Source organism: Silene latifolia, chromosome 3, assembly GCF_048544455.1.
Source record: "Silene latifolia isolate original U9 population chromosome 3, ASM4854445v1, whole genome shotgun sequence".
In the NCBI taxonomy this organism is placed as follows: Eukaryota; Viridiplantae; Streptophyta; class Magnoliopsida; order Caryophyllales; family Caryophyllaceae; genus Silene; species Silene latifolia.
Window position 1 is genome coordinate 17,819,105 of NC_133528.1, and position 144,179 is coordinate 17,963,283.

The 144,179-nt window shown below is 38.9% G+C and overlaps 7 protein-coding genes, 2 long non-coding RNA genes and 2 other non-coding genes across 11 annotated transcripts; 6 read left to right on the plus strand and 5 right to left on the minus strand.

Annotated features, from left to right (window-relative positions):
- The first annotated feature begins 1,943 nt into the window (after positions 1-1,943).
- On the plus strand, positions 1,944-9,787 carry LOC141647322 (serine--tRNA ligase-like). The gene is made up of 9 exons (XM_074455459.1): positions 1,944-2,302; positions 4,202-4,272; positions 4,357-4,518; positions 4,636-4,741; positions 5,334-5,527; positions 5,864-5,967; positions 6,040-6,223; positions 6,347-6,526; positions 9,363-9,787. Exons 1-9 carry the CDS (start codon positions 1,987-1,989, stop codon positions 9,579-9,581), a joined length of 1,536 nt encoding a protein of 511 aa, XP_074311560.1. The 5' UTR covers positions 1,944-1,986; the 3' UTR covers positions 9,582-9,787.
- A 428-nt stretch (positions 9,788-10,215) lies between these two features.
- Positions 10,216-11,777, minus strand: LOC141647323 (cyclin-U1-1-like). The gene is made up of 2 exons (XM_074455460.1): positions 11,296-11,777; positions 10,216-10,569 (listed from the first exon to the last, which is right to left on the minus strand). The coding sequence occupies exons 1-2, from the start codon at positions 11,685-11,687 to the stop codon at positions 10,305-10,307; spliced, it is 657 nt and encodes a 218-aa protein (XP_074311561.1). The 5' UTR covers positions 11,688-11,777; the 3' UTR covers positions 10,216-10,304.
- A 22,545-nt stretch (positions 11,778-34,322) lies between these two features.
- On the plus strand, positions 34,323-35,207 carry LOC141645972 (uncharacterized). Its single transcript, XR_012545243.1, has 2 exons — positions 34,323-34,393; positions 34,996-35,207. It is a non-coding gene; the product is annotated as an uncharacterized LOC141645972 (long non-coding RNA).
- Positions 35,208-40,926: 5,719 nt separating this feature from the next.
- Positions 40,927-46,274, minus strand: LOC141647324 (kinesin-like protein KIN-14S). The gene is made up of 12 exons (XM_074455461.1): positions 46,062-46,274; positions 45,855-45,941; positions 44,908-45,086; positions 44,727-44,826; positions 44,376-44,639; positions 43,987-44,266; positions 43,052-43,213; positions 42,723-42,938; positions 42,602-42,639; positions 42,340-42,503; positions 42,141-42,254; positions 40,927-41,856 (listed from the first exon to the last, which is right to left on the minus strand). The coding sequence occupies exons 1-12, from the start codon at positions 46,066-46,068 to the stop codon at positions 41,152-41,154; spliced, it is 2,316 nt and encodes a 771-aa protein (XP_074311562.1). The 5' UTR covers positions 46,069-46,274; the 3' UTR covers positions 40,927-41,151.
- A 1,792-nt stretch (positions 46,275-48,066) lies between these two features.
- Positions 48,067-52,936, plus strand: LOC141647326 (uncharacterized). The gene is made up of 9 exons (XM_074455463.1): positions 48,067-48,515; positions 49,168-49,255; positions 49,877-49,990; positions 50,257-50,339; positions 50,666-50,780; positions 50,910-51,001; positions 51,575-51,640; positions 52,120-52,213; positions 52,736-52,936. The coding sequence occupies exons 1-9, from the start codon at positions 48,229-48,231 to the stop codon at positions 52,838-52,840; spliced, it is 1,044 nt and encodes a 347-aa protein (XP_074311564.1). The 5' UTR covers positions 48,067-48,228; the 3' UTR covers positions 52,841-52,936.
- LOC141647325 (pentatricopeptide repeat-containing protein At3g05340) lies at positions 52,758-55,133 on the minus strand. Its single transcript, XM_074455462.1, has one exon. It carries the CDS (start codon positions 55,131-55,133, stop codon positions 53,154-53,156), a length of 1,980 nt encoding a protein of 659 aa, XP_074311563.1. The 3' UTR covers positions 52,758-53,153.
- A 5,191-nt stretch (positions 55,134-60,324) lies between these two features.
- Positions 60,325-63,982, minus strand: LOC141648767 (uncharacterized). Its single transcript, XM_074457482.1, has 4 exons — positions 63,703-63,982; positions 62,752-62,895; positions 61,869-62,635; positions 60,325-61,080 (listed from the first exon to the last, which is right to left on the minus strand). The coding sequence occupies exons 1-4, from the start codon at positions 63,980-63,982 to the stop codon at positions 60,325-60,327; spliced, it is 1,947 nt and encodes a 648-aa protein (XP_074313583.1).
- A 9,155-nt stretch (positions 63,983-73,137) lies between these two features.
- On the plus strand, positions 73,138-73,244 carry LOC141650173 (small nucleolar RNA R71). The gene has a single exon (XR_012546223.1). It is a non-coding gene; the product is annotated as a small nucleolar RNA R71 (small nucleolar RNA).
- A 9,123-nt stretch (positions 73,245-82,367) lies between these two features.
- LOC141647327 (F-box protein At1g55000) lies at positions 82,368-86,035 on the plus strand. The gene is made up of 2 exons (XM_074455464.1): positions 82,368-82,848; positions 85,287-86,035. Exons 1-2 carry the CDS (start codon positions 82,438-82,440, stop codon positions 85,662-85,664), a joined length of 789 nt encoding a protein of 262 aa, XP_074311565.1. The 5' UTR covers positions 82,368-82,437; the 3' UTR covers positions 85,665-86,035.
- A 221-nt stretch (positions 86,036-86,256) lies between these two features.
- LOC141647328 (uncharacterized) lies at positions 86,257-91,587 on the minus strand. Its single transcript, XR_012545718.1, has 3 exons — positions 91,393-91,587; positions 91,102-91,158; positions 86,257-87,163 (listed from the first exon to the last, which is right to left on the minus strand). It is a non-coding gene; the product is annotated as an uncharacterized LOC141647328 (long non-coding RNA).
- Positions 91,588-139,268: 47,681 nt separating this feature from the next.
- LOC141650640 (small nucleolar RNA R71) lies at positions 139,269-139,375 on the plus strand. Its single transcript, XR_012546661.1, has one exon. It is a non-coding gene; the product is annotated as a small nucleolar RNA R71 (small nucleolar RNA).
- The last annotated feature ends 4,804 nt before the right edge of the window (positions 139,376-144,179 follow it).

Sequence of the window (144,179 nt, forward strand, 5' to 3'; positions counted from 1 at the left end):
AAAGAAAAAAGGTAACATAATGAGAAAATTAGAGAAAAACATAAGAGAAAAAAAAATTTAAAGATGTAAAAAAAAGCACAATAACAGCATAATAACACGAGGTAAAAAAAGGAGATAAAAAAAATTAAAGTAAAAAAAGTAAGAGTAACACTAGAAAAAAGAGAAAATAAGTAAATGACGGTGGTTTTATATGACAGATAAGATTAGATTTTGACCATTCATCTCTAATATAATCTAGTGGTTGGATTTCAAAGCACAAACTCACCATAAAAACCAAACTCACAAGATCCCAACTCTTGATAATAAGTAAATATTTTATTTTCAACATATTTCGATTAAAATTCAAAAAATTTAGCCTTCAAAAAGCAAATGAGAACATAAAAAAATGGTGTAAATATTAACAAATTTTAAAACAGACCGTGAATTTTACGAATTTAAAACTACTACTCCCTCCTATTCATTTTAAAACTCCCCTTTCAAAAGGGCACGCGCAAATTAAGGGGAGGATTATCTTATTCTGAAGTATTGTGGTGGTGTAAGGTAATTGGAGAGAGAGAGAGAGAATGTATTATTGTGAAGTATTGTGGTGGTGTAAGGTAATTGGAGAAAGGGAAGATATTATTGTGGGGTAAGATGATTAAAATAAGTATTGTTATGGGATAAGGTGATTAAAATAAGATAAAGTATGAGTATTGTGGGAGTATTGTTATGGGATAAGGTGATTAAAATAATTATAAAACTTTACTAAATAAGAAAAGGGGGAGGGTTATATGAATAGATGAAAAAGGAAAGGGGGAGAGTTAAATTGAATAAGAGGGAGTTCTTAGTGAAAATTGGTAATAACCACCTACTATTTGTTGTATTTTACAAATTAACACCCTGTATTTTGTTTATTACAACTTACCACTTATATTACATCGTATATATCCCATCTACCACCGTATTTAATTCCTGAATCATCATTTTACTTAAATCCCGACTCGTTAGTATAAACAATATATAATTAAATAAAAGTTAAAATACCCCATCCTCCCCCACCCAAACTCTACCTCCTTCATCTGCCACCTCTTTCCTCTCCTCCCTAACTCACCTTCTTCGATTTTCACCGCCACAAATCACCGACTGTCGGATTGTCAACCCTGCACCTACCACCGACGTCGGATTGTCGCCCCTCCACGACGAACCTCCTCTTTGGTAACTCCGCCACTTCACCACATTAGTCGACTATTCCTCCACCACAACAAAACCTCCACCCCATCTTCAAAACCACCACAAGTCCACAGTCCAAGAATCCCAAAAAAAACCAATTCCTTTAAATGATTATTGATCCATAACTCGATGAAAATCCTAGATCTGGAGATTTCGTGGGTTGAAATGGTGACAAGTCCAGAGGTGGGATGAAATGGCGGTCTGGGTTGATAGTGCAAAGGGTCGTGTGATGAATAATGTTTCAGGTGAGTAGTGAGGTGGTGGTATGTGGCGGTGGTGAGTAAATGGTGGACATGTGTAAGGTGGAAATGGTGAGCTTTGCTTTGAGTGTGTTTTTGTTGATGCCTTGATGGTAGTTGGACATTGCTTTGAGTTTATTGTTGATGGTGGTGGGACATTCTGGAAATTTGATGGACTGAATACTTGATGATGATGATGATGATGAATTTTGTGTAGGTAGTACTGTAGTAGACTAGTAGTATGTCTTTGAGGGAATCAAACTAAGGGTGTTTTAGTCATTCTGTAGTTTATTAGTCGGAATTTAAGTAAAATGTTGATCGGGAATGAAATACGGTGGTAGATCGGATATATACGGTTTAATGTAGGTGATAAGTTGTAATAAACATAATACATGGTGGTAAGTTGTAAAATATGATAAATAGTAGGTGGTTAATGACAATTTTCACTAATTTTTATTCTCCAACTTATTTACGGTCAAAGTTCGAACTTTGACCCTAAAAAATAAATGGGGTGAAAATAGGTTTGCGGAGGGAATAAATGCAAAAAAGGAAGTCCTCGATTAAAAAGGCAAAAACCCTGCATAAACTTCAATCAAACAAAGTGAATAACACAAACACAATAGGGTTTTTGCAGAGAAGTCGTTGGAGTGCTGCTGCTGCTGTTGCTACTAATATTGTGTGTCCGCCATTTTTGCAGCAAACAAGAAGAACAATGTTGGACATCAATCTCTTTAGAACTGATAAAGGCGGTAATCCTGAACTCATTCGGGAATCCCAACGTCGTCGTTCTGAAGATGCCAAAGATGTCGCCATTGTTGATGACGTCATTGCTCTTGACAAAGAGTGGCGCCGACGTAATCACTTTGTCTCTCAATTACTCTCGATTTTCATTCAGTCTCATTTTTGTTAGGTTTTGCTTTCTGGGTTTTTGATTTTGATGCATTTATTTTGTGGGTTTGTTGTTTAATTGAGTAAATTGACATTTTGTTGATTAATTTTGTTATTTGATCATTTTATTGTCTTAGAAAGTTTGTTTTTTATTTAACAAGAGCTTATACAGTGGGAAATTATTGATGGAATTATGAAATTTTAGCAACATTCTCGAATTTTTTTTCGAGTTTGCCCCTTTTAAAGTGTAGATCCTGGTTACGCCACTGATGATTATGATCTATCTAGATTAGTGAATAATATAGAGATAAGGCTGCTGAAGTTAAGGTTTTGAGAATGCATTGTTGATAGACTCCGTATATGAATTGAGATGATTAAATGTTTTCGAAATTTGGCATTTGGTTGAGTTTGTATTGATGGCATCTTGGTGAAACGGGGTAAGCTTGATTAGGTTTAGGGCGAGTTTTCGAGGGTGGAGGTGAACCTGCTTTCATGCGAGGATGTCTTTTTTTCCTGAATTTGGGCATGGAGGCTGATTTTAAAGTGGTTTTGTGGACATTCAAATCTTAGTAAAGTGATGTGGGAAGCATAAAAATATCTCGAGAATTTTAAGGGATTTACCATTTAATGGCTTGATAGAATTGATTGTGGACTACCTACAAATTTTAGTTGCTAAAATTGTTTTCATTTTCTCCCCTAAAGCTGGAGGGTGGTATCAACTAATGTTTTTCCATTTACAAGTAGCATGTGTTGTAAGTTTCGGTAGGATGACGTCATGGTACATTGGAGTGATGTGTTGAGGTATTTGTGATGAGTTGTTAAGGTCTAAAGCGGTTTCGGTTGGGGTTTGATGCATCTTTAATTTTAGTGAATATGGATGCATGTTTTGGAGTAGAAGAATGGGTAATATTTGACATTGAGCATTAAAGCATTTGTGTGTGTGTAGAGGTATTTGTTGACCAAGAAGCAGAAAGCTTCTGATTTGGTGTCTCATCAGTGTACAGCTTCTGTTTCGAAAGGAAATATGGTTGTTGATAAGTTGATCACAACCTAAATACTGCTTGGTTTTCAAAAGTAGATGGAGGAGGCATTTTGGTTTTGTAGGGCTGGTACTTCTTTACTCTTTTAAATTGCTTCTGCTGTTGTGCTTGTGCTTGTCAATATTTTTGAAAAAAATGCTTGACACTTCCTTTCTCGTGGTAACAACGTAACCTTTATGGCTCTATTCCATCAGTGGCATAGTTGCCACAACTTCACCAACTGATGGAAAAACACGGTTTTGGCTGCACTCTATTGTTAGTTTCTTTGATCAATTATTTTTACTTGCTGTAATATCTGAGTTTTAATCTTTTCTCTCGATTTAAATTTTAAGTTTGTATAAAAGAAATCCGGAATTCGATTTTAAAACCCCTAAGTTTACCTTGACTTTCCATTACATTTTCGTTCTCCCTTTTTGTTTTTCATTTCCCCTTTTCTATTCGCATTTTGAGGCGTGCGTTCACCCATGGACGGTTCGAAAGGATGATTCATGTCAGCCGACCCCAAATCATTTTGGGATTAAGGCTCTGATGTTGGTGTTGTTGTTGTTGTTGCTGCTGTAATCTCTGAGTTTAGCTTGTTTTCTCTTGCAAGGTTAATTCAAACATTATGATCGTGTTTAAAGTTGACTTTTTAAACATAGTATGTTTTACTTCGCAATTTCCGAAATAAGTTTCTAATGTTTTACACATACCTCTTTGGTGAAATTTGGAGGAAACGCCTGAGATAATAGATATACTAATAAATTCAATTACACGAGTGGATCCTTTTGTTTTAATACTTCATCCAAAGCACTTTTAATAACTTGTGTTCTTCTGGTATTGCAGTTCAGTTTGAGCTAGAGAGCTTGAAAAAGGACTTCAATAGGATCAACAAGGAGGTGGCTCGCTTGAAGATTGTGAGTGCCTTTTTTATTTTTAGTTGTTCTCGGAATTCTACGTTGTATCTTAATATCTTACAATTACTATTTGACTTTGTCAAGGCTGGCGAGGATGCATCTGCATTGATAAAAAGCACAGAAGATAACAAAAAGTCGTCCGCCGAATTGGAAGCTGAGGTTCAGGAAAAGAAAGCTGAGTTACATGCCAAATTGGAGTTGGTGGGGAATCTTATTCATGACACTGTCCCTATTAGCATGGATGAGGTACTTACAGAGTTACAGTTATATATGTGGAACTATAAATTTCGCATTTACGAGATGCATAGTTATTAATATTCATTTTTGCTATATCTTCACCGACATATTTTCTCAACGATGTAGGCCAATAATGAGGTGATTAGGACATGGGGTGAGCAACGACTAGAGCCCAATTTGAAAAGTCACGTTGATCTTGTTGAACTTCTTGGGATTGTCGACATGAAGAGAGGTAGAAATTATTGTTTTTGTGAATACACTCATTAAGTTGTTTGGTACAACAATGATGTCGTGCATCAATTTAACTCCTACCAATGCGTAAGAATAGTTTTTGTTACTCCCTCCATTCCATTTTTAACAATCCCTTTCAAATTTGATGTTCAAAGAATGTCAACTTTGACCAATACTTTTCAACAATTACATTAGCTTATTATGTTCTTTTCCACTGGATTAAGTGATTGGGCTGCTTGTACTTTTCTCGACAAAAAAAAAAGAGATGCCAATCTAATATTTTCAGAAAACTTGTCGCCTTTAGCCTGTTATCAAGAGTGATCCATACGTTTTCTTCTTATTGTTCCATGGCTTCTAGATTGAAAATTTGAAATTCTGCTAAAGGATTGCTTTGTTTGCTAATGGCATTGGATTATGCTTTTCTGATTTGTGAAGTTCTTGCTGATAGATCCTAAGTTTGAGCTGACTATACTTTTGTATTTATTGAGCATCTTATGTCGCGTTTTCAGCATTCTAAATATTACTGTAATGTTAGTTTGTAAGTCAGTTTTCTGTATCATGTCCTGTAGTTTGAATATTTTTTATGTGTACAGGCACCAATGTGGCTGGTGGTAGAGGTTTCTACTTGAAGGGTGATGGCGTGCTTCTCAATCAAGCTCTGATAAATTATGGTCTCGCTTTCCTGTCAAACAAGGAATATACACCATTAATGACCCCATTTTTTATGAGGAAAGATATTATGGCAAGATGTGCACAATTAGCCCAATTTGATGACGAACTTTACAAGGTAAATTGTTTTTCTTGTGCGACTCTATTAGTCCTTATACGTCCCCTACCCCCTCCTAAATGCCTGCCCATGGTGTAATTTTTTTACTGAAGTATTTGTTTATCAATTCTTCAACCATATGTGATTCTTGCTTTAGCTTTCCATTGAGGCAAGACATTTTTTATTTGTCACAAAAGTTATTTTGATGCTGACGGGTTTCTAGACCAAGGCATGAGTATTTTCATTGACCCCTTTGATTTAGCGCCGTTAGCTACTTGGCCTGACCTTAACAGACAATATTGTGCATGCAATATTTAGCAGAAAGTTCTTGTTTCATTGACCCTTTTTTGATGTCAGGTGACAGGCGATGGAGATGACAAGTACCTGATTGCCACGGCTGAGCAGCCACTTTGTGCTTTCCACATGGACGATTGGTTGCATCCAAATGAACTCCCTCTAAGGTGACAATTTTTTTTTTTCATTTGAATATTGAGAAGAGATCCATGTTATTCGCTCACATGTATCCTGGGCAGATATGTCGGATATTCGTCATGCTTCCGTAAAGAAGCTGGGTCGCATGGTCGAGACACTTTGGGGATCTTCAGAGTTCATCAGTTTGAGAAAATTGAACAATTTTGCATTACTGGCCCTGATGACAATAAGTCATGGAAGATGCTTGAAGAGATGATCACAAATTCTGAAGAATTTTATCAAACAGTATTTTTCTCTCCTTTTGAGTCCTTTCCACACTTCATTTGAATAAAATGGAGGTTCCAGTTGGCTTGGGTGTATTTTTGGTTTCCTGATTTTGTATGTCTTCCGGTCTTCCCATTATTGCAGTTGAACCTACCTTATCAGGTAGTTGCCATTGTGTCTGGTGCTCTAAATGATGCAGCAGCAAAGAAGTATGATTTGGAGGCGTGGTTCCCTGCGTCTAAAACATATAGAGAGTTGGTGTCATGCTCGAACTGCACGGATTATCAGGCAAGGAAACTGGAAATTAGATACGGCCAGAAAAAGGTATCTCCTTTATGCATATAAATCTGGTATTTAACCTATGATTTTCGATGAGATACCCCGTGTTTTTCTAATTTTAACTTGTACCGCCGGTTTTTAAAAATTATCTAATCTTCCTCCAATCCCTATGAATAGTTTTTATAATAACCTAAGTACTCTAACCTGCCAAAAACATACTTTGTGGAGCCGTCATAACCATTGCTATACTACTTTTCATGTTGAACCGTTAATAAACCCGAGTTTTCATAAATACACTACTATTCTACTACACCTTTTCACGGTAATTCACTACATTTGAGTTTTTGCACATCATTTAAAGTCAAGTGATAAAAGAGAGAGTACAAAAAGTGTAAAAAAGTAGCTAATGTTAGGGGGTTGAAGATTGGGTTACCGTATTCGCTTAGTTACCTACCTTATCGATAATCAATTAGCACGAATTACAAATCTGAATTACACCGAGTTATGGTGTTTTGGCTACAATTTTACCTTTTGAGCGAATTGTGTATTCGTATCGTATTGCGAATCCGGTTGGCGGTAACCTTGGTTGAAGTATGAAAGTACAAAACACCCTTGTGGATATTCGCACTCATAAATGGTTAACTAGGATAATAATTGTGGGCTCACGTACATATATGTGGGAAAAAAATGAGGGTATATTGGTATTTTAAAATGGTGAAGGCACTAAAAACATAAAGCTAGAGAATTTGAATGAACACGCTAAGAAAGAAAATGTAGTAAATTGGAGTGAATGGTGGGAGCATGGTTTAAAACGAGGTATTTATCGCGTCAACGGTGTTGCCAACTCGACCGTCCCGGTTATCTATGGGTGTTCAGCGGTCCGATTTCGGACCGAACCGGATGAACCCGCAGACCGGATAACTACTAACCCCAAGATCGGACCGGAGACCAGACTGGTTAGGAGGGGACCCGGACCAGACCGGAGCCCTTTAGGTCCGTTTTTTTCCGGGTTTGGACCGGACCGGTTCCACTTTAAAAGGTAAATTGAGTTTTCTTTTTAAGTGTGGACCAGACCGGTGACTGGTTACCATATTTTTTGGGACCCGGAGACCGGACCGGTTTGTATTCGGTATGGGCCGACCCGGGGATTCCGGATCGGTCCGACCACTTTTTGAACACCCCTACGTTTATCTATGTTACGTACGTGTCCAAGTGTCGGACTCGGCTATTTTTTTTTTTTTTTTTTTTGAAAAGTATATATATTTTGGTCTAAAATAAGGTGTCCAAGTGTCATACCCTTGTCTGAGCGTCGAGTGTCAGACATGGATACGCGAGGAAATTAGAAGGGTCGGAGTAACATAGCCGGATAGATTGAGTTTTTCTTTTTAAGTGTGGACCGGACCGGTGACTGGTTACCATATTTTTTGGGACCCGGAGACCGGACCGGTTTGTATTCGGTATGGGCCGACCCGGGGATTCCGGATCGGTCCGACCACTTTTTGAACACCCCTACGTTTATCTATGTTACGTACGTGTCCAAGTGTCGGACTCGACTATTTTTTTTTTTTTTTTTGAAAAGTATATATATTTTGGTCTAAAATAAGGTGTCCAAGTGTCATACCCTTGTCTGAGTGTCGAGTGTCAGACGCGGATACGCGAGGAAATTAGAAGGGTCGGAGTAACATAGCCGGTTATCGTGGTGACATCTATTTTAAAAGCTTGTATAGATATTTGGGTTTTTTTTGTCAAAAACTGCCTTATATTTAGGGATATTTGTAAAAATACTACCTTATGTTATTTTTTTGTTTTCAACTACCTTTATTTTCTTTATTTTTGGTCAATAACTACTTGTGCTAAAAGTCTAAATGTATTTGGTCTGTTTTCAGGCTTTAACCTATTTCACATGACTCTTTTATGCTTTAATCTTATTTAGGCCGATTTTGAGAAGTCATGATGTACTTATGCTTAACTTCAGTAGATGTTTTGTAGTTATTGCTGAAATGTGAAATCCATATATTTTGCTTATCTAAAGTTAAATTGTGTTTCGACGCATTTGAACATTGTTGTTTGTTGTTAACAAAGTCATGTGAGATGGGTTAATGTTCCAAAATCGACCAAAGCTCGCCATATTTTCGGCATAGGTAGTTTTTGACCAAAAAATGAGAAAACAAAGGTAGTCTAAAACAAGAAAAATAATGTAAGGTAGTCTTTTTACATATTGTCTATTTCATATCAAGCTAAAGGTTTTGTTTAGGCACCTTTAATTGATGAATCAACAATTATTTGTCTGAGGCGTCATAGCCATTGCTCACTAATAACGAAACTTGCTTGTTAATAAACCTGAATTAAAAAAATACAGTAATATATTTATTTAGGTTAAGGTTATATGAGATAAGTTTTAAAACCACGTGAATACATGTTGGATTTGAAAAAACACGGGTACGACATAGAAAATACATAGTAGCTCATTTATTTCTACACGTTGTCTCTGTATTTGGTTAAACTTTTCATACATCATTGTTGTCTAGATTTGTTTGCTCCGGCAATCTAGATGAAAGAATGAGACTTGAAAGCGGGCTTGTTTAGACTTAGATTGGGGGATTTGGAGGGCAAGAAAGGGGAGGGTAGCAAGTGATATAAATAAAATCCCTTGTTTGGTTTGCAAATGAGGGTGGACGGAAATGGGGGAGGGGATTTGGAGGGATCCATTTCCCCCCCTCCAAGGCAAACCAAAATCCTTTCACCATATGAAAGATACGTAGGAAAATCGCATCCAAACACACCCCATACTCCATTCCCCTCCCCTCCCTTTCCCTCTTACGTAGTATTTTGCTATCCAAACGAGCCTGAAAAGTCTGATTTAATTAAACCTGTGTTGCAGAGCAATGATCAAAACAAACAATATGTGCATTTGCTGAACTCCACACTCACAGCAACAGAGAGAACTCTGTGCTGTATTCTGGAGACCTACCAGAAGGAAGATGGTGTTGAGATACCAGAAGTCTTAAGACCATTTATGGGTGGAAAGACCTTCTTACCCTTCAAAAACAAACCGGCCTCCGCTTCAGAAGCAAAGAAGAAGAAGCAGCCTAAAGCTTAAATCCGACTGTGGCATACTTTTGACATTATTAAAAACTTAGATTTAGTACCTGTTTTGATTTATACTACACTTAGAATTTGTTACTAGCTTCTGAAACATTTGATCATTTCTTTTTTACCCTTTTTGCTGGGTTATGAACTATTCTACTTGATTTGAAACACTTAAATCATCGATTGAAGTTCTGGTTCTAGTTCTTGTTTTGGCGATGAACTCGTGTTACTTGTCCCTTGAAATTTTATGGAATATGATTGTATCGATTGGTCCAATAAAATACTTGTGTAAGACGATCTTTCACATATTTATCGTAAATGGGTTCTTTTAATAACAACTTTTACATGATATGGTTATGTATAGATCCGTGTTACAACAACATTGTGTAGAACCGCTTATACAAGACTAACGGTTCTACTCCCTCCTATTCAGCCCAATGTTCCTCTTTCATTATAATACTTCTCACATATATTAGAGAAAGGGGAACATTAGGCTGAATAGGAGGGAGTATAATTTTCGAGTCCCTAAGATGGATCATACATAACAATTAGCATATCAAAATCTGTGTAGTTCTTAGAATCATGTTCTAATAGCCATGATACAATCCAATTTATAGATACTAGGCACTTCTTGTACTCCGTATCGTTTATCTTTTCTATGTTTTGTTTATATCAAATCCATCGAGAGTCTAGCCCTTTACTTCACACAGGATTTGAACTAGATGGGCGTGCATCAATGCCTATCGCATTTTCTGTGTCGCCCTGATCCGTCTTTATGCAACCAACTTCCTCCTTTCAGACCGTAGTTACGAATTGACCACTTGTGTCTGGTACTCGAACTTGCACCCTCTTTCTCCAAGTGCATACAATATTGATTAAACGTGTCTATCGAGACATGAAGTTTGTAGTTTAAGGTTGATAGTAGCTTCATCTCTAGGTTGTTCATTTCTGCGCGGCTTATCCCTCCAATTTTCGCAAAATAAGAATTGTCGTAGTGCCTACATTCACAAGACAAATATAAGGTACTCCGTAATATTTAGTTGAGTCCTAAAAATCTCATTCGATCATTTCCGTCTCATCGATAATTGGATTTTCGAAAGTTATGTCGAAAAGTGAGCAACGAATTTGTGCTTAGCGTGGTGTTGGACTGTTGGGCATGCCAACTTTTTTTTTAACATGTTCGCAAAAATTCAAACGTACGTAAGTCGTAAACGTAATCATGTTATAATGGAATTTGATCGATACTTTAAGCCCACCAGGACTCGAGGGGAATGATGGTGTTTTATGAGTACTTTATGACTGTCCTACGTGACTTTAGTCCTTATTGACTGGATGTACACAAAATTTCTGTATACGTACTTTCTAGCTTGGCCACTATCTAACGTTTCTTGAATTGGGGAGACGAGTATGAATTTATAACTCATGATGACTTTGAAATTCAGTGTTATATCTAAAAATTAACCTAGTATTTTCATATATGTATGTAACGAATCATAAAAAATAAATGAGAAACATCAATTGATTTTTTCGATTGTTTATTAGTAATATCGACCCACTAAATAAAAATCAAGTAAATTTTTTTAATAACCCTACATTTTGGGATGGTTGCGAGTCTTACAATCAATCATAAAAACTCAACATTTATAAATATACAAGAACCGTCTTATAAGAAATAAGTCGAAAAACAAATTGGACTACTTGAGTTTAAGAATTCAGGTACTTACTCGTCCTCAAGGAACTTGACAGCAACCAAAACACAAGTGACTAAAAGCCTATGAACATTCAAGGACGTAACATAAGAGCTGGTTTGTTGAATAAACCAGTCCAAGTAAACATAAGCTACAACCAAGCAAGAAGGGCTACATCTCGAGTACTCGAAAACACGGTCGATATACCGTCTAATGCTCAATGTAGGAGCTCTTGTACCATGAAATATAGTTACTATATCTTTTTTTCTTGATCTCTTTAACAACTTTTCATTTGTATGAATGCTTTTTTCTAAAACATTAGACAAAATTGATAGAATTTCAGGAGATTTTCTGACATTAAAGTCATTTATTAAACCTAGTCTAATATAAATGTTTGAATTTATGGTTTTTGTGATATGAGTTTCCATAAATGTAAAGTTTGTTGAAGAGAAAAAAATGTGGATTTTTAGCTCTTGAAGTGGTTTATAAGAAAGGCAAAGAATAGCATTGATTTGGGTTGTTGGAAAAAGAAAATGGTATACATCATGGAGTACATCTTATCCCTTCTTTTTTTTTAAGCTTTATGCTTTTCAATTTTTTTTGGTTATAAAAGAGGAATCAGTTAGTCTCTTTTAAGACGGATAAAAGTATAAAATAGGTCAAACGATATCTCATTTGCATAGATAGGACAAGCTTATGACTAATATCTAGGCATTCTGTTATTTGTCTTATCTATTTTACATGACCTGATTTATGCTTGAGACGAATACTTCCGTCTTAAACAAGAATTTGTAAAAGAGGAATAAATTTGTATAATGACGTATGATTGTCCCTATTGCCAATTGGGTTATTGGCTTATAAATGCCCATGTCTACAAAATGTATTAAATGTATTTTGGCTTCTTTTTTATTTTGTCAAATTTGTATTTTGGCTTCTTTTTTATTTTGTCATTTGGCTATTGGAGACGGAAAAAAAGATTGTACAATTTTCAATATTTATGGGGAAGTCTATTTTCGCGGCGGTCCTTCTCCCTGATCCACGGGATTCTTAAGATTAATAAGAGCAATAGTAATAGTGGTTCTTAGTGTTGTGGTGATCAAATCTAAAATAAAAAGTTCTTCTATTGCAAGTAAAAGGCTATTTTTAATTTTAAGAATTGAGTTGCAAAATAAGAGCTTAGTTGTTCATACACGGGAATTTGATACTTTGAAAAATGTGAAAGATCAATTACTTAGGCTCTGTTGGCAAAATTACCTGAAAAGGTAGCTGAAAACTGAAAAGGTAACTGATAAGGTAGCTGAAAATTAGGAGTTGATAAGGTAACTGATTATATAAAACTGTGTTTGGTAAACTAACTGAAAATGTAGCTGATTTTGGTAAAATGACGTAAAAGGATATGAAAATTATTTAATATTATAGAATAAAGGGGTACAAAATGGAAAATAAGTCATTTCAGGTACCTGATTCCTCAAATGCTACCCGAGATAGCATTTCATTTCAGGTACCTTATTTGACCAAATATGCTACTTGCCAAACAATTGCAAAAAAATCAGGTAGCTGAAATTTTGGTCAAATAAGTTACTTTGGTTAAATAACCTACCTGAAGTGTCGTGTCAAACGGGGCCTTATTTTATATTTTTTTTATTTAAGAACTTTATACAAATGTCATCTATTGTAGGCAGCAAAAGTTCTTAAACATTGGAACTAATAAAATATGATATGGCATAAAAAGAACTTAATATAAAGTTCTTCTATTACTATTGCTCTAATCTTTGTTAAGAAAAATATTGATCGCTTGTACATGTTGTAATCTTGTACAGCTAGTCTCAGTTGTGACGGACACTATCCGTCACAAGTGAGTGACGGGTCATCCCCTCTCACATAAATTCAAGTGGGAAGCAAGTGGGGCGCTCCATTTTCGCCCCACTTATATTTGTGTGAAAGGAAAATAACTCGTCACTCACTTGTGACGGACAGACGTCACAAGTGAGAATTTGTGAATCTTGTATGCAAGAGTTGGTCCACTTATTTAATTGATAGGAGATGGGAAAATAAATACTCCTACAAAGCTATAGACCTGGCAAAATCAACCCGACCCGATTGGCCCGACCCAAAAAGGATGACCCGAGACCCGAAATCGACCCAAATTGTTGAACCCGAATGACACCCGAAGCCCGAAGTGACCTGACCCGACCCGAAAATGACCCGAGCTTTCATGGACCCGTAACAGACCCGACCCGAAATGACCAACCCGAAACCACTCAACCCGAAAATGACCCGACAAAATATAACTTTATTTGACCCTAATAGACTTGAAATGCCTCTCTTCTCTTAATCTTTGACCCGAAAATGGCCTGACCCGAATTAACCCGACCCGCTTGACCCGAAACACACCGGACCAACAAACCCGAAATAGACCCGTAACCCGAAATAAACTGACCCGATCCGAACTAACCCGAAAAGTTGAGAAACCCGAAATGACCCGACCCAAACTGGCCCGACCCGAACCCGACCCGGTTGACCCGTTTGCCAGGTCTACAAAGCTACGAGTATTTATTTGGAAGTTTGTCAAAAATCCAAGATATTTATATTATGATTTTTATCTACAATGTGGATATATATATATATTTCGATGATCTTTTGCACAAAATCACATTCCAAGCGACGTTAAACAAAGCAAGATCTTGTAATATCGCACTTGCACATTCGATCCATGGCTAGCTGCCAAAGCACTTCATACAAAATCACCATACCTTGGAAAAAAAACAAATAAAAAAAACCGAAATAACATGAGAAAAAATTCACGGATATGATTTAAATTTGTTGGGGAAGCGTCCTGTAAACCCGGTGCGGGAAGAATCTCACCCAACAACGATACTACGAAGGAAAACACACAACGAACGTAAGTAAGAGCGAATAAAGTGACACCACAATTTCTCACGTGGAAACCCTTCTCATCTCAACTAAGGGAAAAACCACGGCTCTCTCGACAAATTAATTCACTAATAAGAAATTACAAAGTTCATAAGTACAATCACTCACACTAGTATTGTCACTTTCTCTCAAACTTTGCCTCACTCTTATTATATCTAATGGATATTGAACACTCTATTTTCTCTCCTTAAGAACAATAAGTATTCTCACCAAATTATATTAATTTGCTTCTCTCTTTTTTGTGTGTACAAAACTATTAGCACCAATTGCCTTTTATACTACACATTCTCAAAACTTATAATATGTTATTAATTGTTCTCATTAAAACAATTCAATAACCTCTAATGCATTATATGTTCCATCTTGCAAAACGTACACACTTTATGTATATGCATTTGGAAACATCAATACATTTTATTTCACCATTTAATTGTTGGAGTTTTTGGGAGATTAATCCAACAAAATTTTATTGTTTTCATACCAGAACAAACATTGAACATCAGCCTCTAGTCTTTCTCCCGTAGGTTTCGTTAACATTGCACATCAACCTCTTAGTCTTCCTTCTGCAAGTTTTGTTATTTGGCAATTTACAAGAATCTAAATGGAACAATGATATTACAAAGTTGCTCAAAGACAAACTAATTTACTATTCCTTATTATTCAAAGGCCACTGGAAACTCACTATGAGTAAAAGAGAGATAAAATTGTAAAATTAAGGCAAATAAATACAGGAAAGATAAAAATAAGTACTTTAGCAGCAAAAAACGATTTAGATATCTACCGTCTTGCATTATTATATTTTTGAAAAGGGGGAAATGAGCATTGGAAGAGAGGAACAAACAACATTAGGTCTACGGAAGGTTGTCATAGATGATTGAATCATATATGGCTGGAATTTTAGGGATGCAAATATGATTTATACATATATCATCATCTTAATGAAAAGTAAGTGATAAGGCGCCACCGGGTGACGCCCAAATTGGGTGCCACCCTCTCACAACCATTCTTTATTGAAGGGGTCCCCACCCACCCCATGTGAGAGGGTGGCGCCCAAATTGGGTGTCACCCGGTGGCGCCCTTTCATTTTCCTACTAAGAAACTTCTTGAATTCTCAACGTTTTGTTACTGTAGCAATGAATAAGGAAGTTATTAGGGTGATTAATAAAGCCGTCCTTTCAAGTTTCCAATCTACCGGTAATCTATGGGAGTATATGAACATGAGTAGATTGTTTAGTGTGTCAAGAAGAGTTTTATTTTAGTGACGCCAAATAAGATTTAGAACAATATCAGGCTTTTATTTATCGTAGTTGCTCATTCATGGACGGATTTTACTCTTTCATGGACTTTTTTTCATTTTTTTTCCATAGTATGCCCTTTAATAGAAAAAAAATCTCTCTAATTCTCTCCTCACAAAATTACTCAAATCCACAAAATTAATCAAGTCCGACAAATTATACAATTGTGGATGATAATTATCGTATCGATCAAGTAATAATTCTAATTCTTAATTTAATTAATTCTATTATATTGAATTAAAGAATTAAAATTAATAAATTAGGGTTTGTTTAAACCGTCGCCGGTGTTGGGTTGATGGTGACGGACGGCGGCTGTCAACGACGTTGAGGAGAGGCACGTCGTCCGTCGGCAGTTGTGTCGGTGATGTTGTTGGTGGCGTGGTAGGGGTAAAGAGGGGCGTCGAAAATAAGGGTTTCTTTTTAACCGTCACGGCGTTGGGGCGAGGTATCTGCGGCCGCCCGACGGGCGAGCATCTTTCCTAGTGTGTCTTTGACTCCACGATTGCCCTTATTCTTGGCCTTTTTGTCGTCAACCGCTCTATGATGGTGATATGCGTGTTATCTTATTCTGAATGGGATGGGTGTGATCGGGTATATCGAAGAACCACCAGTTTGGATTCCTGCAAATGAGGAAGGGAATCTGCTCAGTGTCCACGTTACTTATTTAGACGTTATTTGGCCATGGACTGGTTTTTTAGCTCTCCATATGCAAATAAACGATGAAGGAGCATAGTTAGTTCACTGGAATAATTGAAGGGAACGTGTCATTCGGTTTATAGCCCACCGCTCAAGGCGAGAAACGATTACGAACCAAAGACATGTGTGCTGCAGTTGAGATTGAGTATTATTCCTACTCCCAACATTATCTTTTCTTACAGATGACGAACAAGCACACTTCATAAAGCGATATAAGTGACTGCAATAGTAGCACGCCCCATACCCGACTTCACCATAGCACAATGAATGATCAGGCCTATGAAAATGAATGGATTTTCCGAGAGAACGAGAGTGGCAGTTCAACTTTCGCAGATGGGTCAATCTCAGACGAGCTGACCATATCTTCACCATTGCTCCAGAATAACAATAGCAAAAAAAAGTATTTTAAAGAACACGTGACATAATTGAAGCTTCTAGCAAATAAATAGGTTTCATAAAAATTGGAGTTATTCTTAAATAAAGAAAAACGGTAAAAAATGAAACATGTGGACGATAAGTACAGTGTCTAGGGTGCTCTGGTGTGTTATTCATGATTCGCCGTCTCGGTGGGAAGGGGCTATATGGGGTGGGAGGCGAATTTGTGAGATCGTCTGGTGGCCGGTTTGAGGAGGTTGTCAAGGCCAGTTGGTGGCGCAAGGGAGGTGGCAGTGAGGGTGGTAGATGGTGGCCGATGGGTAATGGTTGGATTGTGGTAGTTAGCGTGAGAAAAGAGTAAATGAATAAGATAGAGAGAGAATGAAAGAAGGGTATTAAAAATAAATCATTAAAATAAAAAGGGTATTATGGTCATTTACGTCCATGAAAGAGTAAAATCCGTCCATGAATGAGCATCACCCTTATTTATAGATGTTAAGTTTGTCTTTTTATATTATTTATAGATTATAGATTTAGGCCCCAAAAAAAGGTAAAGAAATCTGTTAGATATATCCAAAAACAGAAAAATGTAGAGAGCCTGGTGAATAGGAGGGACAAAAGTTTAACCTAAAACTAGTACAGATCCCGCGCAAACGCGCGGTTTTTTTAGATAGGAATATTATAAAATTTAATAATTATACTATTGGTATTTAACTGCATTTGAAATTTAATTATATAATTTACTATTAATAATATTTTGTATTAGGAGCTAGAAAAAAGATTGTTCAATACTTTACTTCTTATAAAATTATCGGTTTTACTGAAATTATTTTATTAACTTTGTTTTTAAAAAAATATTGTTTGTAATTATATCATCATATCCACTAAAGGCGTTATATAAACAACTAAAACAAATTAACCAAAATTTAAGTTTTCATATACTCCGTAGTATGGAGCAAAGATAGATATTAAGTTAAAAATATTGTTTTTAATTATATTAAGTTTTTCTTTTTAGAAGTAATAACAATTTATGAATACTCTCAACTCGTAGTACGTTTGTATCAAAAAATAGAAAAATAGAATTAATTAGAAAATATTTCCTAAAAGAATGCTCTTGGCCATAATGTTTAGTTTTAAAAATAATAATAGTAAAATATTTCTATCACATTGTATTAGAGCAATTTCATGTCTGTAGCAAAATAAAAATATCACTAGTATTGGTGCCCGGCTTCGCCCGGGCTACCTCTACTTACCATTAATTTTTTTTTTTCATTAAATAAAATTACTTAAAGTTGCATAACCTATAAATTTATCATTAATATATTTTTCTATGACATATCCTAAAATTACGATAAAATAAATTTTGAGACAAATTCACTACTCCCGCTATTAATATTTTACTCTTATTAATGAAACAATAATAGTAATAACATTTCACAACTTACCCGTAATCATTGTTACTTTCACTACTTCCGCCTTAATTATTGTTACCGTCACTACTGCCGCATTAATATTGATAATTTCACTACTCCCGCCTAATTATTGTTACTTTCACTATTGCCGTATTAATATTGATTATTTTACTACTCCCGTTGTTATTTCTACCACTTTCACTAATCTCGCTGATAACATTGTTACTTTTACTATTCAAATGAGTGATTACTATCATATAACTATATCTTTTCACCCAAAAAATCATATAACTATATCCAATATCACTACAATTCTTTTCCTTACTGACGAAATTACTTTTACTACTTAGTCATTCAATTTTAAGAGAATTATATATTTATATAAATATAATTACATATATGCATTAAATCAAATCGAAAGAATTATGCAATATTATTCATTATGGAATCTAACTTGAATTATTTATAACCTACTTATTATATTTTTGTATGTTAAATAATTAACATCTCTATACATCTAATAAACTATAAAGTTTAATAAAATTGCATGAATTTTAAATTTAATATATAATTTTATGATGATAATAATTAATACCATAAGTGTGCATGTTTATACTAATTAATTATTTTATTTAAAGGAAATTGACTATCTTCTAGTCTTCTATAAATATTTAGGAAAATTACCAAGAATCTTAATTAATTATTTTATTTTAAGGAAATTGACCATCTTAATTAATTATTTTATTTTAAGAAAATTGACCATGTTTTAGTCTCTTACAAATGTTTAGGAAAATTACCAAGCTTCTATATAATTTAATTTTAACCCAAACTATATAATATTTGCATTGAGATCCCTTAATCGGGTCCATTACACGGTGCTATTGATTTAAAACTATATAGTATAATTAATATGTATAACTTTCTTTAATTACATTGAAGTCCCTTGGTTTCTGGATTTAATATATAGTATTGATATTAATATGTTTATGTAGACCTGGCAAAAGTATACCGAACCCGAAAAACCGATCGAAAATACCTGAATCGACACATGACCGTACACCCGAAAGGTATAACTGAACTTCACCCCGAAACCTGAATCGACCTGAATTGATTAGAAATCGAACCGAATTTGTAATATCCGAAATAGACCCAAAATCGAATGAACTCGAATCGTTTCAACTGAATTGTTTTAATCCGAACCGATATATACCTGAACCGATTTCAACCCGTACATTGATGACAGAAACCAAACATTGAAACCCGAAATGACCCGAATGTATCTAGGCGTCACATCTAGGGCGTCGTTTTGTACATGAGTGTCACCCATTTGACGTAAATGAATTAATATTATATCGTAGTTATACAAAAAAACATTATTTATTACTTTTTAAAAAAAATATTTTTCGTATTATATCCAATGTTTTGAATAAATACCTAATCCCTTGACATCCGATCCGATTATGACCTGACTCGAATCTCGTCTGGTCTGATATTAACCCGACTCGAACTTTATTTGCACCGATATTAACCCAACTCGAACCTGAACCGATCCGAAATATCTACAACCGATTAAAAGTCAAAACTGAATCCAACCCGAATTGAGCCGAACTGAAATCGAAAAAATGATAAACCGAAAGAACCCGAACCGAAACTGATCCGGTTGACCCGTTTGCCACCTCTATGTTTATGCATATTAAAAAATATCATCTCCTTTTTTAAATGGTATAGAATTATTTATTATATGAAATTAATCAGTATAGTCTAGTTATAGATATGATACTCCCTCCTATTCTACATAAACTTCACTCTTTCCTTTTTCATCTATTCACAATACCTTCCCTATTTCCTTATTTAGTAAAGTTTTATACTTATTTCAATCACCTTACCCCACAACAATACCTCACCTCAACCCACAACAATACTTATTTTAATCAACTTACCCCACAACGATACTTATTTTAATCACCCCACCCACAATAATACTCTACAATACCTTCCCTCTCCAATTACCAAACCCCACTACAATACTTTACCTTATTTTAATCCCTCTCCTTAATTCTAGTGCCCCTCATGAATAGGGAGGTTTATCTAGAATATGAGAGAGTATTATAAAGCCCATTTATAGCATATGTCAAAATTAACCAGGATGGCCCAGTTGTATATATGATGTTATGAAGCCCCATTTATAGCCTAATTCATTTAGGCGGGAAAACTTTAAAGATCCCTTATTCTTTTAGTTTCAGGGGATACTTGACTTTTAACCCGATCTCGAGCAGAAAAACTTGCAAGCGACATCTTCCACTAAATTATTTAAAAACCATACTTTTGTACCCTTTTATGCGTTTTTATATCCTTTAAATTATTTTTGATCATGACTTACCCAACTCTTTAATTTAATTAATATTTTCATAATAAACGTAACTATTTTTTTATTCATGATTCTTACATATTTAATTACCCAAATCGCGACTTTTTAAAATATGTAATATTGTTTTACAATTAAATTATTGCAGACCATCTATTAAAAGACTTACTCACTACGAGTCCTTAATACGGTGGGTATTACACCCCCCCCCCCCCAAAAAAAAAAAAAAAAAAAAGGAATTTCGTCCCCGAAAATTGTCCCATACGCCCAAACACGGCGTCCCGAACTACTTCCACAATCACAATTAATTCCACAATCACGAAGCTATCGTCACATAAAACCATCATCATATACGACATACTTTCATAATTCTAATTCACACCAAACTTGAGGCCACCGCATTTTCAACGTACCAACTCGGGAAACAACATTCACACAAAAGAACGGAGTTCAAATTTGGACACGTACTAACTTGGGAAGCAACATTCACCCGAATTCAGGCTTGAATGCATGCAATTACCAATTTAAAGCATTAAAAGCAATTATGTCCTGCGATATTATCTACCCCTCATCAAAGGAACTTCGTCCTCGTAGTTCACTCCCAAAACAAATTGCAAACATGGACGGACATGGTAGTATAAAAAAAATATACCCAATCAATTAAATAGACACACGGCATGAATTTAAGTACAAATAATACACCGAATTCAAATGCCAAGACTATCATCCGTACTATTTCTATGCAAAATATATTGATGACACCACGATATAGGCCACGCACTAAGACCACCACAACTTCATGAAACTAATCCCATCCTGGGTGCTCGGTCGAGTGCAGCTACTACTCGGCCGAGTAGAAGCCACTCGGTCGAGTTGTCTGTACTCGGCCGAGTACTCGGGTGGCGGACAGTAATCAACTGAGTTTCTCATCATGCAATTCTAATGTACTTGCAAATCGACATTGCTAAGCGTCGATCCATATAGAAAGGTTCACCTCAACATAACATAACTTAAAGGAAATAAATCTTGGCCTTATGGCCACAGTACATAACCACACACAAAGTAATAAGCGACGACGAATATCCAAATACCGAATAAGTTCAACATAACATAAAACAATCACAAAACGAGCCCATCTAAAGCCCGCGGCTGCATCCGCATCCATCATGTCATCTCCCCCTACTCCTGACGTCCCTGCACCGCCACCAGTCCATCGCCCCTCCTCGTCCAGCTGGCTCCCATAGTTGGCTCCCCAAGGTTCGGTGAGATAGCCATACCCATAGCTTTCTGGCGCTCTCCATGAAGAACGGTCCACCCCGAAATTATGGAACACCCTGCTATCATCCCCAACGCCCCTCCACTACACCGACTGAGCACCCTGGACCCCCACACCTTGAAGGTGTGCCATCTCCTGCATGTTCCGCAACACCAGAGTGGCGGACAATCTCTCGGCCAGCTCGCTAGGCTGCATCCTAGGGTCATGGACAGTAGGATAGGACGAGTACTGGTGCTGAGAGTGATCTAGTGGAAAGGGAGGTGTCTCGGTCGTCACTACATCTATAACCGCTCTAGTTCTACGAGTCTCACGAAGAGCGGCCCCCTGGCGACTAGTACCTTCCACCGGTTCGGGTATGTCCATAAGTATCCCCTCAGGAATAAGGAATAAGGTAGTACTGAGGCTGGGGTGTAGGCTCTCCACTCTCTGGGTCCACCTCCGCTAAATGATCAGTGACAGGTAAGTGCTCCTCGGCGGGTAGCTTCATCCACATGTTACCCCTCACCCTCAATGCCAATGACCCATCTTCCAAAGTTCTCAACCACTTATGGCGAATGAAGTACTCCCGGTCCAAGACAGGTGCACCCATTAACGCGACAGAAGGAGGCTCTCCAAGAGTAATAAAGTCGGTCAACTTCTGGGCAAGCCGGGTCACGATGGTCCCACAACTAAGGTTACGAGTCGAAGAGCTAGCCATGAGTGCTAGACTAGCACATACTATACTTGAGCACTATAAAACCAACGTTCCTCTCGAAGAGGGTTAAGATAAGACATTAAGAGCATCAACTCATGTGAGTTCAACTTACTCACATACTTCCGACCATAAAGAAGGCAAGTCATCATTCTAAGGAATATGCGGATGAACACATGTTGCACATTATTAATTAGCATGGTACTAGAGTTAGGGACAGGTCACCAAGTGATGAAAGAAAGGTAGCTAGCTGCCTTATAATCAGTCCCCACATCCCTATAGTACTCATCCCGCACCTTTTCCAATCCCAAGTGTTCAGCAAACTAATCAAGGGTAAGAGTGAAGTCGGTGTTCATGAGACGAAAGCTTACGGTCTCCTCACATCATCATAGTTATAAGAACTCATGAACTTTAGAGTCAGGAAGGGATAAGACTTCTTTCGGAGATAGTATAGACCCTCGAAGCCCAGAATTTCGAACACGTGCCTAACGTCCTCCTCAATCTCCAGATCCTTAAGAAAACTCGGGTCGACACAACGAGTAGGCTTCATTGTGCAACCCATCAAAGATACAAAAGCAGAATGATGGTTAAAATCAGCAAATTTTCCCATCGGGTATTGTGCTACCGGAGGAATGATTGGCCCGGAACTAGCCTTTCCTTGCTCGGCTGCGGTAGCAGCTCGAGTCTTCTTCTTGGCAGGTACTCTAGGTTTCGGCATACTGCAAGAATATAAACTTTTAAAAAAAAAAATTCAAAATTATAAAGGTACCAAAGGATGGAAAAATTTCAGATTTGAGGTTTAAGACGGGTTTTCTTGCTCAAAATACCCAAATCGGCTACCAACAATATAACATTACTACCGATTGACCATCTATATATGAACACCCTATGAGGAATAAAATTGACAAAAGTTCAAGAGATTTGGGGAGAAACCCTAAAATTTTCGGTCCAAATACGAAGGTTTTGGGGTTGAAATCGAATATTTCAGCACTACTAACAAGGTATACATTCAATTTGAACACTTTTGAAGCATCTACAACAAGATTATAGAGCTTAGGGATCGAATTTCAGTTTTAAAACTACAAAAACTTTTAATTAGAAAAAAGGGAAACATTGGGAGACATTACCTAGAGTTGGAAGGAAGGATCGATTGAAGAATCGAACAAGCAAAAATGAAGAATTACTAGCACCAAAAGCACCTAGCTAGGTTTGCTTAGAGAGAGATTATGAGAGGATTTGAGGGAAAAGTTATAAAGTAGGTTTAGAAATAAGGGGAGGAATTGAGGTTTTAAAACCCGACCAAATTTTCAATCACAATTTCAATCTTCTACTCCCAACATCCAATAATTCACAACATACATCGTTACGTTCAGATAAGCTGACAAACACCACATACGACCTTGACACATACCTCCCCCCCCCCCCCCCATGTGACTGGTTCAAAATTGTAGGGCGAGTTCGCGACTTTAGGACGTCTCCCAAGCCTTTGTATTAGCTCCTACAACCTTTACCCCGAGTTCATTTTAATTGACTCCCTATGTTCATTATATTCATTAGTTACAGGTTTCAGGATCGTCACGCTGATACCATTTTGTAACACCCCCAAACTCCAAGTGCCTTACCAGGACCACTCAGGTATAAAGCTGTTACCATCTCGGTTCCCCAAGGCAATGATAATCATAAGACAATAACGAAACAACATTTAAATAATATAAGTTTAGTGAAAGTATACAATCCAAAACCAAATGCCCAAAATACAGGTTACATGTTCTCAAAACAATTGTCTACTCAACTATATGAAAATGTCTGACAAACTACTAAGCTACAGCGGAAGACTCTATCATCTGAAGGTGACACATCCCAGCTAGCCCATGTATCTCGACTCATACCTGCTCAACAACTGCTCACCATCCCCGAATGGATCACCACAATTTTTAAAACAATAAACGAGGTCAGTACTAATCACACAATTTATATAACTCAACAATACAACAAACAACACAGCTCAATCGTCACAGACGTACTCCGAACTCCATCACCAACTCAACAATACTGACTACACACTAAAGTGTGTAGCCCTGCCAGAGTACCCATCGCAACAGGTTACTCCTCGCCGCCAGTGGGGGACCGCAACCGTTCCCACCTAAGCGCCGCTCATCTCCGTCGAGCGATAAACCCAAATCCATTAATGTGCACATCCCTTCTGTGGCGGGTTCCACAGAAGGCGAATAATGGGCGTGAAGCCACTCCCGCAAGTGACTCCACTCAGCCAGGGACACACCACGAAGAACACAGACAGATACAAACAATCACAACTACTAATCAGCAATCAAAACCAACAACCGTCACAATACTCGTATGATAACAATCAACAATCACAAATCACCACCAACACATTATGGGACTAATACTGAGTAGAGAAACCCTACCTGGAATGCAATACCGTCAGACGATCTCAACAGCTGTTATCAAAAGCTCTCCTCTACGAATCCTCCTCCTAACATAACATCACATATATCACTAACCACACAAAACTAACACAAATCCCCCAATACCCAAAATTAGGGTTTAACAAGACTTAATTAAATATAACAAATTCGGTACGTAGATCTTACCCTCGACGCAAGGATCACAAAGATGTAAAGAAAGATGAATTCCGACCTTCCAAACTCCGGGATTTGTCAATAATGCGATTAGTGCGAAGTACGTAGGTTGAAATCTCTTTTGAAAGTAATTAGGTTTGTAAAAGCGTATTATGAAAGTGACGGAAGTGTTTATATATTAATTCGCATTATTAACAAAACCCGACAAAACATTACCCGTAAACCGGGCTACTCGATCGAGTAACTGACGTACTCGATCGAGTGCCGCCTACTCGATCGAGTACCAAGGCTACTCGATCGAGTACCCAACAGGTCAGAAACTATTTTAAATCGCAACACACCCTTACTCGACAGAGTAAGGCCCACTCGATAGAGTACCCAGAGACTCATAAAACCGTAGTATTACATTCCAGCCATAATACCACAAGCTCATAGCCAGCACGAAACCAAGATAAACCACTCCTGTTTCGTAACTCAAAACATACTTACTCGACAGAGTAAGCCCCACTCGATAAAGTACCCAGAGACTCATAAAACCGTAGTATTACAGTCTTCCCTCCTTAAAAAGAACTTCGTCCCTGAAGTTCAAACCACAACAAAACAAAGACATACCACTACACTCCCGACACAACAACTAAAACAAAACTTAACATAAAAACATGTTACTAGCCAAACTCAACCCGACTCAACCACAACAAAACGTACCGACACAACACAAAAAGGGTGTAAAAACTCTTAAAAACTCTTTGCGATCATCTACTACCCCCTAAAAGAAACAAGGTTACGTCCCCGTAACCATACATACTTGATCAAAAAGGAAAGGGTAACGCTCTCTCAAGGCCTTCTCTGCCTCCCATGTAGCTTCCTCAGTCTCGTGATTAGACCAAAGGATTTTGAGCAAAACTGTCTCACCACTCCTAGTCTTCCTAACCTTCCGGTCAAGAATCTGCTTAGGTACCTCAAGATAGGACAAGGACTCATCTAGCTCTATGCTCTCTGCATCTAACACATGTGACGGATCACTCACATACTTGCGCAACTGAGATACATGAAACACATTATGCACCCTCTCCAACGCAGCTGGTAAAGCCAAACGATAAGCAACCTCTCCAACCCGTTCTAAGATCTCATAAGGCCCTATGAACTTCTGACTTAGCTTGCCTTTCTTCCCACATCTCATAACCCCACGCATAGGAGACACTTTCAGAAGAACCTTGTCCCCAACCTGAAACTCTATATCCCGGCGATGTAGATCTGCATAAGTCTTTTGCCTATCCTGAGCCGCTCTCATCCTTTCCCTGATCATTTTAATCTGCTCAACCATCTCATGTACTATCTCTGGTCCTAGAACCACTGCCTCAGCACTGTCGTCCCAACAAATCGGACTCCTACATCTCCTCCCATATAAGGCCTCAAACGGTGCCATGCCGATACTAGAGTGATAGCTGTTGTTGTAAGAAAACTCAATCAAATCTAACCTTTGTTCCCAGCTACCACCAAAGTCCATCACACAAGCTCATAACATATCCTCAAGAGTCTTGATTGTTCTCTCAGTCTGGCCGTCTGTCGCAGGATGAAATGTTGTACTCATCTTCAATGTCGTTCCCAAAGATTCCTGCAAATCTTTCCAAAACTTTGAGATAAATCTCGCATCTCTGTCAGATACTATGTCCTTAGGGACTCAATGCAACTTTCGCACATTCTTTCGATAAGCCATAGCTAATTGTGCCTTAGTCCATGTATCTTTCATTGGCACAAAATGAGCTAACTTGGTCAGTCGATCCACTATTACCCATATCATGTTGTTACCATGTTGACTCTTCGGCAAACCCACGATAAAATTCATAGAAATGGATTCCCACTTCCACTCAGGTACCTCCAAAGACCGAATCTTACCTTGTGGTCGTCGTTGTTCCCCTTTAACTCTCTGGCATGTCAAACAACGGGCCATAAACTCAGCTGTTTCTTTCTTCATCCCAGGCCACCAGAACGTGTTCTTTAAATCCTTGTATAGCTTGTCACCACCTGGATGTACTGAATATGGTGTACAATGTGCCTCTGTCATGATTGTCTTTTTCAGCTCCTCATCATTAGGGACACACCACCACCCATCAAACCTCAGACTACCATCTGTATGGATAGAGAATCGAGACACTGTCCCTTTCTCTACTCCAACCCTCCACTCTACCATCTTAGGAGCAAACGCCTATTTACCTCGAATATCATCATAAAGATCAGGCTGTACTGTCAAATCTCCCATGACATCCCCTCTTTGCATCATATGTATCCCAAACTTCCCCACCTCATCTCTCAACCTCATCAAAGATAAAGCTGTACACAAAGAATGTACACTCTTCCTACTCAAAGCATCTGCAACAACAATGGCTTTCCCTTCATGGTAGATAATATCCATGGCATAATCGCCAATCAGCTCCATCCACCTCCTCTGTCTCATATTCAACTCCTTTTGAGTAAAGATGTACTTGAGACTCTTGTGATCAGAAAATACCTTAAAGGTCGCCCCATAAAGGTAATGTCTCTAAATCTTGAGAGCAAACACCACTGCACCCAACTCTAGATCGTGTGAAGGGTAGTTCTCCTCATAAGGCTTCAATTGCCTAGAAGCATAGACAATCACTTTACCGTTCTGCATCAACACACATCCCAACCCATTCTTTGAGGCATCTGTATAAACCTCAAAGTTCTCAATCCCTTCAGGCAATGCTAAGATAGGAGCTGTGGTCAAACGCTCCTTTAATGTTTTGAACGCTGTCTCACAACTCTCATCCCAACGAAACCGGTTCTCTTTCCTCATCAAAGCTGTCATAGGTCTAGCAATCTTGGAGAAATCCTTCACGAACCGTCTGTAATATCCAGCTAAACCCAAGAAACTCCTTATCTCAGCAACATTCTTTGGTGCTTCCCACTTTGTCACTGCCTCAATCTTTGTCGGATCCACAGCTACCCCATCCTTAGAGATCACATGCCCCCAAAAAGCAACTCTCTCTAACCAGAACTCACACTTGGACAGCTTAGCATATAACTCATGCTCCCTCAAGGTCTGCAACACAATCCTCAGATGCTCCTCCTTAGTCTTGGAATAGACTAAGATGTCATCGATAAACACCACCACAAACTTGTCCAAAAACTGTCTGAAGATTCTGTTCATCAAATCCATAAACACAGTCGGTGCATTAGATAACCCAAAAGACATCACCACATACTCATAATGGCCATACCTCGACGTGAAAGCTGTTTTCGGTATGTCCACCTCTCTAATCTTCACCTGATGGTACGCCGACCTCAAATCAATCTTGGAAAAGACTGATGCACCACTCAACTGATCAAACAGGTCATCTATCCTTGGCAAAGGATACTTGTTCTTCACCGTCACTCTGTTCAACTCCCTGTAATCTATGCACAACCTCAAGCTCCCATATTTCTTCTTCACAAAAAGAACTGGTGATCCCCACGATGATACACTAGGTCTAATGTATCCCTTCTCTATCAGATCATCTAACTGTTTCCTGAGCTCCTCCATCTCTTTAGGACCCATCCGGTACGGTGCCTTAGAGATTGGCCCCGTCCCCGGTTCCAACTCAACCGTGAAATCTATCTCCCTCTTCGGCGGCAACCCCGGAATCTCCTCTGGAAAGACATCTGCAAACTCACCCACCACCGGTATCGATCAATCGTCGGACTCTCTATCCGGTCATCTCTCACATGGCACAAGATCAAAGGGCATCCCTTCCTCAGATAGGACTTCAAGGTCACAGCTGCAATCAACTTAACTTTGGGTTTGACCACAAACCCACGATAAGACACACTAACACCCTTAAGACCTCTCAAAGACACTTTCTTTTGATGACAATCTATCTTAGCTTTGTACTTTCCCAACCAATCCATCCCGATTATCATCTCAAAACCGTCTAAAGGAAACTCTAGCAAGTCTACAGGTAGGTCAACTTGCCCAACTATCATAGATACATCCATATACAACCTCCCACATGATACAGACTCACCCGAAGGTATAAAAACTTTCTCACTTACAGACTCATATACCCTCAAACCCAACCGTTTAACATGACTCGAAGACACAAACGACTGAGACGCCCCCGAATCAAACAAAACAAAGGTATGAATACCGTTAACAAGAAAAGTACCAGTGATAACATGTGCGTCGTCCTCAGCTGCTTTCTTGTCCATCATAAACAGCTTTCCACTGGTCTTCTGTCCCCCTCCCTGGACAGTACTGGCTGATGTGGTCGGCTTAGCACCCGACCCCTGATTGTTGTTGTTGTTGTTGTTCGTAGCTGGTTTCTGATAAGAATTAATGCCATTGCGGTTACCTCCACCCTGGTTGCTCTGACCTCCCCGGTTAGACCATGACCCAGTCGGTCTGTTACTCGCATAACTCTGTGCCGGCCCCTGAGAATAGCTCCCCTGAGCCGATCTCTGAAAAGCTCCAGGTACACTCGTGCACTCATGTCTCTTGTGGCCTACACCGCCACAGCCAAAGCAGGTTATCCCCCAACTACCACTACCGCTTCCACGGCCACGCCCAAAGGAAGCCCCAACACTGAACCCTGAACCAGAAGAAAACGTTCTAGCCTGACTATGGTTGCCTTTCTTGTAATTAGATTGGCCACCACATTCACTCTCAGCCTTTCTTTTCTCACTACTTCTCTCCCGGGCCATTTCCACCAACCTCTCAGCTCTCCCAGCCCTCTCATAAGCTTCCTTAACATCAGTAAGGACTCCCACGGGTAACTTGTCCTTAATCCTGGATGTCAACCCCCTCTCAAATCTCAGCGCTAGGTTCTCCTCACTCAAACCCATGTCCTTAACATATCTAGACTTCTCATTAAACTGCTTGTAGTACTCAGCAACCGACATATCAGATGTCATCCTAAACTCATCAAACTCCTCCCTCAGCTTACTCCTCACATGCTCAGGTACAAACTCTCTCCTCATATCCCTCTGAAACTCTTCCCAAGGTATAGCAGGTAAGCCCTGCTTCATATACATCTCTCTAGCACTCGTTTCACCTTGTCCCACCACTCACCGGCCGCCTCCCTCAAGTAGAACGCAGCTTGTTCTACTTTCATCTCATCAGGATAATGTATCAGGTCCAGAATGTTCTCCATCTCACGATGCCAATTATCAAGAAGAATTGGCTTCCCGGTCCCCTTGTACTCTTTCGGGTTGAACCTCGCTATATAAAAACTGATCTTAGAGTGATCAACCTCCTTATCCTTCCCCACTCTCTTTAGGGCCTCCGTAAGATCATCTTGATGCTCCAACATCTTAACTATATCGTCGATGTTCATGCTCTCAGCTCTCGCATACAAAGCGGTTTTCTTTGGCGTCATCTTGAAACTATATAAGAAAAGGTAGATATAAACATACATACTATAACCAAAAACACGAAAACACCCTGCTCAGAACCCACTCGATCAAGTGCCTAACCTACTCGATCGAGTAGAGGCTACTCGATCGAGTGCCCACCATACTCGATCGAGTGCCCCGACTTCAGACCCAAAACAGACCTTCTGATCTCTAACATACTCGACCGAGTAGCATAGCCACTCGATCGAGTGACCCCCTACTCGATCGAGTGCCCTATGTACTCGATCGAGTATCCAAAAACACGATTCTGGTTATAAAAACGTTAAAATACCCACTCGATCGAGTCAGACCCACTCGATCGAGTACCTCACCTACTCGATCGAGTACCCCCTACTCGATTGAGTCATGCTGACTCGTACATACTACCCGCATGTTATCTCTCATAACCCAACATACTATGCAACTTTATAAGCTCAACATTATAATATAACTAACCATGCAATTCTAACAATTCCTCACACAATCAATAAAATAAACTATTTCATGTTATCAAATGCCACATAATAAACAACCATCATGCTTCTTTATTCAAACCAACATATGTACACACCCCACCAAATTTTCAATCACAATTTCAATCTTCTACTCCCAACATCCAACAATTCACAACATACATCGTTACGTTCACATAAGCTGACAAACACCGCATACGACCTTGACACATACCCCCCCATGTGACCGGTTCAAAATTGTAGGGCGAGTTCGCGACTTTAGGACGTATCCCAAGCCTTTGCATTAGCTCCTACAACCTTTACCCCGGGTTCATTTTAATTGACTCCCTATGTTCATTATATTCATTAGTAACAGGTTTCAGGATCGTCGCGCTGATACCATTTTGTAACACCCCCATACTCCAAGTGCCTTACCAGGACCACTCAGGTATAAAGCTGTTACCATCTCGGTTCTCCAAGACAATGATAATCATAAGACAATAACGAAACAACATTTAAATAGTATAAGTTTAGTGAAAGTATACAATCCAAAACCAAATGCCCAAAATACGGGTTACATGTTCTCAAAACAACTGTCTACTCAACTAAATGAAAATGTCTGACAAACTACTAAGCTACAGCGGAAGACTCTATCATCTGAAGGTGACACATCCCAGCTAGCCCATGTATCTCGACTCATACCTGCTCAACAACTGCTCACCATCCCCGAATGGATCACCACAATTTTTAAAACAATAAACGAGGTCAGTACTAATCACACAATTTATATAACTCAACAATACAACAAACAACACAGCTCAATCGTCACAGACGTACTCCGTACTCCATCACCAACTCCACAATACTGACTACACACTAAAGTGTGTAGCCCTGCTAGAGTACCCATCGCAACAGGTTACTCCTCGCCGCCAGTGGGGGACCGCAGCCGTTCCCACCTAAACCTCGCTCATCTCCGTCGAGCGATAAACCCAAATCCATTAATGTGCACATCCCTTCTGTGGCGGGTTCCACAGAAGGCGAATAATGGGCGTGAAGCCACTCCCGCAAGTGACTCCACTCAGCCAGGGACGCACCCCGAAGAACACAGACAAATACAAACAATCACAACTACTAATCAGCAATCAAAACCAACAACCGTCACAATACTCGTATGATAACAATCAACAATCACAAATCACCACCAACACATTATGGGACTAATACTGAGTAGGGAAACCCTACCTGGAATGCAATACAGTTAGAGGATCTCAACAGCTGTTATCAAAAGGCCTCCTCTACGAATCCTCCTCCTAACATAACATCACATATATCACTAACCACACAAAACTAACACAAATCCTCCAATTCCCAAAATTAGGGTTTAACAAGACTTAATTAAATATAACAAATTCGGTACGTAAATCGTACCTCGACGCAAGGATCACAAAGATGTAAAGAAAGATGAATTCCGACCTTCCAAGCTCCGGGATTTGTCAATAATGCGATGAGTGCAAAGTACGTAGGTTGAAATCTCTTTTGAAAGTAATTAGGTTTATAAAAGCGTATTATGAAAGTGACAGAAGTGTTTATATATTAATTCGCATTATTAACAAAACCCGACAAAACATTACCCGTAAACCATGCTACTCGATCGAGTAACTGACGTACTCGATCGAGTGTCGCCTACTCGATCGAGTACCAAGGCTACTCGATCGAGTACCCAACAGGTCAGAAACTATTTTAAATCGCAACACACCCTTACTCGACAGAGTAAGGCCCACTCGATAGAGTACCCAGAGACTCATAAAACCGTAGTATTACATTCCAGCCATAGTACCACAAGCTCATAGCCAGCACGAAACCAAGATAAACCACATACCACACAACAATCATATACGCAATCCCATAAATTTTCCCGCTCGTAGTTACTGGCTTAAGTAAGTTAGAGCCGGGGTTCTGAGATGAGGGCGTCTTCTCACCCAAAACCGACATAAGAGGGCTCCCAACACACATACACCAGGTTCATTTTAATTTGACACCCTATGTTCATTTAGTTCATTGGTTCAGGTTCAAAAATCGTCGCATTGATACCACTTTATAACACCCCCACTTATCAAGGAGCTTTAACAAGACCTTCCCTAGTAAGTAAGGGCATTACCATCTCGGTTGCCCGAGGTAAGTATATCAAATAGACAATAACAGAACGTTTATTAAATGTATCCTTACAATTATACAAACATGACGAAGGAAAAAAAACTCTTGAATCTACCGATAAGACTACTAAGCATAAGTGTCTGCATGATGACTCGATCCCATCCATATCCCGCGAGTCTCTTCAACATCCAACTTGCTAAAACAACTGTTCACCATCCCCGAATGGATCACCACAGTTTTGAAAACAATAAACGGGATCAGTCAACTGCACAATGAAAGTAAAAACTCACAATAAACACAATCCAAACAAACTTTAATCAATCAATCCTCCAACTCCAAAAGTAACCAGTAACCGGCTACACACCGAAGTGCGTAGCCCCGCCAGGTTCTCAGCGCAACGGGAAACCCAAACTACTAGTAAGGACCGCAACTGTACCACCTAAACCCCGCTCATCGCAATGAGCGAACCCAACTCCCTAATGTACACATCCCTCTTGCGACGGGAGTCACAAGGGGCGAACATGGGATTGGAACCATCTCCCGACATGGTCCCACAGCAATAACCAACCAACAGTATAACCCAATCGACCTCCATCAATTTCAATCAAAGAGATAACATGCCAACAATTAATCACAAACAACTTAACCAATTACACAACCAACTGAGTAGGGAAAATCATACATTTTCGCAAGTCCACAGAATGCATCCATCACACCACGTCAAATAAGACTCCCTATCGGATCCTTGCCGCACAGTCGACCCGACTCGATAGCCTCGTCCGTAAGACGCATCTCTCCCGTGGTATAGATCATGATGAGATGATAGATGGGTAGTGAGAGATGAGTGGTTAGGGAGAGAGAGAGAGAGAGAGAGAGAGAGAGAGAGAGAGAGAGAGAGAGCGTATTAGGTTTAGGAAGAGCCGAAATAATGATATGAAATGTTATAAGATGCAACTTCCGCGTAATATAAACTATCACGCTGTTAAACAGGTACTCGGTCGAGTAGGCCCTACTCGACCGAGTACACCGCACTCGGTCGAGTTCCTCTTACTCGGCCGAGTGACTGCTATTAGATCGAGTTTCTGGTTTGGTGTTTGACTATACGTATCTCCCTTTTTCCCTCTCTCACTAGGGTCCCCGAAGGTCAATGTAATAACCCGAATAATAATAATAATAATAATAATAATAATAATAATAATAATAATAATAATAATAATAATAATAATAATAATTAATATACATTTAGATAAGGATGGTTATGTCATGTTATCCATGTAATACACATCTTAGTAGAGTAAGATAAGTTTTACATTTCTTGCTCCTTAAGGTAGAGGAAGCAATATAGAATTTGTTCACTGTTTGTGAATTTGCTACACCGACATACGTTTGGCTATAAATAGGCCCCTTCCCCATTCATTTTGTAAAACACGTACTGACGTACCAAATGAGGAAATTATTACTATTTCTTTACTAGGTCCAACTCGGTAAATAAGGTATGATTTCGGGACTCTTCGTCGTAGAAATAAGTAATAATATAATGATTATTCTATACTGTTATAGACCGTATCATGTTATATTATCATTATAGTACTCACATGATATATTAACTGTCTTTATCTGAACATATGGTTGTCATGTTATAATGTACTATTGGCCAATTGTAGCATTCGGGATACGATTACGGGAGGGGGACAACATTACAAATTTGACCTATGTACATGGAAGGGGGCACTGCCTCATGTGAACTACGGTTCTGATTATTACTGGTAAAAATGCCAGGGGGTTTACACGGGTCTTAGACTCGGGATCCTGTGTACATGGAGGAGGGCTTAGCCCGGGGAGTTTTTACTCCGTAATGTGTCTCATTTCAGTAATAGTAGACCGGTAATCTATATTTTGCACATTATGATAAAATGACAGGTTATGCATGTCTATTTAATTATTATTCGACTGTGTTCATATGACCTACTTTTATATACTTGTGAGACCAGAAAGAATTGGAATATTAAAATGGAGGTAAGTAGGGCCGGTGGAGGTGACCGAAGTCATACTCAGCCTGTGGTTGGCTGATTCCGTTACTTTCATTCTTTTTCAGGTACATTAGTGTCGGGGAAGGTCAAGAGTGAGGAATTTCAGATGACCTAATAGGATGAATAATGTAATCGAGTTATTAGTTTTTAGCTTTAACAAGTGTATTTATCTTTACTTTTGTTTAAGCCTTGTATTTTCCGGATAGGAAATACGGCGGTGACGCCCTTGTAATTCCGCTGCTGCCTATTGTTAATAAAAAGAGCTATTTTGAGCTGCCTGTCTGCTTTTCGGGGGCGTTACAGTCAAAGAGTCGGTCAACGAGTCCCTAATACGGCGGGTATTACACATTTATGTAAATCCAAAAACAAAACCAAACTCTTATCTGATTACCGAACTCAAAGAGCAATAACATATCCAAAAACTCTTTGAGCATGAATTCATTTTAAGGATATGGAAAATGGAAAAAATAATTGCCAAACTAATTCCTAGAATTGGTGTTGTATATTTTTTATAGCTTAACGTACTTTTAGGATGAGTTAACTAATGTAACAAACTTTAACTCAAAAAAAAATGTAACAAACTTAACCATAATTTCCATCATTTTAGCATGTAACACCGTAAATGCTGGAAAAATTCTCAATGATTCATAATCAAATCAAATTTCAAAAAGTACAATTTTCCTAGAAAAACACGATCTTATCTTATTCATTCGGTTGCAATTGTTAATTATTTTTTTTTTGGTACAACTAACTACTAACAATACGAGAAATCGAAACACCTAAAACATCTTCGCGGAGAATAGGACGGAGATTAGTTGCTCGGTTAGCTGCCTCTGAGAATGGTCTATCCTTAGTGTCCAACCAGCTAAATTGATCATCTCTTTGCATCGCTGGACCAAGGATCGTAAGCTGTTACTAAGAATTCTATCGCCTCAGAAGAAATCAACACATGGTTTATTATCCATAAGGACGAGAAAATTAGTAATGTGAAGCGAGCGGACATGCTCAAGACCAGCCAGAAGTGCACGCATTTCAGCTTTCATCGCGTTACACACGCTACAAGAGAAAAAATAGAAAGAAACAAAATCACCATAATCATCCTGAATTATACCTCCGCACCCTGCTGGGCCGGGATTGCCTCTAGAAGCTCCATCCGTATTAAGAAGAAACCATCCATAAGGAGGTGGGTGTCATCGTACGAAGATTTCCTCATATGTAGAGCCTGGAGACGAATTGAATAAAGAGAATGGGTCGAAAGCATTCTTGGATGTAGTGAACTAATGCTGGAGAAATCGTACCGGATCAATAGGATTTTCATCACCCCGGCCAAAAATAGTATTATTTCTCCATTTTCAAATCCACCAGCAGGTAATAACAAATTTCATGGGCGAGTCACAAGAGGCGAGAGGGGAGGTATTACGAATATTTTCCGACATCCATCTGGGGAACGGAGTTGAGAAGAAGGAATCAGGTGATATAGGAAATCCAACTTGCATCCAAAGTTCAGTGGAAAAAGGGCAAGACTGAATGAGTTGGTCTGTAGTCTCATCCTCAGCTAAGCATCTCGGACAAATAGGATCATCAGATAAGCCGCGACGGACCCTGTTAAAATTACACATAATACGACTATGGGATGCGAGCTAAATAAACATACGTATACACTGTTGGACCGGAATTTTCCAATTAAGATGCCATTCTACGGTATCTGGTTCAGTAGGAGGATCGTTACCTCTAATAAAAACAAGTGCTGATTTGATAGAATATTTACCGTTGGAAGTCCCGCTCCAATAAAAAAGCATCTTCTATATATGGTTCAGGAGCTAGGGAAAAAGCTTCAATTTTTAATAGCTCTTCTCTCGGTAAATAATTGGAAAATAAATCTCATTTCCAGCCGGATGTTTCGTCTCACATTTCACTGACTGTAGCCCCCAAAATACCGTCTGGTACATTTGCTATAGCCTTATCAATTAGGCTCCCCACGTCGACCCAAGAATGATCCCAAAATAGAGTAGTTCTGCCATTACTAACTTTGCAATTATTAATTGTAGAAGTAGTATACAATATGAAAATGAAATATTCTATATCTTTCTTCCGTTTTTTCCTCAATTAGATTATTTTGTTTCTTACTTTTTCTTTTTCTTTTCAATTACTCTACTTACTAGGGTAGGTCCCGTGCAAATGCACGGCATTTTAAGTTTTGGCATATCTATAGAAAAAAAAAATATAAAAGTTACATAGTTGTATTTTAACGTTAAGACATTGCTAAAGGAATTACTGCAGTTATAATGCGGAGAATTCAAATAATGATAGCTCGGGAGTAATAGGAACAATAAAAGTTTAGAAAATTCTATTTCTTCACACATTTATTTTTGCAACGCAACAAAAGAGTACGAACAAATTATTATTTTAAAGAGGGCAAACAAATATTTAAGGTGGTCGAAAGTTCGAATCTTTAATCATGAACAATAACGGTCTTGAAACACACAACTTTCTTAAAACAAAAGGTATTGAATTTTTCAATCGAGCAAATAGAACTTTAGAAACGCAATATATTTAATTAGGGTTATAATCGTTATTATGTGATAAAGTTAAATCTTTTCAACTCCGCAATTAATACTCCAATTGAACGTATTTCATCTTCTCTGTTTGTGGAGAAATTGTAAAAGACACGGTTATTTTCAATGAATAAAAAAAAGAGAGAAAATTTGATAGTATAATAAAATGAATAGAAAGAAAATATTATTTGAGGTAGTTTTAAAATAGAGAAGGAAATATTATTTAAGATTGTCAATTTATAGCCCATTTGTCAAGGTAATTAGAGTATCTAAAAAAGGCTCAATTAAGAGGATATTTTATTTAGGCGGGAAAACTAAGAGAATTTTTATTCTCTTAGTAGTAGGGGAATTCTAATATACTGCCACATCAAACTCTAATTAAAATCTGAAATGCCATGTCAGCGGGATTGATAGCTGCATTAGAGAAATATATATGATGATTATTGTATATTTAACTGATTTGATTAAACATGTCCTACACTCATAAGTTACAATGCATAATACGTAAATATTGCCCAAATCTAAACATGTTCAATTCAAACTTGACTCGAGTTTTACTTGATCATCAATTGACATGATTTGGAAATAAATGACATAAGCAATCTGCTTAGGATTAATCCGATCCATAATGGTCCAGAGTGACTTGCGACATTTTCAAATTAGTCGAGGAGTGAATTAATAACGACTTTCCAGAAGTGGGGTGCTGATACTAATTATCATTTCCCTCTTCATTCATGAACTTACATGTTAATCCACATTGATTGAATAGTTGTTTACTAGTGCAGATCCCGCGCGAAAGCGCTGTTTTTTAAATCGCTTTTTATAGATAATTTAACAATTAAATTGATTGTAGAAACTAATTTTAATAAAGTGTAGTAATAAGCTAAGAGTTGGAAGAAATAAAATTAAAAAATTTTTTCCTGCATGAAATTGACACTTAAATTATATTTTTTTAATAAAAAAAGTTATTTATTATAAATAAGAATGTTAGTTTAATATAATTGACACATGATTTCTTTTTACCCATACCAAAGTTTTGATATTTTTATGTACCAAACAAAATAAATTCAATATTTTTACAAAGTCAATAACACTTTCCAATGACTCAACTCGGTTCAAAGCCAAAAAAAATAAGACAACCCTAAAGGCTAAAACTACCATTTTTATTTTTAAATTCCAGAAAAAAGTCTTTTAAAAACTGAAAATTAATCCAGCTAAATTTAACATATTTTAAGTGGGAACCAATATCCCAAACTCCCATACTTGAAATTTCAATAACGGTAATATGGTAACAACCAAGTAATTAGCTGTATATTGACTGGATTAACTCTAATTTTGTTTCCTAAATCTATCAACTTTTGGAAAGTTTAGGTAAAAAAACAGGCTTACTAATAAATTACCGTTGCTATACCAAGGCAAATTAGCAAACCGCCTCTTTGTTGTATTTAAACACTTGACACAAACCAACAATCTCACATAAACAAAATCATTCCCACAAAACTCGACACAAATTATACGAAGCATTGTAATTAACTTTGTGAATTTGTTACAATTCTTAATCATGGTAAATTATATCCTACTCCCATGAGTAGGGAGTAGGATACTCTCACCATTTAGTTATTGGAAAACCATAAAATCAAAACTTAAAACCTTTAAAATTTAAATTTGATACATTTGAAAAATATAAAAATTTGTACCACAATTTATAATTTTCGTTCCTCTATAAATAGAGATCACTTTTGATTTATTTTGGCGTTTATTTTGATTTTACTCACATATTCACATCACATAATTGACATATTCATAACAATGAGATATTCACATCACGTAATTAATATACTCATTAGATATTCATATTACATAACTAGCATATTCACATAGATTAAAAATTATATTCACAAAGTAAAACTCACATACTCACAATAACTAATATAGATATTCAAACAATATAACAGACATGTTCACAAATTATTTGTTCATAAGAACAACAAACATTTTATTGAGTTACTCATAGATATTCATTTAACAAAATATACATATTCACACAATTTTACATGTGAATATGTCACTTAAATTTTGTGAATATATATTTAAATATTATAAACACGTTTCAAAATATAGCAAATATGATCTTTTTTTATTGAGTAAAAATATCATGAACATTAGTGATTTTTTATTTTTTAAAATTGGTAGTTAGATTAAAAATAAAGTCATTTTAAATATATATGCACATTTTAATAACTACCCACTAATTACATTACAACTTAAAAAAACTGATGGGAGTACCATGCACCATACTCTTGGGTGCATGGTATAAGAATTGGTCTCTGATAACTTTGATATTTTGGGACATGATTTTGATGATGATAGTTGCTTAAGAAATTTCAATATCGAAAAGGAACATAACTACGGTTGTTGCTCTAGTGTTTCGGAATTTGAGGATGGTAGGTCGTCTGATTATACGAATGAGTTTAGTCCTTCTGGGTTTTTTGTTGGTCAAATTCGTAAGAGGCGTAGATTCGAACGAGTTTACAGTACTGAGTCTAATTCTGATGAGGAGTATACCAATGAGTTCAGTCCTTCTGAGTTCTTTGTTGGTCAAATTCGTAAGAGGCGTAGATTTGAAGAAGCTAACAGCGAATCATCTGCCAGGTTTTATGGTCATGATGCTTATGATGATGCCTCTGATTTTGAAGAAGTACAAAGTAATTCTAAGGCAAACAGTGAAGAATCAGTTGGGTTTTATGATGATGATAGCTATGTTGCAGTAACAGATAAACAATTTCAGGAAAATCATCATCATCATACTGTTAGTGCAGAGGTAGTTGCAGAAGCATGTGACGGTTTTCACTCTGAATGTACATCAAAACAGAAAGTTGAAGAAAGTTGCGAAGGGGATGGTGAAGGTGAAGAAAGACAAATTGTTGTTTCAGCATTGATGGCGCCTCGAAATTGCCTTGGAGGGACAGTAAAGGAAAGCTGAAGACGAGATGTGTATTCAAGCACTAGTTTTGTTTTGTTAATTATTATCTTCCATCTATTCTAATTTTAACACTTTAAATCTGTTATATAGACGCACTGATTATTTCACGAAACCGTGATGTAGTCTGTAAGTTGTAATGTTCATTCATATTTCATACATTCTGTAGCAGTTGATCAGTTCCATCAATGTAAAGCTTTTATCTTCATTGTAGTTTCTCAATCGGCTTCTGGACATAGTCGGATTTCCATTTCAAGTAATTAACATTACAAGTCTGGTTTTGAAGGACTTCAAATGGACTTTCAGAGTCGTAATTTAACCAAAATAATAAAGCTTCCAACCAACTCATTTCCTGGCACTCTGGCAGTCTTTTTTTTCCACCTAACTGAGCAGTTAATTGGACACCATAACGCTAAATAATTTCATTTTCGGTTTGTCTAATTTAGTACTAATACTAATTCGAGGATAAAAAATTCCTATATTGTTTCAATTGATATATATCATGCCGGTGTAAATTAAAAAAAAAATATCATGGATTGTTATCAATAACGCTTGAGGTCTGTTATCAATAACATATACGATGATCAGTTGATCACAAACCTTAGAAAAGTAGAGACATTGATAGAGAGCATAGAGGCTTGTAATATTCTCTACCTAATAAACTTCATGTATCTATTCAGACTTCGCTACACAACTGATTTCCTGAAATTTTTACGGCCTCGCAACTGCAACGGGCTCCAAACCACTGGCTTTTTCTGCAAGGCAACAACAGTTGGGTGCTTGGGCTTCCATGAGCCTACCTGTTGGGAAGGAGGGCTTGCCATGAACTTCCTACTGCTACTTGGTGTTGACTCGGGCATTGGAGAAAATACCTTTGAAAAACGCCTGACCTTCGAAATCCCACCCATGAAAGATGGCCTTGGTATTGCAATTTCACGTTTGGATTGTGTATCCAAAGGCGAACCCATGTGTGAGCTTGGTTCAGGGCGGAGCGTTGCAATGGAAACCCTTCTCCTTGGCAAAGTTGGTCCTACCATCTGTGTGGATGGTCTCACAGCAATTGAACCACGTCGTGGTCCTCTGAGAGCTCCTCCTCTTGTGTTTGCAGGACAAGGATTGTTTTCTTTACCATCAGATGAACCTGGCTGAAAAGAGGGTAAGTTTAAAGCTTTGTTAGCCTTGAGAGGTGTCTGTGGTGGTACAAAATTGGATATTCTTCGTAGTGGCATCCTTAAATTTGAAGGACGGCCCAATGGAGGTTTGGTAGAAGCAGCTGGTGTGGTCCTTTGAGACTGTGTTGGTGGTTTGGCAGAGGCTGATGCCACTGATCTGCTTTCCTGTTTCAGTCTAAGCTTCCTTTCCTCGGCCAATTGATTTTCAAGCTCTCGTACCTGTTGAAACACGATTAAACTTAGGTGAAACTTGTGATGCAGGTCAAAATCATGAGGTGAGGCAAGGCGTGTTGCAGTTCACGTCTCAGTTAATGTCCTGAAAAAAGGTATCATGCTAATATAATGTGAGAACCCCCTATCTGGCTAAAAATTCTGTCCATAAACCATTAACCTGCTAAAAAGTGTAATTATTATACACACTATTAAAATTAGGGGCTGCTCTTATCAGGAGGACACCTCATATGATAAATTTGTGCACTCACGACTGCTTTTTTTTACGGTACCTTTTCCTGAGCACTTCTACACATATGCTCTCTGGCAGCAAGTCTTAGTTGCAAGGACTGAACAGTGTCCTGCAATTTCTTTGTTTCCTTTTCATCATGCTTTAATTTTTCTGCCTGTTCAACAAAATTCAAGTGTGAAAACTGCAGAAAAGGAATAGTAAGCAAAACTATCAAACAGAATCATTCTCAAGAAACACACCAGATGCTTATACTTAAGGAGCTCGGAGACATCTGCCTGTTTGCGTGCTGGACCGTGATCAATTCCCTTGACACGACTAGCAAAGTTCAAGGAGCACAGAGTCTCCCCCAAGTCTGTATCGGCTGGGCTGATTTGGACAAACATCAAGGTCTTGCAATCGCCACCTGTTTCGCAAATGATATAGTAACAATGAATCAAGGTAGAATGCAACAACAGTACTTAGTGAATTCATTATGTCAACGTAGTTTAGAAAATATCATACCTAAGGAACTCTGCAGTATGTGAGTTAGCTTTGAGTTCCTGCAATAAGCAACAAATTAGGTGTAAAGTCTAAAATCCTACAAACTGAGTGTACGACAAATTAGGTCAGAAATTGTTCATACCTGTATGGTATGTGGGATGTCTTTGATGCTAAGGCAGAGATGACATCGCCTAGAGCCGAAAGAGATTTATTTATGTACTGTGATTCTTTAAGCCTTTCACCTTCAACCTCAATTCTTCCCACTCGCTCACTTCCAGCCAAGTCAACTAACCAGAGGTTGCTCTTTGTCCTTTGCCCATTTACTAGATTCTCCCCTTTTACAACTACCCTCAATAAGCTGCACAAGCAAATTGAAACTAATCAATATTCTGACCCGAGTATGAGAATATTTCAAGTTCAACATTTTGACCTTTAAAAAGTAACTTGAGCCCTGTTGTAGCTAGAAATTACCAATGAGAGCGACTGCTGAGTTCATTAGCATTGGTTGATCCGACAGATCTAACTCTGCTTCCCGTCTTTAATAATTCCCATACTTCCTCTGTACCATAAACACGAGCTTCAATTAGTCCAGGAACTTCTTGTGTGCCTTCTGGGGATTGCTTTATCTCCAATCTGAATTAAAACAAGGCAAGCAGTAGACAAATTAAAGTTCTAAATGTTCCAGGTTTGAAGACTAGTACACAGATGAGAGTGATAGCTGGTGTTTCCTTTTTATTCGTTTTATGTACACAGATGAGAGTGACAGCTGGCCTTAGTAAAATTTCAAACTAAAAATGACCTAAAATCAGAGTTAAAGAAGAAAATGACACAAAATTCGAAATCACAGATCCTGAATAATGAACATGACAAACAGCTATCAAGTCCCAACTAATCAACCAAATTTCAAGCCTACATAATTTGCACGGTAGCAAAGAAAATAATCTGAAGGAAAAACAAAAAGCGTCTTTTTTTTTGGGTACAAAACATACTAGAAACAAAGGATCAGAAACATAAAATATCCAAGTAATGGTAGGCAAGTGAAAAGACACAAGAACAACACAACAATCTAGAGCTTAGAATCATTTGACAAAGATAATACTCTTACCATCTCGATCATTTGTTTACCTTTTATATTTATTGTAAAGGGGTATTTTAATCAAAGGTAAACAAATGATTGGGACGGAGGAAGTATGCGTTAAAGATAGAGATTCTGCAGCCTGCAGGGAAAAGTTTAGGCAAGGAGACTAAGTATCGAATACATGCAGAGCCAAGGACTACCAATTTTCAGCAAAGTGATATTAGTGTGTTAGTATCCTATTAATTACCCTCCACGTGTTTGGAATAAAGATCTGTAATCTATTGTTACCAGGCTAATTTGTCGTAGTTACGCAAACTGAGTCACTTACTTCTTTGGTGGCTCACTAGCATTCTCCACCAAGAGGTCTCTTATTCTCTCATTGTACACCTCCAGCATGCTGACATATAACTCATATCTCATTGTACAACTTCTCTGATCAGCAATTCTGAACAATTCCTTCAGTGTCCTGTAGTTAACTCCCCTATTCTGTGACGTCCCTTCCATAGTAAAAGTTTTCCCTGTTCCTGTCTGTCCATAGGCAAATATGCAGACGTTGTAGCCATCCAGCACAGAGGTGACAATTGGCAATGTTTGAGCAAAGACGTCCTCTGTAAGTTCAACAAAAATCAGAAAAGGGACCAAAGAAGTACTATAGTCTGCATCCACACATATATATAAATAGTCAAAGTTCTGACAAATCGGCACAAACACATTTACCTTGGTTGGTATCTGGCCCAAAAACATGGTCAAATTTAAACTGTTTCTTTGAAGAATCAGCACAAACTACATTCAGTTCATGATCTTGCAATGGAGGAATATCAATGACAGAAGTGGACCCATTCGTAACTTCGTTTTGGTTTAAAGGTCTGCATCTACAAAACACTCTAATATTGCCCTTGAGTTCGATCACTTCGTTGTACAGCCTCTTCCTTTCTCCATATTCTTCTATATACCTTCTCTTCAGAACCTCGTGATTCTTACCTAATACCGCAAGTTGAAACTAAAATGTAAGCTAAATAAAGTTATATCAGAAATTCAGAAACAGAACTTCATGCTGTGGTCACTTACTAAGTTCCTGAAGCGTATTCAGAACTTCAGAGCCAGGAAACAGGTTACTCGTCATATCTTTTACCTCATTGGATAAAGTAGTATGCTCGTTTCTCAAAATCTGCCATACGAAAAAAGCTCATTTACTTGCTTATACTTCTATTAAAGAATCCAAATCAACCAGTTCCAGCAAGATAACTACCTGGATTTTATCACTAAGGTCACTGAATTTCCTTAGAATTGGAAGCTTTGGCTCCTCATCAGTTGAAATTGATTGGGATTCGTTTGAAAATTGACTTGCGTCAGCTGTACTCACAGTTTGCTCAATCCCTTTTGAAAGTACAACTTGTTCCGATAAGCAAAAGGTAGAGTCGTGTAATTCTACAGTAGCAAATATTTTTTCCAAACAATATTAGTAAACCCACTAAAAAAATCTTAAATTCAACAACAAATAAACATATACATTTTCATTTTAAATTGAGCCAACGATCACTATTCCTTGACTTTGGAATATGATGAAATAGAGAAAAATAATCCATCAATTTCGTCATACGTGCTTACATTGTGAAGAAATGCAATTCTCAACACATCTGCATGAGGAGTCTTTCTCAAAATAGTTTCTTAAGTAAGATTGCATACATATGATTCAATTCCCTTTGAGGCACACTAACACATTGTTATGAACGCAACCATTAATTTTGTCACCGAGGAACATAATTACAATCTACAAACACAAAATTTTCGAAAATTTAATACAAATCACAGAACTTGACCGTAATCATACACGACAGTCTCTATAACAAGTCTTCCTTTTATCTAGCTTTCACTTTCTATAACCAATAAAAATTGTTCTGGAACAAAGTAGAGCTACATGAATCGGTATTCAATTTAAAATGAGTCTGTTGTACAAATACAACCGTCGCATTTGAGATTTTGTGATAACTTTACAAGAAACAAAGGAAAAATGTAAATCATAAACCCTAATTACAGTTCAAGAAATGAACATGGCTAAATCTTGAACCCTAATTCTACAACAAAAATAATACATCAACTCTAACTTCAATGATCTTTCATCCAACAACAAAAATTGCAAAAAAGTACTAAAATTAAACCAAAAAAATGAAGGCCCGAGAAATTTAATTCTTTTACCGCAATTTGGGGATGGAGTAGCGACATTCGTGGACTGAGAAGAAGCTTTGACGTCGCCGATTCCGAGAACGATATCCACACTCTGATCTGCTCGAAATCATGATTAAGAAATACGATTACAATTTGAATTTGTGCAAAAATTAAAGCAGAAATTGTGCAAAATAATTGAATTAAGTAGAGAAAAAAGAGAGGAATGAGTGGAATTACCTTCCATTTGGATCGGAAATTAGGGTTAGTACAGCAGTGGATAGAAAATTTGGGGGAAATAGAGAATTAGGGTTCGTAGAGACTAGAGAGTGAAGAAGATTTAGAGGAGAGATGAAGGTGATTAGGTGATAAACGGTCAGGAGAAGAGGAGCCAAAATGAAGGATGTTTTCAAGTTTTTGAATTTGGGGGTTGCCAAACACTAGATAACGGCTAGCTATTGTAGTCATGAAAATCAATATTTTTGTCAAAATCTACTTCCAAACTTTTTCTTTTTTTCTGAAATAATTCCTCAAAATAAAAATAAAAAATAAAAAATTTCTCGGGAGTATTATTTCAGGCTGAGAATAAAAATATTTGTGGAAATATTGTATACGCGGGAATTAAGTGGTTTGAAATTTTTTAAAGTGGAGATATAATATCTGGGTGCAACTAGACTTGGCAAATAGGTTATTCGGGTCGAGTCACTTCGAATTAGGTGATTTTCGGGTCAATATGTTCTTGATTCACTTTTGGGTGACCTCACTTCGGATCGGGTCATTTTGGGTCGTGATTTTGCATTAATTCAGTCATTTTGGTCAATTGGGTCATTTTGGGTCACTCAAGTCGGGTCACCTCGAGCTGGGTCTATCAGATCATACATTTTTAGTCATTTTCGAGTCTCGGGTCAGCCTTATCGGGTCGGGTCAATTTTGCCAAGTCTAATGCCAACGACGTGTCTAGTGTAACTCCAGGACGAAAAAACATCCAGCAAGAAAACGAGTTGAGATCCTTAATCTCACTTTTGTGTCAGAAATCTTACGAGAGATCATTGTTCATATAGTCATATAATAAAAGTGGTAGTTATTTCTATTAAACTAATAATGTGGTAGGGATAATGAGACACAAGATGGAACACTAAATGAGATAAATAATTCGCTCTCGCTACAAACGCGCGGCGTGTTTTCTGAAGAAAATATGTCATTTCCAGCGTTATGTTCAATAAATAAATTGAGTGTAACCCGCAGAGGTGGAGTCTAATGGTTAAAACTTAGGTGAAATTCCCAGAAGACTCAGGTTCAAGCCTCTCCAAGAGCAATCTTGTGGAGTGTTTATGGCCCGAGTCCATATCCTCTAGACTTCGAGTCTGTCATCATCGTGGTATACGTGGTAGCGGTTGCATTGCGTGCAAACACGAAAGAAGTTTTGCCATTTTTACGGCAACAATTCATTCCCAATACTAGCGTGGTAGTTGTTTGCTTTTGGTACATTTTATCCAATTTTACATGGACACTTTAAAAAATACTCTTGATTTCGAAGTAAAACGACATTTTTATTTATTTTGTGTGTATGACTTGAGAATTGAAATTGACTCGAAACATGAATTGATCCTATCTGGACTGAACTTAACTCAAATTTTGCCGACCCAAAATGTGATCTAAAACTAGCAAATCGGTAATGACAAATAATTTGAATTGACCCAAAATGACTTGAAATAACTAATTTGAAATCAAAATTAGGGCGACACTAAATAAATACTCGTACAAATTCAATTATTGAACATTATTTATAAATTTTAAATAGTTAATCGTTAGAATCACAATTTATTTTAATCATTCCCAAAACAAGTTTGAAGACCAGATGGCAAAAACCCTTACCCGACTTGAATATGAAACACCCCAAAATTAGGATGTGATCATGTCATCATGTGACCTGTATTTACTATCAGAAATTATTCATGAAAACTTATTTCGGCTAGTAAACGAATATATTAGCTCAACAAAAAATCTCAAATTCAAGTCCTAAAAATACAACAATAATTTCAATTACAATTGGTCTCCCTTGTGACGGGTCACCATTTATGGCGGATATTTTGTGAGTACAAATGGTAACATAATGGGTTAGTGAAGAAAGAGGACTACATGAATAGTGTTGCAGAGAGAGAAAAAGTGGGTACTTTGTGAGGTAAAATGGTATCCGTCACTCAAGAGTAACGGATATGTCATCTCTTCAATGAGAATTTGTGTTTCAATTAAACCGTAAAAAAAACCAAAATCGAGTCCGGACTAAATAAGTGGCATACGTAACAAAGAAAAATTACCATTGGGATCGAGGAATGATGATGTTCATGTATGTATCTACTCTATTTTAATTCAGTGGGTGTTCTAATTCCCTTATCTACCAGAATCAATGGCTGTATGTTCACAGCCAAGTCTGTTAAGCTACCACAGTTGTTGCAGCAACACCTGTACTTCAACGACCAACTCAAATCCCTCTTATTCTTTCCCTTCTTCATTTTCACCCTCTACCCTTCATGGGTCTTGCAGAACTCAGCAACCCAGAAACCAATTTCTCTCTTTCACTAAAACCCATGCTAAATTTGACAAATTTGATGCTGAAAATGATACTTCTGTACAGTTGCAGGAAGAAATAATTCAAGAAGAATTGTCCCAAGAACAGAAAATTGAAGATGATGAGTTAGTTGTTGTTTATTGTTTTTCTTGCAGATCATTAAATTTGTTCTTTTGTTTGATGAAGATAAATGTTGATTATGACTTGTGTTGATTATTATGATTATGATTTAACACCCGTTTTCTTGATTGAATAATGGGTTAGTGTACTAATGGTATCTGGATTTCTACTCCTTCCTTCACAATTATTTGTTTACCTTTTTTATCCTTTTTTATCCGTTGTGAGGGTATTTTAATTAAAGGTAAACAAATGATTAAGACGGAGGGAGTAGGAAATAAAGCTTTGAGTATTGGAAGTTGGACTTCAATTATGCTATTTGTCATTAGAAAGACAAAGTTTTAGTATAGATGAAGTTGAACATATTATGTAGAAGCCTCGTTCTTTCGGACTGAAACTCTCTAAGGGAAGTTAACCTATAGGACCGCACGTCCGCACCTGGACTGAACTGAACTGAAAAGACGTGACTGAACTGAAGTGAACTGATTACCATAACATGTCAAAGAAGGGTGCTTTATCATATAGTATATCTATCATGTATGATTCTCATATCATCTCAAATAGAATTGTTTTATAATGGGCATATTACATATTACGTGTGATTAATTTAAGCTTAGTGATCGAAATTCAAACCCCTTACGGAATTATTCTTTGTCTCAGTTGCTTGCCTTCTGATTTGGAGGGAGCAGTTCGACAATCGAGTCAAGCCAGTGCATCCTTTGTTAATGCTGGAGGAATGAGAGCCATAGTATGTGATTCTCTACCAGAACATTGCTAAAATATTATTCCATTTGTCACACTATAATACATTATTCCTTCATAAATTATGATGATTGTATAGAAAAATACTTCCCTTGAGGACAACATAAGAGTTTGACAGCTAAAGCTAAACAGACCAAAAATATTTCAAATGTGTTGCTATGTTGTTTAAGCAGGAAATTGGTGACCATTAGATGTGTCCATTGTTTCATCTCAACCTTGGATAAGAGTACTTTGTTTCTTGGTGTAAAGGAAGACAAATGTGCTTAGCTTAGCCTAGTGAAACTAAGAATATGGCATGAGATGATTATTGAGATCATACATTTGGTCATTAGCTTAGCCTAGTGAAATTGAGAATGTGCTATGAGATTACGATTTTACCTGTCAGAGTTCATTTCTATTTGAACTCATCTTGCATATTTGTACGTGCTTAACTTCAAATAAAGATAAACTACACCAGGTAAGTTTAAATAATCCCATGAGACGTTCGTGATTTTTCCAGGCTAAGCTAAAGTCTAACCTTAGTCCACACTCTCAGGGTTTCTGGTTCACCACTTAAATAAGGGATATTTTTTTTTTTTTTATAATCGTCTTCATCCTTGATCAACAGGTTGAGCTTCTAATACCTCAGTTGCAGTTTTTGGATGACGAAGGTGCACAAGCTGAGCTATGGGAACTATCTAGGGTTTTCATAGATACTCTTATCGAAGAAACAGGATGTCAGGTTTGATAAAAATTTGGTCGATTATTGAGAGTAATTACTGATTTATCTGAACATTCAAAATGATATTGGATGTCAGCCTTGAGGAAAGAGATCTTGAGAAAATTGACAGTTTACATTTAGTAGTTTAATAAAAGCATGATTTCATACTAGAGTGATCTTGCTGTAAGCTTTGACCAGTCCTCCGACTAACTCCTATCAAACCAAGTCTTTATTTCATAATCCTCGATGTATTCTACATAACCGAACATTCCAATTTGCATTAACAGCGAGTGAAAGCTATCTTTCCAGATACAGGGGCTGCCGCACTCTTGAAGTATAAATGGAAAGATGCTGCTTTTGGCTTCTCTAGGTATTGATCTTTGTACATATGTGGTTCCTGGATGCAATTTTCCTTAACAGTCATCCAAGAGCAGTATCTTTGTGCACAGTGCATTTAAGAGGTTTAACACAAGGGTGAGGCTGCATATATCGGATCCCCAGTTACCTCGCCACAGGTTGAACTTGGGAGCCTTTGTTTCACTGAGGCAATGTCGTTGTTTTTGTTGTTGTGCTTCCAAGATAAAGATGGTCTTATAGAAATCTCTCCTGATTTCTGAATTGTAGATGGTATCTGATATTGATCTTCTTTTGTCTATAGAAAATGTTGTTCATGTAGCTGTTCTTTTTTACTTGCAGCTTAAGTGATAGGAAGCCTGTCGAAGATGAAGATGAGATTGTGGTCATGGTGGTTCCTGATTTTCAGATGTTGAAATATGTGCAGAAAATTTCTTCTCTTCTTTCAGACGATCCGGTGTGCATCTATCTTGGCTTCCTTAGTTTCGTACTTATGTCACAATAATAAGTTATACTAGTAGCAAAAACATTAGGCGTTCCATATGTAGGTGCTTTTCTGTCATGATACTCCTTGTAATTTTGTCAGCCAAGGCCGCTCATAATGTGGAATCCGCGTCTTATAAGTGAAGAAGTTGGAGTTGGTGTCAACGTCCGAAAATTAAAACGCTACTTTTTGAGGTAATTATCTTTCCTTCCATTGAAATCAAGAACTCCTACTTCTCTACCTTTTTAACCTAAGTTGGCAACTATAAGTTCTAACAATAACTGCAGTCACAAAACCATGCCAAGTTAACTTACAGAGTTACAGTTATAGCTCTATATATTCTTCCAATTCTTGTAATATGCTTCGACAGTCTCCGTCATGAAATTCCTAGTTTGTTTTGCTTAAAAGTTAAGGAGCGTATGGTTGTCGAAAGATGTGGGATCACCTACCACATTGACCAGTGAGTCAGTGACCATCAATCTCACAGAAAATGAAAACTTCCAAGTGAGAACTTTATTCATGGACACCTCAAAATGAAGACTAAGAAGTTTATTCTTGGACGGAACGAGTATGATATACTCTGAACCCCAAAAATAATTTTGAAGTCATGTACAGAAGTAACAGAAGTAGTTGCTGGCAGCAACGTTTATTTTATTGACAATGCACCAACACAATGAGAAGGAAAAACCTATGTATTTTTTCCACTCGCAGTCGCAGGTGAGGGTCGTATTTGCTAGTTACTAATGTATATCTTACTTTTTGCGCAGCACATTTTCCGTGGTGTATTCAATGAGACCTTTGGCTTCTGGTGCTGTGTTCAGGTGTTATCCTGGGTAAGTACTGAATGTCCTTGTTGCGTTTTTGTAAGGCATCATCTCTAAGTTGGGGGATTTCGCAATTTCCAGACGAACCCAACACTTGAAAGTTTTAGGAATTGTATGTGTTGGATTTCGTAGCCTATTCCGTTATTTATGCCTTTAGGTATCCGTTGCCGTGTTACTTAGACACTTCACTTTGGTTGAGTGTCACATGTCCATCACTCTGGCATTCTGATACGACATGAAACTTTGACTTTTACACTTCATTTAGGCCACAATATGGAGCCTTCTCACAACTTTCTGTTGAGGCAGAGTACCATACATTAGTTGAACTATGAATTCTGCTTCTAACAGGTTTTTGAACCCGGTCTCACTTTCTTCTTGTCTCATTTGATATAAATATAGAGAAGTATTATGTGAAAGTAAACAGTTGACTAGCGCTTAGTACAAGTTTGTCAAACTCACATTTTTCCGGTTCTCTTTCAAATCAACAGATTATGGAAGGTATTCTATGATGACAAGGAGAGGCGAGGCAGATATCTTCTCGCTAAAGAGTTAATCAGCCGTCCTGATTCAGAAGAGCTAGAGGTAATTTTTTGCATATAGTCTTCCTATATTTGCTAAAAGTAATACAATGCTGTAACATCATGGAGTAATACGATATTTCGGAAAATCCTGCATAAGTCTGTGTTGACCTTGGAAGCTAACAAGATCACTTGTTATGATCACCACAATTATGATTGGACTTTAGTTTTACCTGTGGATATGAGTTGCTTAGCTTAACTACTTCGTAAATGAATTTATATCTACTTGTTGAGCATGCTACCGATTCATGGATTATACAACCAGTTGTATATGTTGGACGGTGTAGAATCTGAGCTTTGTGATAAAAAATCTGTGATAAAGTATCCGAGCTTTATGTTAAATAATATGAGCTTTATTAGTACATATAAGCTCAAATTCTTATACCTTGGTTGTACAATGCTTATGGTACAACTGGATGTATAATCCTATTTGTGTGGCCGTAATGTATTCATTGTAACCTTCAAAAAAGTTGTTTTAGGTATTTTTTTTTTTTTGTTTTAACAATGAATGTTGTATCTATTGCAGTATATTTTCGGAGATGTGCAAGAGAAATCAGAAGAGGGGCCATCTTTACTTGCTAGAGCAGCTGGCATGTTCTCCTCTATCAATCGGTTTATGAAAGCTATGTAATAAACATCTTGTATCAACTATCAAGACATGTATCAAACGTCACAAATTGAAGATTACAGACTTACAGTGTTAATAAAATACTTGCATTTCCTCTCAGTACAGTAACACAAGAGTTGCGCCTTTTACATTCCAAGAATCAGCAAATAAATGCAGAAAGACAGAACTTGGCACATCTGTGATACTCCAACTCGGATGCAATTGTTGAACGCATGAACGTGTCGCCTGTGGAAAAAATTCATGTTTATGGTTTGAAATGAAGCACCAGTACATGCTGACACATGACAAGCATCCAAAGTGAAGAGTCCTACTATAATCATATAGTCGCCTCAACTTGCTTCTCCTCTTCATTCTGACCAATGTAGTGCAGAATAAACCTCTTGTCTGGTTTGTATCCTTCGTCTTCCATTTGAAGAAATAACTCCCCAAGTACACCATAAATGGCCTCGACTTGAGGATGCATCTGATCATACACAACAAAGCTATGAACCTTCTTTTCAATTTCTATCCAACTTATACCAGTTACCTTTGGTGACCCCGCCTCCTTCATTCTCTTAATTGTCCTTGCTCTATCGCTCCATTTTCCTTCAGCTGAAAAAATATTTGCCAACTGTACATAAGGAGTAGGGTTATCAGGTTCCAGCAGAAGTAACTGTTCAGCAGCATATTTTCCAAGCTCGGAATCACCACGAATAGCACAAGCACCGAGCAATGCTTGCCAAACTAAGATTCCAGGCTTCACAGGTAACTTGTCCACAAAGTTTTTAGCTTCACCAAGAAGTCCCGCTCTGCCTAACATATCAACAACACATGCATAATGTTCCATCCGAGGATTGATGTGATGAACTTTGGTCATTGATTCAAAGAACTCCATGCCTTTATCGATGACACCCATATGGCTGCAAGCATGGAGCAGCGATATGAATGTAACGTCTGTAGGCTCTACCCCTTCCGATAACATTTTCTCGAAATAGTGAATGGCTTTTAATCCATCACCATGACGAGCAAATGCTGCTATGATGGAATTCCAGGAGACGGAGTTTCTTTGAGGCATTCGTTCAAAAACTTTTGTCGACTCCTCCAGATTACCACATTTGGAGTACATGTTAATAAGTCCATTGCTTACAAAAGGGTTAGTGCCAAATCTCTTTTTGAAGACTAATGAATGAATCTGTTGGCCAAAAGCTAAAGAAGTGTCGGAACCAAACACACCAAGGACGGCAGAGACCATGTTCGGATCAACGTCAATCCCAGACCTCATCAATTTGAGAAAAACTTGAATGGCCTCTTCTTCAAGACCATTTTGAGCAAAACCCACAAGAACAATAGTCAATGAAACCCCATCAAGCTTGTCTGCAGAGTAAAATATCTCCAGTGCATCTCCCATGCTTCGACATTTCGAATACATGTCCATTAATGCACTCTCAATACACAATTCAGAATGTAATCCAAGTTTCCACACTAGACCATGGATTTGCCTCCCTTCTGGTAGAGCCTGCAGTCCCGAACAAGCTGACAACAAGCTCGAGAAAGTCCTTGAATTAGGATCCACCAAGGCACCGCACATCTCCTTGAAAACCTGCAAACTACTTTCATACAAGCCATTCTGCACAAGCCCTGAAATCACAGCAGTCCAAGTAACAACATTCCTGACACCCATCTCATCGAAAACCCTTTTTGCAAAGCCAGGACACCCGCATTTAAAATACGAAGTAATCAAAGCATTTCCAACCGTCATCTCACTTTCATACCCGCTCGAAATAACCAACCCATGAACCATTTCACTAACTCTAACGAAACTCCTCCCATCACAAGCCGATAAAACAGTCGTAAAACTAGCTTGATCAAGCTCACAAACACCCAACTCAACCATTCTCCTAAAATACCCAAACCCTACAGCAAACTCCCTATTACTCAAAAACCCAGAAACTACAGAATTCCAAGTCACAGTATCCCTAACAGGCATTTCATCAAACACCTTGACTGCGTCCCGCAACAACCGACATTTAGCATACATACCCAGCAGGGAATTCCAAACAATGATGCAAGTTTTGGGGTCAATGTGGGTGGTAGGGTCATAAAGATGGTAACTTTTGATGATTGAAGCATGAAGAGACGAACCGAGACGAATGTTTCCTTCTCTCCCATACTTGGAGAGAAGGCGGGTCAAGTTTACATGGTTGTGATGGAATGAAGTTGGGTTGTAATGTGTAAAATTGAGTGAAAAAGTGGTGAAAGTTTTGATCAAAGGAGGGAAGAAAGAGTTGAGTTTGTATGAAGACCATCTGGGTTTCATCAATGTACATGTGCTAGTCCACCCTGCACAGTCCTAACTAGCTTTGCCTTGGCTAAATTACGTAATAGACGATTTTTCTAACGAGTGTCCAAAAGGATGCGGGGAGAAGGGATTGGCAAGCACCGGAGGAGAGCTGGGTTAAAGTTAATGTCGACGCTGGAGTGAAGGAAGGGGTGGGGGTTGGGGTGGGTGCGGTGTGCAGGGATAGCACGGGAAAGGTGTTGTGGAGCTTGGCGAATGGTAGGAGCGAGGTGTGGGAACCCCATGTGGCGGAAGCTGTGGCGATTCTCGACGGTCTTGAAGAGGCGGTGAAAGCAAGTCATACGTTGGTGGTGGTGGAAAGTGATTGTTCGCAGGTTATCGAAGCTCTCAAAAGGAAGAAGACGGGGAGAGGCATCTTTTCTTCTGTTTTAGCCGATATTTTAAATATTTGTAATTCGTTTAATTCTGTTTTGTGGTCTTTTACTAGTAGGGCTAACAATGTGATAGCTCATGAGCTGGCACATGTGCTTCCGGCTGGTACGGGTAAATTGTTTGGTATGAGAAGTTACCCGAGTCAGTCGAACGTTTACTTGCTTTGAATCAATGATAATATATACCCAGTTGGGTTTCAAAAAAAAAAAAAAAAAAAAAAAAAAGGCATGCCGATTGCCGAGTACATACGAAATGTTTTCGAGATGATTCCGTCGTTTGGGTTCCCAAAGGGCACACGTTAGATAAGCCTTGTGTTATCGATTAATACAAATGTCGTAAAGCTGTTTGATCAATTCTGTTAACTATCTTAATTAAGTTGTGCAAAACGTATGTTTTGGCTGCTAACCATGTCCAATGTCATAAGTATAATATAAACTTGGTTAGTTAGATTTCGATGTTTCAGCTATATTCAGGTTTAGTTATCTTACGTATTTGTCAAATTCGAAGAAATTACAAATAACCATTACGTATTTACGTATTTTTACAAATTATCACTTTGTATTTGTTTTTTTACAAATAATCCCTCGCCTTCCTTGTATATTCCCCAATCACCACCGTATATTTGTCCCGAGCCTTGTTTTTCTTATTTTCCGACTCGTTAAGTGATAAATTACTCGGATTAGCCAAATAACCCTTACTGCCTTATTACGGGGTACCCCAACGAACAGATCCAATTCTTTCCCCAATTTATTATCCCTAATTCCCCAATTATTCCCTAATTCACGATACCATCCCCAGTTACATCGATCAACCGACTACTTCCCAATACCATCACTAATGAATGTTCAGTGAGTTGTGGGTCTTTGCTTCATTTAAAATGAAAAAAAAAAATAGTAGTTCTGAATTTTGCATCAAATAATGGCTGGCTTCATTTTACATATAGGCCCTGTTTGATAAACAGCGGATTAATTTCAGCATAAGCAGATTGCAAAATCAGATTATAAATGGCAGATTTTATCAGAAGGTTTGACTAGCATATTATAATTAGCAGAATTAATTTGAGTGTTTTGTAATTGACAAATTACGATTAGTAGATTGTTAGTTTTCTTTGTAAAATGAAGAAAAATTTCCTATTTTACAATATGCTAACCAATATGCTGGGGTAAGCAGCATATTGTAAAACAGCATATTGACCCCAAATATGTTGTTTACCAAACACTAAAATTAGCATATTGATTGCTCAAACACGCTAAAATCCTTGAATATGCTAAAAATTGGCCAATATGCCGTTTACCAAACAGCGCCATAGGCTCTGTTTGGCAAAACTACCTGAAAAGGTAGCTGAAACCTGAAAAGCTAACTGATAAGGTAGCTGAAAATTAGGCGTTGATAAGGTAACTGATTATATAAATATGTGTTTGGCAAACTAGCTGAAAAGGCAGCTGATTTTGGTAAAATGACGTAGAAGAATATGAAAATTATTTAATATTATAGAATAAAAGGGGTACAAAATGGAAAATAAGTTATTTCATGTACCTGATTTCTTAAATGCTACCTGAGGTAGCATTTGATTTCAGGTGCCTTATTTGACCAAATAAGCTACTTGTCAAACACTTGCAAAAAAGCTACTTTGCTCAAATAAGCTACCTGAAGTGTTGTACCAAACGGAGCCATACTATGGATGACCCTACGAACAGCTTATTGTGGTTGAGAGGACAAGGTGGAAGGCAAGGGCTTAATTCCTTAATTTTCCAATCCATGGGTATGCTTTCTGTTAATAGTCAAACTCGGCAGTATCAAGCCTTGTTATCATCCAATTTGCATAATGAGAGGTGTGTCAGTCCCCAGTTGATCAGTAGTCTATGCATTATTTTCAGCAGACTACCACTCAGATTCCGATATTGCAGCAACAACAACAATTGGTGCACCCCTCAATTCCGGAAAGCGGCAAATAAGCCCCAAATGTTTGCAATTATGTGAAAATTAGGTCCATAACTTTCTAGTAATGCAAATTAACCCCATTAGTTTTACCCGATGTGCAATTAAACCCAATGGAGATATTCGGGTAATTTTCTCGCCGAAAAAAATTGACATGACACTGGAAATATGAATAGGATGGATTAAAAAAAAAAAAGAAAAAAACATGATTTTAAATTTGACAGTCGTTTATTTTCAACACAATGAATTTAGGTATCCTTATTTAATTTCAATTGTTGCTGACCTTCGATTGGTATCCTCGTTTAATTTCAATTGTTGCCGAGCTTCGATTCAGCGAACTCTACCTTCGATTCTTGTTCACGTAATATAACAAATGGACGTCCGAATTCGTAGAACACCATCGCCATTGTTGTGAAGCTTGGTTTAATTTTTGAGCTCTGATCGCGTAAAAATGACGGTATGTAATTGGAGTGTGCATAAGTTCAAATTTCCCCAAAATTCATTTTTTACAGTTTTTGGTGGCAATTGGGTAAACTTTCAATTACAAAAATGGTGAACGATATGTGAGAATGAGAATTGTAGACTACATCAAACAAAAATGAGATGAAAAATGGAGAAAATGGATAGGTGTGATGAAGGAGCTGAAAATATGCGAAAATGGGACGCAATGGGGAAGAAACGAGGTAAGTGATAGACTCACAACATTAGGTAGTAATAATTTCATGTTTTTTTTATATTTAAGTTATTCCATCCTAGATTCCTAGTCATCTTTTCGGTGCAATGTTAATTTTTTTCCGGCGAGAAAATTACCCGAGTATCTCCAATTGGGTTTAATTGCACATCGGGTATAACTAATGACTAATGGGGTTAATTTGCACTACTAGGAAGTTATGGGGCTAATTTGCACGTAGTGGCAAACGTTTGGGGTTTCTTTGCTACTTTCCCGCACCTCAATTACACAACATAACTAAATTGCAAACACTAAATTGCCTTTGGGATCTAGAAATTGAGAGAGAGATGAACACACAAAGGGAAGTAAATAATGGAGGAATGGGATAAGATTATGAATTAAGGGAATTAGGGTGTACAGAAATAGAAATGTCTTGGGAGATTTGGGGGTAAATTGTAATGTTAGAGAAAAGGGTAATTTGGGCAATACAACTAAATTTAGTCTTAACGAGTCGGAAAATAAAATAAACGAGGTTCGCGATAAATATACGGTGGTGGTTGGGGAATATAAAAGGAAGGTGAGGGGTTATTTGTAAAAAAACAAATACAGGGTGGTAATTTGTTTTTTTTTTGGTACATAAGAGGGCAGAGCCCAAAACTAAGGAACTAAACGAGGGGTAGTAACACCCATAATGTCTTCGCGTAGAATAGATCGAAGTTCATCAGGGGGATCTTCGATATGAATAATAGATGTAGATGACAAAACTCCTTGGTTAGCTAGTCAGTCACTTGCTTTGTTGGCTTCTCAGAAAACATGTAGTAGCTTGACCTTCCACCCGGGTTCACGAATTAATTCTTTACTCCGATGGACAAGATGACGGAGGCTATTGTTGAGCAACTGATCTTCCAACACCATTCTTACACATGTAACATTATCCATATGGACGATGAGCTTATCAATATGAAGTTCTTTAGCTCTTTCGAGTCCAGCGACTAAAGCAAGCATCTCGGCTCGCATCGACGTGCAAACACCACCCGAGAACATATAGGCCGAAATAAAATTACCTGTTTCATCTCTAAACACCCCTCCGCATCCCGCTGGACCCGGAATTCCCTTTGACGCTCCATCAGTGTTTAGTAAACACCACCCGTGTGGAGGTGGGTGCCACCGTATAAAGATCTCATTTCTAAACGATCCGGGTTTAGGTACGAACAATGAGAATTTATCAAATGCATTCTTTGAAGCTTCAAATTGCTGACGGAGAAGATCAATAGGATGAGTATGGTTTTCGTTAGGTCGACCAAACGCAATGTTATTCCTCCACCTCCAAATCCACCAACACGTAATCGCAAATTTCATAGACCAATCTTGCAAATCCACGATCATCTTATTAGTGGCGTTTAGCGAAATCCAGTCCGAAAAAAAGGATAAATAGAAGGCAGGAGATGAGTTGGGGATGCCAAGCGAAGACCAAATTTCGCGTGAGATTGGGCAATAACGAAGAACATGATCCATGGTCTCCTCGTGAGCTTGACATCGTGGGCAGCTAGGATCATCCGAAAGATTACGCCTTACTCGATTAACATTGCACATAGCTCGGCCATGTGCCGCTAACCAAATAAAAAATTTAATTCTTTGTTGAACCGGGAGCTTCCAAATGACATGCCACTATACTTGATTGGTTTCTGGAAAAGGCTCGAGAGCTTTGATAATATTCATAGCAGATTTAATAGAAAATTTGTCGTGAGAAGTACCGTTCCATTAGAGAGAATCAACTAAATTAGGATCAGATGATAGTGAGTATGAGGCAATCTTTAGAAGGCATTCACGCGGCAGGAAGTTTGCGAAGAATACATCCCATTTCCACCCGTGTTCTTCATCCCACATATCACTGACCGTCGCTCCTAGTAGATTATCTGGTATTGGCATCACAGCTGAGTCGGATAGGGTGCCCGCCTCGACCCAAGAATGATCCCAGAAGAGAGTTCTTTGACCGTTTCCCACTGCCGAAGTAGTTCCTTTAATAATGTTGCTAGCTTGCGATGAGATACCCGCCCACACATTAGACATATTTTCTTTGGAATTAAACATATCCACATCGCATCTTCCATTACAATATTTTGCTCGAAGAACACGGGCCCAGAGACTTTGAGGTTCCGCTAAGACTCTCTAACCCAATTTTGTTAAGAACGCTGCATTTGCTTGACGGGAGGAATTAAAGCCGAGACCCCCTGCTGACTTGGGCCGTTGTATGGTCTCCCAAGAGATGAGATGAACCTTTCTCTTATTTTCATCCCCTCCCCAAAGGAATCGTCTTGTTTTTCGATCCAAAGAGTCACACGTTATCTTCAGAATCTTTGCCGTTTGCATGCTATAATTTGCCATGGATGATGGAGTCGACTGAACCAAAGTGGCTAGTCCAGCTAAAGACAAATGTTTGGTACTCCATCCTGCTAATCTTCGATCAAACCGTTCCATAATGCTAGCAAAAGTATTCCTCGTGACCCGGCCATTAATCGTTGGCATTCCCAAATATGAGCCTAAGTTCTCTGTTATTTCGATCCCCAACCTGCTAGAAACCGCCTGTTGGACCTCCACCCGGGTGTTAGATGAGAAGAAAACTCGAGATTTAGAGAGACTCACTTTTTCACCTGATGCGCGACAGAAAATGTCCAACACTCTAGTGATAATAGTTGCTTGATCAACAGCAGCCTCTGCGAAAAGGACCATATCGTCTGCAAAAAACAAGTTGGAAATACGAGCACCATTCATACAAACCGAGATAGGCTGCCATTTATTTTCTCGAACTTCCGCATCAATTAATTGCTGCAATTTCTCTAGGCCCATGACAAAGAGATAAGAGGATAATGGATCTCCTTGACGTACTCCTCTTGATGGTGTGAACATCTCAGTCGGTTCCCCATTCTAAAGGATTTGCATCTTCGAGGTCGTGACACATTCCATTATAACGTCTACTAAATAAACCGGAATGCACATATCATTTAGAGTATCCTGAATGAATTCCCAGCACAATCGATCATAAGCTTTTTCGAGGTCAATTTTAATTGCCATAAACCCTTTATTACCTTTCTTTTTTCTCATGGTATGAATGACTTCTTGAAAGACCACAATATTATCGGAAATTTGTCGACCCGGTACAAAGCCGCTTTGGGTTTCCGAAATCCGGCGAGGTAGCACATGCTTAATTCTATTGGCCAAAACTTTGCTAACAATTTTATAGGACACATTGCAAAGACTAATAGGTCGAAATTGTGTAATGTATTCGGGACCTGTTACCTTAGGGATAAGAACAATGTGAATGTTATTGAAATCGTCAGGGAACCCCTTCCCGTGAAGGGCCTTGATCGCCGTCGCACAGACTGATTGACGTACAACCTCCCAATTCTTTTGTTAAAAAAGGGCTTGGAAGCCATCGGGTCCGGGTGCCTTGAGTGCTCCCATATTATGAATGACACCCTCGACTTGTGCCTCGGTATATGGGCGCGTCAGCCACCTGAAATCCTCGTTGCTAAGCTCGGGAAAAAGGTCGTAAGGGATCTCTGCATTCACGTCATAGTCCCCTTCTTGTGTATATAGTTTCTTATAAAACTCGACCACATGTGAAACAAGAGCATTTTTCTCCTCTACCCAGACGCCATCATTATTTTCAAAGAATTAATGCGATTCCGCCAGCGTCGAACAAGGGTACTAACGTGAAAGTAAGAAGTATTTCTATCCCCGTCCCTAATGAATTCAACACGCGATTTCTGGTACCAAAGAATCTCCTCGCTCTCGAGTATTTCATCCAATTCTTTGCAAAGTTTTGCCTCTAACACAATAGTTCCTTTGTCTCTTGTGATGGCTAATTTTTTTTGACAGCCATTAATTCTTGTAAATAATTCACGTTTTTTCCTAAAAATATTGCCAAATACTTGTTCGTTCCAGGTTTGAAGCTTTGTTGAAAGTGAGCCTAATTGTGCGGTTAAATAACCTTCAGGCTGCCAATTTTCGACTACAAAATCAGTGAAATTTTCATGTGTGAGCCACGCAGCTTGAAAGCGGAATGGTTTTTGTACAGAGCTAAGAGGTGCGAAACCATTAGGTGATATTAATAAGGGGCAATGATCAGATTGAATTGCCGGGAGGTGTTTAACATTTGCATCTTCAAATAATAAACTCCATTCGCTATTACATAATGCACGATCCAATCTTGCACTCTGTCTCGTTTCAACACTATTTCCTCGTGACCAAGTATGAGCAGCTCCAGAGAATTCTAATTCAATCAATTCGCAATCCTCTATCCAACTATTGAACATATCGCAACGGCGGGCCATATTTGCATCCCCTCCATGTCTCTTAGTAAGGTTACGAGTTTCATTAAAGTCTCCGGCAACCATCCAAGGATGGTTATTTCGTCTCGCAAACTCAGCTAATTCCGTCCATAATTCTCTCCTATTATGTGGGTCCGGACTGGCATAGACTGCCGTGAAAAACCAGGGGACTCCACTGTTTTTGAAATTTCCATAGTAATGTATTGAGGGTGCTTGGTAATTGATGTGATGCTAACAAGGTCTGACTTCCAGTACACCCAAATACCTCCTCGGAAACCAACGGCATCGACTCTAGCATGGCTATCGTAACCAACAATTCTTTGAACTTTTTCTGCGTGATCACCTCCCATATGGGTTTCGATAAGAGCAAAAACGGAGGGTTTATAAGTGCGAATTATATCCTTCAAAGCTGCAAGTTTAGGTTTACTTGAAGAGCCTTGCAAATTCCATACCATACACGTAATGTGAGGTAGGTTTGGGGTCAAATTTGGTATTCGATCCGTCATTAAATAAGGCAAGGATGGTAAATGCGAAACATACGCTCGACTAACAAGAGATAAGATTTCATTAACATTCCATGGAATCGACATTTCGATCCATAGACTCGTTGGATTTTCCCGGACTAGTTCGAATGTCAGATTCATCAATGACGATTCCCGTGCCATCACCCCCATAAAGAGTACGACCATCCCCTCCCAAGTCGTGAACATGAACCGACGATAAGGAGGTATCATGAGAACCTGTGTTAGGTCTATAATCGAGTGGTCTTGGTCTGGATTGCACTCGACCACTGTCGAGAAGTTCAGCATGTTGAGGTGGTGCTATGTTATTTGGATTATCCGCTATATTATCTTTTTGCAATGATGATGGAGTATTAGGGTTGATAATATGAGTATTGCTGCTGCTTGTTACTGGATTACGGTTGGCAATTTTTGGGGATTGATTTTTGGTAATATTAATATTATTATTAGTAATATTGCGTAGAATATTATTCTCATTATATATATGTGAGCTTGAGAAGGATTTTTTTTCTGGATATTTCGGGTAGCCTTATAAGATACGTTATCTTTAGAAGATACGTTTTTTTTTTTATTTTTTGATAACTGATTTGGAATAGGAATATTGACAATATTATTATGATTATTTTGGGAAATAATTTTATTGGAAGGAAATTGTGCTGTATTAGAAAAAATTCCGGTGAAATTGCCTAGATTACCATCGTCCTGGCCCAAATTAATGAGAGCGTTGAACCTTGACCCGGTTTTATCCTTTGATGTGCTTCCAAACTCGAATGTGGCTTGCTTATGTTGGACTTGTGTACTCTGAACATTGATAGTCTCGACCCTTCCCGTAGTTTTCCGGCGTGGTGGTTTCTTTACCACCATCCAATCACCAAAATCGGATAGTTCTTCTGGGCGAAGACCTGCTTCCAATGAGTGTTCTCCAACTAAAGGAGAAGTGGACGCAATACCTTTACCATTGTCATCGACTGCCATATTAGAGACGGATTCGATCTCCTTTGTGGGAAATAATCTGTATACTTCCCTTAAAATTGAAGGATTATAACGAATTTAATTAAGACGATCACTAGTCATAAATAAAATACATAAACAAAATAAAGGATTCAGAAATAACCTTCGGTCCTAGCAAATATGGCCTAAGAACAATATCAAAGTAGATATTCGCCTATCAGTTGCACCCAAGACGATATGAGATATGCCCTTTGATAATGCTAGAATCGATCCAAATTTTCTGTAAAAATTTAGGTTTTTGTGTTTTTCTGATGAGAGAGGAGGCTAGGGTAGAATTAGGTTAAAAAGGAAGAAGAAAAAATGAACTCCTTACTCCCTCATATAACCGAATGGAGGAGTATGTTTAGGAAGATATTTTTTTCTTTCTTTTCCTCTAATTCGGCCCATTTACCGAAAATAAAGAGATAATTTCTCTTATTTTCGGTTAACACAAAAAAATGTATAAAATGTGTAAATTGTCATCTAGTGAGGATCGAACCCATGACCTCTTGGTTTGTGTACCCTCACTATTACCACTATGACACATTCATCTTATTGATATTAAATATAACTGATTATATTTAATTACGAATTAACAGATTAATTCGTCCAAGCTAACATTACATACATTTAATTAAATATAACTTATTATATTCAATTTACGAATTGACAGTTAATTCGTCTCAACTAATATTATTTAATCTTCATTAAATAATGGTCTCATCAACACATTGACTAACTATTTAGTCATATTAGGCATCAATGTGATCATATTTCTATAATCACATCTCTCAAACACATCCTATAGGTGTGACCTTTAGGGACCAGTTGATCACCGCCATCTGTATGATAATAACGTCAAACATTCTAGCAAGCCAACCGTTATTAGGTAAACGTTAATCAACTGATTAAATATACGAAGTATACCCTTGTGAACCTGTAAGAGATTTAAAAATGTTATCACACTAATTTGTGGAGGACACAAGCTCCAACAAACTCCCACTTGTCCTCACAAGTGTATGTGCGATAACCGATTCTAATATCCTAAAATTTCTCCCACTCAATGTAAAACAATTTGCAAATCCGTATTCACAAAGGTCGTATTTTACAAGCGATCATCATCAAGAGTGGTTTCCCCGACTAGAGAGTAACTTAAGCGATAAACGAATCAACATTCGGCAGCATGGCCATGCATTTCGATTTACAACTCCTCGAGTGGCCCCGAGAAATAACTATACCGATAAGGGTTGGATATTTTCCTCAACTCGAATCCTGCAGATGTAAGCACGGTATGAAATGACCCAGAAAAAATCTACTTAGCCTCCGATTCGGCAGACATCGTGAGAAAGAAACCAAAGTCACCCAAAAGCGCCTTAATCTCAAGAGAGACGATCGATAGTCAAAAGAATCGACTCTAGGAACACAATGGATGTCCTATCCACGACCTGGCACCGAATGTTTTTAAACATTTAGGACTCCATTACGTTGTCACAAAAAGTTGTCGTACGAGGTATCGTTATAATCTCGCATCTGTGATCGATCAGTCAACCGTTTGACTTATGGCTCGTTGAACCCACCATCAATCGACTGCACAATATAATAGCCGGAGTTATCAGCTCACATTGGAGATTACGGACCAAAACAAATATAATGTAATTCAATTCACTTTGTGGCGTTCAATGTTGTCAGTACAATCCACATGAAAAATAAAATATTATAAATAGAACGATGAAGTTATAAATAGTATATGAAAAAGATAATATATCAAATCCATAATCAAGTACTACAACTCAGGAAGGCGTTTAATTCCCATGGAATTAACGTGCCCTACATGCTTATCATAATTCAACGGTTTAGTGAGAGGATCCGCGATGTTATCATCCGTTGCAATCTTGTCTATCACTATCTCCTCTTGCTCCACATAATCACGGATCAGGTGAGCTTTCCGATGTACATGTCTAGAGTTGTTGCTAGACTTTGACTCCTTAGCCTGGAATATGGCACCTCTATTGTCACAATAGATGGTGATCGGGTCATTCGAACTAGGAACTACTGTAAGTCCTTGTAAGAATTGATGCATCCATATCGCTTCCTTTGCTGCCTCCGAAGCGGCATAGTACTCGGATTCAGTAGTAGAATCTGCTACAACACTCTGTTTGGAACTCTTCCAGCTGACCGCAGCACCATTAAGAGTTAAGACGAACCCGGAATGAGATTTTGAGTCATCTCGATCCGTTTGGAAGCTAGCATCTGCGTAACCGATTGCGCATAGCTTAGTATCGCCTCCATAAGTCAATACCCAATCCTTAGTCCTCCGTAGGTACTTGAGGATGTTTTTAACAGCTATCCAGTGTGTTTCACCTGGAGTCTTTTGGTACCGACTCGTCATACTCAATGCATATGCCACGTCTGGACGTGTGCATATCATGGCATACATGATCGATCCTATTGCAGATCCATAAGGAACACGACTCATGCGCTCAATCCCTTCCGTCGTCGGGTGATCGAGACTTGCTCAACCGCATCCCGATCGTCATTGGAAGGTTCCCCTTCTTGGAGTTGGTCATGCTGAACTTCTCAAGAATCTTATCCAAATAAGACTCGTGACTAAGTGATAACGTCCGTCGTGATCTATCTCGGTAGATACGGATTCCCAAAATGCGCTGTGCCTCACCCAGATCTTTTATCTGGAAATGGTTCTTCAACCATTCTTTAACCGAAGATAGGAGAGGAATGTCATTCCCAATCAGGAGTATGTTATCGACATACAATATCAAGAATACAATCTTGCTCCCACTCGACTTGATATATAAGCATGGTTCTTCGACCGATCGAGTGAAACCATACTCTTTTATCACCTGGTCGAAACGATGATTCCAACTCTGAGAAGCTTGCTTAAGTCCATAAATGGAACGCTTAAGCTTGCATACTTTCTTAGGATGCTCAGGATCTATGAAACCTTCGGGTTGCACCATGTACAACTCTTCCTCCAAATAACCGTTTAAGAAGGCGGTTTGATACCCGTCGTTGTGAGTACAAAAAATAAAATTTATAATTCCTATTAAAACTAACCTAGGCTAGTGGTAACAGGGTCGAACCACAAGGAGGCGAATGTAATTAAAAGTTGTCTAAATTTAGTCTAAGGTAACAGGTGTGGGGGTTGATTTGATTTGGTCTATAGCTAATAACAATAAAGATAATAAACTAAAGAAATATATTAAATCAAATATAAAGAAGGGTACTAGGATGGTCGGTTCACTATAGTTTTAGGGCGATAAACTAAGTCGGTCTAAACCAAACACATGAGGCGGGAAAACAAGAGGTCCTCTCGGTCCACTCTTTACAGATAGCATCTTTCGATCTCGCTATAAATCCCTAATATCACTAATACTGACTCTCGTCCTGAAAAGTGACTAATAATCTAAACTTTACCTATCTTTCGATCTCAGCATAGTTTAGTCATTTTAATTGGTGATCTAACAACTTTCCCTATCTTTCGATCTAATGGGTCAGTCATATATTAAGCATTCAACTAGTCGCATGCATTCGATTCGTCAAATACAACATTTAAATAAATTAAAACGAAGGTAAACCTCACGTGGTCAGTCGATCGACCGGGTATGGTGGTCGATCGACCAACACGCGATTAGGGCTCCCTAATTCTAGTGCCGCCTACACTATAATTCTCCTACATCCTAGCACAACTAATTTAGCTACTCATGATACTGAATAAAACAACAATAATCATAACGAAATAAACTATCGAATTCATACTTGAAATAATCAAATAACAAATAGGGATAAACGATAATTGGCTTTGGATACTAACTAGCAATTCTATATCTATGAATAATAAAAGGCAATGGAACTGAAATAAGAACAAAGGAAATACCGAAATTGCAGAGAAAAGGATCCAAAAAACGATTGCAAAAGAGTAACTTTATTGACGGAAAATAATCTAACTAATGAATTGTGTTAAGAACTGTATGCTAAAAACTTGATGCCAAAACTGAATAACCTAGCTTACGTTATATAGAATACAACGTAGTTCTTTTTCTCAAACCTAATGTACTATGGGCTTGCTATTTCTCGATCTTTTAATTCTCGTCTGAAGCAGCGGCTTGGTCGATCGACTAAGGTGACCGGTCGATCGACTGCTCTGAGCTGAACAGTAGCTTCTGGATCCCGTGGGTTGGTCGATCGACCGAAGGCAGTGGTCGATCGACTACTTTAACTGATACTTGACTTCTATAATCTCGTGGATTTGTCTTTTGAGCCTTGAAATGCGCACCAAGCTCGTTCCTTAAGTGAATTCTTCACGTCAAATACAATGCAGGATACTCGGGGACGGATTTAGCTCAATTTCCGTTGAATTCTTCACATTTCTGCAATAATGTACAAAAACACGAAAGTAGACGGAAATAGGGGAAATGGCAGCTTAAACTACACAAATGAGCTCTGAAATGCGTGTAAAATGAGGTGTAAAATATCATATAAATGACACGCATCAAACTTCCCCAAACCAAACCCTTGCTTGTCCCCAAGCAAGAACTAAACTCGATCTAATGACCTAATGGAACGAGTTCAATCTCAGAGCGAATTACAACATGTAAAGCCTAAACCATTTTAATGCAATAACCAACAATCAATTAGCAATTATGAATCATGCAACCGAGTTATGAAGTCGTTAAGAAATCTGAACCGTCAACTACAGAGACTTATCAAATCGGACTCTCACGGGTCGCTCGAATCACTCATAAGCACAGGTGAAAATATAGGAGGATAGAAAGAATTCATTTTGTAGAGACTCTCACCTAACTACGACCTATAAGAACATGCCTGCAATATAATATGAAAGTAATCTCTATGACCGTACATATGCATTCCAACCAACAAAAGATCATGACACATGCAGAGGTATATATGGGATATGTGAGGTATGGGTAAGAAGAGGCAAAACAATTATGGAAAAGTGGAGGTACAGGTGATCAAGCTAGTACCAAAACGGGACCATATGGCAACATCCAACTTCTTGCTCAAACTCAATCAAAGCGGTGCTAAAGCAAGCACAAAACTCACAATCTCCGATATAACAATAATCAACCAACTCCCCATAAGATACTAATACAACATGGGAGCAAAAATCGCCATAAAATAAAGACTCTGAATATGCGAATTGATTCCTTTCTTCTTTTTCTCGGATCCCAGTCGATCGACCAGGTTGGTCAGTCGATCGACCGTTTTGAACAGTACAGAACTCTTTTTTTTTTTTTCTTTCTCGAATCGTTTTTTTTTCATTTCTTTTCTATTTCTTTCTTTACTTCTTTTCATTTTCCCAACAACATCTCAATCGAGCAAATACCACCAAAAACGAAGTAACAATCCCAACAACATAGACTACTAGCTTGACAAAGGACAGGCTAAATGTAGGATGTAGTAATGGGACAAAAAGGCTGTTTTTGGCAGTGTGGAGCTTATGGGCAAAATGAAGAAAGGGGAAACCTCTACCACATGTGTCAACAAACCACAAACCGAATGCATACAGGCATTAAGTAGATCAAGTTCATATTTATGCACATTTATGTAACATGTCTCATAAGGAGTACTACTCACATCCTAGATAAACTGGTCATAGATGTCACCAGTTATAAGCTCTAAATCTCAGAAACATGATGTAGTTTGCCAAAAATCTAAGTCAAGTCTCAAGTTCAGCAAATAATTAACGAAAACTCGTGGATATGCACTTATACGATTCTACTAATAACATGTCAATTAGCACGGCTTAGGCATAAACAGCTGCAAATGCAATGTCATCATGGAAATACTACCGTTCCGACTCAACCTATATGCTAAAATAAACGTGCATTTTTGTTTGAATTTTTGAAATTTTTTTCAATTTTTTTTGGATTTTTGTATATACGGATGAAATGAAATAACAATGCATTAAACAATGCAAAAACAAAACTGTAAACGTGAATGCAAGCAAATGATATGCGACGCAAAACCCTTCCCCAAAGCAAATCGCACAATGTCCCCATTGTGCAAAATCATGTAATGAAAGAAAAGGAAAAACGGGAATTTGCGAGAAAATGGATAAGTATGACAAGAAGTATAACTTGGGAACTCACAAGACTTTAAGCGCAGCAAAAGAAACCTCCCCAAACCAGCGTGAGTTAGGAGGTTTCAGTAGCCAGCAGTGCTACCAATAAGTACCTAAAAAGACAAAAGAACCACGCATAAAACCGAGAAAGCAATAAAGAAGTGATAATTATGTGCATAATTGAGAAAATAGAAGAAATAAATAAAATGACGGAAGATAAAGTGGAGTAGAAAACTCCCCAATTCCGCAAATCGACCAAACACAACAAGGGAAAGGTCGTGAACATGTACAGCAGTCCAGGCCGGTCGATCGACCATAGCAGGAAGTCGATCGACCAGAGTGAACAGGAACAGAAGCTCCTGGAACTGTGCAGCCAGTCGATCGACCATACAGGTCAGTCGACCGACCGAAAATACTGCTGTAACTTCTGATTTCTTCGTATTTGCTCAATAACTTGAGCTAATGAAGTCTAAAAACCTGCAAGTGCACAATAATACGCGCCCAAAATTTGCGCAAAACCCAAAGCAAAGTCTAAAGTACCTATAAATCCTAAACAAAATAATTAAATGCGAAGTCTCGCGCACACAAAAGCAATAAAAAGAAAGGTTCAAAGAAAGCAAATAAAATGTAAATGTTTTAAAGAAGTCTCAATCAACTAATAGTTGATCAAGAACGGCCATGGAATGGCCCACTTGACTGGCTTCTGGCTACAAGAAGTAGCCTCAATAGTGCTCATCTTCTCAGCTGCACTCTCACTTCCATCGTCTGCAAGACTCAACGGGTCAACATGTCGGACATCATCCCAAGCAATCACCTCTTCGGACTCGTCGGAATCCAGATCAGACTCCGTTGCCTTGACCGGCTCATCTTCAACCTCCTCATCAGTTCCATAGCTAAGGCAACCAAGACCGCCTCGTGAAATGATCGGCTCCTTCACAGCTGGAGCAACATACGGCTCTTCCTTCCCCAAACCAACTCCTGCAATATCAGAAATAGACAAATCTTCCTCCAATTTGCTCCCAATCTGGGGCGGAGGGGTTACGACAGGAATAGGAATAGAGACAGGCATATCAGGAAGCACAAAGTAGGATTTCTTTTCATAAACCGTATTGCAAGTCACAGGCCACATGGGGTCTTTCTTCTTAGCAGGTTGGGCAAAAACAATGGAATGCTTCCCTACCTTAAAGGTCAAAGTACCCGAACCAACATCAATAACTGCACCAGCAGTGTGCAGAAATGGTCTACCTAGTATGATAGGAATATGGGCATCCTCAGGCATATCAAGTACAACGAAGTCTACAGGGAAGAAGAACTTTCCTATTTGCACGGGAATGTCTTCTAAGACTCCTATAATTTGGACCGCAGATCGGTCGGCCATCTCAGATCTTGTCATGTCGGTCACTGCGAACCTAGTTAATTTGAGCTTTCTAGCAAGACTCAAGGGCATTACGCTTATACTGGCTCCTAAGTCACATAATGCCTTCTCAAACGAAAAGGTACCAATGCTACAAGGAACGGAGAAGCTACCTGGGTCTTCTAGTTTGTGGGGTGCAGTGTGGGTTAGATAAGAACACGACTCTTTAGTAAGTGCGACAGTATGCACAGTTTCAAGTGACCGCTTTTTAGATAAAAGTTGTTTCATGAATTTAGTATAAGCGGGTACTTGGTTTACTAATTCGAGAAAAGAACTTGTACATTCAACTACGAATAACTTTTTCAAATTTATTGAAAGATACATGTTCCTTCGTTGGCACTAGTCGCTCTGGATATGGGGCTGTAAGAAGTAACTTAGCCCTCTCCTCTAAATCTCGCATGCCGGCAACCGTGGACTTAGGCTGGAAGTCCACCACCTTCTCCTTGTTGAAGCTTGACCCCTCTTCAGACCGTCTCAAATATGAACCATTGATCGACATTGGGTCGTACTTTGGAACCGGAACAGACCCATCAGCAGTCGGGTCTGGCCTCAATATTTTCGGGGCAGTCGTACCCCGAAACAAATGATCCCTCAAGTTATCGGGCATTGGAGGACGAAATTGTTCACCATCAGCAGCGGTTCCAGTCGATCGACCAGGTTGGTCAGTCGATCGACTGGCTTCAACAGTACCAGAAGCTACTGTTTGTTGCACCTCAGTCGATCGACCGGGTATGTCAGTCGATCGACTGACATACCTGGCAGACGCCTTTTTCTTTCCTTTGTTCGTTCCAGCTTTGTTTTGACTCGGTTCCGGCTTATCTTTTTCAGGGGCATCCTCAATCATAGTAGGCCCTTCCAAGGTGGACCCGCTCCTCAAAGTGATGGCATTAAGGGTCTCTTTTTGGTCCGTCTGAGTTGGTAAGTGCCTCGAAGCTCGAGTGGTATTCTTGTTAGCCAATTGAGCAATTTGGCTCTCTAGCAGTTTCATTCCGGCCTCTCTAGCTTTGGACTCATTTTGCAGCATATTCTTCAACTCAGCAAACTCAGAATTTTGGGATTGTTGTTGCTGCGGCACATAGGGAGATTTTTGAAACTGTTGTTGCTTATGAGGAGGCACATAAGTCTGCTGCTTTCGCTCTTCTTTGTGGAGGTTGAGTCGGATTCAGGACATTCTGGTTACTCCACCTCAAGTTGGGATGGACATTCGGCTCATAGTACGTGTTTGTCTGCCTGTAATGTTGAAAGGCAGCACAAGACTCAAAGGGACTAGGACAATTTTCTGAGACATGTCCCTCAGCTCCACATCTTCTACAGACGAAAGGACCATCTGAAATAGCATTCACATGATACATCCCTCCTTTTGAAGCTCCTCCCAACTCGTATTTGTCAAACCTCGCCGTGAGAGCCTCTAATGCAGCTACAGAAGGGGATTCAGCACTCCTCCTCTGATTGCCTCTCGAATTCCCATATTCAGCTTTATGGGTGGCTAAGTCATCAATGATCTTCCACCCCTTAGTCTCTCCCATATTCTCGGCAAATCGGCCATTGGTCATGCAGCATCCAAGATAGCCCTCTCGATCATCATACGACCCGTTATAGAACTGATTGCAAAGACTCCATTTTTCGAACCCATGGTGCGGAATGGTTCGCACTAGCTTCTTGAAACGGACCCATGCTTCATGAAAGTTCTCATCAGGTCCCTGTTTAAAGCTCGTGATCTGAGCTCTAATGGCATTCGTCTTCGAGGCAGAGAAGTATTTCTTGTAGAATGCCAAGGCCAAAGAATTCCAGTCGGTGATCCCATGAGCGGCTCGATCCGGATCTCTCGTACCACTCCCTTGCAAAGCATCACGGAGTGAGAATATAAACATAGTCTCCTTTATCCAGTCCTGGGTCACACTGGTCGGCGGGGTATAAAAAGCAATAATCGATAAATATCTCCATATGCTTGGTCGCATCTTCATTTGCAGCTCCCCCGAACTGGTTCCTCTCAACTAAATTGATATAGGAAGGCTTCGGTTCGAATTTCCTATCAGCTCCAGGTAATTCGAACCCCTTGTAAAGATTTTCAGCTGTCGGCTCAGAGTGACTTGCTATAGTTGCTTCTTCAGCCATGACTGGAATTTCCGGAGATGTGACTGTCTCAGCTGAAGAAGTAGAAGCAGGAGATGTAGGTGGGTCTTCTTCGAACAGTTCGTTCTCGTAGTAACTAGACAGAGTACTCAGCTCTTCCTCTGTCGGCAATACTCTAGATGATCGTCTCAACTCGCGCAAGGTCTTCTCAATCTCAGGATTGAAAGGTACTAATTCACCACCCTGTGACATGCGCATAAGAAGAAACTACAAAAAGAATATAAGAAAAGTTTAAGGAACGGATGTCCCTTAAACTAAGAAAGACTAAATAAAACAACTAAAAATTAGAGCAATTGCCTCCCCGGCAACGGCGCCAAAATTTGATACCCGTCGTTGTGAGTACCAAAAATAAAATTTATAATTCCTATTAAAACTAACCTAGGCTAGTGGTAACAGGGTCGAACCACAAGGAGGCGAATGTAATTAAAAGTTGTCTAAATTTAGTCTAAGGTAACAGGTGTGGGGGTTGATTTGATTTGGTCTATAGCTAATAACAATAAAGATAATAAACTAAATAAATATATTAAATCAAATATAAAGAAGGGTACTAGGATGGTCGGTTCACTATAGTTTCGGCGGCAGCAAACTAAGTCGGTCTAAACCAAACACATGAGGCGGGAAAACAAGAGGTCCTCTCGGTCCACTCTTTACAGATAGCATCTTTCGATCTCGCTATAAATCCCTAATATCACTAATACTGACTCTCGTCCTGAAAAGTGACTAATAATCTAAACTTTACCTATCTTTCGATCTCAGCATAGTTTAGTCATTTTAATTGGTGATCTAACAACTTTCCCTATCTTTCGATCTAATGGGCCAGTCATATATTAAGCATTCAACTAGTCACATGCATTCGATTCGTCAAATACAACATTTAAATCAATTAAAACGAAGGTAAACCTCACGTGGTCAGTCGATCGACCGGGTATGGTGGTCGATCGACCAACACGCGATTAGGGCTCCCTAATTCTAGTGCCGCCTACACTATAATTCCCCTACATCCTAGCACAACTAATTTAGCTACTCATGATACTGAATAAAACAACAATAATCACTACGAAATAAACTATCGAATTCATACTTGAAATAATCAAATAACAAATAGCGATAAACGATAATTGACTTTGGATACTAACTAGCAATTCTATATCTATGAATAATAAAAGGCAATGGAACTGAAATAAGAACAGAGGAAATACCGAAATTGCAGAGAAAAGGATCCATAAAACGATTGCAAAAGAGTAACTTTATTGACGGAAAATAATCTAACTAATGAATTGTGTTAAGAACTGCATGCTAAAAACTTGATGCCAAAACTGAATAACCTAGCTTACGTTATATAGAATACAACGTAGTTTTTTTTTCTCAAACCTAATGTACTATGGGCTTGCTATTTCTCGATCTTTTAATTCTCGTCTGAAGCAGCGGCTTGGTCGATCGACTAAGGTGACCGGTCGATCGACTGCTCTGAGCTGAACAGTAGCTTCTGGATCCCGTGGGTTGGTCGATCGACCGAAGGCAGTGGTCGATCGACTACTTTAACTGATACTTGACTTCTATAATCTCGTGGATTTGTCTTTTGGGCCTTGAAATGCGCACCAAGCTCGTTCCTTAAGTGAATTCTTCATGTCAAATACAATGCAGGATACTCGGGGACGGATTTAGCTCAATTTCCGTTGAATTCTTCACATTTCTACCTTAATGTACAAAAACACGAAAGTAGACCAAAATAGGGGAAATGGTAGCTTAAACTACACAAATGAGCTCTGAAATGCGTGTAAAATGAGGTGTAAAACATCATATAAATGACACGCATCAGCGGTTTTCACATCAATTTGCCAAATCTCATAATCATGAAATGCGGCAATCGCTAAGATTATCCGAATGGAACGTAGCATGACTACAGGTGCAAAAATCTCATCATAATGCAATCCGTGCACTTGAGTGAAACCTTTTGCCACAAGTCGTGCCTTATAGGTATCTGGTTGCGCGCTCTACTTTAACGCTTTATTTTGTAAAGCCATTTGATTTGTAGAGGTTTTACCTTATTAGGTAAATCAACTAGATCTCATACGTCATTCTCATACATGGAGTCCATCTCGGATTGCATGGCTTCGAGCCATAGCTTTGAGTCGGAACAGGTCATAGCACCTTTATAGGTAACGGGTTCATTACTCTCCAGGAGTAAAACGTCATTCTCCTCGACCATACCAATGTATCTGTCCGGAGGATGAGAGACTCTACCCGACCTCCTAGGTTCCTCTGGAATATTAACCGTATCATCAGTTGGAGGAACAACTTCCTCCATCCGTTCCTCGGTTGTTGGTTGGAATCTCCGACACTCGAAGGTTCTATTACTCGTCTTGTTCTCGAGAAATTCTTTCTCTAAGAACGTCGCACTAGCCGCAACAAAAACTCGATGTTCGGTAGGCGAATAGAAGTAATGACCAAATGTTCCTTTTGGATAACCTATAAAGTATGTCTTGACCGATCGCGAGCCGAGCTTATCCTCGTGTCTCCACTTGACATAAGCCTCGCAGCTCCAAACCCGAATAAAGGACAAGTTAGGTACCGTTCCCTTCCACATTTCATATGGAGTCTTGTCGACAACTTTAGACAGACTTCGGTTAAGTATAAGAGCAGCTGACAAAAGAGCAAAACCCCATAATGAATCAGGCACTACGGTGTGACTCATCATGGATCGAACCATATCAAGTAAGGTTCGATTTCTCCGTTCGGACACACCATTCAATTGAGGTGTTCCAGGTGGAGTTAACTGCAAAACGATTCCACAGTCTTTCAGGTGTTGATCAAACTCATTTGAAAGATATTCGCCACCCCGATCTGAACGGAGTGCTTTAACCTTCTACCCAGTTGGTTCTGTACCCTGTTCTGGTATTTCTTGAATTTCTCAAAGGACTCACTTTTATGCTTCATTAAGTAGACATATCCGTATCTACTCAAATCGTCCATGAAAGTGATAAAATATCTATAGCCATCTCTAGCGGTAATTGACATAGGTCCACAAACATCAGTATGTATGAGTCCTAATAGGTCACTAGCGTGCATTCCAACACCTTTCAAGGAAATTCGAGTCATCTTGCCAATAAGACATGATTCACACGTGCCATATGTAGAAAAATCGAATGCGGGAATAGTCCCATTATCGACGAGTTTCTTCACGCGTTTCTCATTTATGTGTCCCATTCGGCAATGCCATAGATAGGTTTGATCTTTGTCACCAACCTTTAATTTCTTATTATTCATGTGTAATATTTCCGTGGTTTGATCTAAGATGTAAATTTCATTCATGGAAACTGCTTTGCCATAAATCATTTCATTAAAAGAGAAAATACAGCTATTATCCTTTATTGAAAATGCAAAACCGTCTTTAGCAAGTACGGAAACAGAAATAATGTTCTTAGACAAACTGGGTACATAGTAACAGTTATTTAAAAATAACTCAAAACCACTGGGGAGTTGGATTACATATGTTCCCTTCGAGACAGCAGCAACTCGTGTTCCATTCCCGACTCGCAGGTCCACATCACCTTTTTCGAGAGGTATGATGTTCTTTAGGCCCTGCAAATGATTACACAGATGAGAACCACAACCAGTATCAAGTACCCAAGTTCCGAAACTTGCATGGTTAATCTCAATCATATGAATATAAGATGACATACCAACAGGAACGACGCGGCCTGCTTTGATGTCCTCACGGTAGACGGGACAGTTCCTCCTCCAATGTCCAATCTTGTGACAATGGTGGCACTCTATGTCACCGCCCTTACTCTTTGCCTTGCCCTGTGAGCCACTAGTCTCACCAGGCGCACTCTTACCGTTTCCTGGCTTCTTAAACTTTGGCTTACCTACAGCTAGGTCGCCATGAGCCTTGCCCTTACCTTTACCCTTGTTGGAAATCGTGAGAACATCCTGCTTCATGCTCCCACTCAATTTCATATCCTTCTCGGTCTGTATGAGAAGGGAGTGTAGCTCATGAGGACTCTTTTTCAAGTCATTCATGTAATAGTTCGCCCTGAAAAAGGAAAAACCATCGTGAAGAGAATGAAGCATTCGGTCAATGACAATGCTCTCACTGATTTTACAATTCAGTGCCTCCAGCTTCTCGACATTCTCAATCATGTGAAGAATGTGTGGGCTAACCGGTTGGCCCTTCTGGAGTTTCGCATCAAAGAAGCGACAGGTATGCTCATATGTAACGATTCTCGGTGCTTTTGAGAACTCGTTAGTGAGCGTAGTGAAAATCTTGTTTGCACTTTGGGCAATGAAGCGTCTCTGCAAATTGGTTTCCATTGCAAAGATGAGTACGTTCTTTATCGCACCCGCTTCCATAACGAAATCACTATAAGCGAGTGACTCGTTGACTCCTGCATTGGGGCCTGGGTTGACCGGTATTGGCTCAGTTAAGTACTTGAGCTTACCGTCAGCAATGGCAGCATTCCGTAGTGCCGCCTCCCAATCCGCAAAGTTGGACCCGTCATTTTTCAGACGTGTGAACTGATTCATCTGGTCCATGAATATTTTCAGCCAGGACGCGCGATCAAGTGTGGCACTAGGCATTGGGATTGCGTTATTTCCAGCCATTTCGTTGTAACAGTATTATGAAAATAAACGTGTTCTACACTGCGAGAAGAAGAATAAAAATAATAAGCATGTGCATCGTTTATATTTTTAAGTCTAATGAACTACTGTCATAACGCGAAGACTCAAAACATTTATACAATTGACCTCCCTCAAGAATTATATAAATGATTCCAAGACTCAATTCTCTGTAAATTGATAAGCTAACCTTTTAGCTAATTCTACCGTTAGAATTCTTGGTCGATAAATTTCTGTAAATTCTATCTTTAGTCCATCATAATCACGAGAAACTCTTCGGACTATGATGTTGAGGTAAACTAAGTCAACACAACTACTTACCTAACGTAGAAGGGGTCATATTATGCCTACCGACGAAGAAGGGATTCATAGTTGTTTGCCCTTATAAAGACTAATCTCAATTTTCATTTTAGAGGAAGATCCCATCAACTTTATTTTAATTCATTTTAAGTGAACTAATATCTAGCATGCGAGAATGAATAAACTAAGGTGATGGCTTAAAGACTGTGACATCTGCATGTCTATGAAAACTAACATACAACCTATATGAGTCAATTTTCATGCATTTTATTAGTAGGTGGTTTGGTTTTAGGCGGAATATGATGCATAAACTAACATGTGAATGAAAAGCAATAAGAATGAAAACGTAAAAGCAGTAAAAGTCCTAGTGTGGCCTATCCTATCAAAATGAACAATAAATACAAGTTTGGAATCCTCCTTGGACCCGAGAAGCTTGTGTTGATGTTCCATCTTGATCCATGTAGCGGGAGTGAGCTCCAATCTCCATCTTTAGTCTTCTTTGAAATGACAATAATTAAAATTACATAATAAACCTATTTATTACAATCTAATTTCAAACCCAAAACTAAAAATAAAGGAGATTTGAGATCTCATAATTACATAAAAAATCATGTTTCCTTCATTACGAAAACATAATTTAACTAAGGCCACACTAAGTATTACAATTTACAACCGATTGCAAAAATAAATACGTAAATAAAATTCATTCATTCGATTCATTCAACAAAATTAAAATGCATCAACTAAAAATAAATTAAACATACATGACACAATTCCTTAATTATGTTGATTAATTTATCCAAACCATCTATTTAAATCAAATTAAGTGACAATTCCTCAATTAATCACATTAATTTCAATCTTAATCCATATTAAACTTGTAATATGAATTCAATCCGTCAAAATTTTAAACTGCTTTAAAATAATATGATATCTTTAAATTGTGAACCGTTTCACAATATCTAATTGGCCAAAATAAAAAAAATCCCCTTTTTTTTTCTTGTTTGGTCTCAGCTGAACAAAAAAAAAACAATTTTTTTTTTAAATTCCCAGCTCACGGCTGGAATAATAAAAAAAAAAAAACAGCCCAAATTTTTTTATTCGGCATTTAAAAAAAAAACAACAAAAAAAAAAAACAGTTTTTTTTTTCTCACGGCAAACCCTAAAAAGGTTAAGCCGTTTTTTTTTTCTTTTGCGGCAAAAAGCCCTAAAACAAAAACGATGAAGAAAATGTTTACAGTTGCTATTTAGAACATGATTTAGCAAATGAATTAATGAACATGATTAATCTTATATGCTAAAACTATATAGCAAAAACAAGTTCTTGTATCATCGACATGATGATTATATTTGCATTTTAACTTAATCTGCATTAAATCAAAATCTACCAATTCTTCATATGATAATTTTAACTGATTAAAACAATGATATGAAAAACGAAATTGGAAATAAATCATCAAACAAGAAAAAAACAACAAAAACAGGCCGAAAAAAAAAATTCTCTCGGCACAAAAAAATTTCAGCCGAAAACCCTAATTTTTTTTTTCGAAATTCCCCATTGTTTACATACAATTTTATGATAATCATCAAAATTAAAATTCGTGGCCTATGCTCTGATACCACTTGTGGGAAATAATTTGTATACTTCCCTTAAAATTGAAGGATTATAACGAATTTAATTAAGACGATCACTAGTCATAAATAAAATACATAAACAAAATAAAGGATTCAGAAATAACCTTCGGTCCTAGCAAATATGGCCTAAGAACAATATCAAAGTAGATATTCGCCTATCAGTTGTACCCAAGACGATATGAGATATGTCCTTTGATAATGCTAGAATCGATCCAAATTTTCTGTAAAAATTTAGGTTTTTGTGTTTTTCTGATGAGAGAGGAGACTAGGGTAGAATTAGGTTAAAAAGGAAGAAGAAAAAATAAACTCCTTACTCCCTCATATAACCGAATGGAGGAGTATGTTTAGGAAGATATTTTTTTCTTTCTTTTCCTCTAATTCGGCCCATTTAACCCATGACCTCTTGATTTGTGTACCCTCACTATTACCACTATGACACATTCATCTTGTTGATATTAAATATAACTGATTATATTTAATTACGAATTAACAGATTAATTCGTCCAAGTTAACATTACATACATTTAATTAAATATAACTTATTATATTCAATTTACGAATTGACAGTTAATTCGTCTCAACTAATATTATTTAATCTTCATTAAATAATTATCTCATCAACACATTGACTAACTATTTAGTCATATTAGGCATCAATGTGATCATATTTCTATAATCACATCTCTCAAACACATCCTATAGGTGTGACCTTTAGGGACCAGTTGATCACAGACATCTGTATGATAATAACGTCAAACTTTCTAGCAAGCCAACCGTTATTAGGTAAACTTTAATCAACTGATTAAATATACGAAGTATACCCTTGTGAACCTGTAAGAGATTTACAAATGTTATCACACTAATTTGTGGAGGACACAAGCTCCAACATCCTTTGCACATCCCTCAGCTTGGTGGCCCATTTTCCCGCACTTAAAGCATATCATTTTCAGACCTTCGTACTGGATGCAGTAGACTTTACCATACAAGCGGAACTTAGATAAAAGTGGCTTTGAGATATCGACTTTGACACTCAATCTCGTAAACTGACCTCGCTCTGCGGAGGCCGTATTCTTATCAATTCTGATGACTTTCCCTATTTTCGAACCTACTTTCTTTAGGAAATTCTCATTAAAGTACTCTACTGGCAAATTTGGAATTCTTACCCAAGCAGTCAGATATTTGATACTATCTTCAGAGGGTACGAAATTTGGTACCCATTTTCGAATGGTCAGATAGTGATCGTCTATCATCCAAGGTCCTTGGGTGATAACGAATTCGTAGTCCTGCTTAGACGAGAACCGTGCTACATAGTAGGAGCCTGAAAGATAAGTTAGGGTTAACTTGCCTTTAATCGACCATTTGGCCTGAAGCTTCCTCATCAGCGAAAGATACCCGATATTTTTATCGAACATCTTGATAATCAGAGAATGGCGCCAAGGCTTTCGAATGAGGGCTTTCTCTTGCTTCGTCAGGCATATTCTAGGGCATGTCTTATCTTCCTCTTCATCATTAAGATCGACATCGTCTTCAGAATCGTCATCGAAGTCTCCTAAGGAAGAATCGTCGAAGGAGTATGACTCCGAGTTAAACCCTTGCACCATATCCTTATACGACGAGTTCACAGCCGTTAAACGTTCTGGTTGGCGCTGAATGTGTCCAATAGATCTCTGATTCTCATCGAATACAGGTTGGGAGGTAGGTCCGGCGAGGAAATCACTCAGGTGCATTGTCTTTCGCTTTGCATTTTTTACTGTTTCTGGTAAGGGGCTTCCAAGGGAACTCTCATTGTTCACCTGAGAACCAGCGATGGGGATGGTCTCCGGAGGGAGGCCATTGTTAGGATCTAACATTTGAAAAAATGGAGGTTTTTCTCTCTCTAGGGTTGGGAAAAAAGTTGGTCATTATTTGTAATTTGTGAAAATACGCAAATACGTGATAATTATTTGTAATTTATCCTAATTTCAATCATATTCAAATCGAGTAAGATTTCGACATTAATCGTATCATCCCTACAATTGGATATCGTTTTAGATATTTTTAATCGGTTTTCTGTCCCGGTTTATTTTGCCCGGACTAATCCTATGTGTAATGTGTGTATGTGACTCTCAATTTTCGGGTCGACGTAATTACACAACATCCACTCAAAATCCTTGATAAACTCTTAACCAACCAACCTTTCTTTTAAATACGTTCAAAAAAAAAAAAAAAAAAAAAAAAAAAAAACCTTTCTTTTAAATAATGGGGTGCTGTGGAGACGAAGACGACGACGACTCCACCCTACACCAACCTCTAACCACCGCCGCCGACGACCACCACACCGCCATTACTTCCGCCGTCGACACGATTTCTCCGATGAACTCAAATTTCGAAGCGTTAACTTGCCACGACACACTCCGCGTAATCTTCGAGAAGCTTCCGATCGCCGACTTAGCTCGCGCCGCATGCGTCTGCCGTATCTGGTATTCCGTCGCCTCTGATAGGGACATGATTACGGCGTCGTTTAAGGCGCCTTGGAGATTGTACGACGTCGTTGGGAATCCGAGCTCTGGAAGCTTCTGGAGAGATAATAGGTTGAGTAAATTCGCGATTTCGCATCGGATTTGTCGTGGTGATTCTGTTGCTAGCCTTGCTGTTAAGTATGACGTTCAGGTAGTTTTCACTGATTTTAATTTGATTATGATATTTAATTCAATTACTGTATTATGTATGTTTTGAGTAAATTCGTCTGATTTTGATCGGATTTGTCGAGGCGATTCTGTTGCTAGCCTTGCTGTGAAGTATGATGTTCAGGCGGTTTTGATTGATTTTTGTTTGATTATTTAGTTTAATTATGTTTGCATGCAGTGTTGAATTGCTTAATTATGTTTATATTTGACAAAATTTAGGTTTTTGTTCGACTTTAGCTTAATTATTTCATTATATTATGTTTACATTTAGAGTTTAAAGTGCTCAATTATGTATATTTTGTTAGATTTTCATTTTCGTAAGCAAATTGGTGTTATTATCATTATCATTATCCTACTGCTTACAAATTTTCATTCACTGTCAAGTAAGATGTTCAGGTAGTTTTGATTGATTGTGTGTTAATAATTTACATTAAATTCTGATTGCATATGGTGTTTGAGGTGCTCTATTATGTATATTTTGTTAGACATTTAGGTTTCAAATTCTAGATGTTGCTTTTGTTTAACTAAATCATTTTTTTTATTGTGTATGTGTTGAACAAATTATTATCTTTTGTAGTAAATCGACGATATTAGGATTAGCATTGTCATTAGCCTACGCTTTACAAAGAGGTAGTAATTGAAGTTAGGGGCGGTAGGCATAGGCAACCTTTTATCTCCAAGCATTGAGGGTTTCATAAGACGTTTTGATTTGGTGCATAAGTGCATTACATTCCTTAGCCAATAGAACAGGGGAAACTTGTTCTCTCCAATAAGTGAATGAGCGTTGAAGGTGCTTTACATTCCTTTGCTCTCCAATAAGAGATAGATAGTAAGAACAAGTGCTGAGGGTGTTAAGAGATGCTTTGATTTGGTGCTCTGCTAGTCAAAAGTATAGGCATACCTGGTTCAATGGTTGCACAATAACAATTTGATGTAATGAAGAGTGAGTGTTTATTATTTGTCAAAATTGCCCATGAAGAAGTTGCACAAATTTATTCCGAACATTTGGTTTGTGTTTGGATGGTATTTGAGAAGGGACGGAAAGGGAAAAGAGGAGGGGTTGGAAGGGAGGGAAAGGAAGGGAAGGGAGAGATGACAGGAATGGAGTGAGGGATAGGTGATGGGATAATGAGGAAGTTTTTCCTCCAATTCTTTCCTATGTTGGTGGGATTTTGATTTGGATGGAAAAATTGATCCCTATATTTCTCTCCAATTCTATTTGCTTACCACAATTGTTTTTGTATCTCTCCTCCCCTGTTACTCCTTTCCGTTCCAATTCCCTTCATCCAAATAAGCCTTTTGGTACGATTTTAATTCAAGGATAGTACAAAGTAAATTTACTGTTATCTGCGATAGATGGGGGTATATTTAACTAAAAATTTGTTGGACTGTAGAGGGTAAGATTTTTTTTTTTTTTTTCCTGAAGATTAACTTTGACTGAAAAGTGACGTGTGAAGTGTTTCCAATATTTAATCGGACGAGGTATTTATTGTTGACGTTTTAATGTCTCGATCTTTATCAGATATCCATCAGTGAGATCTTAATGTGAGTGAGTAGTTTTGACCATTTGGTATGATAACTTAACCCATCGGTTGACTGAAGATTAAAATTGTATTGAATTTGGTTGGATTGAAATTCTCAGATACTTAACTTCAAAGGTATTGTGCGAGTGTTATCTTGCACCAGTTTAGTTTAGTTTAGTATATAGGCTGGCAAAAAAGTTAATTTATTCTCGATTGCATTTTGGTGTTGGTAGCATGATCTAGTAAGAATTACTGGTTTTGTACACGTTTGCAACCGTAGAAGTGAATATGAGCATATAGTATCAAAGTATAGTGGCTATTTGCCGCTCATCAGCTGCTCGCTGTAGTTTGATTAATAGTTGGTGTATTATTTAGCTCCACGCGTCCATCAATCATGAGTTCATGACGTCTAGTATCGTTCCATGGAATTTGGAATTTTTTTTTTATGAAAAACAGAGAGGATATAGCATGATTAAAAAGAACACAAATATTGCTATATTGCAAAGTAGTTTGCGATGAAATGCTCTGTCAACTCTTTTTTTTGTTCTTAAATATGAGATGCATATTCGAAAACAAGAAAGAATCAAGGATTTTATGTTCTTAAATATGAGATGCATATGAATCTTGGGCATTATTGTTTTTGTTTTTGAGTGACCCGTGTCTTCGCCCTTGTCATGTTCATGATGTTTGTTTTAGATCATTGGTTTTTGTTTGCATTGCACATTGTTCCTCTGTTACGAACTATTCCTTTCCCGTTATTTCAATTCCCTTGCCATCTTTGTACGATCTTGTGTTTTGGGCCATAAATAGAAAATATTCACTCCACCACGGACTCAAATTTGCTGTAATCGTGAAACAAAATACTTTCCTAATCATTAATTACTTGCTTAATGCTCAGGTTATGGAAGTAAAACGGTTGAACAACATGATGAGCGATCATGGCATATACTCAAGGGAGCGATTGCTTATCCCAGTGAGCAATGCCGACATTCTCATCAACAATACCTGCTACATAGAACTGGACTTATATGCAAAGAGAGAGGTGGCCGTATTGTATCTAGAAGGAGACCAAGATAGGGACAGCCTGAGCTGCTCGTATAGTAAGGTGACATCAAGTGAAGGTAAGAAAAGGGTATTTGAGTCCATTAGGAGGAGCATGCAAGTCGATGATGGGACCGCTCTCTACTATCTATCTGTATCCAATGGTGATCCTCGGGCTGCACTTTCTGAGTTTTCCGAGGACGTTAAGTGGGAGAGACAGGCTGGTCTGGCCTAGCTTGAAGCCAAAGACTTGGCTCAGGAGTTCACCGCTTTTTGCCTAAATTGGTAGTCAGTGAACAGAAGCATTGATGATGAATTTATCGATGGTTATATGTTGCATAAGCTACATTAAGCTAGCTTGATAACGAACCGGAAAAATAATTGGCAATCACTGGAGAGAAGTATTGCTGTGTATAAATTAAAGCATATTGTTGGCAAGTGTTAAGGATGTAATTTGATTGTATTTTATACTCATTCTCTGTTAACAGTATTTTGTACTCCGTATAATTAAGTAGTCAGCATTTCTAGTACATATTACATTGTGGCTACTGTAATTTTCTATGGTATTCATGGATAGAAAGCTTTATAAACTAGTAAGTTATCGACAAGTTAGATGGGTTGAAGAACGATGGTTCACGGAATTGGTATGTTAGTCATTAAGTAGTGCTCCTTATGAATACCCGACCCTGGTGTACTGCCATTACTAGTTATCCATCAGTACAGTATTACGAAAAAGCTAAGCAAGACCAAATGCTTTATTAGATCACGTGTTGTTCTAAAATCATCTTATATATGAGCTGAGATTAACTAATTAAGTCGAAAACAACTGAAATAAATAAATAAATAAATAAATAAGCTTAAATATTTGAAGCATACAAGATAGAGGACTAACACAATAATAATAGTTTAAATAAAAAAGCATACAAGATGGAGTAACACGAAAATAATACGTAATAAAAGTTGCAACAAATGAAAGAAATTAAAGGAATACATGTTGAACAAGAAAATATAAATGATGGCATGATGGCACTAGACAGCTTTGCGAAATTCGATGTGTAAATGGTTCCCATTGCCAGTGGTATCGACAAAGAGGAAAGGTCTTTGAGTCTCTTGATCAACGACAAGGCCGATATCTTGGCACAAGACTTGCGTCGAAACGGGACAATATTGAAGCTTATAAACTGGGGTTCCTGTCACTCTGTTATCTGAAACCCCAGCTTTAATGATCCGAAACCTAGATGGAGTAGGAGCTCGATGCCCAACTGTGATGAAGTTCATCAACAGTCCGAGATTCGATACCACCCAATCCGTTGAAGCAGGGCATACACCTGGGTCTTCCGAGGGTCTAAACTCATCCAAATTTCTATGATCGAAATTATAGAAATAGATGGCGACGTGCATTTTCTCACGAATGTATGTCACCTTATTATCATCCGTGTCTTCTCCTAACTGGGAACCATATTTACGGATGTATAGCTGTAGAGGCAAGTTACCATCTCCTTTTGAGCTCTGTTGGGCGACGTTGATAGTGCAGTTGTCACCTCCCTTCTTATACTGAATGCCTACCCCGGCTTTAGTCCCGATCATCATGTAGTAAGGGCTTCCATCGACCAAACTTTTTCCTTCAAGGGTCATTACTTCTGGTTCTGGAGGAGGTTGGGTGGTGGATGACCTTGCGCTTACTTCAACCCCATTCACGTCGACTTCTATGCCCGTTATTATTGGACAACTCAACTGGAGGAGGGTGAAGAAGAGCAAGATAATAAGGTTACTCATTTTTTTTTTTTATTATTATTGTTGGCTTATCAAATAAATATGCAACCCCTCCTTCGCTTATTTATAAGTCCTGCTCCTACAGTTGTGTTTACATTTATATTTCTATTATATTATTGTACATTCTAACCAAACGGCAACCGCCCAAACGGTATGTATTATGTAATACTATGTATTGGTACTCCACTACCCAAGCACTACTTTCTTCGTTTCATCACTATAATTCCCTAATTATTGACAAGAAACAACTCGTATTGGTAGTGCTACTCCAATTCCTTACCACTTCCTCCTTCGTTTGACCACTCTAAATTCTTATTTACTAGATTTCATGCCCGTGCCGTGCACGGGACTAAAACAATGTCTCTAATTTCTTGTACTTAAGCTAAGGACTAGCTTAATTTGAATATATAATGGAAAATATAAAATAAGCGATAGTTTTTTTGCTCAATAAAATAAGAATAGGTAGTATTAAATTGATTGGTTTTAATTTATATGAACTAAAACGGTTTTAAATTAAAATTCTCTAAAATACAAAAAAACTATGAACCTAAAAAGCATCATGCAAGATTGTAAATACGATTACGGTACGATGTGTCACCTAACACTAACACTATAACTTGTGGTTATTTTTTATATGAAATGTCAGTGAATGGTAAATCTGATTTTGTACTCCACCTCGTTTATTCGACTTATTTCATTACGAACTGATAAATGGTTACGACTCCTTAGAATTTTTTTTTCTTAGTAATCTAGTGGTTAAAATTTGGGTGCAATTTTTATGGGTCTTAAATTCAAGACTCCCCAAGAGCAATCTTGTGAAATGGCTTATAATATGCAGGAGGATGATATAACGCAACCTTCTATATACGGGGTATATTGCTAATAATGCTTCTGTTTTAATCACAACCAAAGTCTAATACCTTAACTTTTGTCTTTTTGTTTAATAAGGCTAAAACTCTACCCGGTATTTATATGCTTCCATAATTCTGTTACGTATACAATTTACACAATTTATGCCAATTTAAACTTCTACTTTTAATATTTAAATCATATTAAAAATAAACATACAAATGTTTGGCAAAACCAAATATAGTGAAACATATCGTTAATTAAAAAATACTCTCTCTACATCTTATTGTTCTACCCATTTGCTTTATACACGGTCTTCTAGACGGTACTTTGACCATCGTTTTATCCACTTATATATATTTTTCTAGGGATGAAAATAAATTTTTTTGAAAGAGTTTTTTTTATCACAAAGTTAACTATGTAAATATAATGTTATGAAATATTATATTATATACTTTATTAATGGTCAAAGTTTCTAAAAGTTGACCTCTAAAAAGGTAAATAGTAGAACAATAAGATGTGGAGGAGTATCTTTTTAACTGAGTATACTGTATATGCTACGTTTTTTATTTACTCTACAAAATATCGTGTTTCTATAATTGATGATAAGTCCAATTTATATACATTTTATCCCAATATTTTAGCTCCAATTTATATGTCATTATGCACTAACCTTAGTGATATTGAGCTAATATTTGTATTTCTAATTGAACTTGCACGTTCTATCATATTTTGTAGGTACTTAAGCTTTAAGGAGCTTAATTCCACATATTTACAAGCACTAGGATACAAAGCTAAGTTGAAGAGAAGAATGGACCAAACAATGAAGTAAAGCATGGACTTGCATGAGTAAATGTGGTGGATTAATTTGAGAAATGCACAACACAACTCAAGAAATGAGTCCAAGTATAAAATCAAGTGTTAAAGCCCAAGTAGAAGAAGATGGGAGAATGCCTTGGATGCTCATCTTAAGATGCTCTTTGGATGCTAATTGTGCAATTAAGAAGGAGTTGATGGCCAACATGGGATTCTCTAGGCAATTACTCAAGTAATTAAGAGAAAATATTTGGGGTTGACCCCTTGTATTTGCTCTAAGTTTCACCCCTTATTTCCTATATAAAGGGTGTAGACTTCAACATCTAGAGACACCATTCACATACATAATTTCTCATAATTCTCTCTAAATTTAGTAGTTAGTTTAGATTAGCTCTTAGTTTAGTTTAGTTTAGATTTTATTTATGTTATTTGCATTTCTCATTTACATTTCAAGTTATAAAACAGTTCACATTTATAAGTTATTTATATTACAATTGTTGTTCTTCCATTTCCATTTCCATTTCCATATTATAAGGTAATTTCTATTTACATTTCCATTATATTTATCATTTTATTTGTCATTAGTTTAGTTTGCATTTACATTATGTTAGAGTAGTTTACCTTGTCTAGGGAATGAAGGGAGCCATGCATAAAAAGTATTTGTAACATGATAAACTAGGATGATATAATCTTGTCTAATTGTTTCTATCACATGTTTGCACCATAATGTTTAATCTTTGTTTAAGGCCTTATTCATCGATTAAGTTTGTTCATTCGTTCTAAAAGTCGAGAGGCATAGACTAAGCATGTGTAGTAGGATGACCTAGTCATGGACGAGAGTTTCTCTAGGACCCGGTCTATGGTTGACACTAATATCGTAAGGTGGGTGTCTCTAAGCCTAAACAATTATCGTTTCATCAACTCCTATGTTTAGTTTAAGCATTTACATAATTTGCATGTGTGACCCGACTTCCCTAGACTCCTTTTATCATATAGTTTATTATTTTCTAATCAACAAACCAATCAATCAAACGTAACCGACCTCGATAGAATTCAACCCATAACAACTAATTACCAACTCCCGTCTCTCTGTGGTTCGACCCCTACGTACTACATTAACTTGTTTTTCTAGGGTATAAATATTATTTTTGCATAGGTGTGCGATAGCCTATCAATTGACAAAACTCATCCTCCATGATCCTTCATAACCTTAACTTTCAGATTTTTTTTTCCATCTAGGCCCTCAACATCTATATTATACAGTAAATGACTCACACTAATTTATATCATCTTACCGTTAATTTGCTTGACTGAAGAAAAAAGGTACTAAAAACTTCCGGGATTTTATCACCATTTTTTCTTCATTGTATGCTTCTGCGAGTCTATCTAGCCCTCTATTTCTTCCACCTCGGCTTTCTTTGAATTGTAAACATGACTACATGAGCATTACATTTCATAATAACTCCCAAATTGTTGAAGTAGTTTCTCTCTAATTCTCGAACTTTTAATCCGTTTTTAGATCTATTAAATTCCATCCTAAATCAAAATTATTTGCCATCGTGATTTAAATTAGAATCTTCGTCCTTAACCTCATGTCATACAATTTATCTATCTATGTGAAGAATTTTGGTTTATGTGGGTTTCCGTTGCCAAACTGTTGCACTGAACTTGGCCGGCGACCAAGTTCGACAAATGTTAATCCTACCACCGGAGAAAATGATGTCGATAAAGATATGATACATATGGTAAGATGTAGTTCATTCTAGTGATGACAACAACTACTTACAGAGCCAAATATAATTGGGCATCGTATTTCAATGAGGTTGGGTTGTTACTTGCTACTTTGCTAGCTAGTGTTGACTGTTGAGTTCATAGCGATTGTGTTTCGATGAATGAAAAGATAAGGGGAAACATATAGATCAATGCATAGCCATTGATTTTTTAATCCATGCACTTTTTTGTAAAAAAAGTGACAGAGTCGGGAGAATGTTGAGATAATAGAAAAATTGACGGAGTTGGTACTTGGGTCCTTAACTGTATAAAATAAATGTTGAAGTCCTTGATGGAAAAAAATAGAAAAGTTCAAGTCCTCTTAAGTCACCGAAAAAATATAATTCAAATAATTAAATTTACAAATAAGACTATGAGTTTGGCCATAAATAACATATACAGAGTACTATAAACTGTTGAGAGTAATTCAACTTTGGATAATAAGATACTGTTACATTAAATACCTGTTAATTATAGGAGTAGTTGATTTGTGAGATAGGCTGCTTCACATAGTCAGTAATCTGCATCGTCATAATATTAGGGTGAGCTATATATACCCATGAGAAAAAAAATGTCCAGATATTTGCAGATCAAATCGTTATTCACACATCACACTTAACAATAAACAACAATAATCTATGAGAAATTGAGAAGCATTCTTAAATAATCTCAACATGTAAATAAACGATCACAAGCAATAGGTTATAAGTTCACAAAGATGGAAAGTTTTGATGCATGAGCAAACACTATCTTACACCATAATTGGAAGTAAAGTTAAAGAGCCTATAATTGTTTTTGACTTGTATGTAGTTGTTTGAAATTTGACGCATAAATATAAATCAATTTATGAGGATGATTTGTTTGATAACACTAAGAGCATTAGATCTAAGAAGTGAGTTAATTTGAATAAGAAAAAGAAGGCCAACGTTGATAGAGGGGTCATTGTCTTTAAACTTTTGATCGAGTTAAATTGTATATATAGGCGAGTAGTTTACATAGCATGTCATGTTTGTAACCAATGAAAACTCTATCATTTTAATTGGATAGAATTTGTTGTGATTTGATAAATAATTTTATACATTAATATTTAAAAATTATCTATCATCTTAATTGGATAGAATTTGTTTTGATTTGATAAATAATTTTATACATTAATATTTAAAAATTACTCAGGTGTTTTAGAGAACTTGGAGACTACCACGTGCTCCGAAAAAAGCTTCTTATATATATATACTAAATTTAATACCCGTGCATAACTTGTAATATGCATATTAAAGATTCAACTTTGAAAATTTAAAAAATCAATAATATTGGGCGTACGGAGGGTCTTCTATATGACACCCATAGCTTAACTTGGGGGAAAAAAAAACAATCCGTAAGTCGTAATTTTATCTTGTACGTTCTTTATTGACGGTTGCAGTTATAATTAATTCTAGAAGTGTGTATATAAATTGTAATTTGACAAAAACTCTATACTCTTAGGCAACTTGTATACAAAGCAATTGTACACCGTATAGTAGAACAGTAGAACTAATGAGATAAAACTAATAGCTTAGCTTATTTTTTTTAATATTCACTTTTAACTAATGAGATAAAACTAATTAGTTTAGCTTAATTTTTTTAATATTCACTTTTAATCTAAAAATTCATGTAGTTTCAATTCTACATGTTTGTTGCACATTTAAATTGCAAAAATAAAAAGCTAAAAACAAATATTGTTTTTTGTAATTTCAAAGAATATAACATTACTCTTTACTTTTATTATTATGTCTCATATCGTATGGTAGAAATTGTAGGAGAGACCGTCTCTCTTAAGAATTTGTGAATTAGCAATACAATTACCATTACTTTAAATTTTAGTTATTCTAAAACTCAACGCTAAGCAAGTTGGTGCTTTCAAGTGTTCAAAGAAGTACTCCCTTATATTCAAGATAAAACTCCCTATTTCCATTTCCGTCTATTCACAATAATTTCCCTATTTTCTTTTTTGGTAAGTGTTTGTGTGGTTCAAATTTAACTGTATGGTGGGTAGTGTGTTTGTGTGGTTCAAATTTATTTATATGGTGTGGTAGTGTGTTTTCTTAATTGTTGTGTCAAAATAAAATGAGAGGTTTATTTTGAATAGGAGGGAGTATACTTTAGTTGAGTTTGAGCTAAAATAGAAAAATTCATTTGGAATTATAATAGAGTAAGGCCCATGTATAATGATGGCATGCATGCATGTTGTTTTCTTTTTGTAGGCTTGTACCTTTGTTAGACTTCAATACTCCCATCTCCCAAATAGAATTGGGTTGTTACATATATTTCATACTCTCTCCAATTTCATATTTTTTTCCTCATTGTTTGTGGGCACGACTGCACGAGTATTACGGAGAGAAATAAAATAGGAGTATTAGACATGAAGTTTATCTCGCAAAACAATGGTTGATTGTGTTCTAACAAAACAATAGGTCTCACTGCTTGTGACGGGTCAAGTATTACTTATATTGGTAGATAAGGCAAAAAGTAGAATGCATAGGGAATTACGAATGACTTGCCTTTATCCTCTCATGTGGGTTTTATTTGACCCGTCACAAGCTTGTGAAGGATGTCGGCCGTCACAAATGAAAATTTGGGCTAACAAAAACTGTATTTCCATGTACTACAATTATTAGCACATACATTATTGATACGAAACTTATACAACGAAATCGATAAACGTGTTGTTAATAAGAAAATAGGTAGGTAATTAAGATGATTATCTATTGATTAGCAAATCTCGTATGTTTGAGTACCCTTTGCGCAGTGGTATTAAAGTAGTCGTCATGGATTACCATTGTTACCCGCAAAATCATCTTTCATGTAACTTGCATCTTGGAAAACCACTTGTAATCTGTTATCAATAGAAATAAAATAAACAACTCCATAAGATACGATATGTATCACAGTAAAGAAAAATTACATAATTGTTTTTGAATTTGTTACCTTATTAAGACTAATCGTGTACAATGTATACCCTTAGACCATCCTCAAGCAAAGGTCGCGTTAATTAGGTCGCGACCCGATTTTACTCTTAATCCCACTTTATTTATTTTGACCTACTTCCACCCTCCCAAGCAGAAGGTCACGACCTAGGTCATCAACTCAATCATTTTTCACTTTCCAACCAATTACATCTCTCCATATTATATCATCTTTTTCATATATATATTTTTTATTAATTATTAATATCGTCAACCAATCATATATCGCCACATATAGGTCATGAGTTAGGTCAATTTGCTCCACCAAAGGTCACAAATTGACCTCTTCTCTTCAAAGGTCACCATAATTTTCTAATTAAGGGGTGATTAGTGTGACCAAGCAAGGTCATGACCTAGCAATTGACCTTGCTTGGGCATGGTCTTACATCCTGCAATCAAACAAAATACTAAGCAATCGTTTAGCCCTCAAATCTAAAGCTAACAATACAACCACATACGTAACATCAATCAAAATTATGACATCGCTACGTACCTAAAAGGCTAAAATAACTAAACAATATATCTACAAAGTAAAAGACATGAAAAAAAATTGAGCAGCAGTAGAGAATGAAAGAGACATCAGAATTTGTTTGTTTTAACCCACTATATATACAAATAGGTATCTAGTAGTTCATATGATTTCAAACTCTAATAAAACTAATATACCACTTGGAAAGAAACACTAACAGGTTGTAAGTATTGATCGTGGGCATAATTAGTAGTATGTGCATGGGATTGTAACTCCTTTCATACGGCAGATATTTGAGATAAAAAAAAATTCACATTTAGATAATAATTCAATGCAAGCGTTTCGTAAAGGTTGGACTCTCTGTAATCGCTCGAAAAAACTTCTTTTATTAATATAGATATATATATATATATATATATATATATATATAAATTATATATATATATATATATATATATATATATATATATATATATATATATATATATATATATATAGATTTAGGATCCGGTGAGAACGACCATTCAGTGAGAACGGTGAGAACGAAGTATCCAGCCCATCATAAACAAACGACACAATGCACTACCCAAAGCCCAAAGGCATATTTACTCTCACCCAGCCCTTAAATTAATATTTTTTATTAAATTATTAAACCCAAATTTCACTCTCCTCCTGATCTCCATCCCATCTCAGCAAACCCGACAACCCCATTACTAGCTCCTTCACCGGCAGCCACCTGACGCGCCGCCATCGCCGCCCAAAGGCTCGCACCTTGCCGTCACCACCCATAGCGCCACCATCGCTCTACCCAATCCAACAATCAGTACCTAGATTCCACACCGTTGGTTCGCAGGGAGAGTGATGAAGGTGGTCCGCTCGGGTGTTTTCTAATTGCCGGTGAAATCTTCATCGTGTGTAATGGTGGTCGCCGGTGACAACTGGTGGTGATAGGTTTGGGGAATTGGGGTTTCGGAAATTTAAGATTGACATTATATAGGAAATGTATGATTGTTGTCAGGATGTTTCTTTTTTTTGGTACAAGTTGTCAGGATGTTTCTGGAATGGGGTTGTTTGTATGGTGGTGGTAGTGGTGTCTGTATTGAGTGGCGATGGGTTGTTTACGGCTCCAGAATTCTTCCTCGCTCGTCGTCAATCTCCAGCAAATGATCCTCAGCGATGTATCTCAAATCAATTTTGATGTACCTATTAAATAATTTTGTGTATCTATGTTAAGATACATTAAAATAGTTTCTAGATACATCAAAGATTAGTGTACATACATAAAAAATTAGTGTATATTAGTTGTATTCAATGACTTGGTCTGCCACTCGTGACTCGTGAGAACGTCTGATCGTTGGAAGCATGGCGGCGGCGAGGGTAACCACTGGTGATTGGGGGGCATCTGAGGTGAGAAGGAAGTAAAAACCAAACATTTGTGTTGCCGGTGGCAGTATGGTCGTGATGGCGGTTGGAGATCCAGTGGTGGTGTGATGGTCGTCAAACAAGCGTACTGCGGTGATAGCTTGTCGGAGCTCCGACTCCGGTGACTGTATATGAAGTTATGAAAGGGAGATTGTCATTATAGCTAGTGGGATCAAATGATCCTCTTACGCTACCTCCCCTGCCAAATTCTCCTTCCCATTAAGAGAATCATTTCGCCAGCACCGACGACATCAACGCCGACAAGTCACTCCGACGACGACCATGCGCGGTGTGTCTCTGGCGCACTTTACGACCAACTCAATTTCGTTCTATTCTGTTCCTTCCTCCATTATTATTTCCAATTGATGTGATCCCTTCTACCCTCCTTCAAGAAAATCATTTAATTAACCTTCAGTAATTTAATTAACCTGCAATAAGTTAGTGTATCTACTCCTCACAATGATGTATCTTAAAGCACTTTTAATGTATCTGGGAACAATTTTGGTATATTAATGGTAGATACATAAGAATAGTTTGTAGATACATGAAAATATGGTGTAGATACATTGTTTGAGAGGACCAGTGACCAAGTGATCTTAATGTCGATATTCAGAAAAATTGAGGGGGTTTATCGTGAGTGAGGGAGATGGTGAAGGAGAGGGATTGAAGGGCGGTGGTCAGTCGGAGGGGCGGTGGTAGAGTCGCCAGTGGTGGTCATTTTTGTCGGCGACATCATCAACAAACCATGAAACCACATAATCAAGGAATTCCAAAATCTGAGCATAATCAACGCACAACTCTACTGTACTTCCCCATTATCGTCTCTCTACCTGACCATAATCAAGGAATTCCGAAATCTGGTTCGTCGGAGATGGTGATGCGCGAAAAAGGAAAGAAAGATTTAGGTCGATTAAAATGGTGGTCAATATTGCCGGTGGAGTTCGTGATCGACGGTGGTGTGGCCGGTGAAGTCGGCAAGCGGTGGGATTTGGTGGGTGGGTGCTGAGTTTCACGAGTGAGGAGAGAGAATAGGAAAGGGGGTGTTTTTGGTCTATGGTATGTGAGATTGGGGTTTAGATCACGTGATGGACTGTTGGATATTTAATTAGTTATCGTTCTCACCGTTCTCACTGAGTGGTCGTTCTCACCGGATCCTACCTCTATATATATATATATATATATATATATATATATATATATATATATATATATATATATATATATATATATATAATATTATTGAAAACAAATTTTGCCTACGTGCTAACACGCATCTCGTGTTAAGGAGTCATCATTGGAACCTATTATTACTATGGCCCCAACGAACTCACTCAAGCCCATGGACCTCCAACAGCTCTCCAACGGCTCTCTCCCTCACTTATGGCAACAATCTCTCCTTGCCTCAATTAGTTGATATTGTGAATATTACCTTACCTTTGATATAGCTAAATCTCTCATATAAATAGTTGGTAGTGTAATTATAATAGACATGAAATATACAATTACTCTTTCATATATACAATCATACGTTTATAACATGGTATCAGCTAAGTTCCTTGAAACCTAAATCGCCATCCTCTTCGTTTTTTTTCTCTCTCGATCATCGAACTCGATTTTAACCATGACGAATCCCGACGACAATCAAATAATTAATTCTACCCAGAAATCTCAATCCTATACCTTCGTCCCTGTTGAAAATCCTAGTACTAACATCACATAAATACAGTTCACAAGTTCCAATTTCGACGAATGGTCCCGTGGGCTTACCCTTGCTCTTCTCGCCAAAGGAAAACAGGGGTATGTCGATGGCACCATCAAGCAACCCGCTGCTACTGCCTCCGATTTTCCTGCCTGGTTGTCTCAAAATGCGCATGTCACCGCATGGATCTACAATTCTCTCAATCCGACCATTCGACGAATGACTTCATATCGTCCTGAAGCAAAACAAATATGGGACGATATCCGAAATCGGTACTGCTAGACTAATGATGCCCGAATTTTTCGATTGCAAGGTGAGTTTAGTTTGTGTCGCCAGGGTTCAACGGAATCGCTTATTGATTATTATGGCCGCCTCATGAAACTATGGGACGATATTCAAGCAGCCGATCCCATTCCACCTTGCGCGTGTGACCCGTGCACGTGTAATCTGGTAAGTATTCTAGATACTCGTCGTGATAAGAAACGTGTTCGTGATTTTCTTATGGCATTGATTGGATGACCGCTTTGACACTGCTCATTCTCATTTAATTGGTATTTTTCCCTTACCTACTCTTGATTTTGCATATAATCGACTCCTCCAAGAGGAGGGAATGCGTCAGTTTTCCGCGAATAAAATCGACCCAAAACCTGAAACTATGGCCTTTGCTACTCGTACCACTACTAATTCACGACCTACTGGTGGGGGAGGGGATCGTTCTCGGTCCACTGACCCCAATAGACCATATTGTATCGCTTGTCGACGGTCTGGCCATTTGTATCCCGTCTGCTATCGTGTTACAGGAGAGTTTCTGGATTGGTGGGGAGACCGTCCTCGAGATCGTATCTATATCAATGAGGTCGATATGAGTCGTAAACTCATACTTTAGTTCCCGATGTTCAAGGTAGAACCAATTATGACCGCAGTAAAAAGGCTGCCTCGAATGGTCCACGAGCTCACCTCGTCACCACCCCCGCACCCTCTGCCCACGGTGCTACTGCCCACCCGTCTGCCACTGGTCCTCCCGTTAATGGGGAACCAGCTCGTGCTCATGTTGCCGCGGTACCGTATCCATCTGTTTCGATAGTTCCTTCCTGTGCTGGGTTAGATAATTTTGATCTTAATAAACTTACTCCGACACAACTCGAGGAAGTGCACAAAATATGGCAGGCACGACAGCCGGGACCATCCTCATCGACTCGTTTAAGCGGTAAACTCTTATCTTTCTCTTGGATTATCGACACGGGAGCATCCCGACATATGTCGGGTTGCCTATCCCATTTTACTAATATTCGAAAAATTAGCCCTTTATCTGTTGGGCTGCCGAATGGTGAAGTTACACACGCCACTCAATGCGGCGATATTTATTTATCGAGTCGATTTATTTTACGCAATGTCTTATATTCCGACAAATTAAATTGCCATCTAATTTCCGTTTCTTCCCTTTTACTTGATTCATCGTTAACTATCCAATTTTCTCATGTTTTATGTTTTATTCAGGACCGTTCTTCGAAGATGATGATGGGTACGGGTGAACAAGTCGAGGGGCTATATTATCTGACGGAAGTGTACGGCCCTAAACCCCACGCCCTTAACACCGTTGCTGCTCCCGACACCAATGAACTCTGGCATCGAAGGTTGGGGCACCCCTCCTCAAATGTTTCTCGTTTTTTACCTTTTTGCAAAACCGTTAAAACTTCTTTTCATAGCAAGGACTGTGATATTTGTTTTCGAGCCAAGCAAACTCGGGAACCTTTTTCTTTAAGTTTGAATAATGAGGACGTTATTTTTGATTTAATTCATGTCGATTTATGGGGTCCGTACTCCGAACATGCCTCATGTGGGTCACAATATTTTTTAACCCTTGTCGACCATTTTTCCCGCTCCATATGGGTCTATTTACTTCGTCGGAAAAGTGACACACGACAAACTTTATTAAATTTTTTTGCTTTCGTGGAGCGACAATTTAATAAGAAAATTAAAACCTTACGCAGTGATAACGACAACGAATTTAAAAGCTTTCAAAATTTCTTTCTCGAAAATGGTATTCTTTTTCAAACTTCTAATGTCGACACTCCACAACAAAATGCCCGGGTCGAAAGAAAACACCGTCACATTTTAAATATCGCTCGCGCTCTTTTATTTCAAGCTCATTTACCAATCACTTTTTGGGGGGAATGCATTCTTACCGCCGTTTACCTCATCAATCGAACCCCGAGCACTATTCATCACGGTAAAACTCCATATGAGATCCTCTTTAACAAACCTCCATCGATGGCCCATCTCCGCACTTTTGGATGTTTATGCTATGCCAAAAATATTAATCGCTCACGAGACAAATTTGCCTCACGAAGCAAAAAATGCCTCTTTATTGGATACCCTATGGGAAAGAAGGGGTGGCGGGTTTACGACCTTGACACGGGAACACAATTTTACTCTCGCGATGTCCAATTCATCGAACATGTTTTTCTTTACCAATCCCATACGACTAACGACATCCCTCACACCACTTCCCCTTTCCTTGACGACACAATCCCTATGATCACCATCCTTATCCTCCCCGACACGACTCCCTCTACCAATCCCTGCACCGACACCTCCACCGACACCCCGACGACCTCCACCACGTCTCCCACTCCAGGACCCCAGAGCACCGAGCCCACCCACTCCACTCCTTCACCAAACACGACCACACCAAACCCTTCGACCACCACCACCCAACCTCTCGAACCACACGACATTTCACACATGGGCAAAGGACAACGCTCGAAAATACCCAGCACTCATCTTAAGGATTTTGTTCAACCCAAGAAACGCCCCTTGACACAAGTTCTCACCACATCGACATCATCTTCAGGTACTTTATACGCGATCTCCCACGTTATTTCTTACGATAAGTTTTCTCCTAACTATAAATGTTTTTTATCGGCTGTGACCAACAATCACGGGCCTAGCACGTTCAAAGAAGCTATGCAGGAACAACAATGGCGCGATGCAATGAAAAGTGAAATCGATGCTCTCGAAAGAAACTCCACTTGGACACTCGAAGATCTTCCACATAATAAAAAGGCGATCGGGTGCAAGTGGGTCTATAAAATTAAATATAATGCCGATGGAACTATTGAGCGCTACAAAGCTCAACTAGTGGTTATGGGCAATCGTCAAATTGAAGGGGTCGACTATAATGAGACCTTCGCCCCTACTATTAAAATGGTGACAGTTCGCACTCTCCTCACTATTGCAGCTACCAAACGATGGGACATTCACCAAATGGATGTTCACAACGCTTTTCTTCATGGAGATCTTAATGAAGAAGTCTACATGAAACCTCCACCCGGGTTCTCATCTACGACGAATGGTAAGGTTTGTAGGTTACGAAAATCCTTATATGGTCTTCGACAGGCTTCGCGTTGTTGGTATCTCAAACTTGCTTCCGCTCTAAAATCATATGGCTTCCAACAATGCCCCTTCGATCACTCCCTCTGTTCTATTTCAAAAGACACAACCGAGATCCACGTCTTGGTATACGTTGACGACCTGGTCGTTTGTGGTAACAATGCATCCAAAATTTCTCATTTTAAAACCTATTTAAGTAATTGTTTCTACATGAAAGACCTCGGCCCATTAAAATATTTTTGGGCCTCGAAATAACCCGAAACTCCAACGGCCTATTCATCTCACAACGGAAATACGCCCTTGATATTTTGGGCAAAACAGGGCTCCTAGGGTCCAAGCCCGCGACAATCCCAATGGAACCCAATCACCGCCTTGGGATTTCCACCTCACCCGTCATCAAAGACCCCCAACCATACCGACGTTTGGTTGGTCGATTCATATATCTCACCATCACTCGACCCGAACTTATTTACTCCGTTCATACACTTGCTCAATTTATGAATACTCCACGGCTTGACCATTGGCAAGCCGCTTTACAAGTTGTTCGATATCTTAAAAACAGCCCAGGTCAAGGTCTACTATTCAAGGCAACGGATGAATTACAATTACACGCATACTGCGATGCGGACTACGCAAGCTGCCCAACCACACGCCGATCTCTCTCCGCCTACATCGTGTTCCTAGGTGGCTCACCTATCTCATGGAAAACCAAGAAACAAAATACAGTCTCCAAATCCTCTGCCGAAGCAGAGTATCGTGCCATGGCTTACACAGTTGGCGAACTTAAGTGGCTAAAAGGGCTTCTCCATTTCCTCGGGATCAAGCACGACAGGCCGATTGAACTCTCCTGCGACAATCAATCCACTCTCCACATTGCCCGCAATCCGGTTTTTCACGAAAGGACTAAGCATATCGAAGTCGATTGCCACTTTGTCCGCGACGAAATTATAAATGGGACTATTCGACCAAGCTACATTCACACTAAAGCTCAGCTCGCAGATATCTTTACAAAGGCACTTGGTCGAATTCCCTTCGATGACTTGCTCTTCAAGCTGGGCGTCTCGACTCTCCACGCACCAGCTTGGGGGGGGGGGGGGGGGATATTACGATGGCCCCAACGGACTCACTCAAGCCCATGGACCTCCAACAGCTCTCTAACGGCTCTCTCCCTCACTTATGGCAACAATCTCTCCTTGCCCCAATTAGTTGATATTGTGAATATGTAGATACCTCATTTCTGCACCTCTCGCAAACCACCCAGTGATGATTGGGCCGCATGTTTGCTACGCGGAACGATTTGTGACAATTCGTAAGTTTATCGTCAAGTGATTGCTCAAATATTAATGTCTACCTCTTAGTTGTCATCTACGTGCCGATACGGTCGTTTTGACAGTAATTAGAGTACATTTGGAGTCCGGGCCTAAAACCGTCTTCATTTTCTGATAACCGTTAAATCCTGAGTCAGAATGTTCTGGAATGTTCCGGATATTTCTATTCCATATTTCATAATTTTCATCCTTTGGTAAACAATTTCCCTTAAATATTCCCATAAAATATTAAGGAAAACCAAATTATTCCGTCCTACCATAACTTAAACACGGAAATCTTTCTTCCGCAGGAGGAAACCACTTGGGAATAGACGCAGCAGGTGCTGCGCCTCTTCCAAGAGAAGCAGTGGCTGCTGCGTCTCTTCCCAGATCCTTTTCTGCGTAATTCTCGTATCTTTTTCATATCTTTCCGAGATTCACTTCCAAAGAGTCTCCGAAACCCTAATTCCTTCACGTGATTAGTATAAATAGGAGCCTTCGCTCCTCATATTTCTCACGCGAGTGTCCGCCCTTCTCTTCTCCCTTTGCATTCTAGACCTTTGTTCTTACTTTTTGGCGTCTACGTGCTTGAACATTCGACCACGTAAGCTCGGATCCTTCTGAGTACCAGCCTCGTTTGAATGACCGACAAATTTGACCAACTCCACATCAATCAACTTAATTAATTTAATCGTTTTCCTCTTACGAGGGCACTTTCGTTACATTCGTGTCGAGCATCGCTAATCGATATCTTAGTTCATCTCGTTTCGTCAGACATGTAAGTCTGAGGGTGTAAATCTCTATTTTATTTATTGTATTTTACTTTTGTATCATTAATGTAAGGTTTATGTCGAAGATACCTCTTAAAACCGATTTCTAAAACTATGTTTATTGCTTTTATGACCATCAATCACATGTAAATAACCTATTAATCACTTTCATCCGAGTAAATAATTTAATCAATCATTAAATTTACCAACGAGTATTAACAACACGCAATTAATTAAACTACGGCCGAATTGGTCGAGTCAGAACATGACGCAAAGAATCTGCGCCTATTCAAGGACGCACTCTCTTTGCTTTATTCGAGGTTGAATTCTATCCCTGAACTCCGTTGTTGCTTGACCTAGTTTAATTAGCATACGTATAATTAACTATTAATCGTATTATCGCCCGCTGTTTCTGTTCGTTAATTTATTCCTTTATTTCGTTTTCTCAAATTATCCGTTTTAAAGGTATTTTCGACATAAATCGCCTATTCCATTGTAATTATTGTAATTTTCTTTATTGCAATTTTCTTTTATTGTATTTATCATATTTCTCGTATCATTTGTATGTCTTCACATGTAATTGAACATTAAATCCAACTTCAACCCAATTGTGTGCTAAATCACGTGTTTATCGACTTAGTTTAATTCTTCACATGCTAGGATTAAAACTTGGATGTTGCATTGCATGCATATAACCGATGATATATCAAGTATAAATGATGTCCCTAATCATTAGTAGAGGCCGCTATCGAGGCGGGCGGGATTAGGTGTTCGATCAAAAGAGCTTCCTAATACGTACCCTCACCCCTTACTCCAGATCTCCGTGAGCACCCGTGTTCATTGGCATCCACGAGAGTCATTCTAGACATAAAATGTTAAGGGTAACGATTGCTTAGTGTTCATGTCTCTACTTTGTGTCTAAACATGGCACGAGGTATTCGAACGGTTCCAATTTCCCATAAAAATTGGTGGCGACTCCACAAAATGCAAACGCTTATTCTCTTCCTCCCAAGCGCCCCCGTGGGCCCCCCGCTGTCCACAGTTTGGCAACTCCGCTGGGGAAATACACTTACGTGTAAGGGTGAAACTTGAACAAGGTTAGGGAATAATTTGTACAAAACAATTGTCGGTTTTCATAACTCGGGAACGTTTTATTCGGCCTTCCTAGGCCCAACCCAACCCATTCGACCAATCGTCCCGTCTAAACGGTCCTAATTCTTATTTGGGCCTAAGGATGGATAGCGATTGACGTCATCCATACCATGATGCTTACTCTTGTTTGTATCAAGGGCCTTCACTACTTGAGGAAATGGACTAGGACTCGGCCTTACTCCTGTTTGGCACGAGCCTCTCCACAGACTTCGGGTTTGATGGTTCGGTATGACAACCCACCCTTTAAACCAAAACCCTTTTAAATGCACTCAGCATCCCGTTATAATGCTTGTATGAATGTTTGTACCTTACGTGATCACCATTTCTAAACAAAACCATGACAATTTTGCAAAAATCAAAACCCTTCTTTTGAATCAAAATTTCGAAAAATAGGCCTTCAATTAGCGCAAAACCAAGTCAAAACTCTGTCCGTTTATCGCGTCAAAATTCGGGCCACAAGCCCATTTCAAAACCTCACTTTGAGTCCACTCCTACAACTACACTATAGTTGACTAGGATACACATTTTCAAAAACCTTGTATTTCTTCAAAACTCACTCAACACAAGTGGCACACACCCACTTCACGAGTCAAAACGTTTCTCCTTTTAGCAAGTGTGTTAGAATGGTCGATCGTGTTTTGATTCGTCTCTTATCCAGTTTTCAAGATGCTTGGATCCAGCGAAACAAACCTCCACCAACTGCAAGATGGTAATGATCGAATCCTAGCCGCGCTAGCCCAAATCCAAGTTACCCAAGACCAAGTCCATGATCGCCTTGAGATCATCGAGGGACGGATCTATGCTGTAGAGGGTAGGTTGCCTCCCCATGAAAGTGAAGTAATAGGTGTGACACCCTCACTTATCGCGGAAAAGTAAACACGTAAGTCTAGAATAAAACTGCATGGATATGTTTGTAATAGGTTCAATTGGGTAAAAACCTGTAATTTTAAAACCTGAACCTGTTATAAAGATATCCAAATTGGAAGGTGTCAAACATACAAGGTCTAACTAGAAGTGTCATAACATAACCATCGCTAAAGTCGCGAATAGCAAATTATACAACCAAATATAAAGAGCGAGACATATGTCCCTAAAATGTATGTGACATAAAAAGTGTTTAAGGGTCACAATAAAATAAAGCCAATCTAGGTTCCAAGGTTACTTTGCTCGCTAGCTCGTCCATGTACCCCATATATGCATCACCTACCTGTCATTCGCATTTTATACAAATACGAAAGCCACAGTCAGTGGGGAGTAACTCCGAGTTCTCCCAGCCACGAAATGTCATAATTAATATAACATGTAAACATAAGAATATGAATACGAATCACACAATGCCTTAGCATATAGATGCTAGACAATCGTGCTTATCATGTGAACAACAATATAACAACACATAGTCCTAGCATGTGAATACTAGACCGACTCATACTACACTATCATGTGAATCACATAACATCCAGGAATCCAAACTCTATCAACCATAGCCGGCTTGCATCTCACCTTCTATGATTCATAGAATCATCAAACAAGAAAGGGCAATATATCAAAGACAGGCATAAGTTCTTAGCACCGTCAATAGTCACTCTGTAACTCGAGTCTATACCACGAGGTAGGGAAGGTAATCGAACCGGTATCTTGGCTCAGAGGTTCTATCAAAACATGGCCAAGACACAACACAACCCTAGCCTAAAATCTGCGCAGACCTAGACATGCGGATACACACCACCGCACCCAAGACCCACAATTTTTCTAAAACAAAGTGAGTATCCTAAGGAGTCCACCAAAGGGTTGGCTAGTACTTAAGCTGACCACTTACTATCAAAATAAGTAACGAGGTCATGCCCCAACTTGGATATAAACCCACCAAGTCAGGAACACAAAGGCTATTGAGCAGTGAACATACACTCGTCAAAGACTATAAAGACCTATCTATGATGAAGACCGAAATACTCACCTAGGACCTAAATAAAACCAATCTAGGTCCCAGCTTGAATATTTTAGCCCACACCACACAAGACAAGTAGGATACCCAATTAACCATAAAAGGGACAAAGAGTCCAAACTTGTACACACAAAAGATCATACACACCCTAGTATATGAAAGGCTACGCAAGAGCATATTCAGCTGACAATCCAACAATATCTCCAATATCAATAATAATCCAAATTCCAGCTAACCGTTAATCTCATAATTCATGAGAACAAGTTAAAATGGCAAAGAGACAACAAGACTCAAGTATAAGGCATCCAAAGCATCCAACAACCAACATGTGAAATGATAGTCATAAATATTAAGGCATCAACGTAAAACATCCAATCTCACCTCAAAGACAAACCCTCGACCCGAGTCCCGCGACGGGTCATCGGTCAAATCGAGGCTGACTGGTTTAAACCTAGCTTGACCAAACTCGTTCGGTCAATCTGGCCCAGCTCAGAGTCTTTGCCTACTTTGGCCCAAATCATAAAATTTATCACAATATCATTCTCATGCTATTCCCAATTTCTATCATGTGAGAAACGAAAGTAACACATTATCAATCACCTAAACACTTAACAAACAACAAACACAACATCAACTACTAATGTGACATTAATTCGTCGAGTAACTCGGAATAGTTACCTTACGCTAGCAAAGAGACAAGTTAGGAGTACAAGCGTAGCTTTTAAAGTAAAACAGAAGGGAGTTTAGAAGGAGGATAAGCACCAAGAGATTAAGAATAAGGCGAGATACAAAAAGAACGAGAAACATCTTCAACGAAGTAGAAGCATTCTTCAAAGGTTGAACAAATCTTCAATCCTCAGCAATAGGCACTAAATCTTGATCTTCTTAAAATATAAGTGTCCTTTCAATGGAACGGAGATACTCTTGGCGATCACTCAAGAACATCAATATTCCAATTCAAAGACATAAAAATACATTTTTACACCAACAAATGATAAAACTAATTATCAGACGTCTCCAATAACAAGCTTTAACACTAATTGACGTTAAAACCAGTGAAAAACATTAAAATATTTTCAAAACCTTTAGTTCAATTTTTTTTTTTTTATAATAAGGGTAATAACTCCATTAGCTATATACAATTATTAAAATTAACGTATCGAATTATGATGAAATTAATTAATTAGCTAAGCATAAATATATAAATCGTTAAATGATGTAATTAAATTCAAAATAGCAATTAAAAGAATTTTATCCAACTTAATAAAATACGGGGTGTTACAATAGGTGACTCTGCGGATGAATCCATGGATGAAAATCCTCCCATGGGACTAACTGTAGCTGAGAAAAGACTCCAATACTTAGAGGAGCAATTGATGTACCTTAAGGGAGATGACATTTATAGGGAGAACAATCGCAAGTATGAGGCCGTCAATTCCAAATTGTCAACCAACTTCAATATGACGGATATCCCTAAATTCAAGGGGCACGAGAACCCTTTGAACCACATCCGTGCCTTCAAGGATTACATGTCTATCCAAGGCATCAAACCCGAGATGTTCTTAAGGATCTTTCCTTCATCTCTCGACACCATTCCGAAGCAATTGTTCTACTCCTTAGAACACAAGAAGGTCGCTACTTGGGAAGATGCCGCGATCGAGTTTTCTAAGCAATATGCGGATAATGCCGAAATTCAAGTTAACATGCGCAATCTAGAGGTTCTTACCCAAAATGACAAAGAAGGATTCACCGACTTCCTAAGTAGGTGGAGGAAGACTAGTACCCAATTAGTTGAACGCCCGGATGAGGCTACCCTTGTGGAGAAGTTTGTGGACAATCTCAAACCCATCTATGCCAATCATTTGAGATACCAAAATATCAAAACTTTCAAGGACTTAACCGTACTAGGGACAAGGATTGAAGATGACATCCGTAAAGGACTCTTGTCCAAAACGGTAGGTCGAGGATATCAAGGCTCAACAAGTCGTTCATACGGCTCCACTAGCAAGACCGATGAAGTTAACCTTCTCGAGCCATCCAAGAAAAGTACCCCACCAAGGAAATTCACAAATCTTGGGGACACTTACTCCAACGCTCTAAAAAGGTTAATGAAGCAAGGCAAACTCCAACCCATTGGGCCTACTCCCGAACCCGAGAGGAAATCCAAATTCTGGGACGAGAACTCGTACTGTGAATACCATAGGGGCAAAGGGCACGACACAGAAAAATGCTACAAGTTGAAAAATGTGCTTCAAGACATGATTGAAGATGGTCGATTGCCAATACCGCCGGGAGGTAAACCCAACAACACTCAGAATCTTCTTGGAGTTCTAGTGATTACAAGTGACGAATCTACCTTAGATTGCTCACACCTCATTTCTCCAGTCGAAAATGATATCCATGCCATCGAGAATGAAGGGTTCTACTCTACTATCTCCCCTACCATTTCCGACTTCGTCACATGGGCAAGGAGTGTAGATAGGCAAGTTTGGGAATTAGAAAATATGGTGACAACTTTACGCAATCCCAACGCAACACCCAAAGAACATATGCCACTAATCTTCTCTCAAAATGCTACTATGCAAGAAGTAGTCACCGTGGTTGATAAACTAGTCGACCAAATCATACGACTAGAGGATGAAATCATGAGAATAAGGAAACTAGCTACAATCAATGGAGTTTGGGCCGACGATGACGAGGACGAGTACCTCATTGAGAACTCCCTAGTCAAGGAAATAGTCCAAAATGGCGAAGACCAAGATGTGGACCACCTAACTCGCTCAGGTCGTCCATATCAAAGCACTACTCAAAATGGTCCAACCAACATTGTCACGCCAAATGATAACGAAGAGGACTCAACTGACCATTTGCTCAAGCAATTACAGAAGACAAAGGATGATCTTTCAGTCTGGCAATTAATAGCGAGCTCATTCCCACATCGCCAAGCTTTGCTGCAAGCTTTGGCCAAACTAAATGTAGCACATAACTCGACACCCGAAGATGTAGTCAACTTGGTCTTCCAAGAATCACCAAAGCTAAGTAATCCTATTACTTTCTCAGACGAAGATTTGCCACCTTTTGGCGCTAGTCACAATTTAGCTCTTTACATCACTGTCATTTGTCTAAAGAAGAACGTGCCAATGACCTTGGTAGATGATGGCTCCGCGGTCAACGTCATACCCCTCAAAACGGCATACAAGCTAGGCATGAAAGAATCGGATTGGACCCCTACCAATCAAGGTGTGCGTGCATATGACGGTACACGACGAAAGGTAGTAGGACTTGCTAACCTAACCATAGCCACAAGGCCAATTAAGCGAAAGGTTAACTTCCAAATAGTGGACATCGAAGCTTCCTTCAACATACTTCTGGGAAGACCTTGGATTCACGCTTCCAAAGCAGTAACATCCACTCTTCATCAAAAGATCAAAATCCCACTAAATGGCAAAGTAGTGACGATCACTTCGTCACCCATCAAGGTAATAATCGAAAAACAGTCGAACAATCAAGTCCTTGCAGATCCCGTATACGAACTTGGAGGCTTCCAAAGCATAAGTGTCATAGAAAGTGAGTTGGCACCCTTATACTATGATCCCTACTCCAACTTGGTGGTCAACCACATACTCAAAACCCAGGGATACTTCCCTGGAATGCCTTTGAACCCTATTCGAAGAAACACCTTCACACCATATAAGGAAGGCAACTCAAAAAGGATACCACTTGGACTAGGGTACAAACCCACTAAAGAAGAGGTTCTCGAAATGCTTGCTCAAGTCCAAAACCGCAAGCACGTAGGAGTCCAAATGCGACCCTATCTCCCTACTTAAAATGGGTACTTTGTTCAAGAAGGAAGTCTAGAACTCTTTCACGGATTTCCCGAGCCTTGGCATTATCTCGAGAGGAAGCTAGCCGGAATCGAGATCTTTCACGATTGCTACTTCATCCCTCCAGAGACGGTTCCTACCGTCAAAACCCGTCAAGCACCTTGCTTAGACGAACAAGCTGTTAGCCTATTGTTCGGAGAAGATCGATTTGTTAGGGCCGCGCAGGATGAGATCATTACCATGATAATTCAAGACGATCGCTTCAACCCCACCGCATTAATCACAGAAACCAACGCAAGTCAGCAGAAAGGATGGAGAAAATCAAACAAGTGGACCAACAATCAAGGAAGACTCTTCAAACTCACCACTGGAGAAGGAGAGATGTTCAAAGGAGAACCAGAAGACGATGAGTTCGAGTCGGAGTCGGAGGCAGAGTCGGAGTCTAGAGAAGTCATTAGAGAGTCTCCTCCTGTCGTCGTCCCCACTCCCTTTGTTTCTCCTAGCTTAGCCTCGAGTAGTCACAGTAGTTCGGGAAATGTCCCAACCACTGTCCCTTTGCCGCCACTGACCATGGATCAGTTGACTTCTTTGTTTCAACTCTACTCAAATTTTAATATGAATAAATCGGAGTTCGCTTACTCTTTGTGTTATCTTGAGTGCAATTCTGTTTATGATGATACTGAGGATGACCAAGACCCAGACTCGATCGAAATACCTCCCTACGTAGCCAAAGAAATACTGCAGGAAGGGGAAGGGGGACCAGTAATAGAGGACACCGAACCCATCAATGTAGGAACCGAACTAGAACCCGAAGAACTTAGGATAGGGAATACTTTGAGCTCTACCGAAAGGGCCGATTTCATAGACCTCCTAAATGAATTCAAAGACGTTTTCGCTTGGTCCTACAAAGACATGCCAGGGATCGACAGGGATATCGCTAAACATAGGATTCCGATTAAGCCAGGTTTCAAACCTGTAAAAAAGAAGCTTCGACGAATGAGGACAGAATGGGCTCTAAAGATTAAGGAAGAAGTTGACAAGCAATTCAAAGCCGGGTTCATCAAAGTTTCCGAGTATTCTGACTGGGTAGCCAACATAGTACCCGTACCCAAAAAGGATGGGAGAATCCGTGTTTGTGTTGATTTTAGAGACTTAAATAAAGCAAGTCCTAAAGATGACTTCCCTCTACCACATATCGATATATTGGTGGACAATACTGCAGACCACGCGTTACTATCCTTCATGGATGGGTATGCGGGTTATAACCAAATTAAGATGGCCATAGAAGACATGCATAAGACCGCCTTCGTCACTCAATGGGGAACCTATTGCTATACGGTCATGCCATTTGGATTGATCAACGCCGGAGCTACATATCAACGCACCGCAACTACACTCTTATATGACATGATGCACAAAGAAGTTGAGGTATACGTAGACGACATGATTGTCAAATCCAAGGATAGAGAAGGGCATATTGCGAACCTTCGCAAATTTTTCACAAGGCTACGAAAGTACAACATAAGGCTCAATCCTCAGAAATGCACATTCGGAGTAACATCTGGCAAGCTCCTAGGATACGTCGTTAGCCAACGAGGTATAGAAATAGACCCTTCCAAGATCAAAGCTCTGATCGAAATGCCACAACCTCAAACAGAAAAAGAAGTCAGAGGATTCCTGGGAAAAGTGCAATATATAAGTCGATTCATATCGAAACTCACCATGATTTGCGAGCCTATCTTCAAGAAACTCAAGAAAACAGACCACACCATGTGGGATGATGACTGTCAGAAGGCGTTCGACCGAATCAAAGAGATATTGGCTAAACCACCAGTGCTCATGCCACCCCAACGAGATCAACCTCTTGGTTTATATCTCAAGAATGGCAAAAAAAACGACCATGGGTGCTATGCTGGCTCAAACTGTAGGAAGTGAAGAAAGAGCTATCTACTACCTCAGTAAGAAGTTCTTGGAGTACGAGTGTAAATACTCACAACTCGAAAAGACATGCCTCGCTCTTGTGTGGGCAACGAAGAAGCTATGCCATTACATGCTTAGCTACTACGTCAAAATATACTCTAAAATGGATCCAGTCAAATACCTCTTCGAGAAACCCGTCCTCAACGGACGCCTAGCAAGATGGACCTTGATGCTCTCAGAATTCGATCTCAAATACGTACCTCTGAAAGTAATAAAAGGTCGCGCCGTCGCCGAATTCTTCGCAGAAAATCACATCAACGACGCACAAACGATAGATACTTGGTCATTTCCAGACGAGGATATACTCCAAACTGATATAGACTCCTGGGACCTTTATTTTGATGGAGCATCAAACTTAAGAGGATTTTGAATAGGAGTGTTGCTCATTTCTCCTGAAGGCGAGCATACACCAATTGCTGTCAAACTCGACTTCGAGGTGACAAACAACGCTGCGAGAATCTGAAGCTTGTCTCATTGGACTACAAGCGGCAGTAAGCTTAGGCATTAAAAACCTCCGAGTACATGGAGATTCATCCTTGATCATCAACCAAGTTACAGGATATTGGAAAATTCGAAGCGAAAGCATCGCACCTTATCAAGCCAGAATAGACCAAGTTGCCCAATTCTTTGATCACGTGACGTATCTACACCTGCCTCGGGAAGAAAATCAATTTGCAGACGCTCTTGCGAAACTTGCATCTTTGATTAATATGCCAGATCACATGGTGGAAATGCCTTTGTGCATCGAACGACGGTCAGAGCCGGCTTATGTCCACCAAATCACCGATGAAGAGGAGATCGCGCACGAACCCTGGTTCCAAGCAATCCTGAATTTTAAGCTCAATGGTACCTATCCACCCGATATGGATAAGAGGGGACAACGTGCTATACGCCTACTAGCTTCCCAATACGTTCTCATGCAAGGAGAATTATACAAAAGGACACCTCTTGGTGTAATCCTACGTTGCCTTGATCATTCACAGGTACGAAAAGTGATGGAAGAAGTCCACGACGGAGAATGCGGTCCTCACATGAGTGGGCCCATGATGGCAAAGAAAATCACACGTTTGGGGTATTATTGGACCACAATGGAATCCGATTGCATCAAATACATAAGACATTGCCACAATTGCCAAATCTTCGGGAATGTGCAACATGTCCCTCCTTCATTGCTCTATACAATGACATCTCCTTGGCCCATTTCTGCTTGGGGAATGGACATAATCGGGAAGATAACCCCAGCCGGAACAGGAGGCCACTGTTTCATCCTAGTGGCAATCGACTATTTCACCAAATGGGTAGAAACGGCTTCCTACACCAGTCTCACGGCTAAAAATGTGGCAAAGTTCATACAAAACAACATCATCTGTCGATACGGTTGCCCACATGAGATCATTAGTGATAATGGATCACATTTCCAAGCTGAGACTGAGCAATTGCTAGCCAAATACAAGATTAGGCATCACCACTCTTCGCCCTATAGACCACAGACTAACGGCGCGGTAGAGGCGGCAAACAAGAATGTTGTCACGATTCTCAAGAAAATGATTGACAACTATAGAGATTGGCCAAGCAAGATACCCTTCGCCTTGTGGGGATATCGTACGTCTGTTAGGACCCCCACTGGGGCTACTCCTTTCTATTTGACCTACGGCATGGAAGTTGTACAACCAGTCGAGCTAGAGATACCATCCTTGCGTATTTTACTCGAAAGTCAAATCCCGGAGGCCGATTGGAAGAGGGATAGATATGAAGAACTCATCCTCCTGGATGAACGTAGGCTACGCGCCTTGCATAATGTCCAAACATATCAAGCACGTATCAAACGAGCTTTCAACAAAAGGGTTAGGCCAAGGAACATCAAGGAAGGAGACTTAGTACTCAAATCGGTTAGAGCTCTTTTACCTGTTGACCCACGAGGAAAATTCAAACCTAATTGGGCCGGACCATTTCTAGTCAAATCCATACTCCCAGGGGGTGCGGTTAGAATCACTGACCTAGACGGGAATGAGTTTTCAAACCCAACAAACCTTGACCAACTAAAACGGTACTATGCCTAGAATAGGAACAAACACGCGCCTCGCGTAACCCCACGTGTCGCTCTTGTGGCACTTAATAAACGGCCCCTGGCCAAGCTGAAATAAGCTAATGTCACTGTGCTCTTGTATTTTGACAAATTTATCATCCTCGTATCATCAAATAAACTAAATTTGCACCTCCAGAGAAAGCAAAAAGCTCATGCTTATTTTCTAAGTTCATTACAAGCTCTTGCTTAGAACAATTATTCTTTTACATTTACTCGAACTACGCGCAAGGGTTTGATTTCATTTTTTAAGTGAATACGTAGGCAATCCTTCACAGGATACAACCCATTATATTTAAAATGTAAATAGAAGGACATTTGCATTGCATTTGGAATTCGACAAGAATAATAAATAGAAAATCACAACGGTTTCATAACCATTTAACCTTTTTATTTCATTCATTCTAATAATAATAGTACGCTACATAATAAAAATAGAATAGGCTAGGATTCTAAAAACCCCACCTTTTTATTACAACAATAAATAATCATAATAATCAATAATAAAAAAAAAAAGAGACTCGGGATATTCCTCCATCTTCCCTTTGCCCTTGTCATTCTTGTCATATTTCTTGTCACGACCTCGAGCCGGACGCTCTTGCGCCACTTCAGACCTAATCATCAAAGGTCTTTCTCGAGGCCTAGACTTTCCATTCTTGCCAATCACCATTTCTACGGCAGGAGAGGTCTTCGGTTTCTTCGAAGGATGAACGACTCGAAACCCGGCTTCTTCCTCTCCCTCAGTCAAATGCTTCTCCTTTTCTTTCTCTACCTCGCGCACCTTGTAGTCAACGGGCTCGCGCTTTCTCAATCTCTCGCGCTCTTCCGAATTAGTAGCTTTCCTCCATCGCAGATAAGAATCCGACACCCACAAGGCATTTGCAGAAGAGTTCAGGAACCACACATTTCTTTGAGCCCATTTAATGGCCCACTCCCTTCGGCTCTCTGTAGTAAGCGCCATAGCAGTCTGCGGGACGGTGTCAAGCTTCGGGATTGTCTGTTTCAGTCCAACTTGTCTCATCAGTCTCTCCGGGAAAATGCACACCATAAACTCCAATCCAGGAATGCGCACGGACCGAGTAGGATCCAAAGAAGACACTCCAGTGACAGATTTGAGGTGCCACCACGGCACAATCCACCTAATCAACGGACCATCATCACTCTTCAGTTTGTTCTCCCAATAATTGCAGACTCGGGTGAAATCCACCATGTAAAGCCTAGTCCTCATTGCAATTGAACGAGCATGATAGGGAGGAACATGAACTGGGGGCTCGATCAATCGGAGCCGTTCCATAAGCCAAACCTACCAAAAGCGGGTATTAGACATAAAAAAAAAAAAAAAAAAAAAAAAAAAAAAAAAAAAAAAAAAAAAAAAAAAAAAAAAAAAAAAAAAAAAAAAAAGAGAAAAAGAAGAAAAAAATGTCTTTTACCTGCAGAATGACGGGACTTCCCAAATATGGTAGGTCACGGTTGGCTTTCCTATTATCCAAGCCCAAAAGGATCTCTCCTAAGCATAAACAAGCTGGGCTCCTGCGCAGCTCCATTTGCTCAACAAGGCCCAGAAGACGGGGATCACCTCTCAAATCTTCATCAACATGCCCTTGGAAGACATACACATGCAACAAGCAAAACTCAAATGCCCTTCGCCTGGCAACATAAGAAACGGTGGGGTCGGCCCTGTTAATAAATCGGTCAATGAAGTCCAACATTCGCACTCCCTTCGAGGTCACTAGACGGTCCACCTCAAGTCTAGTCAACCCAAGCAAGTCTCTAAATTTGCTCTTGTACCCTTGTGAAGTAGAAGGAATGGCAGGCAAGTGTTCGGGATCCCACCCACCAATCGCAGCAATTTCTTCAGGAAATGGGCAAATATCGCCTCCAGGGAACGCAAAAACATGGTAATTCGGGTCCCAATAGTCAAGATAAGCATCCAAGAACGGTTTAACAACCTTGATGAGTTTTAAACTCAACAATGATCCAAAATTATAGGAGCCCATATCATATTTCTCTATATTTGAAAATTCGTTGGTCCATTCTTTAAGGCGAATCTCCAAAGTATTCATGATGAAGAGTTTATTTTGAGAATTTTATGTATTAAGACGTAGAAGAGACGGAAGAATTGGGTGAATAAAAGCTCCATCGACGTTTCTATTTATACTAATTTCTGTTTCCAAAAATCCGTCAGAATAGAACAACTTGGGAACAAAGAGACGCGCTTTGCGCCTCTTCAAAGGGACGCGACTCATGCTGCGCCTCTTCCTCAGCTTAACTACTGTGATTTTCCGCGTTGGATCTTTCCTAATTCCATGACGAATAGTTTCCTATTCCTACGGGTTATTATTTTGGTAAATACGTGAAAGTTACCATGTTTCAGACTTCCTAATTCCGCGGGCACGCATTTCGAGGCGACATCGACATTTTCGCAATTTTACCACACTTGCACATTTTTTCATTTTAGGAAATAATTTTCATTTTCACTTTAGGAAATAATTTTCACATTTTTTCATTTTAGAAAATAATTTTCATTTTCATTTTAGGAAATAATATTCATTTTTTTTAGGAAATAATTTTCATTCATTTTTTTTAGGAAATAATTTTCATTTTTATTAATTCATTTTAGGAAATAAATCTCATTTCGATTTACATTCATTTATCTCATTCTTTTCTATCATCTCACCTCTAACTTATAGATTTCTATTTTTTTTCTTTTTTTAGGGGGTAACCCTCCCTACCGTCCGATCATTTTCCGGCAGATTTTTTGCATTTTTTTTTTTGCATTCTTTTGAGTCACTCGTTTTGCGCTCATTAAAGCCATATGTATATATAAATGTATGTTTTGCGTGATTTTCTATGTAAATTTCGGCGGCATGACGGCGTAAACCGTCATCTACCAAACCTGTTCAAAGCTAACCTGCAGGTACAAGCGACGCAACCCAGCAGCAAAGGCACTCAGGCCATATATACAACTCAAAAGGGAAATGTACAACAAACTGGGGGCTCGAGCCCCAAACAAAGTCCAGAATGTTCCAAATGAAGGTCCAAATGTACAACTGTGCAAAATACAGCCAACAAGCAAACAAAAAAGCTACACAAAACTACTGCTGGTCGCCCTCCAGCTCTGCAACTCTTGCCGCAAGAGCGGCAATCTCGGCGTCCCGAACCTCGAGCTCCCTCAACAAGCGAGCTGTCTCCTCCCGAGACTGGGTCAACTCTCGCTCTAGCTCGCGGTCCCCCTGTAAACAACAAAGTGGCTCATGTCAATCGTTTCAAGAAAAGTTGGAAAATCAAAATTCAAAAATTAAACAGGCACAAGGTTCATACCTGACGGCCTCGACCGCCGACAAGTGCCTCGACGGCAGTAGCTCGCAGCCGGTTAGCCACCCTCCATAACGCCACGAACCAAGACGGCGCAACCTGCATTTTCAAAAAGAAGTTCTTAACAATTGAACAAACTCAATCAAATGTGTTCTTACACAAAAGTTATGCAAAGTTAGAGGATTTACCTTCCGAATCAGATGCTGCCAATCGTCCAGGCCAGCATCCGTCACAGCTACGTCAAAGTCACGCAGCTCGGAGATCGTCGTCCTTCCGGTCGCGTCAGTGTACTCGAGGGTCTCGGGGTACTCTGAGGGCTCGATGCCCGCCGCCTCAACCTCCTACAAAACTAAATATTTTTCGTTAATCGGTGATCTTTCATCATAGTCCTCAAAAAATCAAGTAAAGAGGAAGAGTAAAAGATGCTCACCACTACCGGCCAGTACGCCAACCTCCCGTAGAGGAACGCCGAGTAGTCCTCACCAGGAAGAAGGAGGGCGTCACCACTAGCGCGGCCCAAGTCCGCCTCCTCTCTACCTCGAAGGCTCCGAACATCGTCCTAGGAGGGTCGATGGGAACCGTCAACACGTCCCGAGAGCACTGACGAGCCAAGCGCTCGCCCAAGTACCACACCGGACCCATCGACGTCCTCAACAGCAGCCGGCTCGAGCTCCTAGGTCGAAGGACCTCAGACACAAAAGGAGGCATGTCAGCGTACTCCGCCCAAGGCCTGGGCACCCACTGGGACAAGATAAACAAGGAATCATTCTTATGATCAAAGCAATATAGAAGCAAAATGAATATAAGTGAGATGCTTGTTTTGTCTAGCAGCCAAGAGCGTTCACATCCCGCCGGTAGACACCGTGAGAAGAACGCTTGCTCTTCGTCCTGCACATCACCCAATCCCTCACCACGGGATAGGCCTTCTCCAGCGGCTCCGTCCTCTTGGGCGCTAGGCTCGGGAAGTAGGAGTACACCCACGCCTATAAAGCAAGATAATCAATAATGATCTTTCAGGATTTGATAAAGAAAGGAATTAACTTTGGTCTAAAGGAAGGTTCATACCTCCAGCAGTAGTCCAGGTCCAACAGCGCCAGGAGAAGTCCCCTTCTCCATCAACTCCGGACGAACCATGGCCCTCATGAAGCGGATGAGGACCGCAAAATCAGCAGTGACCCAGTCCCAACGCCCTAGGGAGCTCAGGTCAGAAAGGAAGGGAAGAAGCTTCGTCGAGAGCCTCTCGCCCTTGTCTCCGAGGTAAATCGAAGACAGAAACCACCAGAGCCACAAGCGAGACCTCTGCTCAGCAGTACAGAGAGGAGGAGCCGTCTCCCTCCCGTCAATCGTCACCAGCGCCGGGATCTTTCCCGCAAAGTAGTCTCGAACGTAGGAGCTGGGCACCAAACCCGGCACTGTGACAGCCCTCGGGGACAAGTTCCAGCCGATCAATCTCCTAGCCTCGGCCGAGTCCACCCTCATGGCAGTCTCCGGCCACTCCACCGCCTCAGACCCACACGGCAGACCAGAAATCATGCCGTAATCCTCCAGAGTGACTCCCACCTCACCAAAAGGCATGTGAAACGTGGAAGTCGTATCCCAGAATCGGGCCAAGAAAGCGCGGACCAGGCTAAGGTTAGCCCGCAGCTTCCTCTTCGCGATATCCCTCCAGGCCTGCACCAAAGAACCGAACGCTCCACGATCGATCATGGCGCGCTCCTCCGCCGACAGCCGCTCGTAGTGCTCCATCGCTGTCGTATAGCCCGAGAACAACCTGATGTTCCCGGCCTCCTATTATGATTTGAAACGAAAGCTATCTTTAGTTTTGAATGAAAATTGAAAGAGATATGAACAAATGAATGAAAGAGGATGTGTAATGAGTAGTGAATTCCTATTTACCCAGCTCTTCACCGTCCTGTAGGACAAGTGACCCTCTGTAGCCCACAGCAAGTGCCTACTCTCCCAAGTCTCAGCCCACTTGGGATCTCCTCTCAGCTGACGACCTCCTCGCGCAACGTTGGCCGTCTCGGGGCCTCCTCCTCCTCAACAGCCTCCTCCTCATGGACCTCGTCCCCAACAGCCATCACCGCGGCGGTGAAGGCCTGCTCTAAAGCCTCCTCGATAGTACCAATGTCTATCTCTATGGGAGTCCTCCCAGAAGTAGAAGCCACATCACCTGCAACATTAAAGCAAATTTAGGCCGCGTCACGTGACGACAAGCCTTGGTTAGGGGATTTTCGAGCCTTCGGAAGCCCTGCAATCGCTCTTTTCTCGCCATCTTTGGCCATATTTCCACGAACCTGATCACTCAAGTGGTAACTTGGGTCAAGTCAAGCCTAACTTGAAGCCTAGTCATGGGTTCGAGTCGAAATTTCGGCAGCATTTCGTCATAACAGCGATTATGCCCTAGAAAAGTGTCCTAAAAAAGCTGTCACAAACCAAAATTCCGAGATGGTAGAAAGTTTACCCATCATTCAAGGGTCCCAGATATCAAGTTTCGTCGCAAACGGACAATCCTAAGGCTATTTTCGAAGCAATTTACGGTTTAGCTGTGAAACCGTCTCAAATTTCACTCAAAGGCTCAAAACTCAACGAAAATTCGAGACAAATACATGGTTACGTTCCTTATATTACCAATTATCCATTTCTAATGTCAATTTCACAGGGCAAATGCATTTGGGGGAAAAGCCCCAAATTTTCGATTAATTGGGTCGTAAACTCTAATTTTTTCGATCCAAAATTGAGCCAATACGGAGGATTAATGCAAGAATGAGACACATACCTTGATAAGTCATGATTAATGCAAGCTTTTGGATCAAACCTTGGCGGAAATGGTGAAGATTTGAGAGAGAAATGTGTAAATTATGTTTCGAAATAATGATTTGCAAAACCTCTGATTATCGCGTTTTTACGCAGAAAAAACACTATGGGGAATAGACGCAGCAGGCGCTGCGCCTCTTCCAAGAGACGCAGCTCTTGCTGCGCCTCTTACTTGTGTTCTCTCCATACGGATTTTCAAAAATTCGTTATGAGTTCGTTATTTGTGGGCCCATCTTTGGTGCGCCTCTTCCCCGATGCTATTTTATCCTTTTGGTCCGTTTGACGATTTTCTTTCATTCCGACCCGCATTTTCCAAGCCAGCAGCAGACGGTTGCATATTATTTCTTCTAAGACCTTTGCTTGTCGCAACGAGCATTTCACAGAATTTGACACGCCTTCACTATAGCGAGAGTAAGCGGATATACTTTCCCTCTCAAGACATGGAGATCGACATTGTTTTCTCTCAGTTCGCCGTGTGTCCGCCACTCGCAATTATTTCTCGAAGACTACCCGAGCAGTCTTCTCTCAGCAGTTCCCGCCTGTGTCCTGCTACTCGCAATTATTTCCCGAAGACTACCCAAGCAGTCTTCTCCAGCGATTCCCCGCGGTGTCCTGTCTGCTCACCTTATTTAGTCCCTACTCGACCTTGGCTCGATAGCTCCCATGTACCTCCGGAAGCATCTCGAGAAAGAAGTCTCAGGTATGGTCTCTTCTTATGGTTGGCGAGCCTCCTTACGTAGTCTAATGGACTTTAAACGACCCTCCCCGATAGTCGACAGACTCTAAAATGTTCCCGACGACAGGTCCTTGGCTCAGACCCTTTGAGCCGCCTCGCGTCGCCATAGTCGTCAGGTTGTAATCTTCGATTGACCTGATGGCTATACTTTGACTTTCGCCTTGTCCAAGCCTCAGTCAAAGTGGGGGCTCTATAGATACCTCATTTCGCACCCTCTCGCAAACCACCCGGTGATGATTGGGCCGCATGTTTGCTACGCGGAACGATTTGTGACAATTCGTAAGTTTATCGTCAAGTGATTGCTCAAATATTAATGTCTACCTCTTAGTTGTCATCTAAGTGCCGATACAGTCGTTTTGACAGTAATTAGAGTACATTTGGAGTCCGGGCCTAAAACCGTCTTCATTTTCTGATAACCGTTAAATCCCGAGTCGAATGTTCGGAATGTTAGGATATTTCTATTCCATATTTCATAATTTTCATCCTTTGGTAAACAATTTCCCGTAAATATTCACATAAGATATTAAGGAAAACCAAATTATTCCGTTCTACCATAACTTAAACACGGAAATCTTTCATCCGCAGGAGGAAACCACTTGGGAATAGACGCAGCAGTCTTTGCGCCTCTTCCAAGAGACGCGATGGCTGCTGCGCCTCTTCCCAGTCCTTTCTGCGTAATTCTCGTATCTTTTTCATATCTCTCCGAGATTCACTTCCAAAGAGTCTCCGAAACCCTAACTCCTTCACGTGATTAGTATAAATAGGAGCCTTCGCTCCTCATATTTCTCACGTGAGTGTCCGCCCTTCTCTTCTCCCTTTGCATTCTAGACCTTTGTTCTTACTTTTTGGCGTCTACGTGCTTGAACATTCGACCACGTAAGCTCGGATCCTTCTGAGTACCAGCCTCGTTTGCATGACCGACCAATTTGACCAACTCCACATCAATTAACTTAATTAATTTAATCGTTTTCCTCTTACGAGGGCACTTTCGTTACATTCGCGCCGAGTATCGCTAATCGATATCTTAGTTCATCTCGTTTCGTCAGACATGTAAGTCTGAGGGTGTAAATCTCTATTTTATTTATTGTATTTTACTTTTGTATCATTAATGTAAGGTTTATGTCGAAGATACCTCTTAAAACCGATTTCTAAAACCATGTTTAAAACCTCCTTTTTACGGATTTCCAGAAGACAGACGTCGAGAAAGGACGCGCAAGAATCGCTGCGCCTCTTGAAGGAGCGCAATTCCTGCTGCGCCTCTTCGTGAGGCTGCCGCAGTTCCTGCTTCCTTTCTTCTTCCTTCGTCCTTTGTAATTCCGTCTTGTTTTATTCGTTTTTCGTTTGTTCTTGTTAATTCTTCGATGTAATCATCACTAATTCCACATGTATATTATTACTCATCATTAGCACGCATATAATATATCATAAAATCGACTTAAATCCCAAGTAATCAATATTTGAGGGTTTTCGTCATTAAATCCAATTCGGGTTTTAGAGATTCAATTCATCAATATTGAGTTTTTGGAATTCATCATTGACATATTTTTCATCTGTCTATTGTTATTCGTCATTAATTTGTCATTAATTCATCTTGTTTAGTTTATTTCATTCACCCATGGCACTAATTAATCATTCATTCATGTAAATAATTCGTTTAATTCCGTCTCATCCATGTTTATTGCTTTTATGACCATCAATCACATGTAAATAACCTATTAATCACTTTCATCCGAGTAAATAATTTAATCAATCATTAAATTTACCAACGAGTATTAACAACACGCAATTCCGCTTCACTGACCGAATTGAGTCAGAACAGACGCAAAGAATCGCTGCTGCGCCTATTCCAAGGGACGCACTTGCTGCTTTACTTTATTCGGTTGAATTCTGTCCCGAACTCCGTTGTTGCTTGACCTAGTTTAATTAGCATACGTATAATTAACTATTAATCGTATTATCGCCCCTCTCTTTTCGTTCGTTAATTTATTCCTTTATTTCGTTTTCTCAAATTATCCGTTTTAAAGGTATTTTCGACATAAATCGCCTATTCCATTGTAATTATTGTAATTTTCTTTATTGCAATTTTCTTTTATTGTATTTATCATATTTCTCGTATCATTTGTATGTCTTCACATGTAATTGAACATTAAATCCAACTTCGACCCAATTGTGTGCTAAATCACGTGTTTACCGACTTAGTTTAATTCTTCACATGCTAGGATTAAAACTTGGATGTTGCATTGCATGCATATAACCGACGATATATCAAGTATAAATGATGTCCCTAATCATTAGTAGAGGCCGCTATCGAGGCGGGCGGGATTAGGTGTTCGATCAAAAGAGCTTCCTAATACGTACCCTCACCCCTTACTCCAGATCTCCGTGAGCACCCGTGTTCATTGGCATCCACGAGAGTCATTCTAGACATAGAATGTTAAGGGTAACGATTGCTTAGTGTTCATGTCTCTACTTTGTGTCTAAACATGGCACGAGGTATTCGAACGGTTCCAATTTCCCATAAAAATTGGTGGCGACTCCACAAAATGCAAACGCTTGTTCTCTTCCTCCCAAGCGCCCCCGTGGGCCCCCCCGCTGTCCACAGAATATTACCTTACCTTTAATATAGCTAAATCTCTCATATAAATAGTTGGCAGTGTAATTATAATAGACATGAAATATACAATTACTCTTTCATATATACAATCATACGTTTAAGAGATATGAACAAATGAATGAAAGAGGATGTGTAATGAGTAGTGAATTCCTATTTACCCAGCTCTTCACCGTCCTGTAGGACAAGTGACCCTCTGTAGCCCACAACAAGTGCCTACTCTCCCAAGTCTCAGCCCACTTGGGATCTCCTCTCAGCTGACGACCTCCTCGCGCAACGTTGGCCGTCTCGGGGCCTCCTCCTCCTCAACAGCCTCCTCCTCATGGACCTCGTCCCCAACAGCCATCACCGCGGCGGTGAAGGCCTGCTCTAAAGCCTCCTCGATAGTACCAATGTCTATCTCTATGGGAGTCCTCCCAGAAGTAGAAGCCACATCACCTGCAACATTAAAGCAAATTTAGGCCGCGTCACGTGACGACAAGCCTTGGTTAGGGGATTTTCGAGCCTTCGGAAGCCCTGAAATCGCTCTTTTCTCGCCATCTTTGGCCATATTTCCACGAACCTGATCACTCAAGTGGTAACTTGGGTCAAGTCAAGCCTAACTTGAAGCCTAGTCATGGGTTCGAGTCGAAATTTCGGCAGCATTTCGTCATAACAGCGATTATGCCCTAGAAAAGTGTCCTAAAAAAGCTGTCATAAACCAAAATTCCGAGATGGTAGAAAGTTTACCCATCATTCAAGGGTCCCAGATATCAAGTTTCGTCGCAAACGGACAATCCTAAGGCTATTTTCGAAGCAATTTACGGTTTAGCTGTGAAACCGTCTCAAATTTCACTCAAAGGCTCAAAACTCAACGAAAATTCGAGACAAATACATGGTTACGTTCCTTATATTACCAATTATCCATTTCTAATGTCAATTTCACAGGGCAAATGCATTTGGGGGAAAAGCCCCAAATTTTCGATTAATTGGGTCGTAAACTCTAATTTTTTCGATCCAAAATTGAGCCAATACGGAGGATTAATGCAAGAATGAGACACATACCTTGATAAGTCATGATTAATGCAAGCTTTTGGATCAAACCTTGGCGGAAATGGTGAAGATTTGAGAGAGAAATGTGTAAATTATGTTTCGAAATAATGATTTGCAAAACCTCTGATTATCGCGTTTTTACGCAGAAAAAACACTATGGGGAATAGACGCAGCAGGCGCTGCGCCTCTTCCAAGAGACGCAGCTCTTGCTGCGCCTCTTACTTGTGTTCTCTCCATACGGATTTTCAAAAATTCGTTATGAGTTCGTTATTTGTGGGCCCATCTTTGGTGCGCCTCTTCCCCGATGCTATTTTATCCTTTTGGTCCGTTTGACGATTTTCTTTCATTCCGACCCGCATTTTCCAAGCCAGCAGCAGACGGTTGCATATTATTTCTTCTAAGACCTTTGCTTGTCGCAACGAGCATTTCACAGAATTTGACACGCCTTCACTATAGCGAGAGTAAGCGGATATACTTTCCCTCTCAAGACATGGAGATCGACATTGTTTCTCTCAGCAGTTCCTGCCTGTGTCCTGCCACTCGCAATTATTTCTCGAAGACTACCCGAGCAGTCTTCTCTCAGCAGTTCCCGCCTGTGTCCTGCTACTCGCAATTATTTCCCGAAGACTACCCAAGCAGTCTTCTCTCAGCAGTTCCCGCCAGTGTCCTGCTGCTCACCTTATTTAGTCCCTACGCCTGACCTTGGCTCGATAGCTCCCATGTACCTCCGGAAGCATCTCGAGAAAGAAGTCTCAGGTATGGTCTCTTCTTATGGTTGGCGAGCCTCCTTACGTAGTCTAATGGACTTTAAACGACCCTCCCCGATAGTCGACAGACTCTAAAATGTTCCCGACGACAGGTCCTTGGCTCAGACCCTTTGAGCCGCCTCGCGTCGCCATAGTCGTCAGGTTGTAATCTTCGATTGACCTGATGGCTATACTTTGACTTTCGCCTTGTCCAAGCCTCAGTCAAAGTGGGGGCTCTATAGATACCTCATTTCTGCACCTCTCGCAAACCACCCGGTGATGATTGGGCCGCATGTTTGCTACGCGGAACGATTTGTGACAATTCGTAAGTTTATCGTCAAGTGATTGCTCAAATATTAATGTCTACCTCTTAGTTGTCATCTAAGTGCCGATACAGTCGTTTTGACAGTAATTAGAGTACATTTGGAGTCCGGGCCTAAAACCGTCTTCATTTTCTGATAACCGTTAAATCCCGAGTCAGAATGTTCTGGAATGTTCCGGATATTTCTATTCCATATTTCATAATTTTCATCCTTTGGTAAACAATTTCCCGTAAATATTCACATAAGATATTAAGGAAAACCAAATTATTCCGTTCTACCATAACTTAAACACGGAAATCTTTCATCCGCAGGAGGAAACCACTTGGGAATAGACGCAGCAGGTGCTGCGCCTCTTCCAAGAGACGCAGTGGCTGCTGCGCCTCTTCCCAGGTCCTTTTCTGCGTAATTCTCGTATCTTTTTCATATCTCTCCGAGATTCACTTCCAAAGAGTCTCCGAAACCCTAACTCCTTCACGTGATTAGTATAAATAGGAGCCTTCGCTCCTCATATTTCTCACGTGAGTGTCCGCCCTTCTCTTCTCCCTTTGCATTCTAGACCTTTGTTCTTACTTTTTGGCGTCTACGTGCTTGAACATTCGACCACGTAAGCTCGGATCCTTCTGAGTACCAGCCTCGTTTGCATGACCGACCAATTTGACCAACTCCACATCAATTAACTTAATTAATTTAATCGTTTTCCTCTTACGAGGGCACTTTCGTTACATTCGCGCCGAGTATCGCTAATCGATATCTTAGTTCATCTCGTTTCGTCAGACATGTAAGTCTGAGGGTGTAAATCTCTATTTTATTTATTGTATTTTACTTTTGTATCATTAATGTAAGGTTTATGTCGAAGATACCTCTTAAAACCGATTTCTAAAACCATGTTTAAAACCTCCTTTTTACGGATTTCCAGAAGACAGACGTCGAGAAAGGACGCAGCAACTGCTGCGCCTCTTCGAAGGAGCGCAATTACTGCTGCGCCTCTTCGTGAGGCTGCCGCAGTTCCTGCTTCCTTTCTTCTTCCTTCGTCCTTTGTAATTCCGTCTTGTTTTATTCGTTTTTCGTTTGTTCTTGTTAATTCTTCGATGTAATCATCACTAATTCCACATGTATATTATTACTCATCATTAGCACGCATATAATATATCATAAAATCGACTTAAATCCCAAGTAATCAATATTTGAGGGTTTTCGTCATTAAATCCAATTCGGGTTTTAGAGATTCAATTCATCAATATTGAGTTTCTGGAATTCGTCATTGACATATTTTTCATCTGTCTATTGTTATTCGTCATTAATTTGTCATTAATTCATCTTGTTTAGTTTATTTCATTCACCCATGGCACTAATTAATCATTCATTCATGTAAATAATTCGTTTAATTCCGTCTCATCCATGTTTATTGCTTTTATGACCATCAATCACATGTAAATAACCTATTAATCACTTTCATCCGAGTAAATAATTTAATCAATCATTAAATTTACCAACGAGTATTAACAACACGCAATTCCGGCTTCACAGCCAGAATTCAAAGTCAGAACAGACGCAAAGAATCGCCTGCGCCTATTCAAGGGGACGCGGCTCTCGCTGCGCTGTTCGGTTGAATTTCGTCCACGAACTCCGTTGTTGCTTGACCTAGTTTAATTAGCATACGTATAATTAACTATTAATCGTATTATCGCCCTCTGTTTCTGTTCGTTAATTTATTCCTTTATTTCGTTTTCTCAAATTATCCGTTTTAAAGGTATTTTCGACATAAATCGCCTATTCCATTGTAATTATTGTAATTTTCTTTATTGCAATTTTCTTTTATTGTATTTATCATATTTCTCGTATCATTTGTATGTCTTCACATGTAATTGAACATTAAATCCAACTTCGACCCAATTGTGTGCTAAATCACGTGTTTACCGACTTAGTTTAATTCTTCACATGCTAGGATTAAAACTTGGATGTTGCATTGCATGCATATAACCGACGATATATCAAGTATAAATGATGTCCCTAATCATTAGTAGAGGCCGCTATCGAGGCGGGCGGGATTAGGTGTTCGATCAAAAGAGCTTCCTAATACGTACCCTCACCCCTTACCCGGATCTCCGTGAGCACCCGTGTTCATTGGCATCCACGAGAGTCATTCTAGACATAGAATGTTAAGGGTAACGATTGCTTAGTGTTCATGTCTCTACTTTGTGTCTAAACATGGCACGAGGTATTCGAACGGTTCCAATTTCCCATAAAAATTGGTGGCGACTCCACAAAATGCAAACGCTTGTTCTCTTCCTCCCAAGCGCCCCCGTGGGCCCCCCCGCTGTCCACAGAATATTACCTTACCTTTAATATAGCTAAATCTCTCATATAAATAGTTGGCAGTGTAATTATAATAGACATGAAATATACAATTACTCTTTCATATATACAATCATACGTTTATAACACCTATACACTAACCAGAAACCTTTTGAGTCTCTTAAGTATTATTTTGGAGAGCTCTTAAGAGTTTATATCATTATCATCACAAGACGATATATATATATATATATATATATATATATATATATATATATATATATATATATATATATATATATATATATATATATATATATATATATATAGAGAGAGAGAGAGAGAGAGAGAGAGAGAGAGAGGCAGGATCTTGTGAGTTTGGTTCCTATGGTGAGTTTGTGCTTTAAAATCTCAATCATTCGATGAGAATAAATGCACCGCTGAGATTAAATCAAAAAGACCCGACATCTCAATTATCAAACCAAATAATAAAGCATGCCCCTCTTTTTCACCGCTCTCTAAACTAAAGAAAAAAAACCAACATCTCTGTAACATACTCCGTGATTCCGTATGATTATCTGGAATTCATGTAAAAAAATATTGTAACACTCAGATCTTCTCAAATTTATTCTATAATGGAGGGAGTTTTATTGAAACAGCCTGCCTGTGTGCTAACACGCATCTCGTGTGTTAGAAATTTGTGCCAGTTATTTTACTGGTGAACCACGTAAATCTTTGTGTCCACTTTATTTACATTCATTATTTATTGTTCTTATCGCCTTATCAATTAACTATTTGGGTAACGGGACGCCTCCATTACAACAATTGGTACCAGAGCCGCTAAGGTTCTGATTTGGGATCTGCTTCCGCGTTAGTTGTCTTTTAGGCGTTATTTGGGTTTCTTGATTTTCAGGTGAAAGAATGTCGGGAACAAATGTTTTGAATGTTGAGAAGTTCACTGGGAAAAATAGTTTTGGGCTGTGGCAGTTAAAGATGAGAGCTTTGCTTAGACAACAAGGCGTCTGGTCTGTTATCTCAAAGGCAAATTCAGCAGGTAGTTCGTCTGATGCAGCAAAGACAGATGCAGAGGTAGTTTTGGAGGAGAAGGCCCATTCTTTAATTCTGTTAAGAGATAATGGTAATATAAGGACCTATACTATGGATTTTTTTCCAGGTAAGGACCTAAACATTCAAAGTTTATAGTTAAGGGATTCATATGATATATTCCGTTAACTTAGACGACAAAATCAAACAATGCAATTCACAAGTGGGGGCATTTAACATTTAGCAGGTTGGTTTTCTTCATCTTCTCCCACCCAACATTCAATGACTATTATTGCTACCGTCTTCCATGAAATTTTCTCAGTTCCTTATTTTTTTTTTTAACAAAAAATATAGCCAGGTCTCTTTTTGTCTGTTTCTCATTTTTTCCTTTACTTCCTACAACTTTTTGCTTGATGATCAAATTTACGCCATTTAGGAAGTATCTGTTTTGAACTCTTAATTCATTTTCAAATCTACTATCGATGGTTGGGTACTTGGGTTCATCCATCAAGATTCACGATTTTTCGAAATCCTGGCGTATTATTTGTAAACCTCAATTACCATTCACCGATCATCTAATTAAACACGGTAAATTAACATCATCACCACATTACAACAAAGCCGCAAGTCAATTCAGCGATCGACCCAAACACATATACATTACTCAACGCACCGCATGATTCTTTACTGTCTATACATCATAACCATCGCCCATCAGACATCACTCACTCGAATTTCATCGATCATGGGCCAAATTTGGTTGAACAATAGTAATAGTATTCATTACTTCTTTGGGAAATACTCCCCTTGTTGTTGGGTTATTCATATTTCATACACTGATTTGAGCTTAAAGTAATACTAGTCAGGTTTCTTGTTTTTTTGTTTTTTGCTGTCAACTAATTAATGTTAACGAAGTTAAATATGAAGTCCTTAACTGGAATGTTTGAAAGTACAGATCCTTAGTGGAAAAAAAAATAGCAAAGTTTAGGTCCTTATCATAACCTTAACTCAATTCTGTTATGTTTAGCTGATCATGTTATGGTTGAGGTTGCCGATGAGGAAACTGCTATAGGTTTGTAGTTGAAGTTGGAATCTTTGTATATGACAAAGACTCTAACCAACAAGTTGCTTCTTAAGCAGCGTTTGTTTTGTCTTCGTATACAAGAAGGTACGTCTCTCAAGGACCATCTAGACCGTCTTAACTCTATTTTACTCGATTTACGTAATTTAGATGTTAAGGTAGATGATGAGGATGCCGCCTTAATTTTGTTAGTTTCTTTGCCAAATTCGTTTGAGACTTTTGTGGAGTCTTTTGTTGTTGGTAAAGATTCTTTGACCCTAGAGGAGGTGAGGTCAGCGCTTCACACTAGGGATTTGCGCCGAGTAGCGTCAGGTGGTGTTGTAGACAGTAGTCATGTAGGGCTTGTGGTTAATTTGGAGGGTTCTAGTAAGGGTAAAGCCAAGTCTACGGGTCCTCGTAAGAATGTCTGCAATTACTGCAAAGAACCAGGTCATTGGAAAAATCAGTGTCCTAAGTTGAAGGAAGCTGGTGTTTCTGCTGTTGCACAAAAGGTTGCTAAATACGATTCTGAGGAAGATTATGCTCTCATTGTTGAGGTTGTTCCACGTTATTCGGATAGTTGGATTTTGGATACGGGATGCATTTATCATATGTGTCCTTTTAGGGAATGGTTTACTTCTTATGAAGCTTCACACGGGGTCAATGCTGCCATGGGTGACGGGTCTAGAAGGTGTTAGGCATGTTCCACGTTTGAAGAGAAATCTTGTTTCACTTGGAATGTTAGTGGATCAGGGCTACAGGTTTCAAGGTGATGGTGGATCATTGTGCGTTGGTAAGGGTTCTTCTGTTACTTGGAGAGGTGTTAAGGAAGGAACTATTTATGTCCTTCAAGGCACTGTGTTGACTGTTGGAGCATCAGGTAATCGTTCTTCTGTCTCTCTCGAGTCTAAGTTGGGGCATATACAACTTGGATATGTGAACGATACTTTGAAGCACATCCAGTTTGGGTCACTTGGGTCACTTGGTGATATTCTGGATAATTCGGGTTTGGATAGCTTTAGTGAGAATGGTAGTGTTGACAGTAAGGTGTAGTCTATTCCGGTACAGGTCAAGATATAAGGTTCTCAAGACAAGCTATCTACTTTTGTCTCTTTGCCTCAATGAGGCGGTCTGCGCCCCAAGAGGTGAGGCGGTTTGGGGATCCAGGTGGAGCTGTTGTGGCTCTTGAAAGAGAGCCGTTTGGGACCTCGTAAGGGGTCATTTGAAACTTCGACGAGAGTTTATTATTTGAAGCTTTGGGTTGGACTATCTTGTCTAACAATTTGTACCTTTGATGGAGGTAATTTGTGATCGCTTAGAATGTTTATTTTTGTTTGGTTTCGACTTGAGTTTTGTTGCCTTGGTGTAGGCATTTTTGTAGTGGTCATGACACCTAGTTTACTCAAGTGGGCCATTTGTTTTGTTCATGGCATTTGTGTTCTTTTTGGGACAGTTTGGTACGACGATACATTTGGCCATGATACCTTGGAGGAGATTTTGGTCGGAGTCTTGTGTGTGTTGATTTGGTACACCGTTCCATCATTAGTGACATTTGGTATCTCATATATTTATGTTGGCGTTTGGTAGCTTTTGCCCTCTTTATAGTTTGCTGCGTTTGGCCTTCCTGTTGGTATGAAGATATGTTGAGTACTTAGTACTATTGGTAGTTTCAGCTTACTACATTGGCTACTTCGTCTATTGGTCACATTTGTTGCACACTTGATTTGTTTGTCCGTTTGGGAGTTGTGTTCAAGTCAAAGTGGAGACTATCGGGACAGGTAGTGACTTGAGGATCAACTCTGCTGAAGCTGCTTTGGGTTTGTTTCTTCTATGTGTGTTTCGTGTTTCGATAATTCAAGTCAAGGTGGAAATTTGTTAGAAATTTGTGCCTTGAATTTGTGTCGAAGACGGAGAAGCAAGAAGAGTGGTAGACCGAAAAGTGAAACAAGAAGAAAGGAAACTGTTAGCATTGCGCGAGTGTTTGCGGGTTTGCGAGTCGCGCGCGTATCTGTTCAGCACGTTGGAATATTGCCGGCGTAATGCTACGTGACTTTCTTATTTGTTTCTTGAGAATTAGTGAGCGTGAGTCCTACTTGGGTTTTAGTCTTTTTGGTCTCCTATATTAGTGTTGGGTACGGGTAATTTGTTTTAGGAAGTTAATTAATTATTAATTTTCCTTATTAGTTTATTTTTTCTTAATCTAGATATTTTATCTTGGGTGGAATAAATATATAAAGACCGAAGTATTATTCTAAGTTAATTAAAAGAGAGATTTGAGAGGACAATAAAGAGGGTCGATTTGTGAGATTCCTTTTGAAGAAGAAAACTCAGTTTGTTCCGGGCTCTATTATTGTTGTTCGTCTGTCTTTGAAGATCGGAGGAGTTTGTTCAGATCTTGGTAGGCCTCAAGATTATTTGTCCTTCGTCTTATTGGGTAGTCTATTTTGTTCCTTTGAGACTACTATAATTGTTGGTAGAATAGGGTATACTTTTGGCTCATATTGAGCGCGTCTGTACCGGTCTATTGCTGTACTATTTTCTCCACTGTAGTGAAATTTGATCTCCTCGCAGGGTGGACGTAGCCAGTTATTTTACTGGTGAACCACGTAAATCTTTGTGTCGACTTTATTTACATTCGTTATTTATTGTTGTTATCGCCTTATCAATTAACCGTTTGGGTAACGGGACGCCTCCGTTACAACATCGTGTTAAGGAAATATATTATTATTATTACGGAATATATATGCTTGTCCAGGAGCCATATTCAGATAACTAGATGAGTTGAAGAACGAATGTTCACGGGATTAGTTAGTCATTCAGTAGTGATATTTAAGATCTCGATTTAAATTTATCAATATTTGAACTATTTTGTAATTCTGGTCGGTGATAAATCTTTTCGGTAACTTGTCGTTAGGAGCACCTAGACCAAAACACAATTTATAACTTCACAAACAACTCTACAATTAGTAAAGAGGCAAGTAAAGGTCGGATCCCAAGGGACGGGAATTGAGATGAGATTTCTATTGCGACTAGTGGTGTCTTAGGGGTGTCACAATTGGGGTTTTGATGTAGAAGGTCACTAAACTAAATAACAATACAAGTAAACAAGCAAGATGAATTAAAAGGGTTGTAAACAATTGATAAAAAGCACTAGGGTGTCATGGGGTCATAGGGGAATCATGGGAATTGATCATACAAACATGTTCTAAAATTATAAGCAAGCAATTATTGTTGTGATGGATTGAGTTGGGTTATATCTTACAATCCTAGGAAAGTTTGGGTCCCGGAGCCGAATCGATTAGATTGTACAACACCTACAAGTCGACTTAGTCTTCCCTACTCAACAACATGCATGGTCTAATGAGATTCGAGTTGGTTTATGTCTTACAAGTCTCATTGAAAAGATAGGTGATGGGTAAAAAATGCAAGGATTCATAGGCTCACATTTCATCAAACATAACATGTGCATGAGTTGAGATCATAACAAGCAAGCAAATAAACCATGAAAGCATATTAATTTAAGCATGAATCATTCCCCATGTTGGTTTCCCCTAATTACCCATTAACCCTAGCTAGGTGACTACTCACTCATTATCATGTTGATCATGCTAGCAAGGTTGTCAATCATACTAACAAAGTGAAACATGATGAATAAATGAAAGTAATTAACAATAATTAAAAAGGGATTAAGAGAATTATACCTACTAATGATTCCAATAATAAAGCAAAGAATAAAAGAAGTACTTGATGCTTGATTGAGAGGTTGTCAATCTCCCAATAATAACCCAAATAATCTTCAATTACCCAAAATAAAGGATGAACAAGAGAGAGATTAGGGAAATAAAACTTGATTAAATGTTGATTACAAGATTAAAGAGAGATTTGATTGATATTGACTACACTAAAGATTGCTAAGAAGAACATGCTCTTCTAATTAGACTAATGGGGTATTTATAGTGGGGATTAGGTGTAGGAATTAGGGTTAACTAAGGGCTTAAATGACGATTAAGTCCCTACTTAAGGAAACGCCGGTATTTTTGGAAGGATGGGCATCTTTCTTGAAGCTTGAAGAAACGAAATTGGACTGCCTTGGAATCCGGGCGTCTTCAGCACGGGACGGGCGGATTCAGGAGTTTCTGCCCGGGCGTCTTGGGGAGAAGACGGGCGTCTTCTGGAGCTGCTGCCCGGGCGTCTTGGTGTGAAGACGCTCGGATTGTGGTGGTGGAGACGGGCGTCTTCTAGGGAAGACGCACGGATTGCTGTGCAGTCTTGTTTCTTCTTCTTTTCTTCCTTTTTCTTCATAAAATCCTTGGGGATTTCCTCGGGGATGCAAGGATCTTTTCTCATCATTTCCCATTTACTATAGTATGTACAAAGGCCTTCTAATCTTGTCTCTCCTTGATGCTTGGTCATTGAATTCAATCAATTTAGTCTCATTTTGCCATGAAAATGCAAGGTTTGCACTCCTTTCCTACCAAGGACACAAAACCTCAAAGAATATGCAAAATAAAGAACTAAAGACAATAAATGACCCAAATATGCACTAAAAAGCATGGGAACAAGGCTAATTCGGGGACTAAATATGCTCTAATTATGGTCACATCAAATATCTCCAAACCGAACCTTTGCTCGTCCCGAGTAAAGAGGTGAGAAAGACTAGGACCATTATTTAAACTAACCTAATAACATAGCCGATATGAGACAATTAGCGGGTCTCACTCCACCGCTTCAACTCACAACAAGACAACCATGAGGTAAGATGCCTTCTTGCAAGGCAAGGTGGGTCTTGCCAAAATGGCGACACATCCAAACATTAAGCACACAAAATCAAGTAATGGATGCATCTACAAAAGAATAGCCACTTTCCTCATCTAAGTGGCGGAAATTATCTACAAGGGAAGCAATTCAAGGGTACACACTCCTTCATAGATGCAATTTCTTCAAACTACTAAGCCTAGAAGGATACCAATAAATCACCTCCAAATTGTGTCAAGCTAGGGTACCTTTGTCCTCAATCGTTAAATGCTTTTGTCAAGAGTAGACTCCCTATGGTGTTAGAAACACTGGAGGATCGCGGAATTCCCCCTCTTGCCTAGACAAGAAGAAGGGTCGTCCCCTCTCTACCATGCACAAAAATGGATACGATGGATAAAGGGATCGATAGAATTTGAGTTTCACTTTGGGAGTTTGCTTTTGTTTTTCCCCCCAATTTCTTGTGGCATATAACATTTGAGAACACTTTCTTGCCATTTCTTTTGATTTTTGGCATTTCAATACTTGACAACTTTTTGCATTTCTTTGCATTTCTTTTGAACATTTTCAAAGTCACCCCAATTAGTAGTGAGGGTGCCTTATATTTGAAACTTTAGGAGTTCTATTTTTGCTCCTCTTTTCATTTGATGCATTTTTTTTGCAAACTTTCTTTCACTTTTCACTTCATTGAACTCAAATTGATTTCTTTTTGTACCCATTCCCTTTAATAACAAAAATGTGGTAGAACATGGATGATGGATGGATGGATGCATGGTTTCAAGGGTCACCTTGGAATAAACGGTAACCAAGAAGTTATCACACCACAAGGTACTCTTGACTAGGCCTTGATCCATGGGTCAAAGGATACTAGCATGACACATCCTAGGGTGTTTTACAAGTATTCTAACAAGCAAAGTTTTAAGAAGAAAAAGCATCTACTAGGGCCTATATACACTTGTCAAGCTTCCCAAGTAGACGGTTTCACAAAATTTTTCTAACATGCAACTACATGCCATGATGCAACTAGCATATATACATCCTAATGCATATGATTCTACCAACTAATATGACATATAAACTAAATGCAAGTCCTAAGTTCACATTGTTATACCGCATCAATCAAAATAAAGCCACATAGTCATTAACATAAAGAGGAAAAAGGAGATTGGAAAGATCATACCATGCGGTCTTCAATATCCTCATGTCTCGGATGTGGCGTAGTCGATCAATGTGAACAAGGGTAGAACAAACACAATATATACAACAATATATACATGACTATACTACAAAGGAAATGAACTTGTTTTTGGGTTTTCAATTTTCAAATTTTTATGATTTTTCGAAATTTTTCAATTTTTTTGGATTTTTGAATAAAAGTTAAGTTAGAATTCCCCATCCCCACACTAATATGGGCATTGTCCTCAATGGCCAAAATGATGGGAAATTATGCAAACATGATGCATGATTTCTACACTAAATGCAAGCTACACTAATCTACACTACATGATGCATGGGTTTTTGTTTATGACGGAGAGGATAATTTAGATTACCTCCCGTTGTGTATGCATGTACTTCCCCAAACCGAGTTAGACATTATTTCTAATGTCCTAAGGTTGGGTGTAGTTCATGCACACAAAATGCAATGCATGAAACTAAATTTGTCATTTTGGATTTTCAAAAGTGGGAACAATGAAATAAGAACACCTCAATGGGGCCGAGGTGTTAGTCCTCTATGGTGCTAGGACTACTCCAACTATGATCAAGATAAATAAATAAAACAAGGAAAGAAGTAAACAAACCTCGAGAGGGTAGGAGCCTCCAAAGCTTGCTAATCTTCCACCATATCATCATTATCATCATCTTCCTCACTAGAAGTGGACTCATCACCACTTCCCTCTATTTTGGTGATGGAGAGGATGAGGGTTTTTGAGTTATGGGGTTTATGGGTAGTGTTTTGAATGAAGAAATGAAGAAATGAAGAAATGAATGTGGGAGGGGTTTATAAAAGACCCGAAAAATTTGAATTGCAGGGGGAAGACGGGCGTCTTTCCTTCGGGACGGCCGGATTCTGTCTGTTTTGGTCTCAGGAATTCTCGCCTAAAGACGGGCGTCTTTCAGCAAAGATGCTCGGATTGTCAGCTGCGGGACGGGCGTCTTTTACTGAAGACGGGCGGATTCCTTTCCAGTGATTTTTCTTGTTTTTCTCAGCCAAAAAGACGGGCGTCTTTTCTTCCAGGACGGGCGTCTTTTTGAAAACGGGCGGATTCTCTTGCAGGACGCCCGGATTTATCAACAGTCCCAAAATTTCAAAAATTCAGCTCAGAAGGACGGGCGTCTTTTGACAAATATGCCCGGATTGCCTGAAGACGGGCGGATTCCCTAGAAACCGCTCGGATTCTTCCCCTTTTACCCGGATCCAGTTCCATCCGTGTACTTGCATATCCCGTGTCATTTTTTCATTCTTCAAAATCCCGTGTTCTTCATTGTGGGGGCACTACTAAGGCATGAATAGCCTAGGCAATTGCTATCCCCACACTAAGCTAAAGCACTACACATCAATTAAAATCATTAGTCCCTCCCTTACTTCTCTCAAAAATGATAATTATCTTGATCAAAGTATAAAAATCCAAAAATGACAAAAATGCAATATAAGAATTGAAAATGCGAGTTAGGGAGTTAGAAATATTTACAAATGGTGGTTTAGGGAGGACTCCACCAAACTCTCATCCTTAGTGAGATGTCATGGGGGCATGTCCAAGGTGTTGTTGATGTTGCTCAACACCTTGAAGAAGTAATCAAAAGCTTGTTCATTATCATGATAAAGATCTTCGATAGACCTTTGCCCTTGTTGTCGGTCTTGATCGATAGCATTGCCAATATAGGGATTGAAAATCCCTTCAAACTCATCGTCCCAAAGACCACAAACTTCATCTACTTGATCACTAAAGATCTCTTGAGTTGATAGAGACAACTCTCCCACTTTCTTGTCTTGGCCAATGAGGTCATCCTCTTCATTGCTTGACTTTGATGAGCTTTTCAAGCTCTCTTTGTTACAATTCACTTGCTCTTTGAATGGAGCATCTTCAATTTTCTTCTTCCATTGGAGTTCCGACTTCTTCCTATCATCCTTCCGGCTATAATGATCAATCATAAAACATGGTTCATGCAAACGGGGAGCTCTCATGGTCTTGTCAAGATTGAAAGTTATGCTCTCATCTCCCACTTCTAGAGTGAGCTCTCCATGTTTCAGGTCAATCACCGTACCCGCGGTGTGTAAGAAAGGTCTTCCTAGGATGATTGGAATGTTGGAGTCTTTTTCCATGTCAACAATGACAAAGTCCACCGAGATGAAAAATTTCCCAACTCGTACGGGAACATCTTCCCATATCCCTAATGGTGTCTTCGTCGATCTATCGGCCATTTGGAGTGTGATATTGGTGCATTTAAGCTCTCCATCCCCAACCTTTTACTCACCGAGTACGGCATAACACTCACACTAGCCCCTAGATCACATAAGGCTTTGTTGATCGTGGTGTCGCCAATGGTACACGGTATTGAGAAGCTTCCCGGATCTTTGAGTTTTGGAGGTGAACTTCCTTGAAGTATTGCACTACTCACCTTAGTGAAGGCGATAGTCTCAAGCTTCCGGATCGAATTCTTCTTTGTGAGGATGTCTTTCATGTATTTTGCATAGGCCGGCACGTGATTGATTAATTCCGTGAAAGGAATTGAGACTTCCAAATTCTTCACAATTTCCATAAATTTTCCAAGTTGGTCATCAAATTTGGGCTTGGCTTGACGACTTGGAAATGGAAGTCTAATCACAATGGGCTCCTTCTCCTTGACCTTGTCTTCATTTTTCTTTGAAATTTCTTCTTTTGATGGTTCTCCATCCTTGGAGTTTTGCACAATTTCTTCTTTGTCACTAGCTTCCACAACTTCATCCTCAACTTGCTTCTTCGGTGCTTCATACCTTGTACTACTCCTCAAGTGAATGGCACAAACCGTTTCATGTCTTGGGGGATTACTTTTAAGTGGTAATTGCCCTTTTTGTCTTTGTGGGCTTGAAGATGCTAGTTGAGTCAATTGGGTTTCCAACATTTTGGTGTGAGCTAGGATATTGTTGATGGTGATTTCCTTTGCTTGACTATCTTTTTGCATTTGAGTGAAAAATTCTTGTTGATTCTTTTGCATTTGGAGTACCGATTTTTGAACATCAAAACCTTGGTCATTTTGTTGATTGTATGGAGTTTAATTTTGGTAACCTTGGTTTTGGTTGTAAAAGGGTCTTTGATTTTGGTTTCTCATGGGAGGTGGGGTGTATGTTGTTTGAGGGTTTTGAACATTTTGGCTTTTGTATGAGAGATTTGGATGGAATTTGGTGTTTTCATTGTAATAGTTGGAATAAGGGGTACCACTCTTGTATGCTTGGAAAGCATTCACTTGTTCATTTGTTCCCCTACATTCACTTTGGTCATGTCCCAAAGTTCACAATTCTCACATATCCCACTTGGGATTGATGAAGATGCCGTCATGGCATTAACATGATGCTTTGGTGATTTTGAGGCTTCTTCAAGTCTAGCCATAGCTTTTTCAAACTTCAAATTGATGGTATCAATGTGAGCACTAAGTTGAGCACCCAATTGAGTAATGGAGTCCACTTCATGCTTTCTTCCTCTAGTAGCCTTGCGAGGTCTACTATATTGTGAGTTATGGACCGCCATTTCCTCGATTTTGTTCCAAGTTTGATTGTCATCAACTTTGGTGAACATTCCATTTGATCCCATGTTGAGAATGTTATTTGAATCTTCATAAAGACCGTTCCAAAATTGTTGTACCAAGAACCACTCGCTAAGTCCATGGTGAGGACATGAGCGACAAATTCCTTTGAACCGCTCCCAAGCTTCATACAAAGATTCTTCATCCCTTTGCTTAAAACCCGTAATTTGAGCTCTTAGCATGTTAGTCTTTTCCGGTGGATAGAACTTTTTGTAGAAAGCTAGAGCCAACTTCTTCCAAGAATCAATTCCGAGAGTAGCCTTATCGAGGGCTTTCAACCATTGTTTCGCGGTTCCGATTAGAGAAAAAGGAAATAAGACCCATCGAATTTGGTCTTGAGTTACACCGGTTTGAGAAATCGCATCACAATAGTCACAAAAGGTTTCCATATGAGAATGAGGGTCTTCACTAGGCATCCCCCCAAATTGGCTTCTTTCGACTAATTGGATAAATGCGGATTTGGCAATAAAATTTCCGATTAGATGTTGTGGTGTGGGAGTACCATTGGGTAGGTTCTCCTCGGTGGGTACGGAATGTGATGAAAACTTAGGCATTGTGGGTTGATTTTGTGTTGGATTTTGTGTTGGGTTCTCCTCACCTTCTCTTGCAAAATGGTTGATGAACTCAATAGTTGGTTGGATATCTACAACCTCATCAATACCTCTCAAAGTTCTCCTAGCAAGTCTTCTATTGGTTGTCAAAGTTCTTTCAATTTCGTGATCAGAAGGTAACAAGTCACCTTGTGACCTTCTAGACATGCAAAATATCAAACAACTCGAAAACAATTAGAACAAACCTTGAGGAGTTTTACTTCCCCAAGGCAAAGAAAGACACAACTAATAACAATATAAGAAAATCTAAATCAAGTTAACACCGTCCCCGGCAACGGCGCCATTTTTGGTCGGTGATAAATCTTTTCGGTAACTTGTCGTTAGGAGCACCTAGACCAAAACACAATTTATAACTTCACAAACAACTCTACAATTAGTAAAGAGGCAAGTAAAGGTCGGATCCCAAGGGACGGGAATTGAGATGAGATTTCTATTGCGACTACTGGTGTCTTAGGGGTGTCACAATTGGGGTTTTGATGTAGAAGGTCACTAAACTAAATAGCAATGCAACTAAACAAGCAAGATGAATTAAAAGGGTTGTAAACAATTGATAAAAAGCACTAGGGTGTCATGGGGTCATAGGGGAATCATGGGAATTGATCATACAAACATGTTCTCAAATTATAAGCAAGCAATTATTGTTGTGATGGATTGAGTTGAGTTATATCTTACAATCCTATGAAAGTTTGGGTCCCGGAGCTGAATCGATTAGATTGTACAACACCTACAAGTCGACTTAGTCTTCCCTACTCAACAACATGCATGGTCTAATGAGACTCGAGTTGGTTTATGTCTTACAAGTCTCATTGAAAAGATAGGTGATGGGTAAAAAATGCAAGGATTCATAGGCTCACATTTCATCAAACATAACATGTGCATGAGTTGAGATCATAACAAGCAAGCAAATAAACCATGAAAGCATATTAATTTAAGCATGAATCATTCCCCATGTTGGTTTTCCCTAATTACCCATTAACCCTAGCTAGGTGACTACTCACTCATTATCATGTTGATCATGCTAGCAAGGTTGTCAATCATACTAACAAAATGAAACATGATGAATAAATGAAAGTAATTAACAATAATTAAAAAGGGATTAAGAGAATTATACCTACTAATGATTCCAATAATAAAGCAAAGAATAAAAGAAGTACTTGATGCTTGATTGAGAGGTTGTCAATCTCTCAATAATAACCCAAATAATCTTCAATTACCCAAAATAAAGGATGAACAAGAGAGAGATTAAGGAAATAAAACTTGTATTAAAACTTGATTAAATGTTGATTACAAGATTAAAGAGAGATTTGATTGATATTGACTACACTAAAGATTGCTAAGAAGAACATGCTCTTCTAATTAGACTAATGGGGTATTTATAGTGGGGATTAGGTGTAGGAATTAGGGTTAACTAAGGGCTTAAATGACGATTAAGTCCCTACTTGAGGAAACGCCGGTATTTTTGGAAGGATGGGCATCTTTCTTGAAGCTTGAAGAAACGAAATTGGACTGCCTTGGAATCCGGGCGTCTTCAGCACGGGACGGGCGGATTCAGGGTTTTCTGCCCGGGCGTCTTCTAGAGCTGCTGCCCGGGCGTCTTGGTGTGAAGACGCTCGGATTGTGGTGGTGGAGACGGGCGTCTTCTAGGGAAGACGCACGGATTGCTGTGCAGTCTTGTTTCTTCTTCTTTTCTTCCTTTTTCTTCATAAAATCCTTGGGGATTTCCTCGAAGATGCAAGGATCTTTTCTCATCATTGCCCATTTACTATAGTATGTACAAAGGCCTTCTAATATTGTGTCTCCTTGATGCTTGGTCATTGAATTCAATCAATTTAGTCTCATTTTGTCATGAAAATGCAAGGTTTGCACTCCTTTCCTACCAAGGACACAAAACCTCAAAGAATATGCAAAACAAAGAACTAAAGACAATAAATGACCCAAATATGCACTAAAAAGCATGGGAACAAGGCTAATTCGGGGACTAAATATACTCTAATTATGGTCACATCAAATTCGTTCCACAAAAAAAAAAAACGCGATTATTCAGGACCGTTAAATGATTTTGAGAGGCACATCTTAAAACGTCACTTTGAGGCCCTAAAAATAAGCAAACAATTTTTTTGACATATTAATACAAAAAGTTGGTTTTTTAAAGGATACAAAAACTAATTTGCAATCAGGGACGGATCTAGGGGGTCCGGGTGCTCAGGCGAGGGATAAATATTTATGAGGATTGTGGCATAGTTGGTAAAGCTTCTAGCTTGTGAGGGTGTGACACCGGGTGTAATTCCTAGTAGTTGTTTCTTGCGAGTTATATTGACAATAAGCTAAAAATGCTTGAGTGAGGAGTTGAACCTTTGACATCTTATGTAATATACCTACATTCAAACCATTGAGCCATTTGTATTCATTGTTAACACAAATTCTCACTGTAGACGCACACTATCCGTCTAAAGTTGTAGACGGCTCAAATATCACACCATTTCATAATAAGACAAACAATAAATGAGATGTCACCACTTTGTCTTATTAATTATGTAAGTGGTGACATATTTGACCCGTCTACACTTTAGACGGATATACCCGTCTAAAGTGAGACTAATTGCATTGTTATTATGAGTATTGGTATGTAATGTATATCTTTTAATAAGACAAATCAATCATCATTAACTTAAATGTACATTTATTTTCAATTCAAAATAGAATACGGAGTATCATTTATTAGATTAAAAAAATTGGAAACCGATTATTTTTCCATTTTTACTCCATACTATTTTAGTTTTAGGGGAAAAAATCCAAAATATAAAATGTTTTTTTTTTAAGATGGAAAATACCGTGTTGAAATTTTTTTTGTGCCCCCCTTATACTAAATTTCTGCGTCTACCCCTGTTTGCAATAAACTAATGCACTGCTTAATAATGTTCAATTTTAAGACTATATAATTCTATTTGTTGTAGATTAGGTTACTAAAAATATAAGATCCAATTTTATTTGGAGAAAAATAAACAAAAAAACAGAAATAACAGACTTTAATAAAGACAGGAAAAACTAGAAAAGAACAAAAAAAAAACAAAAAAAAAAATAGAAAACGATATTACTAAAATTCAAACATCATTATTCTCTCCTCTCCTCTCCTTTTCCTCTCTAAAAAACCTAGCCTTAATCAATCAATCTGGGGCTTCCATCGACAATTAATCGATGGTAATCCCCAAAATAGCTTTGTTTATCAATTACTAATATGAAAAATTACGAATTAATTAATAAAAGTCTCCCTGTTGGTGAGATTCATTTGTCTGACTCTATTTTCGGAGTATTTTCTGTCCTTTATGTTCTAGGGTTTAGTTTTATCAGTAATATAGAGAAGAACGATTTGTTAATGATCCGTCGTACGTCTCTACAATGGATACGAGTTATTCGTCAGTAATCGTTGGTGCCAACAAAAGGTAAATTTCCAGTATCAAAGAATCAAACGAAGGATCCCCTTAAAAGGTACATGAAGAAAGCGATACAAGGACGAGCCGAATTGTCATATAATGTTTTGAGATCCATAGGTTTAGAAGAAGAATTTTTGCTTTGGTTTTTATTAGAATTGTTTCGATTTTACATATTTATTAATGAATTGGTCTTTGTTTAAAAAAAATTGAGATTTTGTTGCAAAAAGACATCGAATCCGTAGTGGCGGAGTTAGGATTTGAGTTTAAGGGGGGTGTATTTTTTTTTTTTTTTTTTTTTTTTTTTGCCGAGGGGTAATAATAATATAAGGTACTCCAATTTCTTGAACCACATACGTTAATGATGACAAGTCCTTAATCATTCCTTACCTCCTTGACTCATGTGTGTTGGCTAGACATGAGTTGTAACATGTTCGCAAGGACTGAGCTCTTTCATATAAGAAGGTTGAAGCATCGATCAAGTCTTTGTTATCTAGTTAGTTGTAAAGGTGCCAAGCTTAAGCTCTGCTCGATTCATCTGAAGTGAACAGTCCCGAAAACTGTTCAGTTCAGAGCAAGTTCATAAGGCTCGATCAACAAGGCCAGGAGGATATCATATTAGAGTATTCTTAAAATATAAAAAAAATAATTGGTTAATTAAAAGGAAAAACTTTTGCATATCTTTTTTTTATATTATCCTATCTTTGCCTAAATTACAGAGATTTCATTAATTAGCATTATCTCCTATAAATAAGGCATAAGGGATTCCGAATTTTTTTATCTTTTGCACTTCACAATTTCTACGTTTGAAAGCATACACTTTTTATAAGATTTGTGAAATTCGGTTTAAAAGAAATTTTATCTTTGCAAAAAAAATTTTGTGCCTTGGAATTTGTTTCTAGTGTTTAAGTCTTCTTATCTCTAGGCATATTTTCTTCTTCATTATT

Bases quoted from the DNA above. Each gene is read 5' to 3' on its own strand.
- LOC141647322 (XM_074455459.1), top strand. From the start codon at position 1,987: ATGCAAAAAAGGAAGTCCTCGATTAAAAAGGCAAAAACCCTGCATAAA. The intron at 2,303-4,201 runs GTAATCACTTTG...CTGGTATTGCAG, and splicing joins TGACAAAGAGTGGCGCCGAC to TTCAGTTTGAGCTAGAGAGC. The intron at 6,224-6,346 runs GTATTTTTCTCT...CCATTATTGCAG, and splicing joins CTGAAGAATTTTATCAAACA to TTGAACCTACCTTATCAGGT.
- LOC141647323 (XM_074455460.1), bottom strand. From the start codon at position 11,687: ATGGAAACTCATATCACAAAAACCATAAATTCAAACATTTATATTAGA. The intron at 10,570-11,295 runs GTAAGTACCTGA...TTGTGAATGTAG, and splicing joins GTCAAGTTCCTTGAGGACGA to GCACTACGACAATTCTTATT.
- LOC141647324 (XM_074455461.1), bottom strand. The intron at 42,939-43,051 runs GTAATTTCTAGC...TTGCTTGTGCAG, and splicing joins CTCAGCAGTCGCTCTCATTG to CTTATTGAGGGTAGTTGTAA. The intron at 42,640-42,722 runs GTATGAACAATT...TGCTTATTGCAG, and splicing joins ACATCCCACATACCATACAG to GAACTCAAAGCTAACTCACA.
- LOC141647326 (XM_074455463.1), top strand. From the start codon at position 48,229: ATGGCTGTATGTTCACAGCCAAGTCTGTTAAGCTACCACAGTTGTTGC. The intron at 48,516-49,167 runs GTTAGTTGTTGT...TCTTTGTCTCAG, and splicing joins CAGAAAATTGAAGATGATGA to TTGCTTGCCTTCTGATTTGG. The intron at 52,214-52,735 runs GTAATTTTTTGC...TATCTATTGCAG, and splicing joins CTGATTCAGAAGAGCTAGAG to TATATTTTCGGAGATGTGCA.
- LOC141647325 (XM_074455462.1), bottom strand. From the start codon at position 55,133: ATGAAACCCAGATGGTCTTCATACAAACTCAACTCTTTCTTCCCTCCT.
- LOC141648767 (XM_074457482.1), bottom strand. From the start codon at position 63,982: ATGGCAGTCGATGACAATGGTAAAGGTATTGCGTCCACTTCTCCTTTA. The intron at 62,896-63,702 runs GTAATCTAGGCA...CTAAACTTGCAG, and splicing joins TAATTTGGGCCAGGACGATG to CTTTGAAGGATATAATTCGC. The intron at 62,636-62,751 runs GTATTTGGGTGT...TTTTCACGGCAG, and splicing joins TGCCGTTGGTTTCCGAGGAG to TCTATGCCAGTCCGGACCCA.
- LOC141647327 (XM_074455464.1), top strand. From the start codon at position 82,438: ATGGGGTGCTGTGGAGACGAAGACGACGACGACTCCACCCTACACCAA. The intron at 82,849-85,286 runs GTAGTTTTCACT...CTTAATGCTCAG, and splicing joins CTGTTAAGTATGACGTTCAG to GTTATGGAAGTAAAACGGTT.